The 121,896-nt window shown below is 37.2% G+C and overlaps 5 protein-coding genes and 3 long non-coding RNA genes across 19 annotated transcripts; 6 read left to right on the top strand and 2 right to left on the bottom strand.

Annotated features, from left to right (window-relative positions):
* The first annotated feature begins 1,258 nt into the window (after window positions 1-1,258).
* On the top strand, window positions 1,259-4,391 carry LOC124184945. 2 transcript variants are annotated; one of them, XM_046575205.1, is made up of 6 exons: window positions 1,259-1,634; window positions 1,782-1,945; window positions 2,060-2,201; window positions 2,494-2,615; window positions 2,845-2,926; window positions 4,360-4,391. In XM_046575205.1, exons 1-6 carry the CDS (start codon window positions 1,448-1,450, stop codon window positions 4,374-4,376), a joined length of 714 nt encoding a protein of 237 aa, XP_046431161.1. In that variant the 5' UTR covers window positions 1,259-1,447; the 3' UTR covers window positions 4,377-4,391. The 2 variants fall into 2 exon arrangements, with proteins under 2 accessions (XP_046431161.1, XP_046431160.1); XM_046575204.1 differs by lacking the exon at window positions 4,360-4,391 and having other exon boundaries at window positions 1,261-1,634; window positions 2,845-3,719.
* A 145-nt stretch (window positions 4,392-4,536) lies between these two features.
* LOC124184905 lies at window positions 4,537-60,012 on the top strand. Of its 2 annotated transcripts, none has more exons than XR_006871275.1 (8): window positions 4,537-5,552; window positions 13,012-14,258; window positions 18,527-18,869; window positions 19,033-19,279; window positions 55,184-55,264; window positions 56,811-57,182; window positions 57,329-57,584; window positions 57,739-57,880. XR_006871275.1 is itself a non-coding variant. In XM_046575102.1 (8 exons), exons 1-8 carry the CDS (start codon window positions 5,545-5,547, stop codon window positions 59,011-59,013), a joined length of 2,841 nt encoding a protein of 946 aa, XP_046431058.1. In that variant the 5' UTR covers window positions 5,261-5,544; the 3' UTR covers window positions 59,014-60,012. The 2 variants fall into 2 exon arrangements, 1 of the variants encoding a protein (XP_046431058.1); XM_046575102.1 differs by lacking the exon at window positions 57,329-57,584 and adding an exon at window positions 58,684-60,012 and having other exon boundaries at window positions 5,261-5,552; window positions 57,739-57,951.
* Window positions 60,013-61,192: 1,180 nt separating this feature from the next.
* On the top strand, window positions 61,193-63,554 carry LOC124185005. Of its 2 annotated transcripts, none has more exons than XR_006871319.1 (3): window positions 61,193-61,217; window positions 63,243-63,372; window positions 63,479-63,554. It is a non-coding gene; the product is annotated as an uncharacterized LOC124185005 (long non-coding RNA). The 2 variants fall into 2 exon arrangements; XR_006871318.1 differs by lacking the exon at window positions 61,193-61,217 and adding an exon at window positions 62,994-63,030.
* A 15,864-nt stretch (window positions 63,555-79,418) lies between these two features.
* On the bottom strand, window positions 79,419-80,128 carry LOC124185006. The gene is made up of 4 exons (XR_006871320.1): window positions 80,092-80,128; window positions 79,750-79,879; window positions 79,568-79,643; window positions 79,419-79,484 (listed from the first exon to the last, which is right to left on the bottom strand). It is a non-coding gene; the product is annotated as an uncharacterized LOC124185006 (long non-coding RNA).
* A 339-nt stretch (window positions 80,129-80,467) lies between these two features.
* On the bottom strand, window positions 80,468-103,025 carry LOC124185001. Of its 3 annotated transcripts, none has more exons than XR_006871313.1 (3): window positions 102,890-103,025; window positions 81,171-81,300; window positions 80,468-80,523 (listed from the first exon to the last, which is right to left on the bottom strand). It is a non-coding gene; the product is annotated as an uncharacterized LOC124185001 (long non-coding RNA). The 3 variants fall into 3 exon arrangements; XR_006871312.1 differs by lacking the exon at window positions 102,890-103,025 and adding an exon at window positions 85,395-85,459; XR_006871314.1 differs by lacking the exon at window positions 102,890-103,025 and adding an exon at window positions 83,762-83,946.
* Window positions 86,794-89,999, top strand: LOC124184942 (odorant receptor Or2-like). 5 transcript variants are annotated; one of them, XR_006871278.1, is made up of 7 exons: window positions 86,794-87,178; window positions 87,735-88,141; window positions 88,291-88,390; window positions 88,497-88,598; window positions 88,705-88,863; window positions 88,951-89,085; window positions 89,741-89,999. XR_006871278.1 is itself a non-coding variant. In XM_046575200.1 (7 exons), exons 1-7 carry the CDS (start codon window positions 86,885-86,887, stop codon window positions 89,005-89,007), a joined length of 1,017 nt encoding a protein of 338 aa, XP_046431156.1. In that variant the 5' UTR covers window positions 86,794-86,884; the 3' UTR covers window positions 89,008-89,335. The 5 variants fall into 5 exon arrangements, 2 of the variants coding, with proteins under 2 accessions (XP_046431156.1, XP_046431155.1); XR_006871277.1 differs by having other exon boundaries at window positions 89,654-89,765; XM_046575200.1 differs by lacking the exon at window positions 89,741-89,999 and having other exon boundaries at window positions 86,794-87,008; window positions 87,111-87,178; window positions 88,951-89,335.
* Window positions 96,250-102,429, top strand: LOC124184941 (putative odorant receptor 92a). 3 transcript variants are annotated; one of them, XM_046575197.1, is made up of 6 exons: window positions 96,250-96,377; window positions 96,898-97,304; window positions 99,151-99,250; window positions 100,436-100,537; window positions 100,640-100,798; window positions 102,051-102,428. In XM_046575197.1, the coding sequence occupies exons 1-6, from the start codon at window positions 96,366-96,368 to the stop codon at window positions 102,114-102,116; spliced, it is 846 nt and encodes a 281-aa protein (XP_046431153.1). In that variant the 5' UTR covers window positions 96,250-96,365; the 3' UTR covers window positions 102,117-102,428. The 3 variants fall into 3 exon arrangements, with proteins under 3 accessions (XP_046431153.1, XP_046431152.1, XP_046431151.1); XM_046575196.1 differs by having other exon boundaries at window positions 96,263-96,659; window positions 100,436-100,528; window positions 102,051-102,429; XM_046575195.1 differs by having other exon boundaries at window positions 96,263-96,659; window positions 102,051-102,429.
* A 14,641-nt stretch (window positions 103,026-117,666) lies between the features above and the next one.
* LOC124185550 lies at window positions 117,667-119,838 on the top strand. The gene is made up of 5 exons (XM_046576427.1): window positions 117,667-117,969; window positions 118,655-118,753; window positions 119,196-119,315; window positions 119,444-119,602; window positions 119,701-119,838. Exons 1-5 carry the CDS (start codon window positions 117,667-117,669, stop codon window positions 119,755-119,757), a joined length of 738 nt encoding a protein of 245 aa, XP_046432383.1. The 3' UTR covers window positions 119,758-119,838.
* Window positions 119,839-121,896: the final 2,058 nt, after the last annotated feature.

The following is a 121,896-nucleotide window of genomic DNA, read 5'->3' as shown; positions in this document are numbered from 1 at the left end:
GCAACGCGATCAAATGATTAGAGCATTGCCGTAACATGCGACGTCAGGCGAAGTACGAATTCTCTGACCACTTACGGATATTTCTTGAACGGGATTTTCTCAACTCTAATTTTCCTATGACAACGGCCTATGTTACCACGCGATAGTTGTTGGTTATGAAGAACTTCTTTTACCGGCGTGGTCAGTTGCTTGGTTGGTAACACGTGATACTGCTAATAACCCCAAACCCGGCCAGACCTGGCAAACTGTTCGGCAAAATAACCCAGGGTTATCAGTATAGAAGACCGCGGTCTTCACATATTCTCAGCACCGAGTACTATAAGTAGGGAGACTAGAGTAAAGGAGTGGACACAGCGTGGTTCAGAAATGTACACGAAATCCCGGCCTAAAACGGCGGCGCTGCGATCAAAAAGATCGTACTCATATATATATATATATATATATATATATATATATTTAGATCAGACACTGTTACTACTTACTACTTATTTCCTAACCTCAATGTGGCGAAATTCGTGCAGTGTTTATGTTTACATGTGTAAAACTTTTTGTTATTAATGTGCAGTGTTAATTAATTTATTATGTTTATTAAAATGGGTGTATCAAATTTCGTTGAATAAAAATAAGCTGAAACATTAGGATAAACATCGATGTAATGCTCCCAGACAACAAACGAAAAGACATACGAACACACAAAAATTGTCTCCTTAACCTCCAATATACTATCATTTAGGTGCTACATATGAGCCGCTGCCCGTAACTGCCAGCGCCGCGGAAAATGTATTAATCGCATAGACATGTAAGAATAGGCCGCGCGAGCTCGGAGGTAGCCCGTTGGTGAATGCCATAGCGGGATAGAAAGGGAAAGCTGCATATGGGCCCATCCTTCTATCGTTGTCTAATCACGCGCATGCGCGCTCAGCATTCTTTTAGTAAGGATGAAAGAGAAAATGAATAAATAAAAGTTTTTATATTCTCACGCCTCGTATTGTAGTATACTGGCACAGGGTTGCAAATAATGCATTACTTTTTTTATTGCATTAGTGTTTTCATTGAAACATTAAATTTAATGTTTAATGGAAATTATTTCCATTATGAATTGAAAAATTAATGGTTAATGCATTACTTTTTCATTAAAAAATTTGCAACCTTGTACTGGCATACATGACTCGCGTGTCCGCGCATGCGCGATCAAACAAGGCAGAGGGGGGGGGGGCCTACACACAGCTTTCTCTTTCTACCGCGCTATCGCCTTCTCAGCCCGCTCACGCGGTCTATTCTTAGATGTCTATGGTTAATCGTAACGAACCTAGTGGCGACTGGTGAACTATCAATATGTCTTCGTTACAAGTCACCATGGATTACTCCGTGTCTGTCACTGAAAGCCACTGAAAGCTCTATCCGGTTCCAGTTGGGTTAGGTTGTAATCGTCGAGGAGCATGTGTGGATGTCTGTAACAACTGAAGATATCTTCAAAATGTCTAACTTTAAACTTCACCTTACGCTCGAAGAAGCGGAAACTGAATTTTCTTGTCTGATGGCAAAAATCGACCCCGCAGAGTATAATTCCTTCTTAACATTCATCAAGAAACATTGGATTCTACCGGATTTAGCCAGGGGTTTCAATACGATAGGTTAGCTTTCATTTCACTTATTAGTTATCCGCTTACTCGTATATATTTGTGGAATATGAAAATAAGTAATTCACTAAATACAAGTGAATAATAATTTTTCATGTAATTATTCCATCGTTGAATTTTTGCAATCAATTTTTTTCACAGGATTAGAGAAATTTAAATTAAGTACAGAAGATTTCGATTCAAAAGAATATATATTGGATGATCCTGTTGCTATATTAAATAGTATTGCCCAGGACATCAAAGAAAGAATACCATTTGACGCTACGCTTCCTTCAGAGAACATAATATCCCCAAAGTCTGGAGAGGTTTGCATTATGTTGAACTAGACTGAAACTAATATGCATAAATTGGATCTTATTCTTGTGTTATTGAATTGGTACTGATATTAAATGTTGATTATCTTGTGATTAATTTGACAGAATTCTGATTGCGATCCAAAGATAACATTGCATGTCGATGAATTTCTGTACACTGATGACGATGTGGATGAATTGGTTGAAGCTGGAAAATTGAATAGATACTTTTGCCAAAGCTGTGGTTCTAAAAACGTGAAACCATTCAGTAAGAATGAAATAATTTTTTATTAATTTCCTAATAAAATCATAAAATCATGGTATATTAAATAGATATAACTTTAAGAAAAATTATTTTTAATCGTGAACTCAGTTAAAAACGGGATATCATGTTGAATATTGTCTTCAACTTTGATCTGTATGTTCAAGACTAGTACATCTGATTACTTTAAATTACTATCATAAGAGCGTGCTAAAGCATAAATGCATAAGATTAAGAAGAATCATGTCATAACTAGTATTTCTTGTACACCAATAAAGCCAAAATCATTTTTTCACAGTTTATATATCACATTCGATGTCTAAGGATGGTCTCTATCACATATTTAACAATATGCTACCTGCACTTGAAGGTAAAACTGTATTAGACGTGGGATCTAGACTGGGTGCTGTTTTGTATGGAGTGAGTATTGAAAATGATTCCTGCCGTTGCATTGTTTAGAAATAGTTAAGACGGCAGATTGAATTACATGTAGCATCATGTTCAACAACATATATTATTTGTTCACGCTTCCATAATACCGCTTATTTATTACGGCTTGATATTTTTGGCTTTATGATACAAAGCGAATCTAAGGTTATGGAAAGAAATGATCCCGAATATAAATTATGCTGATCTTTTCTGTTTTAAGGCGTACGTGTACACAGATGCGCGTAAAATAATTGGTGTTGAAATGAATGAGGAATTTTGTAAACTACAGTCAGACATTATTCGTAAGTATGAGATGGACAAACGGGTAGAAATAATGCATAATAGAATTGAGGATACCGAAGATGTGGTAAGGACCAGTGATGTGGTCATCCTAAATAACGTCTTTGAGTTTTATCTGTCAGAAGCAGCGCAAATAAAAATTTGGAACTTCCTTAGAAGTAATATAAAAAAAGGCGCGTTGATAGTAACTCAACCACGTATCGAAACTACATTCTCCCAGCTGGACACTGGTATCCAAGTTGACTCGTGGGTTAGACCTATTCAATCAAACGCAAGCACGTCAGAGGATTTCCAGTTCTTTGCAAGCGATAAAAATGACGTCAACAGCACATTTACCGAAATTGCATGCTACGAAGTTTTGTAAAATTTTTGATCAGGTTGGGAGTAACGTTCCTGGCAAGATGGATATTTTATGTTCGTAGTATGTAATATGCCTTGAATTTTAACGAGCCTAAAAATGTCTTATAAATCAAGGAAAAAGCTTGCTTAACTTTTAAACTACTCGGGTATCCTCGTCCAGAACCATTTCTCGGTAATCCGGTTCAGATGATTTGCTATCGCTTTGACGTATGAGTCGTGTTACAAAATATTAAATTTTTTCCTGTATATATGTTTACGTGTCGCAAATATCCCGTACGCGCCTTACTTCTTGAAAGATTTAATGTGCCAATCCAAAGAGGATTGCGTATTACATGTTGCATACATATACGCCTTTGCAATGCATGTACCATGTATGGGCGTTAATTTATTTGGAAAGATATTAGCGGTTCCAAACCCGATGACTAGTAACAAAAACCCGGAGACTTGTTTGTATATCTTCTTTACAGCATTAGTTACTTGCGCTTATTCCGCTTTCCTTTATTGAATTATTCAATAGTAACCACATTTATGGCAGTTCAATTTCTGATTTAATATGTATGTATTCATAAAATCAATTGGGCGTAAAGTCCGGCGATAAGATGTTCTGATAACAACTGAAGTAAGAAAGAAAGAGAAAAAACATAACATTCCAATGAACCTCGGTTGAACGGGTTATCAGTTTATTACGTCAAACTGGCTGGAAAACTTAAAATAAATCTCCGAGTTATTTTTGATGATAATTGTTAATAATGCTGTGCGAAACGACTGTTTTATATCTTGTAAGGCACGCCTAAGTTATCTATGCACTTTAATTGTGTACCATACAATTCACTGCATTTGCAGAAAGGCTATCGGCGTACCGCGCTTGGCAGTAATAAAAACAAACGCACCTGCGGACTTTGATTAAAGTCGATAAAAAAACGAAATTACATTGCGTTTTATGCGTTGCGTTAGGTATAATAATAAAATTAATCGTAAATAGGGTGATTAACTATCAATATTAAGAGCTATGAAAGTAATTCATATGCACAAACTTTGATGAATCTTTATTTTCAATAAAATACGGTACTTTCAGCTGATGCGTGCGTATAATGTTTCATCGCAAAGTTTACCAACCCAAATATCCCATCACAGCTTCCTGGAAGTAATTTCCAGATATCGATTAAATGAACAAAGCACCTCATAATCCTCGAAGATCAAACCAGGAGTCCTTACTGTTTTTAATAATGGAAAGTACGCGTTCAAATACCTTACACACGCGACGAGTAATTCAAGAAAGAACAATGTTAAAACACATATCCAGATCGTGGGGGAAAAATATCTTTAGAAAAAGTCTAAATTCCAAGGCGAAAGAAGTTAGAAGAGTAGTCATTCTAGTCAGTGACACTTTCGAAGATCAAGATTTCGAACAATTCATCTTTCGTTATTTTATTTCCGCATGTTTGAAATTTTAATGTATCGGCCGTTCGCAATATTGACCTTTCAAGTTTTGATCCCCTCCCCCCGTGTTCTCAAAGCGTTTCTTTTTCTTGTTAAATCGAAACACTACGTAAAAGACGCGATTACAAGCCACGTTACAAAGTTTTCCGATTTGTTCGTACTTTCCAGCATTATACGGAAAGGTGCGGTTAGAGAGAAAAATTACGAAGGAAAACATGCTTAATCGATTTGGAGAACCCGGAATTCATAATTAGGGAACTCTACAAGTTGAAATTCCGTATGTGCCGCACAGGAAAATTCCGTTAACAATTTCGAACACACGTTATATCAATTCTGTTCATTTGTAATGAACTCTATTCATTGAAACAATCCTCTATGCATGCGCGCATAAGTTAAATCATCGCGTCTCTCCCATTACTGTCCTCATCACCCGTGAGTGTACTGAATAGTTAAATCTACGTGTATATATATGTACGATCCCCTTCTCCATGTCGTTTTCGTAAATGTGATTCACTGTGAAATGGCGAGGTGGTAGTTGGTTTTACAGTTCATAACTGGAGCTCGTTGAATATCCAGTTGTGCCTTAACTATAACGATGCACAAATGGATTTGAAATATGAAATAATATGAACAATTTGAGCGTTCAGTTTTTTAATCAGAAGACATGTAGCTACGCTACTAATTCCTAATCATTTGTCACAACTTTGTTGAATAATAGTACAAAAAATGTGATCCCAAACAAATAGAGACAATTGTAAGTGCTGTGAAAAAATTGTTATCTTTTACCCCTTGATAACATGCTGCTGGATTCGTGGCAAACATGGATAGGTGAGAATCACCCGTTTACCGGTTATCCGTACAATACAACGGATCTTTGTTGTTATTTCATTGTGCGCGCATTTCTTATATATCGATAGAATTGCGCATAATACAAACTTGACTATACGTAGAACGGCGTAAAAATGATTACGTACAATATCCATTGCCGTATGCATACCGTGGCGAAATATACGAGAAGAACTTCATTTGTAATTCTTTCATGCAAAAGAAGCAATTAAGTTTGGACTGGTGACTTAACATTATGACGGGGTTTGTTCCTTACACACAGAATATGAAATAATTGTTCACCTGTGTACTGTTTAGTTTCTGTTTCAAATTTTCCGGTGTATCATTTTCCCCGTTTACTCGATATAAACATATTTCATCCGTATAAAGATTTTTGACAAATGTCATTCGGATGGCTCAGTTTATTTAACACATTATCGCAATATGCAGCTACTTTACCAATTCGCAGAATATTTGACATTGGATTATTTAAAAATCTCAAGTTGTTGAATTAGTAAACGGGCTGTGGTAAAAATGCTGGTATATTATAAATCTGGGACATTAGCGGCTCTCACTCGCCTTGGAGTGGCATTGACCTGATTACATTTAAACGCAACCTCCAACATTCTCGTTCGATGAATCGTTAGTTTTAATTTGTTTTAATTTTACCGATTGTGTTCATGCATGCATGTAATAAGCGTACGTGTATTGTATTACCTGCGAGGTCTGCGCCATTACATTATGTTATATATATTTACACAATTCACTGTAAGTTATGAAATTAGTTTACCGTTTGTATCTCATCGCATTACGTAAGTATACAACGTACATTCACTCATATTACAAAGGCGATGTTAAGTCTGCACGTTTAGTGAAAAACATAAACGAAACATTTTCTGCTTGCTTGAAATTGAAACTCATAATAAAGTTTCATAAGACGAGTCTTTTCACTGGGCTTGTATTAATAAGACCCATACGTGTTCAGATATTATTTAAATCTATGTAAAAATGTAATATTTTTGAAAAAGCTGCTTGCAGCTCATTTTGTATCGTGAAAATTTCGAACAAAAATCCATAGTTATCGAAGGAACGCAGGGAGCAAAAGTTATTATGAAAATTGGGATCCGGCCAGTGACCGCATAATTATGCCAATAATTTGCAGTTGACCATTAATCTTAATTCACAAAATTGATGTAATGATTTTCAATTGCGAATTATTTGCATAATTAGATCACTTGACGGATCGAAATTTCCACAGTAACTTTTGTTCTCTATAATCATCAGATAATTATGAATTTTTTTGAAATTTGTGCGACAAAAATTTTACTACAGGGAGCTTTTTAAAAACTACATTTTTTAACGTTATTTTAAATAATGTCCAAACACATATGAGAAATAATTTATTTAAACCGGGTGAAAACCGTTTGTCTTATTAAGATTAATTATGAGTTTGAATTTCAGGGTAATCAAAAACATATGGAGTTTCACTTTCATCTTTATGCTACGAAGTCAGTGAAATTCAATTGCTCCTAACATCCGCAATCATCTTTATTTGATGAAAAACAGAAAATACGACCAAATCATTCTGGGTTTCTCTGTCTTAGACATGTATGAACAATTTTTTTTTTGTAATACAAAAACCCAATTATATTTCTATCTTTTTGTTTGAATTACTAAATTTTTTCAGTTAAATAAAGCCCTCTGTTAGCATCAATTTATTGTTGCGTGTCAAAAATGGATGGCAAATTATATCGCAATTATAGTTACAAAAAAATATAGTACGATTAACCGTAATAAAAAAGAATAGTAATATTTTAAATTTTTCAGTAACAGTTACGAAACTGACCTGCATTTGATACCTCGAACCACATTTTTCAGCTGTGGTAAATAATGAAAATAGTTGAAAACTAATCATTAACCACAAGTAGAAATCTCTTCCAGCTACTGATATAGTATACTAGGTACTCTGAAAATATCAATCAATAGACAGTCAAATATGGTCAAATGCCCTTCGAGAAATTCTATGAATATGTATCAAGTTCAAACGACTGTCTCGTTTGTTGAGAAAAATGAAGGAATTTTTTTTTCTAGAAAGAAAATCAGTAGAATATATTTTTATAGCCGTTATGCATGAGAAATATCTAATTATAAATGTATAGGTCAGTTCAGACCAGTAGGAGTAAATCTTTCCGAGCCAATCTTCCGAACCAAGCCGATAACTTCTAATAATAAGTGGAATTTCTCATACATTGTGTTTTTATGGGTATAAACGAGCGGAACTTTTCCAATGAAGATGCTGTTTATTATATATACGTTTATAAGCATTCCTGAATAAAAATAACAATGGAAAATTTATTGGAATGACGTAAATCAAATCTTAATTCATACACTTTTTACACTATTATTGGCAATATTTTTTACTTCCTTGTGAATATTTTATTTGTGGTATTTTTTTTTTTTTTTTTTTCATCATTTTGTTTTTGTCTTTCTCAGCTGTAATGGCGTACGTCAATGAGTTTAGTTTCAGCATATCGTAATTGGAATATCACACTAATTACACTTCCAACCGTTGTCAGTGCAATTAGCTAATCGGAACAAGAATTTCACGTAAATAGGTATTTTATCTGATCCGATTGGCTGTACCCACGTCATAGAGAAGCGTTGTACAGGTTTACAAACGTTTTTCAGTATAATATAGCATACGAGGAAAAAAGTTTTCAATCATAGCATGACTGCAACAATCGACGAGCAATCTCTCCAAATTGATTCAATTGACAAAATTTATTTCATTCGGTAAATAATATTTGTAACTGCTAAAAAAATTATAAATTGGCCCAAATAAAATTTAAACAATTGTGCAAAGATAAGGTTTGTTACTTGTAACAAATAGACTCGCTTTGCTCCAATTGTCCTGCATGTATTTTGTTGAAATCGCTTTCTTGACGGTACTGCATGATAAAAAATATAAGAAGTTCTTGATTTTTTTTCTTTTGTCGATTCGCTTTATCGAATTTGTTATTTTGTTTTTCGTTTACGTAGACGTGAATACTGTATTTTTAAATTTTATTAACTACATCACATTGGCCTGCGAAGGTCAGGGTAACCTGAAACTCATGGAAATATTGAGAAATTTGATCATTACTTGTCGCACAAAGGATCGTCATTACAGCCAATTGCATTGCAAAAATTTATCCATTTGTTATTAATTTATCGGGTTTCGCAGATCCTATACTCTGCATACAAATATTCTGGCAATGAAAGTACTATGTATTATGATTTCTATATCTACAGAGCTGTGTTTGCCTTTTGTGTCGGATGAAAGAAAGCTCTATTTATAGCCAAGAAGGAAAGAAATAAAGATCCCCCCCACTGTAAAAGTAGCTTCTGTCCTATTATCATTTTGGGAAACAGTATAACGAGTTCCGCGCATACCATTAATTGTGAGATTAGAGTTCCCGTATCTAATTATTCCGCATCCATCAATAGCGTTATACTGTAGATAGCTATGAAAGTGTCTTTTTCTTAGGAGTAAAAAAAATCGCAAAAAATTCTTATCTAGTTATTAGGATAAGAGAGAAAATAGATCAAAATTTTCAAGAGAGAAAAATGAGAGAACGAGTAGAGAGAAACGAGAGAAAACGTTTCTATCAAAGATACCGTTAAAAACATACGACTTATTGTCAATGTGGTAATATGGTATAAACTATCTTTGCTTTATGGGTAATTTTTAGTTTTCATCATCTAAGGTCCGAAAACGTAGATTCATTAAAATTAGTAAGTCATTTTAGACGGAAACGAATACTTTTCTTGTATCACTATAGGTGATGAAACGTAAAAATATTACATGTATTAAAATATATTTTAGTTAAATGAGAATTCTCTCGTGAAATGTTCTTTTTTACTCTCGAACAATGCTACGATGTTGATTTTTAATTGTCTTATATTCGGGACATGCCAATGAATATTCTGCACGATATCCACAGTAAAATGCAAAGTACGTCATTGAACTGGAACAATTAATTTCATTTTTTTACACGGAAATCGATATTTTGGAAAGGAAAAAAAGATAAGTTTTAATTAATAGTTAACCAAAAAAGAAAACATTTTCGGGAATCAATTTTTTTGTTTGGTTCTTTACCCACGTATAGAACTACAGATATCAAGGAAAGTGCAGCTCCGAAATCGCCGAATAAAAAATATCTAAAAAAGACACAGTTATTCATCCGAAGAAAAATCCGTATAAAAAAAAAAAAGACTTACCAACTCCACTGAAATCCCTCATATATAACAGCTGAATAGCACAAGGTGAAGGCTAATTGGTGAAATAGTACCAATTGTAATGAAAAAAATCCATAACTATAATTTAACTTACCAATTGTAAGGTGTATTAGAAGTCCTGTCGAAAAAATGCATAATGAATTTATAAACTTATCCATATACCAGTCTGCGTAACTGAGGTATGAATTATTTCTCAAATCCGTATTTTTGTGCATAACGTAAATACGTGTGTAAATAAGTATAAATTCCGAAAAAATACCAGTAATTTGACACATTTCCGTGCATAATCCATTACACTTATATTATAATTATGGTAGTTGGAAATGTCCATGAGCATTCAGGTTAATTGGATAAATGGTTTTGTTTAATACACGAGAAAAGGGTACCGCGATCATTCAATCGAAGCATTTCTGCTTCTTTCGGCACTCTGACGCACGTGTGACGTCAATCGACGGCACAACAGGTTTATTGAGCGATAAATCTATAGTACGTACTCACATGTGATATCATTCGGAATTTATTGGCCATTCGATTCGTGACAGCTTCCAAACGAAACATGATTATTTGGTCATTTTTTATTTTTCAAGTTTATTGATGCAATTAATCGGTTCAAGTAATCTTCAGTTATACTTGGTCATGTATCAACGTGGCATATTACATACCTAATCTAAGTATGTATGCATACAAATTTCTTTCTTTTTTATTTTATTTTGAATTCCGTGGACGACGTGTCTGTACCCTCGTTATCAGTGAAAAAGTTAATCTAGCTCTGTAGTTTGTGCCGACGTAGTTACCGTGCTACATTCATACTCGTAGCTGATAGCGCTCCCCCCCACTTGGTTTTGCTTGATTTTTTAAGAAGACCTAGTGGGTATTTCATAACTGATGAACGCAATTTTCGAAAATTTAATGCTCGACAGTTAAAGCACCTAAAAACATCATGCAATACATAAATGTATATCATTTGTGAAAATTTTGAATTGGCTATGCTGAAAAAATGGATGAATAAATTAATTGGCATTCCAATTTTCAACAGTACATGTGTTTCCCCCACAATGACTCCGATTAAAGTGAGAGTGCTCTCTCTCCTCTCTCTTTCTCTCTCTCTATTGTTACGGCGTCAGCTCGGCGATCAGACCGCGCTGTCTATCTCGATGCTTTAGTTTAGGTCATAGGAATTTTAGGGTGCGTTTCGAAACTATCTGGCAGCGTTAAAAACTTCGGAGGACAGACGTAGAGCTACCACCGATCTTGGCAGCGAAAAAAAGATAAAAAGTTGATAGCACTGGGAGCTAATTTCGGAACGTACCCCTATTCAACAACCTATTGCAAAACATAACCACCTGCATCTAGCTGGGTGATGAAGTAACCAAAGGTTAGTAGAACTTTTGAGTTTTCACCCACGTTTGTTGGTAACACAATTTTTTTGCAACGCACTCTCGATACAGAAAAACAAACGAATTTCCATTGATAGTTATTATTATAATCAATGCTACCACTCTTACTAGCCAATTTGCTTTTCAACATTTATTTTTGCTGCTATGGTTATAGAATGTCATAAGTTTTCAAATAAGAAGCTAGAAGTCTTGCGGTACCGTCCCATGTAGGGCCGATCTCCGGAATCCGGGATGACTGAATGGAATGCAAACGAAATTTAGTGGAACCCTGCTGTCCCATGTATATACCAAAATTGCACGGAACGACAGAACGGAGCAGATTTATATTTGTATTATTCGGTTTTATCTGTCTATTTAGATTAGTCTAGTTAGCTTTTCAGTAAAATTAAATTTTGTAACTAGAATTAATTAATTCATAAAATAAAAGTTGAGCCTCCGGCACTCCGTTCTAGAATTTGAATACATGAGAGCCAGGGAGATGCAAGTAGACGGAACACGAAACTTATTGTATACACCTACGTATACAAGAAGTACAATCGTAAAAATAATTACGGAATGGCATTCGTTAGTATTTATGATTAATAATTACACTGTATATATCTTCTTCTTTCGTATTTATGTATACTACTTCTGCGGACGCGGTAAATAGAATGTCATAATATGCGCATACCGGTCGAATCCACCACTCCGTAAAAATACGGTAGAATGAAATTAGCGGAATGCGTATTCTAGTGACTTTTTCGTCTATTCGCTTCTGCTAGTTTCAGAACGCACCCATAACAGGTCGGCTTCAGTCCACAATTTTGAGCAAAACCTACAAAAAGTTCTGATTTAGCCTGATCTAGCTTCTGATTGCTCTAGCGTAAGGAAACGCTTCTATTATTTCCCAGAACAATTTGATTTTCTATACTACGATATTCATATAAGAACTTATCCGTGATCATTTTTGAAAATACCCTGGAAAAACTGGAACAAGTATGATTGGTTATGTTGTTCGAATGAAATAAAGTCACATACAGGCCGTGTTCGTAAATTGACTGACAGTACTGAAAATTCTCTACGACAGAGTCAAAGCTATTCATGAACTTGGAAGCGCAAAAGAGATGAAAGATTGCTGACAGTACTGTCAGTCAATTTTCGAACACGGCCACAGTAAGGCACCGCTTAGCTCGAGCTAAAAATCTTATACTTCGGTAAATTTTCTGTACCGCAAAACCTAACGTTTATATCTTGTTCCAGCACAAAACAAATTTTTAACTCAATTAATTTCAAACAGGCTACCGCGGCCTATGCGACCTTAGAACTGCTACACATTTGCACATGGCCACAGTGATTCTGGCCTGATAATTGTTTAGACGAGTCGGTTATGTTGGCAATGGAGAAGACTCAGTCCGTAGTGTTACCGCCGGCCGGCCGCGAAACAAGCTCAATCTTCCTAAACATAACATAAAGTAACAACATACATGCAACATGCAACGTAATATACGAAGATAAAACCTGTTTCATGGCTGGCCGGTGATGGCTGCGGCCTGATTCTCCGTTGCCATCCAGGAAAGACTCTTCTCCCTGTTTACCAACGTAACTGACCTATCCAAGAAGTCAAGTGTCTCAGTCCTCAGAATCACTGGGGCCATGTGTACTACATGCTTATGTTGCTTATGTCCATTAGTGCGTTAGTTAGTAAATTCAGAGCGCGTAACCCGACAGAGACTGTCGGATTTTTTATGTAGGGCGGGAGTTTTGAAACACCTACCTCAGATGAGTAATTTAATGTTTTATCGTTACAGGCAAAGCATCTTTTGGAAGAACCTGATCGATGTTGATGACGAGAAGATTTTCGAGACGGTAAAAAGAGTTGGAGCTATGCTAGGAAACAGTAGTAAAGTATGTCAGAATGAGAATTTCGACTGGTGCAGTTTGTCCGATTTGAAGTCTGCGGAAGAAAATTACACCGAAAGTGATCGGGAGGCCAATGATCATCTGTCACTTTATATGAATCGTAAGTTGACGTTGATCGAACGGGACGTAATCTGCAGCAAGAAAAAATTTCACCTGGATTCCAGAGAGTTTAACGATCACGAGCAGAATTCAACGAACCGTACAATGCGGTCGACTGACGATTACAGTGGCGTAGATTGTATCAGCGGAGTAACGGAGAGAGGAGAACGTCATCACAAAGCTTATTCTTGTAATGGCCGCCGCCGTGGTTACGGTCGTCAAAGGCACGCAAAGCGAAGCCGTGGTGCGAGGTGCTTGCTCTGTGTGTCAAGGAAAAAGTATAACCAAAAGAGTTTGAAAAAGCGTAAAAAACGCAGCAAGGTGTTGAACAACAATGTGATGTGCGTATTAAATTGTTCGTATATAATAAAGGAGTGTAGTATAATCGATTATCAATCGAAATTGTCCGCTCCGACAGTTGCGAAATTCGGTATAATCAGATCAGCGTCGTCGGTTCGTCATCCGGAAGGTGAGGCTGAAGTTTCATCGTCGGAGAAATCCACGAAACAGCGACGAATTGGAAGGGTGGAAAATCCTTTCTCGACTGAGCTTTCGATATTTCGATCTATACAAAATCTAATACAACACCTTTCGAATATTCTCGAAGAAAAAAAATCCCGCGTAAAAAAACAACAACATGGACCGATGGAAAGGTTGGATATAAATTCTGGTCGCACATCTCATAAACAAACCGAATCAAACAGAAGATCTGACAAATTTTACAAAGTGAGAATGAACGTCAGTCAATCCAACACCGGCTCCGTGGTAGAGGGTGGCGAAAAGTTTGACGAATTTAAACTCATCAAACTACCAATGGCACGCGCCACAAACAAGAGTCCTCAAAGTGACGAAGGTATCGAGCCGGATCCTGACCAGAGGAGAGGCTTTGTCGCACGCTGCTGGAGTCTTGATTCTGCTGTACCAAGTGACGATGATAGCTGTCCAAATTCTGTCATTCAGAGGGAGCACAAGGTTCGCGTCACAAGATGTTGCAGCTCGGACAGTGCGGTGCTCAGCGATGACGAACAGAACAAAGGTAAAGGTCTTGGAGTAAATCACTTTATAAACAGTACTAGATACCGGTGTAAAACTAGGTTCACATTGGACCTAATTTTACTGAAGAATTGGATTCTCCTTTTTCATTCTATTACAAAATCTCTTTACTTTTTGCTTGTAAATATTGGCTTGAGAATTTGTTGTGGGATTTGTACCCTTTGTGTTTTCAATTTGATAGTTATACTCATTTTACGATACATGATACAACGCCTGTCTTTTATTTATGAAGAATACCAATCTGTTCGGTGCAATGTTTTAATCTCATGATGTCTTTAAAGAAATTGAGTTTGAATGAAGTGAAACAACTTTTAAAATTATAAAACAGCGTACCTGCAATATCAGTCACAACAAGAAATGACTGAGACTGGATCCAGATGTTGCATGAAAAACAATATCTTGAGTGTGTGTATGCACCGAAGAAAACGGAAATAACTGGGATTTTTTTTTCTGGTTTCCGTATATACACTGATCTTCAAATCAGTGAGACAAGAAAATTAAACTTTGACATTTCTACCGGATTACAGCATTCTTTAATGGTTGGAACTTATTTGAAATAATGAAAATAAATTGAGAGCAAGAGCGAATCCGATACGTCGAAATACTAAGAAATATATATTCATAGCTATCCAATTTCCGTCTGTCTAGTTATATTTCTAGACAATTTCCTACTGTTGACAATTGCTTAGCTTTGTCGTTTTTGACGAAGTTAAGTCATTTAAATAAGTTTAGTCAGCCGAAATCTAAATCCAGTTGTAGAACTTGTAAATACCGAATGGTACTTAAGCTACACTGTCCTGAAAATAGCTAAAAACTGGTTTCGACCACAGTCGATAAAAATTTTTTTTTCAACAATCCATGACGAAAAGTTGCCGTCATTATAAGATTCGTATTTAAATATTGAGAAATCTATGCGAGACACTTGGTTTGATTCTTGACGATCAAAGTAAATGATACTTTTTTGTTGGACCATGATCACTGTGCAAAGTGTAGTTGATACAATTTATTCTTGAATCATTTTATCCAACGACAGTGTGTTTGTAGAGAGCTGCGAACCTGCATTTCATGCAGTGCCAAATTTTATGTGAGTATCCGGCACTCTTCAACAACATCTCATTCAACTCCCTCACTGTCTGGCTATTGCGTGATTATAGGCCATCAAATGACAGGAATAAACTGCTGGTTTATTCACAATGGTTACTCCAGATATGTCTATACAAGAGGATCAATTGGGAACAAAATATTTACCTTTGCTAGATTTAGAGGACAAACTTTCGTGTCTGACTTCGGTTTTCTTTTTCCACAATGAGGATCACTGACAAATAGAACGAAACCAAACACGTTTCGTTCTATCATGACATCGTAAATTCGCGTAACAGTTTTTTAAAGAATTTTCACTCCACCCTATCTGAATTCAAACGTTTTCCTCTTCAGTGATCAGACTAATAATTTTGTAACTCACACAAGGAACTTGACTACGATATTATGCGTAAATAATTCTATGCTTATCGATCAAATTTTCGACAAAATTTATACATAAGGCTGAAGCTAGCAGCCAGAGTTAGTAGCCAAACGTGTTGAAACTTTTTGGAAATAGAAAAAGTGCAGTTCAGTTTTATCCTCATAATTCTATAAAAGTATCGGTGATTCGAGGTATTTAACAAAATTTTTTTTTACATCATTACCTAGTATCAATGGATATTGGAACGTTTGGCGGCTAATTCTGGTTGCTAGCTTCAGCCTTGTAATTTCAACAGTGTATAAACTAAGCAATTATGATGAGTTTTTGAAGTTTATAACTTTAATATAACTATACATATATGTATACGTGTATTAGACTGTCCGTTCAAATAAATGTTCATGCTCCAAGTTGAAAAAGCTTAAGTTTACCGTGAGAAAAGAAGATTCTCAAAGCTGCAATGTTCCATGAAAATACTTTTTACTATTTTAATTAGCTAATTTTTTATTCTAGGCTTCGTTAAAACTTTTTATAGATTTATTTTCAGACTATATTTTTTTTTGGATGCCATGTTGAATATTCAATAATGAAAAATTGAAAATGTTTGAGTAAGTAACAAGTATTTTCAATCCCACATTTATCCGTCTATTGGTTGATTTTTTTAGAATCGTTTTAAAATTCAAAAATGTCAAGGTCTGATAACAGATAAAATCTTGTTTTATAAGGGAAAACAAAAAAAAAAAATGAGCGGCATCCCTTAATACTAAGACAGAGCATTAAAACTTTGAAGATCTTCTTTATTCAATGTCAACTTGAGATTTTTCAACTCGGAGCATAACCATTTTTTTGAACGTACAGTCTAATGTATACATAATTTTACACAACTTGAACATTATTTGAAACTTGGCAAACTGTAATAAAACAGAACCTACTCGTATTTTACAAATTCAACTCCTTCAGTCATTCTAAAATTGCCAGATAGTAATGTTTTCTTCGATGTTTTCTTACATTAACACAATTAACTTCAACCTTGTTAATTATGTGTCACATTGAATCTGTTTGGCAGTATTTCTTTGATTACATCACATTTAGAAGAAACTTGAATTTTTCCATTTAAACCTTGATATAACAAGCTGTTCTACATCAGTGAATAATATAATTTGTAATACCGCAAAGTAATCTTGTTTCTTGTATATCGCCGTTTGACATTGTAAAACAGGAAGTGGTCACCTGGAGTTTAATCCATATAGTTTGCAGAGCAGTTCTCGAGTATCTCGCTGCTGTGTCGTTGAATGATTACATGCCTTGGTGTAGACTAAATCTTGTTGATTTGATAAATCTTACTTTTTACCCGCAGTATTGTATCTATTTGTCAAGTTGTTGAACTTTACGCTCTATTTGTCATGTCCGTCTTTACTGCAATTTCAGACGTACCATTTAACAAAAAATTTAACGAAACCTTGTTCGTGATTTCCTGTTTTATGACAAGGAAATATCAGTGTATAAAGCGTATAGTTGAATAAGCATGCCAAAATTACTTGAACAGCTTTTCACTTAGGACCTGAAACAATTTGTTTCGCATAAAAAATAAAAATTTTTGACCAAATGTTACTTTTGTAACTATATCAATAGTTGCGGTCGCTAGCTCAAAGACCATCATTTTCACTAAGTGCTTTTTTTCTCAGTTACTAATATAGATGTCGCTTTGGAAAAAATATTGCATGTGAATGTTATTACAAAATATGAAGTATGATTTTTTTTCTTCATATTGGCATGAAATATAATTTTTTTGCAATAAAGCTTTTATACACGAATATTTCAAGACACATATCGGATCATGTGTTTTGAAAGCAGTTACGTGTATACATAAGACAAACTAGAATATGCGACTTTGTACAATTTGTTACTATTTTGGTGTGAAATTCGAATAAAAGATAAATGAATATAGTTATTTTCATCGCGGATTTTCGTATTGGCGCACCCTTTGAAAATTGAATTTCAGCACGTAATGAGGGAGGAATCTAAAAAATGTATGAAAGCCAGGTATTTCCGAGTTGGTGCCAAACCGAGTATTGCTAGCAAAAACTCATTGAAATATTCAAAAATTTTAAAAAAATCGAATTTTATACCAAAGCAAACTAAGAAATTACATTTTGTATGTTTTGTCAACTTGCAATTTCAGTATTTTTTTTATTGGCTGTTTGAAATGGTTAGTAAGAGAAAAAAAAACGGTAAAAATCATTGTATTTTGAGCTAGTGATTGCAAATATTCATATAGTTACAGAGGTAATACTTGGCCGAAAATTTTCAGTTTTCATATAAAACAAGTTGTCTCACGTACCAAATGAAGAGCTGTTCGAATAATTTTGGCAAGCATATCTAGTTATACCCTTTAATTAACTGCAATATGAATAAAAATATTCTTCTTTATAAATTTGCTGATTTAATTTGCTACATTGCACGTTTATCCATGTCACTGTGTTGATATCTAACTTAACTAGAGACAGCCTAATCCCAGCAACAGATTCATGCTTCGAATCAAAGAAGGTTGATATAGCAATTTAGAAATATAAATGAACCATCAATATCTTGTCAACTTTTTTTCCCAACATGACTGTTTTATGGACAGTTCATTTCCGAATAAATGATACTGTGTTTGTATTTGTGATTATACATCGAACGAATTTAAGTAAACAACAATTATGAACTGTGATGATGCTGTTCAGGAAACTTACTCTGTGAGTCACTATATTGTTGACCAAGGAACTAAATATATTTATTTTCATTTACAGTTTGGGGGAGTTCGAATGTTAACGAGGCTGTGGAATGTGAGTCTAGCGAAAAAGATGACGGGCAACCGAGGTATTGGCGAACTCCGAGTGTCGTGGTCAGTGATTTTTCGGACTACTCTTACCTGGAGGAGAATTTTGAGAGGAACAACATAGACGACAAATTTGACGGGAACAGCGGTCCCAGTCAAACTAGCAGCTGCTCCTGCTTTGACTGCGACGAGGTTCGACAATCTACTGAAAATTCTCTTTCATTAGACTTCCATCTACTGCAAATATGCCGCCATAGACGCCACTCCGACTCGTGTTGTTTATGCGTTGGCTCTAAGCGTAGCATTTCACAAAGGTAAATTCATAAAACTGGATTCTCTTCCTTTCCAAATTTTAGCATCGCTTCTAAAATTGGATCGTTGCTTTTGAAAAGATTAAATACTTTGTAGTAGTGTTTCAATGCTTGTGAATCAGTTGACGTTCTTTGTTACTAATTTACTTATTTTCCTCATTCGCAGCAACGTTAGCAGGAGAAATTCATGTTTGGCTTCTCCGAGTCCGTATTATCCAAAGTTGACGAGGTCTGAGGGAAGCTCTCCAAACTGCGATAGTTCGAGAGTTCGTTTAGAAGATACGGGGAGTAAGACTCACGGCGAGCTGTTGGACATCCCGATGTGTCGAAAGATCTCTGATTGTTCGACTAATTCCAGTCTAAGTGGTGACGATTATGAAATCACCGAGCTCCAACCGATCAAACATCCAAAGGTGAGTTGAAAACGTCAAGTTTTTGTTCAGATTTTGACCAATGTTGAAGTGAACGATGAAATAAATAAATTGGCATCGACGAAATGTTTTGAAAGCATTCCCATCTTCAAAGGAAAAAAGAAGAGAGTTAAGTAAAGCCAAGCTTGCTGTTGATTATGTATGATCCAATAGACTTGTTTTTAGATATCAGAACATGGCTCTCTAGTAAACATTTGTCAGCTGAATGGCAAAAGCCATACGAATCTTTAATATTCGACTGTTTTAAGCAAATTTTCGAGATTTTTTACCTCACTTAGGGAAAGTATGCCTTAAAGTGAATAATATTTACTCGAACTGAATGGTATGCGGTGGTTAAATATGGGCAAATTAGAATAGACTAAATCTGTTCGTTTAATTCAGAAAATCTTTTCCTATACCGGTTCTCATTACACATGCTGTTTACCATGAATAACCCATCGCTAGTCCTCTGATATGTTTATATTTATGTCCCAAGTCCTGCCCACACTGTGTGAGAAATTTTTTCGCTTAGGATTATACAATGTATATTCAATAGGTTCAATAATATCACTGTACGTGCTATGTGAATAAACCATTATTTATATTTACACACGGCATAATTAAAGCCAACAACACTTACTGATAATTTGCTTCAATACTTACAAATAGGTTGGAATACGTAGTAAAGTGAAGCGAAATTTTATTTTTCTACCCAATTTGGTGGCCCAATATTTCTGAGAGATTACGAAATAACATTCTGTGGAAACTCAATTTCCATTTAAAACTTCTAATCAAATGGAAAATATTTTATTACATATATTTCAAGAAGAAATCACTGATTTAATATCAAGCATCGAAACACTATATTCTAATTCCTAATCTCCACAAATAATGTTTCAAATTTCCAGAAATGCATTTTAGTTGACTGAGTATCAGCAGTTTATAATGATTATATAAAAATTTACGTCTCACTGTTTTTGCACCAAGGCGGATTGGCTGATAGTAGATTCCAAGTTGATCATTGCTCTCAAATCAGTTTCTAGCTACACCAACTCTTGCGATGACAAGCATTTATCATACAAGCAGAGAGAATTGTGATTACAAATTTCGTTATCCACGTTATTTCAATTTCAATAAAGAGATCTGAAAAAGTCGATAAAAAATCGTACTTCCTACAAACCTTTCATTCAAACAAATGTGATAAAAATTCTTGTGTCCCGTGATCGGAAGTCTTTTTCTTAAAAATTATTGTTAGAGAGGTTAAAAATTATAATCAAATCAATGATTAAACTGATTAAACACTTAATATGACTGAGTTGTTTTGCCAAACAATTTACGATCGAGTGATGAGTTGAAATAAGTATCGGAGAGCTAGAATTTTCATCTATATTAACGAGTTACGAAATTGATAGCTAAAATCTTGACCAGGCACATAAAAAATTCAGAGCCTCAATACCTTCACAAAAATTTATTTTAGGGCTTTAGATGGATGCTACAATAGCAAGTTTCACTCTCAAGTGAGGTAAGGTTTGAGGTAACTTTGCGTAGGATATTATACGATATAATTCTTCAACTAATTCAAATTATCAATAGCTTGTGTTTTTACTTGTTCAATTCTTCTGTGGCCTAATAATGTTGGAATTTTTTCATTCAGAAAATTAAAAAAGATATCGTGAAACGCATCTAGATTCTGTCTCACATATCTTAATATAATAATTCGGGATTATTATTGCCGTTTTTTCCCCATATCGAACGACCCACTGTAAGTTATTCAGTATGACATCGTCTGAGGAAAAGAAACTGATCGACCAATTATTCAAATCGGTTTAACTTCATCTTTTCAGGATTGCATTGAAATTATGTATAAATACGCAACTATACTGACAGGAATTAGCTGAGAGAGAAAAAAAGGCTATTGCATTGCGTTACACGAAAAATAAAAAGTTCATAAAAAAGTTATTCAGAATACTCATGTATTTCATTGAAGCTAATTTTAAATTCATGTGCAGGGAAACAACACAAAAATTTCTTTGAAGTCATTTTTGGCAAATCTTTTAATTTGTTCAGACTTTGTTTCACTCGTTAGTGTTGTGAGACTTTGGTATGAATCGGAACACAGTACACTCTCTCAATAGGGCCGCAACAATACGAGAGGAGATGCGATTTTCCAGGAACCGGAGCCCCCCGACAGTTACCTTTATTGTTTACATCTGTTAGACTCCCATTTCAATTTATTTTAACCTGCAAAAATACTTGTGTGTCAATATTTTATTAACATATTGCAGTAGCATCACTGTTCAATTGAGTATTTGAATGAAATTTTTTTTTTCATTTTTAAGGGCGCATAATGCAGTGCAGGCCAAAATAATGAGGAGGTATTTTTTGTTTTTCGTTAAAAATGATAATTTTTCATGTTATAGGTGATTGAATTTCACTGATTTTATTATATATGTATAGATATATCTTAACATGGGTGACGTCACAATGTTACAGTTTTCAATCTGTTATATTAATGGTAATTGTGATTCAATCGAAGAAATAAAAAATACGTCCAAAATATTTTTTTTCCAATCTACAAGAATGTGAAATAAAAAAAATTTCATTCAAATACTCAATTTCAGTGTGATTAGTAGATTAAACACATGATAAACACATGAATTAGAGCTGTGCGATCAATCGAATAATCGTTGACTTGGATTAATCGTTTCTCCAATGAATGGATCATTCGAATAACAATTGAATCGAGGGGTCGCTTAATCGATATACTTGTTAAAAAACTTGAATCCAAGGAGAGAGCAGTGCTTTATTGCTAATGTATCGATGAAGAATGTTACTCCTTATCGTTTGCCACCGCAAGCGTTCGATGTAATACAAGTTGCCGGGAATCCAGGCGTGCTTCGTTGTAACCGTATCAGAGTAAATACCTATAATATAAATCAATTCTGCAATAAATTTTCCCTATATTTTTGCAGTCGGCAGTTTTGACGGCAAGTTGGTTCCCACGAGGTTCGATCGATTATTTTATGTAGGTAGGCGGCTAATTCGTCCAATAATACCACTGGAAAGTTAATAAATTGCGTATAAATATTATTCCCCGCTGTCCGTGGCAATAAATCGCATGAGTATTGATTATATCAACGCTTTGTAGTTAATACTAATCATCAACTTTGTCGAGCCCTTTTTTTCTACTCATAGATTTATTATTACGTCTGTTCGCGGAATGACTTATATTGGCAATTATAATCCAAAGTGCAGCCAGTCACCTGTGGCTCAATATATGAGGTTTCAATTGCGAAACAACCTCACGCGTCAGGCTTTTCTCGATTCTATTCTTTGCCGCGTATATGCGTTAGCTAGTACGCACGAACACCTAAAAGTGAAAAGTTTTTACTCATTCAACGGACATATTGTTGACTCCCTTTAAGGGACCTTTAATGCTAGTCTAACCGGTCGAAAAATAGCTGATTTTCTGCGATTTCTTTTTCGATGGTTAAAATACGCAAAACAGTTTGATGTTTTTTATGTCAAATCAATGCAGTCACGAAGAACAGAAAATAATTTTTTTAACGTTTGCTTTAATTTATTTATTTTTTTTTTGTTTTTTATAACGGTTGAAAGTGTCTTCGAAACAAAAGCATTTCTCACGGTGTACACGGTTTTGGCCGTAAATATTATCTGGAAAAAAATTTGTGAAAAGATTATTACTCATTGTCAGTATGAAAGCCACTATCGTGCTATGGAGGTTTTTTTTTTCTTTTATCAAAATCGGCACAACGGCGGCTGCTTGAAAAAAAAGTATCGAAATGATTTATTTTTTCGACGATTTTTCATTGGAAAAAATATGAAGATTTCAAAAACAAGGGTCCGTCAGCAAGATAAAGCGTGGCATGAAGAATGTTGTATGTAAATTTGAGACAGATAGCTTGAAACTTCTTTCTTTGAGAGTGTACACCGTTTTGAAAACCACGTTTGGAGAAAAGCTGTGAAAAAAAAACAAAATAAAAAAAAAAAATAAAACTGCGCGTTGAAAAATTTACTTTCTGTCCTTCATGAGTGCTTTGATTTGACAGAAAAAAATCAGACTTAGCGTATTTTAACCATTGAAAAGACAAAACGCGAAAATCAGCTATTTTTCGCTCCGTTACACTAGCATGGTCCCTTAAACGGTGTACAAATGTACAAACGTGCGGTATTGACGACTGCTCTATGGATACAGTATGAGATGTACAGTCAGCTAAAAAATATGTTGAAATGAAAATTTCATACATGAAAAGTTTGAAAAGTTAAACCGAAGCTAATCCAGTTAAATATAGTTGAAAAGCGTCCCTGTGATTCAGAAAATAATTTTGAAACATTTTCATCTGGAATGCAAACATTGTGTTATTAACAACATCAAGGATATCACATTATTTTTCGACCCGACTGTACGGTCCTACAGTCATCCTCAATTTGAATTCAAAACGCCTTCAAAGGACATACAGATAGATGTGTAGAAACATATGATACGTATAAGGTAAAACGAAACGGTCAATTTATGACGACCAGTTTTTAATTATACCCGTGCAAAACGTGACTGCAGTGTAATTAAATTTATTTACTCGTAAATTCCTCGTCGTGCCTTGCAGTTTTAACGTTCGTGCAGGACGATTACGACTAAGTCAAGGGGCGCAGAACGTCGCACGGTTAATGTAACCGAGTAATGTAAGTAAGTAACATAACATAATGGGTTGGGCCGATTTCGTTGAATGCCAACGGCCAATTGCGTCACGTATCGCGCGTGGCTTGTCGGTCACCCTGTATCTGTATCTACATTGTGTACAGACACACGTATGTTTTACCAGTTTCTCACTACGTGAGTGTGTCTCTTTTAACCACGTGTGCGATGTTATACCTGTTACGTACCTACCTACCTACCTACCTATACCTTCCTAGGTATATATGTGTCATGTACGGCTGTGAGTTGTTTCCATTTGCCCATTTGCAATAATATAACACGGGTCTCGAAGACCTGTAATTGTGAATCGAGGCAACGCGTCGCTATAGTTCCGTACAACGGTTGAAATTTTTTATTTACTGTTCGTTTTTCTTTTTTTTTTTACCTTCTTTTAACACTCCCATTCGAATTAGCGTGCGAAATCTGTGGTCACTTAATTATTTATTATTTTTATTCGTTTATTTTTCTACTTGTCTTTTCTCTCAAATTTATCCTCGCGGTTGAAAAATTATTACACCCGTCCAATTATATTTGATTAACAATCTAGTACCAGGTCCATAATAATTTGCGCGTGTTCGATGATTGTCATTATCGTTAAATAATTTCTTGTTATTTTTTCTTCTACAACGCTGACCGCACTTTTATGCGTAGCGGTGATGATTTTTTACTTTGAAATATAGGGTTATATTAATTTATATAACAGTAGATCAATTGAACAACGAAAATTATGCTGTCGGTAAGCTTTGCTGTACCCTTGACAACTCACGATAGCATCCTCTTGAGGTTTCGTTTATTTCTTGATATTCAAACACGAAAGCTCTTTAGTACGCAGTCTAGATCGATGAAAAAAAGTAGAGAAAAACTTGAGAAGTTCATTCTATCCTTAGATAGGCATGTATATAGGTATACCTATTTCAGTCAATTGTAAATATCAGAATATCTCGATTTATTGGATTTGAATTGAAAATACGTGTGTATGAGAAAGAGACTGCGATTTGATGAATGGTTGTTGAGATATGTTACTCTCAAATTTTATCGCTTAATTTTTCCACTGTTATCCGATTTCATTCTTCGACGAAACTTTTCATGGGTGCATACTGTACATGCGTAACTCTCGCTCAAAAAATATTTTTCGAGTTACTGTTTTTCAACATAACAACACATTCCAAAACGAGTGTTTTTGCAAAGCATCGATTTTGACTAACCAGCTACCAAAAGTTTCGAAGAATTACTAGTTGACAAATTACAATGACATTTTTCTTCTCAAAGGTGATTCGTTTTATAATAAAAATTGTCTACACTCGAAGAACAGACTTCAAACTTCCATCGTAAACAATAACGGGGTAATTTTGAAAATTATAAAATCAGACATTTTCAAAACAGACCATTTTTTATTTTGACATTGTTTTGAAAAAAAGAAAACCAGATTAAAAACAGATATCTTTATACCCGTTACAGATCCTTCTGAAACAAAGCTGCTTACTGTATACAGAATTTCCAAATATGACAAATAAATTTATTTTCGATAGTTTGAATTGTAATCGTTTGCTCTGGATTCGAAAGAAAGCTTACAGAGAAGTAAAAAATAAGATTGCATTTTTTTTCGAAAAAATTGGAACTATTTCTGATGGTTCACTTTTTTACAACTTTTAGTCGAATATAGCGTAGACGATTATAATTGAAATCGTCGTAAATGAATTCAGTTGTCATATATATTATTTGGTCTTCATTCAAAAGATGACAATTAATCAAGAAAAATTTATCCCATGTGGGATCAGGCGTGGTTTTTTTTTTCACCTTTTCCAAAAATCAACAAAATCAACAATGGCACATTTTGAGGTCTTTAACTTTGTTATTCAACTCGAAAATATCCTGTCAGTATTAACAATTGGAGTTCAAATTATTTGTGCTCTGCAAATTTCTAGAGGAAATTAACATTTTATATCCTGGAAATTTTTTCATTAGATCAATTCATTTTGTAAATAAAATGTCATGAGTTGTCAATTGGTAATTCATCAAATTTTTTTACGAGTGATGCGTCAAAATCAATAAGTGCCAAAAAAAAAAAAAATAAGAAATCAAATCAAATGCTTCGCGATATATTTTTAAGGTGAAAAAAGTCATTCGAAAAAAGTTATTGGAGAAATCTGACAATCAAAATTAATAACCTTTTTGACTTGACTGAATATTACCCGTATACTGCACGTTTTTGTTCAAATGCTAATAATTTTTTTTATTAACTTTCTTTCCAATTCAGCGGTGAAAATAGTAAATATGTTAGTGAAAAAAAAAAAAAAAAAAACTTGATTGCACAAAAAGTTATAATATCCGCGCTATACGTTTGAAAACTTTTGAAAGTGAAAACAACGATGATAATAGTTGCCATAAAAATTCTACCTCAATAGAAATCTTGAGCTACACTCACGTGCGATTAAATTTACACAAATGTTGGGTAATAAGCAATTTTTTACAGTTTCATGTTATACAGTTTGTTCACACGTATGGCTCAATGCGCATGCGCTACAATCGGAGAGCAGTCGTTTGCCAGGGCAACCAACCGCCATCTGAATTTATGACTGTTGATCACCCTGAAAACAATTGCTCTTGAATTTCAGCGCATGCGCGTTAAACTGTAACAGCCGACGGACCGTTCTGTCGACAGATAATCACTCTGTACAAGAAATAAGCGATGGTTGCATTAATTCGGTCCATTAGGGGAAGACGGGAAAGCCTATAACATCAACGATCGTTGCATTTGTAAAACAGGATTGTGTTAGGCTGGTAGTATTGTAAAGAACTTTCTCCGGGACTGTACGAGGAGTCGGCGGCGGCGGGAGGGGAGGGCGGTTAAGATTAGGAACGAGAGTCTCACATCCTTCTTTCCTTACACGCGCGATTGTAATACCTTTATACAGGGCGATCGATTCTTTTTTTGCCAATATAATTGAGTTTAGTATATTAAGTAATAAAAATAGTGAAAATACGGTTTTGTTTAATAAAAGTTGAGATGAGATGTGAAAAAAATATGTATAAAATAACCGAAGTAGAAACCGTCTAACAGATTTCTCGTCACGTCGTGCGATAATTATTTTCTATCAGTAACGGACGTTAAAGAGGAAAAGAAAATAAATAAAAATTCGGAATCACAATGAAAGAAAATTAAGTAAATAATGAAAATTATGTGAAAATTTTTAGTAAGAATTACTAGTCGTGGTGTAAATTGTGACGCTGATATATGCAGCTCAGAATTTAGGTATTATCTACAAATATCATCTTATCTGCAAACATCATCGTCACCATTCACGCCACGACCAGTCTTCTGCTCTGACAGTCAATGTTTTTTGTACGAGGTACTCAGCATGTATTAGACAAGTGCGGACGGCGTAAACCATAAACTATTTCTCTCTTAACGCTGATCGCTAAACGAAACGTAAACGCGTTCCAGTACACATCGAAACGGGACCCCGGCATAAATTGAAAAATATGCGGAAAAAAGTGAAAATCGAATGAGCGCCATCTTAGACGCAAAGTACAAAGCTTATTTTTTCAGAGAATCTTTCTTTAAATTCAAACAAACTTTGCAAAGGGTGACACGGTGGAAATTCGCAAGTTATTTTATCCTGAAACAGTCTAATGTATCATGTTGCGTACGAGATTTATCTCCTATATAATCAACACTTGTGAACAATAGCCGGAAGCAAAGCAAAGAAACTGATAAAAAAAAAAAAATTCGAGAGTTGTTATCGACGAATACTCCGCACTTTGTGATTTATATGTACAGGCGGAAAAAAGAAACTTGTTTTTTAATTTGCGTTGAAAGCACAAAACTTGTAATTACGAGATTAAACAAACAACAACCACTACAAAACATGGGTATACGCAGCGAGATGGTGTCTGGTAATTATTTTCTTTTTACCTAACGTTAATCGATGGTGAAAAATCAAATGGAATTTCCATGTGAATACCTCTACATATTTAGATATGTAGCTAAAGTGATTGAATTATACATCGTATAAATTTTTGGAATAGGTTTACTTTAGTTTACTGGTATTGCAGATATTAAGTATAAAAGTATATTTATTATGTGATCTCGTAATTTGTTGATCCGTTTCCCGTTGAAAAGTAACTGTCATACTTATCCTAAAATATACTTATCCTAATATATAATTCAAGTAAAATAAGAATTATCTTTGGCAATAGTAACTTGATAAAATTTAAAGAATGGTGTACAATTGATTCGTTAAAATTTCGACTCTAATCGCAAGTGAATGTTGACTTGAAACAATACTATGAAAATACACGTGTAATTGATGTAAAGTAAATTTTTATCGGTGTAACGTCGTAATGTGTTAATAGTAATGATTGCAGGTCTGTTTGGAGGTATTTAGAAGAATAATGATTGGCACTGGCGTAATAATAATGGAGATAAGTAAATGTTGAACACGATGTTTACAATGGCAGGTTATACGCACACCTGTACCAAACACGTGTCGAAAATATGCGGATCGCGCTTTGTGCTTTTACTTTTTTTTACTTTACAATCTCTACTGCTATCACAAGCAACCAATCTGGGTTTGGTATATCCAATGTTCTGCATTTAAAACATTCTCTTTTTTACCAAGAAAGGAGAAAAATAAGTAAACTACAGATTTGATCATTCTTTGCTCAGCTATAGTTATACTAGTATCTAAAAAATAATGAAAAACATATCAAGTGATCAAACGAAAAATTGAGTCGGTGGTAATAGTTACATTTATACACGTGTTGATATTGAGATTTGGTTTAAAATGTATTTTGAATATAAATAATAGTTTACAATTACACGATATACACGCAGCGCACATGTGTACTTACTTCCGTAATGAATTATGCAACGAATAAGATTTTTCAAACACACGCTATCCTCCCCCCTTACCTATTGCTCACGGGATGGCCAAAAACAATTTCAAGTCGTCAATCAGTCAACGTGTTAGACTTTAGCCGCGGGAAGTGAACCATAATGTATACTTTTATAGTACACGATATACACGTGTTAAAAATTGACGGCTTGAACATCGGTGAATATTATACTAATGAAAAGAGTCTCGTTGCTAATTGCTTACACTTTTTGACGACGAGTGAAACGGGACAATATGTATACATGTATATATGTATCCACTTATATACTCGAGAAATCTTTACCGAGACGCATCCGCCTTCGTGCCGTGTCGGAACTCCGTATATAATGCACATGATACGCTACATAAGTTTATGGGGTGACCAAAAATTTTATGTAAAAAAAAATAAAAAAAAAAAAAAAATGAAAAAAATAAAAAAATAAAAATTAGTGTAATCTTGATAAAAGAGGATACATTACGAACGGAAATATAATCATTCTGTCTGTTTCGCGGTATGAAGCTGATCACGGAGCTGAAGGAAAATGGGATTCTGAAAATAGGATGAATCCTTGCCACAAATAGCTGATCGTGAGCCTGAGTAATCAGCCCTGTAACGGCCAGCCCTTGACCGAATTTCGACATCGAGAATTCGAAACCGAGGTACCCGGGAGGAAAAAGTTTTCACGGTTTGATATGATAAAAACTACTGCGTGACGAGTGGCATTGTATACAGCGCTCTTTATAACAGGTGGTTTTATGATGAAAAGCGTTGTATCGAGCGGCCTTATCGACGGGCGTCTTTATAACGAGCAGCATTGTAACGAATGGTTTATTGTCGTTACCGATCTTGCACAAAATTGTAGGATGAGCGGTCTTTTAACGGGTGATCTTATAGAGAATGGACTTATAACAAGCGGTCTCACAATGAGTGATCTCGTAACGAATGGAATATAAAGTTTTGATATTTCTGATCACCCTGTATACGGGACGGAGTGAAAAGAGTTGGTTTAGACGTGAGAAAGGTTTAGTTTCAGTTACGCGGTCGTACCTACCGTTTTTAACGCGCAATTACTTTATACGCATTACATCAACATGCGTTTTGATGAAATAGTGCGGAAACAAAAGCTAGAAACATTCTATACGAGAGATACAATTTCGTGATAAAAACATGCATAAATATTATTCAAATTCCCGCGGTACGTTACATGCAGAGCAAATTCCTAAAGACTTCACGGTTCGTCGTCTGACTTAAATTTGATGCGCAAGCGCGGTAATCCGAGAACAGCTGATCGCCAGGGCAACCAACCGTCGCAAACCTAACCTCAAAATTGTTGAAAATTTTCCCTGTCAGTTGTGCTCGACGCAGTTAGCTGTCAAATTTTTTGAGGTTTCATACACTGTGGCAAACTGTTGTCTAAATTTGTGACGGTTTGTAGCCCTGGCAAACAATTGCTATCGGATTGTAGCGCGTGCGCAATGAATTTTAGCAGACGACGGATCATGCAGCCGTTAGGAATTAGCTCCGTACACGTTTATCTTATCTTATTAAGTCCTTTTCAAACACCCGCACATCGCCATTGCTTGTTATTACACTTTATGCTGCCATCCGAGCTGCATAAGCTCCCCCTGCTCGCGGTTCACAATTTATAACCTATTAGACGACGGTGAGTCGCGTCAATGTGAACGTTCGGATATGTGCTTGTCTCTTCTAGCTCGCGGTAGGTATGTTAGGTATAATATGAACGGCACCATGAAATCCGTGTATAGTCTCCGCTCCCCTTTTACAGCAGCCCGGCGTGTCGCGGAGCAAAGAGAAGAGAGGCTCTGCCTCGATTAGTAGTGCACGCTGGTCGCGACTCTGCTCTGCTTTCAGCGAGCGTTCGAGTGTGATTTTTGTCATCGTCATCGCAAAAACATCTAGTTTCTCTCTTGCCATTTTTTAAATATTATTTCTTTTTCTTTTTTGAAACGCAACGCGTTATAATTGCGCCTGGATTTGAGGACGTTGTTCATTCTTATAGAACCGCACACGGCATCTCTTATCGAGCCTTCCTTCACTCGAACCGCACATTGGGGTCCAGCAGTCGACGGCTCCGGTACTTTGACGTCACATCGTTTACCTCCTGTTCGTTTGAATTCGATGAAACAGGTTTATCCTTCGCGGCAGTGACGCTGGTTCCAATCAAATTATAACATCTACGCTGAAAAACGTGTTACGAATTGATAAAAAATCGGGTATCTTGTTCGACGAATTAAATTTCGCGATACGCAAGGATGTACAAGGAAAAATGATTGTTTCGCGATTCAAAGCTTTTTTTTTTTTCAACAACTCTCTCGTTTCGTTGTGTTCTGTTTTTCAAATAAATTGATTCTTTTTTTTTTTTTTTAATACACGCGTTGTATCAGTCAGCCATTCGTTTCGTTACTCGTATTTCTTTACCGTATTTGTGTCTCTTAGGAACGGTGAAGTCGAGGCGCAGCGCAAGCTCGTTTTCACTATCAAGTTGCTGATTCTACGAGTCGTGAAAAGTGCAGTGTACAAAGGAAGAATTTATTCCCAATTACACGTGAAGAAGTGCAGTTAAAAAAAAGAAGTAAAAAATATCATGTGTTGAATAATTAATATTAATTCTTCGTGTTCAACGATTATACTACAACGCAATTTAGTGATTATTTGCATTTATTATTTTCAATCTTCTAATTCCAACATCGCGTCTTTAATATCTACAGTGCTGCCCGAAAGTGACATTTCAATGCAGGGATAAGTCACCGAGTGCAATTCTGTTTTTTCATTTGCGTTATTGCGTATATGTCTGCACAATAACGAATTGGCAATAATTTACTGCTTTTAATCCAAAGAGGCGAAGATGAATAAACAAACACGAAAATAAAAAGTTACTTATAAATCCTATACGGTGAGGTGAATTAAACGAGCGAATTCTTCGTCTATTTTCGGATCCGCTGTTCCGAAAGAATCCGAAGCGCGTATGTTTTTACCCTTCTTTCAATTATACATTTTTGCCCCGGTTTGTATATACGTACGTATATAAGAGAAAGACTCGTGTAATCTGGCTGCCACTTTATTCGCGAGTAACTTCCAACTCGGACGCAAATTCAACCGTATCAGTCTCTCCTGCGGCTTCACGATTCCAGCATGAAAATGTCCTTTTCTTCTTCTTCTTTTCCAACTTATTCGATGAATTATCTCAAACGGTGGCTGCGAACGCGACTAAATGGATCGTGATACGCGAAGCTTTTATCGTACGCCCGTTTCGTACAACACACACGCCGTATCACTGAAAATAATTTGTGCAAAAGTGATGTTTTTTTACCAATAGAAATTAACACCTCGTTATTATGTTTATATTATTTTACACATTTCGTATTCGTGTTTAGTCTCTGAAATGTGTTAAATGATAAGTTCAACAGACCACATATTCGCATATTTTACCATAACAATGTATATATAAGTGTGTCGACAGTTTTGTACAGATTGCGAAATGTCGAGCTTCCATTATATATTTGTTTCAATTCGCAGTTACACAATGTAGGTATATGTATATATATATGTGTGTATGAGTATTTTAATTTCATCCGGTATCTGATTGATTGCAGCCGTTGGCTATAAAATGAATCTTGTTTGAGTGGAATTCGAGCTGCAGAAATGTACTATTTCAATAAAGTTTACGACAAATTGACACGACAATTGTACGCGCGATATTTGAGCTTACTAAAATTTCGTTTCGTTCACACTATAATACACAATTCGGCATTACTCGGCATTTATTAATCTCTCGCAAATTATACATTGTCAGAAGATAAAAATAATTGAAATTATGGTGAATTCTTTTTTCGCGAATATTTTACAGACCGTTAAGGCTAGGGTAAAAAATGTACAATATGATACAAGAATCGTACAACGTGCCCGAGGTGCAACGAGATGTAACCGATATACTATATAGATAAACTTTTAGTGTACGGGTAACCGTATAATATATTTTTACTCGCGAAGGTTGACCATGTAGCCAGACGTACAGATCCTGGGGCTCACCTATACCGGTATATAATTGACTTCTGCTTGCGTTATAGGTCCGATAATCTCGCGCCAGAATCTCCTGCGCTCCCGAGTTGTTTGTTAAAAGAGAGTAAACAACCGGTCTGCTTTTAGGGACACGGATATACAGGACTTGCTGTAATGTAGGCAGCGTATAGTGTACGCATACAAAATATACCCATGTGCATGTATAATACATCGATACTTATAATTAATCAATTAACAACCTGCTTGGTGAAAGATGTATGTTAGTTATAACGACGTTTTCAATACAGCGTTAGATGTCTGCGCTCATAAAGTGTAATTCTAAACTTCGATACGCGTGCGTGTGTGATGTTACGTTTGACCAACAAAGATTTATTAAAAATTTGACATTCCGGTTGTCGAGTATCGAAGTTGAAATTGTTAAAGTTGAGCGACGATGCAACTAACGGTAATTTGAAATACTAAGTATCAGGTAGTAAAAATATCTGCATATCAATGACACAATAATGTTCAACCAACAAAATTTCTGTCGACACTTGAATCGCGTGGAAAGGTGTTAATTTTATTTCAAAGAAACGAATGTGAATAACGTGTCAAACTGTTGGAAAAAATTTTTAAAATCCAACATTCAAACGAATTATTTGAAAACCATTGAACGCAGTCAGTAATACCACACGGAGTCATGCGAAGTGAAATATATACATACACGAAATGCCGAATGAATTCTCCGCCGAACGTTTTCACTTTTGGAATCTACGGAGTGCGCGTGTCCTTTTTTTTTTTTTCTTTTCTCTTTCTCATTTCGTTCGTTTAGTTTTATTTTCGCCTCTTTTGCTTTCTTCAACGTGCGTTTCTTCTTCGCCGTGGTCGCACGATGCGTATGTGAATAAATACGCGTACACACATACGTACATACATCATTTGACAACGATTGATAGCATCGGTTGTAGGTATCCGTGACACAGTTACGCGAAAAAAAATCACTCTTGCCTTCTTTGAAGTTGTAACGTACGTACGTATGTATGCGACATATGCGCCTGTACAATGCGCTCGTTTCGTACATACCGCGGAGTAATTCATGCAGTGAAATATACCCAGAGCGTTGAAAGTATTTGTTTAACGTAATACATCCAGCAATAGAAGGTTACAACAACTGAATTTCGTCGAATCCTTGGATAACGAACAAGCATTGAACTAGACAGCGTTTCGTCTTCCGAGTTAAATCTTGACGTCAATGTGTGCATACGAAACGGAACCGCAGACTGATATTCACGCGGTTTATACTTTAAAGCCCCGTTGTCACAATGACGTAGGCAATGTGTGACTCGCGGTGAGCGTGAGCAGAGATTGTCGAATAAAATCAAACTCCGGCAAATTTTCCACTCCCTCACGCGAATCTTCTAACCGAACCTCTTCTGTATCAATACAGGATTAGTTGTGATATACAGACGAGAACCGGAAGTGTTGGAGAGTTTTTAACGTGTGATCTCGAAGTGATATCGGACCCTAAAACGCGACAGTGATCTTCGAGGAATATAGACCGAACCATGGATAGAGGCGGTAAGGAATCACCCTCGAGTAGCTGTTTGAAATTACCGCCGCCGACGTTGAATCTGATGGAGCAACTTTTGCTCGTCAAAATGGAAAGTCAAGAACAGAAGTGCGCCCGTGGCTTATCATCGAAGAGAGCCCTTCTTCTCAGGGCCGATTCCATGGACAGTCAAGCCAGCACCAGTACTTTCAGCTCAATCGCTTCGAGTGACTCCAACTACAACTGTTATTGCAAATGTGACGATTGTCTTTTGGGGATATGCGATCGTTTTCAGCCTCAGCTGCCCGTTCCAGGTCGAAAAAAGGTAAATTATCATCGTTAACGCGATATCAAGATGCAAAGCTCTGTCACCGCAGGCGCAGCTTTAGTAACACTGCGAATGATTTCTACGTCTTGTTACTGTACAGACCTTGCAACTAGTTATTTTCATTATTCATCGTAGTAGAATAATATTGTTCTGGGTACAAAATGATAATTAATTTTGTAGCAGTAACCAGAGAGTCTAGTATGTTTTACTGTTATTTTTGATTACGCTCCCTGGTACTATATTTTCTTGTGACTATTGCTGATAATGTGTAACAATAAGTCGATGTGCAGCTCTTATTTTATTGAAAAGATGTAACCGCAAAATGCAATATTGACAGCTATAAGAAGACTAAATGTGATACTTGTACCACGTTTTCTTGTGATACCAAAAGTATTTGGGGGGGGGGGGATAATGCTTAATTCGGCCAAAATAAGGCCTATTTTCAACAATGTTTTTTGACGATTCATGGAATGTAAATTTATTTTGTTGATTGTGACATTATTGAGTAACATTCCAAGAGTATTTCATAATTTTTTGAATGAAAAATATCAAGAATTAAGCCCGTGGCAGCAGATCTCCCGAGTCGCCTCGAAAAAATGTTGTCCACCGGTGAACATCAATTCTCGGAACTGGTTGGTCTGAAATCAAAGATTTTTAATTTTATCGTTAAATAATTGCTTTCCGCAAGTATCCCTGGAAGGAAATAATTTTTTTTTTTTGCTTCAAAAATTTTTTGCGACACAACAAAAACATCGATTTTTGCTAAAAAAAAAAACCGCCAATTTGTTATTGCAAAATGAATAATTGTTAAAAAAAAAAAAAAGAACAAGTCTCAGGTTACCTGGGCAATTATGTAAGGAAGTATTGTACCAAATTTCAAAAGAATCGGTTCGATAGTTTTCGAGAAAGAAAGTTCACGCGCTTCAAAGATGACGTTTTGAGACAAACTACAATACCTCCGTACATAATTTACCCAGGTAAGCTGAGTCTTGTTTGTTTTTATTTTTTTTAAACAATTATTCATTTTGCAATAGCAAATTGGCTGTTTTTTTTTAGCGAAAATCGGTGTTTTTTGTTCCAAGTGTCAAAAAAATTTTTGAAGCGAAAAAAAAAAAATTATTTTCCTCCAGGGATACTTTCGCAAAGCAATTGTTTAACGATAGAATTAAAAAAATTTGATTTAGCACAATGAAAGGGGGAAGAATGAGGTTAACACAAACAAAAAGCATTTTAGTGTGCTGGAAATTTGATCAATCGGGGTAATATTGAATTCGTAATTGCTTTATCGCAACGCATTCGAAAAAGCACTATACACGAATTGATTTATTGTTCCTTGTGCTGTACTTCTTCTTGTTAAAAATTAAAAGTAGGAAAGATTTCATGAAAATCGTGTCAGAGCTTCAAAAACACTGTGAAACATCCTGCATTACATAATTACTTTGATGACTATGCGGTCCGTTGATGATTAAGAAGGAGCGGGACAAATGAGAGAAAAGAAAGTACATGAATGGTAATTGGTGCTCTCGGACGTATCCAGCTTTTGCAGAAGAGTTACCGAATTCATTACCACAGCGGGTAATTACCGTTTATAATTTGTAAGTACAGCGCTACGTCGCGTCGTGAGTAAATGCTCTCGTGAATTACGCTCAGCATCGCCGGCGCGAAAGAATCTTTCACTCACGAGACATACGCCGCATCTCTATCCCATATCGCGACGTGGATTCTTGTCCGGATGCCGTGCATGGTTGCGTTCTATGATTGCCAATTGAGACAAAAAATTTCTAGGCCTATGCGCCACACATTTTTATACCTATCCTGAATTTTGAACATTCCTGTTATACTTTTGATCAACCTTATGAAAACCATAATCATATGTATTTTAACGTTTCTTAAATTTCGCGATTGATAGTTTTGGCGAAGAAAAAAAAATTTTGCTTTCACAGCTCAACATTTATTTTTCATGCTCTTCTTCTTACTGGACTTTATCGTACGTTGCATTTCTGCAATTCAACTCGTCGTGTAAATTGGTTATATCTCACAGTCGGAAAATAATCTGGCCATAATAAACAAAATTTGATTCTGGCAACGAAATTTCAGGTTGATATATGTCCGATCTAACGTTATTTTTATACAACCAAAAAGTTTAGTTAATTTTACAGTGCGCAGATAGTATAATGTTTTAGCAATGTCTAAGGAAAGGTTTGGCATCACGATCCCGTAGAGTTTGTGCGAATCACATTGCGATAACGGATCTTCACAGTGAAATCATTTTGTAACGATTCAAAAATGATTGTTTAATTGTTATAACTGCAAAAATTATCATTTAATTGTAATTTATATTACATCAAAGAATGACAAAGAAATACGCCATGGTGAATTGACGGGTTGATTCAATGGTGACAATGGTAATAGACTACTAACGATTTAGTGGGCTGTATGAAACGATTCGGTTGAATCTACCAAAGGGTATTTAATATTTCGATAATACCATGAAATAAGTATTTTTTTTTGCATTAAATTGATTAAATTAAATCGAGATTTCGTATTTATAAGTATATATATATTTTTTTCCAATTTTGAAACAATCATTTCATTAATCTTGGTACTCAAAATAAAATGTTGCGTTTTCACGAGAAATTTTTCATTTTACAAATTGACTTAAAAAGAAAAGTAAAAATGTTCTCCGAGTGCAGTTTAAATACTTTCAATCTGAAGAAACCGGCGGAAAGAATTTCTCTTTCATAAATTCAAACGATTTCGAAAAGTTTTATGTGGCATGTTTATAGTGACAAAAAATTAATACGGTTTTTTAAAAATATGATTTGTCAAGTTTTCGGAAAATGATCTTATCTGTTATGTAAGACCTGCCAGCCACACTCTTCCCCATCTTTTCCGACCATTCGTTATTCTATTGCTTGTACTTGCTAATTCTCAGACATTCCCTTTAGTAACCTTAAACTCTATTTCCTGTCCTCCTATTTCCATCCAGCCTCACGCCACTTGCTATCGCTCTTATTCGTCGTCAGCTAATTTTACTCCCCGCTATCCTGAATCCTCGGCATCTTTTTTGTACACACACTAGACTAGTTGTATCTAATCGCACTTCTAGTCCAACATTCAAACGATTCACTTCTCGTTTGCAACCGATTCAGACCAAGCCCTAATTCTAACTATCAATTTCACCTATTTCTAATCCGATTTGTCTAATTACACATTTACACTCCCCGCTATTTAAGTCTAATAAATCATTTACACGTTCAATTATAAATCTTTTCCATTTCATTATTGCTTCTTCCACAATTTCCCGAGTTGAGGCTACCGACGAGAACGCACTAAGAATTACCAACAATAATCGGTTTGAGTAAATGATTTTTGAGTAAATCGATTATTTTTCACCTGGGTTAATTAATCCAACGGCTCGATTATTTTTTCTAACAATCGGTTGCGGTTTTTTTTTTACCCCCATGAACGACGCTATACGATACCAACTTATGCCATGTGATTAAAGTATCAATTATTATCATTGTCTTACTCATTAAGTACCTATTTGATATAATTAGTAAAAATTAATTGAACAGTTTTACCTAAAGTTGAAAAATAATTCGAGTGAAACTATAAACTGTCAAAAAAATATTCCGCCATTAAGACTGCGTACTGAAATTTACGAAATTTTGGTTCCAAATAGACCATTTAAAAAAAATTCGAAATAAACGATTAATTTTTCTCGATTAACCGATGCATCGATTATTATTTTTAGCTTAGTCGCCATCGCTAGTCGATGAATCCAAAGGTACCCAAAAAACATTAGGGGGAGGGGGATATATATAGAGTTGTATTAACAATCACTCTTCAATATCAACACTCTGTCCCGTAACATGTCAACAAAATCAAAGATGTTCCGTTTGTTCGAAAATTCAATTTCTGGTTGCCCTGATCTAAAAAAAAGGTGACTAAAAAATTTAATCTCACGATTATATCCATTTAAGAACGTACCTAATCATGATTTCTTTTGCAAATAATTTTGCGAAGATGGAACAATAAATGTCTTTCACGTATTATTTAAATCGGAAATAGGGATCTCGTAGACTCTGGTTGAAATTCAGTGTACTTCGGGATGATTTTTTCTACGGCTAAAACGAATGATCAGCGACCTCGTTCCATCCGACGCAAATATCACCCTTATTTTGAAACTGTGTACAGTGTACACTAACCGAATAAAATATGTATGATTTCGAAATTGAGATCGCGCGTAATTAATGAACACGTTTCGTTATTACCATCATGCAGCCGCCTCGCTGCATCATTGACGCGCGATTATAGTCCGATTAAGGTAATATGTAATTTAATAAATTGGCAGGATACGATATACAGAAGGTAGGTAGGTATATATATGCCTACCTTCGTACCCCCGCTCGTCAAGTCGTTGGCATTTAAGTACCTTCTGTTTATAGCCGGAGGCGAGCGTGAACTATAAATTATGAAGCGCCGTGTAAAAATCACCGTTTATCATTCAGCTGAATGAATGTTGCTCTGCGGTAATATCAACTACTGCTAATACGTCGCTAATAAATTTATCATATGCCTGATTAAGCGATTCTTGTCCACCTGTGCTAACAAATGACCAAACAGCCGCGTTACATCCAATCGTTTCACTCGCTGCACGTGCCGTGTTTTACTTGTACATCGAAGCCATCGTTGTCACGTGGAAATAAGAGGTTTTATTATGAGACTTGGAACAGACGAAATTTGTCTGTTATTACTCCGTTAGAACATTGTTTAAGTTTTCTCATACCGGCTGCAATTGTGTAATTCTTTTTCTATCTATGTCATTGGATTAGCTTTACGTTATAGGTTACTATTTTTATCGAATTTGTGATCAATATTACCGGAAATAATTCGAATTCTTTGATCGCAGCGATTTTACGGTTTAGAAGAATAAGTACAATAAAAAACACAATTTATGCAAACAGTTGTACAGTGGATAATTGGCTATGACTCGAATTGTCATGGTTTCTGTTTGATCGGAATATCGCAATTTTTGCAGCATAAAGATGCAGAATGAACAAACTTCCGTTTTTTACTTTTAGTCGTTGTTAATTTTTTCATTTCTCGTCAGAAATGAGAAATGAAATGGAAAACACGAAATTCAAACCATGCTAAATTCGAATTATTCTTTACGGTTCAACCGTAACCCGTTAATACCGGCTTTTTATTTCTAAATTCGATATGGGTCGTTCCTTTTGACCGTTTGAAGTAACGCTGGATCGTATGTATATTGCCTCTGCTCGACTTTAAACGAAAGCGCGATATCTTTGAAGAAAGTTAAGTTATATAAATATCGACGCGAGTAAATCCAGTCTGTGCAGCGTTATGCGTATGCGTAGGTGTGTGTACAGGTACACGATCGTACGTGACGTTTACTTTACGCGTTAATTACAACACCTATACATGTATAATCGTTTCAATTTTCTTGACGCGGGAGAGTGGAAACAAACGATAATAATGATAAAATATTACGTACATTTATACGATGTACGTATCACGCGTAGAGGAAGATAGCAGGTAGAATGATACTTCGTTAATTATCAATGCCGTCTGCTGTAGAGTTCATGCTGTCGCGTGCGTACCTGTATAAGTAATGTGTAAATTGACGTAGGTACCGTACGGTTGGTTTAATCCCGCCCGGTATATGATACGCGTATTTTGAACGACTTTAACAAATGTACGCGCGTACGTATTTCTACGCAATGCATGGTGTGTGCAGGTATTTACACGCAAGCTGGATAATAACAACAAAGTGTAACAACTTGGTACGTTGCACCAACAGGAATCGCATGCGCGTTGTTAAGCGCATATGTGTTAATAATGATGTAGAAATGGCTTGATACTTCGGCTGTTTCAAGCTAAGGAAGCTGGTTGGCCAAAAATCGATAAGTTTTATTAATCGGTGTAACCCTGAATTGAGGATTTATCAAATTATTGCGAGGATCAAGTTTTTAACGTTCGTAACGAAACATTGGGGAAAAAATCACTATTTTATTATCGTTACAGTGATTTTTGAGGAACTCAGATTTCGAAATATGAGTTTGTTTTGTTTTGTTACGGGTTACTGAATTTCAGACAGTTCAACAATCGCGAAATGACGGTTTTTCCTCAGCACGAATCGGTTACTAACTTCAATACGATAAGTTGTTATATTCGTAAGCTTGTAGAGAGAAGTCGTCAAGAATACAAAAGTCGAATATACTGGAGTTATAAACAAAAGTTCAGATTCGATGCTCGGATTTAAGTCGATTCAAAGTCGTTGACAATCTAGTATAAAACAATTCTTATAAAAATGTTGTTCTACAAAATATGCACTATAGTTTTCGTAAAAATTAATTGTTTTTTCAAAGTTATTGGCACTATAATAATTTCATCAAAGATTTCCTTACTAACATGTGTTTTCTCATCTAGCTCAGAAGTATGCTTGTAATTTTTTATTGCAAATTTCACTTACATTATAATTAACAGACGATATTGCCAACCCAAATAATTTTTCCTGACGTCATCAGCAGCTTGTACAAACGGACAATCGCCTGACAATGAGTCCTCATCCGGTTGTTCGTCGTTCTGGGAAAAGTTTCTTTACATCACGTATAAACATAACCTCGAATGAGCCATTTAATTGATATCATTTGTTTATTTCATTTCCTTACCTCAACATTTCTACACCAACTGCATGCGAGGCGTAAAAATCATAACAAAAAATTGCGCGAGTTACGTACATGTATAGTAGATTCGTACGGAAATGGAGAAAACCTGCCGATGCGTAGGATTATGCAGAAATATTATATACATATATATATATTTATGTATACTCGCTGGCGCGCAAACATTATTGCGCACATATATATTTTTCTACTTGTCTGCTTTAGTTTGCAAATCAATTTAGTACACAACGGAAGTGATCAATACGCAAAATAATATCGTTGTCACATGTAACAATAAGTGATAGTACGGTGAAAAAATGTAACTTATTCGAATCGGTGTCGTGACTCGCCTCTCGCATTTGTAAATAATAACTAACATATCTCTATTATTTTCTCTTTTCTCTGCACATATAAATCTCTAAGTCTCTCTGTCTGTCTGTTTGTATATTCGCTTACAACTCAACTACCGAACCGATTTTGATTCTTTTTTTTCTGTGGATAAGTTCAATGTCTGGTCAGGTTTTAGGCCATATTTCGTTACAACCGGATCAATAGTTTTGGATCACACACTTGTGCGAACGCTAATTAGATTCTTACAGATACAGGATAGTTACGTTCAAGAGTGTTTCAAGATCTCTACGAGCTCTACAAAAGTCGCGACGAGCTGCTAGTAATGCAAATAGGTACGTATACCGGGGGAATCTCTTGAAAGTTGAAAATCAACCGCGCATGCGCCAAATAATTCAATCTCATTGGTCGGCGAAATCTTCCCGCAACGATATTCTTGTCTGCGATGCAGGCGGGCCAACGTACGCAAAATGTGTACGTTTGAATTTTCAAAGAGCACAAGCATTAAATTCCGACCGTTCTTTGAAGAATCAGCTTTCCGACCCAACAACAAATGCTTTCCAAACCTTTCCGAGTCACCACCTCAAGTATTTGAGATTCTAACCTCGAAAATTCGTATAAACTACATCACCGCCAGAATCAGTTTGACGGCTGAAACTCGGGATGGCCAGCCTGCACGAACAGCCGATAAAACTCGCGCATGCGCGGTTGATTTTCAACTTTCAAGAGATTGTCCCGGTATACATGTTTGTGCATATCACGTTGATTAGCGGCTATCCCAATGACGGATTTCCGACGCAAGCTTCTCTATTTGGCGCCGTGTACCAATTTCAGTGCGTAAATGTTTACAACGAACTGAATTATTCAACGGTAACGAGAGTGTGTACTCGGAAATCGAGGAAGTAATTCAGTCCTGTACTTTGCCAACAGCGGGTTTCTGCAGTGGTTAACCGTTGCTGCACGGTGTTCCATCTTCCCTGCAGATTCTCGACTGCTTGTCCGTTCCAGGGTTATGCCCACTATGGTGATTGTGTTGTCCGTCGTTGTGCTGGCGGTGGTGGACTGCTTCGTAACGGGATTTTCTAGAAATTCAACTTCGAGCCCGTGGTTCAGGGATCTGTGTTATACGTATACGGTCCGCAACTGATTGGCCGCACCATGTTGAAGTTGGTAACGTTAACGTAACGAAGCATCGTGGAATACAATTTTAGAACGACTTGCAAGAAGTTGGGCTTTTCGAAATATAAACGTGTTCTCTTTGTCATGATATACTAGGTGAATTTCAAACAAACATAAATTTGCGAAGTAACCATTTTCCTAAACATGCTTTGTTAAAGTAACGCTTACAACTTCAACATCATGTTTTCACATGACTCACGGTTTATAATTTCGACTTTCTTTCGTTCGTAAATATAATTTGCACGATAAATACTGTTTTTGGTTTCAACTTCACAACGCATTTATAATTCTATTTCTGGTAACGTACATGACACCAGTGTTGTATTGTGGAATATTTTTAATTTTTTTTCCGTACGTTCAGCTAACCACTTTCTGCTTTAGAGTAATTATGAACTCGACATTCCATCGATCTCGGTGAATATCCACGACGATTTTTCTGCGCTTCGATAATAAACAGCCAAACGCATAATTTGTATGTCAAGTTTCAATTTGCTTTGGGCAAATCCGGTTATTTCTTTCTTTTCGTTTCCAAATCTGCGTTACTGACTTCTTGTATTTGACCGTATGAGAACTAGCTAATTGCATCACTACTGCATACATGTTCTTTTTACTGTCTTTCGTCATGATATTTGACTGGCGTTGAAATCATTAATCAGCGTTGTAACAGGCGGTCAGCATGCATACTTGACAAATATTTTTACCCGTTTGTCATCGATGTATAATATTAATATATTAATATACCCTCAAATATTTCATACACCTGCACCTACATAAATACAATTGTCTTTTGGCCTCGACTAAACTTTTGCCGCGATCACTCATGCGTATAAAATACTAGCATATTAAATAATTCGCTTTTATTTCTAATCGTACCTTTATTTTTCATTGTACGTTCGCTGTCTTTATCATTCATGTTTAATAATATCACGAACCTGCTGCGAGTAATCTATCGAAAGTTTTCGACCGCGTTGAAATTGCTGTATTGTTGCATTATACCTGTGCCGAAAATAGTGAAGTTATTAATAATTATCGTGTCTAGTAACTGTTTAATGGACAAAAAAGAAAGGAGAAGAAATACATTCGGAAAAACTTGAATGAAATTCCAATTTTGTAATCTTCAAATGACTGTTTTTTTGTTTTTTTTTTAATTCAAAATTTAAAAATACACGTGACGTTGATCAATCCAATTAAAAAAAGGTTGACGTTGTAAGAATCGCGTTGCAGTGAAAACTCCGAAGTCGTTTTCCAGTCAATCGCGTCGCACGAAAGTTTTCAAATTGTTAGATCAATAATTGACTGACGTTTGACGGTAAAGGGCAAATTAAATAAATGAACTAATGCATTTTATACGTATCGTACAGATAATATTCTCAAAGGATCATTCGGGAAGAAATTTGATTGTATCAATATCGTCATCAATAGGTGTTACTGAAAATATTATCACTCGTTTAAGGTATATCGATATCACAATAGCCTGGTACAACGAAAATTGCCAGCAAGAGGAAAAACTCGGCAATAATTGCGAGTAGAAAAACCTTTTCTCATCCTTTTCTGTCTTATAATACCGTCAATGACAATAGATGTAGCACACCTGTATAATACTTACTAAATTTTTGATTCATTCACCGTCAATACGTACACATATTAAACAAACCCTATTCAGTTTTCAATGGATCGAACTGACGTAGGATCGCGAATGACTCATTCGCTTGACTTCCATGAGATCCAAGTATCTAGAATTCGCCGTAATTGCACCGTTGTATTATGTGTAATGCCACTACGTCACGTAGTTAATTAGTACCGTAGCTCCGAATAAGACTACGGGGAAGATGAGGCGAAGGAGGGGGGGGGGGGGGGGGGGGGCGGCGATGATAATTTTAATCTATCTCCGTTCCATGCCAAGCAGCGATCGATTGATCGATCGATCGATCAGCTCTCGTTGCAACGATCGACGGCGTTGGAATTCCTTTCACTCTTGTTATTATCCCCCTTTTCCCAACTCGCATGTTATTCTCTTTTCTTCTCCTATACTAGCATTGTTTGTTTATAGTAGTGTAGAGATACAATTTGAACCGTACACACGCGGATTCCAGTCTTTTGGTAATAAACGTCGTGATATACTGTATAGCTATTTATATTCACGCTGTACTCGCGGCTCCCGATTTAGGAGCTGTGTAATAATTTATGATGAAACTGCTAAAGCATCGCGCCCAGTTATAGTTATAGTTGTGTATCGCGCGTTTCGACTTAGTTAGTTATTTTTGTTATTGCATTCTAAGCGCGCATCAACAACTTTCGTAAATTCAACTTTCAGACATCTACGACCTAGTTTTAATAAAAATTGCTAAAAATTGCATCTGAAAGATTTTATAAAACAAAAGGATATTTTTATCAGTCATAATTTTAAGTTTCTAATGAAGGAAGTTTGTTTATCTTGTTCTAAACAAGCAGGTACAAATGTCCGATTCGAAGTACAAATATCATACTACAGATATGAAAATATTTTCTATCTTCAGGTGAACGGTTGCTAAGTTGTTTCATAATAAATTGAGAGAATTTGTTGAAATATACTTTCTTGTCCCAGCGTACAAAACGGCTCCATTTTTTTTATTTAGTGCAAGATCTGTTACGGTATATTATATTGCTTCGGAAAAGTACTGAAATTACTTTATAATATTATTAACAATTACTTGAATACTTTATTTATGAAATTATGTATGAAATCGAAGATGATCCATTATTTCTAGAGAATTTACAAAAAAAAAAATAACCTACCTGCTGATTTAGATCACTGTAGATTGACTAGAACTTCAACGAATATATCGAGTCATTTTTAGTTCCGTAATTAAGTATTCCGAGTATTATTATAGTAAAGCAATAACATCATTTTTCAGTTTCAATTAAAAAACTATTGATACGCAAATACTTTGAAAGTTTATTGATGAAAAAAAAAAAAAAAAATTAAACATTAGTATCTTGCTTTAGTGAAATTGAAAAGTAAACTAGAAATTTGGATTGAAGTTGATCGTATAATTATTTTAATAATCCAGCGAAATATCTGTAAAAGTTGCTTTCGTCATCACGATCGTCAGCTATAATATAACTACACCCATAATTACAGATAAGAGACGACAAATTCTGACAACTAATATATGTATACGTGCAGCTCGTAAGGTCGGCGAGTGGTGGAGAAGGAAAGGGGGTGGAGGGGGGCAATCGATGGACGGAAGAGGAGTTCTGGCAGTTTGTCGTTAACTGGGAAATAAATCGGTCGTTCTGAATATCGAGTGCATCGCATATCAAGTTCTCTATGCGATGGATACGAGGTACAACGAAACTAGTATCGCGCTGCTTTGTCTAATCCTGCTTACGTATAATTGACGAAACTATTTCTTTTCAAACTACCGGAAAAAAGTTCATCTCATCACGTTCCAAAACCGAGCACTTATGTGTCAAGAACGTGAAGAGGAAAAGAATTTTTCTATATTAAATCTCTCACGTGCCTCATTTTTCCGCGGTATTCGTTACGTACATACATGTGGTTCGAAATTAATAAACACCTGTCGGAATTCACGCGTGTATCGACGTAGTATATTTGAATGAAAAGAATTCGATTGACGCGTATATGACGTACGCCGTAAATATCGTGTAGTATATTTCACTTAACATCGTATTATATGTATATTGTTTAAATTGCCGGGACCTTGCTGCAGTTTTAAATCCGCTTATATACATTACGTCTGGTTTTGCGCACGCATATGTATACACGCATACCTTTATTGAAAGCGCGATATTACGGTGTAACGGACAAATAATTTTAAATTTATATATATATGTGTACATATGTATATATACTTCGAATTGACGCTTAGAATTTACACAGTTGTATATTAAACATTTATAACGTATCGTATTGTTATACACGCAGCGATAGAAGGACGGGCGTTAAAATTGTTAAACTTTACTGCGCGCTCAGCGTTCCGTAATGTATATGCGTACGTGTGTGCATGCACGTAGGTATTGAAATTGTGATATTCGCACACACACGCTGCGTTATACTCCCACGTTTTCGCTTCTCTATATATACGTATGCAACGTGTCGCGTGTGTAGAGGCGGTGCAATTGGGTTAAGTAGAAGACAAACATCGTGAACCGGGACATCTTGATGTCTGCAGTACCCGGCCAATACCGCACGCAGTACGGAATGACGGCGTCAATTCCTTCCTTACATTTATTTATTCATTAAATTCTTTAGTTTTTTCCGGCCCCGTCGCCTTTATATTTTCCAATTTTTCATTTTCTCTCGTATCAAACTTTTTCGACGTTACAGTTTCGAGAAACGCGCGCGAATGTCAGGGTGCAGTGGATAAATTGTGTACAAATTATAGCGAACGGATTGTTATGCGGTTGAAACTGAGAGATATTCGAGATCGAGGGAAACGGATCTATGTATACATGTGATAATAATTGCTGCGATACGTACTATGATTACATATATACTTACGTTCTGTGTAGCTGATTGCGGGATCTGTCCTTATTGAAAAAATTTTGTTTACTCTTTGTATAATACGAGGTTTTCATAGAAACCAGTTTTGATACGTGCCGTTCACAGTGTGTCATATATCATACGCATATACGATATTTGAAGTATCTATTCATTTTAGACGTATTATTTATTTCCAATACGCCACAGCCAACATTGTTTAGTTCGTCTACTGTAATTGATTGCTTGTTTCTGATGGTCATGTAATAATTGGCGTTTGGATAATTTATCACGCTATGAAAGGTTTTTGTGTTTAAATAAATTTGTAAAAAAAATCCACTCTCTGTAATCGAGCAAGTTATTTTTTTTTTTTGCGAGTGAAATAAGGACGCAGTGATTCCTAGGCGGTAATCCTGGGAAGCTGCCACGCGCGTTTTGCTATTTAAAAGTGACTTATACCAACAGCACGGCAATCTGTCGACACGATGTGTTTCGTTTAAAACTGAGAAAAAATCTGCGCAATTGAATTTTCTTTTTTCACGATAGATAATGTAATGAACGATGCATAAATATCGACCAAAGAACACTTTCTTCCCGAGTATAACATTTTTCTCTCTCCTATAATTAAAGAATAATTGTATTTATTTCTCAAAATTAATTTCCATTCCAATTATCATTTCTCAATGTCCGGTCGCGCACGAATATTTTCAATCATCATTTAACGAAGCGTTCGATTATACGTAAATAATATATTACACGTTTTAATTAGGCCTTCGGGCTACAATTATCAGCTTTTTCTCTACACGGAGAGAAAAATCTGAGAAAAATTACCCTGCTGTTACTATAATCGTGATGTAAAAGACACCTAATGCAGTTTTTATTGATGCATGTTACAACAATTATGGGTTTTTATGAAAAAAATTACTACCTTGCTTAGAAACTATGTATTTCGGCAGCACAAAATTTGAAATGTGACGACACATTTTTCTGACGCAGCACGGTAAAAACTGCATTAGGTGTATTTTACATCACGATTATAGTAACAGCAGGGTAATTTTTCTCAGATTTTTCTCACCGTGTAGGCGAGGGGGTCGTCATATTCTCGATTTATCGCGTTTACTTTACTTTAGTTTTCTTGATTTTTTGCTCCTCATTCCTTCGAAACCTAACATCCAGTTTCGCCTTCGTACGTTGTACATACGTGTACAGAAGCGCGTGTAACACACGTATACCTATTGATAGAAAATCCTTAAGCGTCGGCAGTAGTCGGTGATATAAATTGTAGAGTTGGTGCAGCCTTCGGAGAAACAAGGTTATTGAGCAATCTTCGTTGATGCGATATTCAGACGACGTGTAGAAAGATCTGGGAACGGTTCGACTCTATCGGTTTTTATTACCGCTGACCGAGACTCGGTCCAATGATGTTCGAGCGCGGTGTACGATATCTCTGAAATTGAACGATTATTTTTTCACACTAGTAAGACATTGTGCAAACGGAACGACACCGGCGTTGCCGCAATTGTGCCGGGATTCAATCGAGACAAGTGTTCCCAGTCAAACGCAGTGTAAACGTGACGTGGTCGATATTTTCAGGTATTATCAGACACGTTCCGGGTGACTATAGCTCGAGGCTTCGATCAAAGTCGAGTCCAGTTGTCGATTAGCGTTCGGAAAATATGCAGGAGGACTTGAAGAGATTAGTACCGAGGATCGTCTATACCGCGGCACTGAGCGACATCTGCGGCCATGCAGGCTGCGCCGTTCAGCAGGTTCAGGATCCGTTCGAAGGGAGTTACGATGGTTCGGAGAAGCCGGTGCAGTTTTCGAAACAGAAAAGGCTTAGCAGGTCGCGATCGAAGCGGAATCCCCGAAAGTTGTCGGCGGCATCCGCCGATCGGCAGTCCTCCTCTTCCTCGAGGAGCCCGACGCCTCCGTGCCGCAATGTCGCGAATCGCTGCAAAAGAATTCTGTCCAAGAGCCAAGGTGACGTCGATACGGAGTCACCCTCATCCGGGTACAAGGAGTACTTACAGTTGCTCACCGTTCCTCATCCGAATTCTGCGTTACTTGAGTGGGGAGAAGCTAGCGGCGATGACCTCAGTTCGGAATGGGAGTCCGACTACTCGGAGAGCAAATACCAACTAGACATTCACTCGAAATCTGCCATTTCCGAGGTAAATTATACATTCCGGCCGGAACTTAGTCATGGTGGGACAATTCGATTGATTGACTCACCGAGACACGCATTTATTATTCGTTGTCACTAAAAATTTATAAACTGAATATCAAAATTTATTATCGACATTGAAGAGTAACGCGCGGAGAAAAATTTATAGTTGGGGTTACAGACCGTGTAATGATTTTCAATTTTCACCAGAATCGAAGAATACAATACGGGACACAAATATGAAAATTAATTTCGTAACTTCAACCAGATTGTCTAGTATGTGTTTAATATTCTTTCTGATTGTCGTCACGAACACTATATTTTTTGCTACTGTTGCGATAACTTGATGTTGCTGTAACAAAGAATTGATGTTCAAAGCATGCAAGGAGTGTTTCACTGAGAAATACAACATGACACCATGATTACGTACATTTTATAAAGTGATTACGAGATAATGCTTGACGAATAATTTTACTTTGATCAGGTGATTTCTCACGTTTTCTAAGATTTTATATGATTTCTGTAATCCTAAATTATATCTCATGACTACCAACGATAACTAATTCAGAATTTAATTTTAATATTACTGATTTCAGTCCGATTTCAGAAATGACAAAATCATTTCGAATTTATTGACACCATGTTTCCGTGAGTGAAACATCCCTCGAGTCCATGCTATAAGTCAGTCTTAATCCACCGAGTCTGGTATTTTGACTTTTATCGAAGCACGCTTCACTGACGTGGAAATGCCGTTGTCAGCTTACTTCCATCGTGCCATGTAAACGTAAATCTTCACGCGAAAGCAACATTCAAAAAATTTTCTACGTTAATGCGAGAATAACGCCAGGAAATGTATTCCTTCTGTACTAAGTAAAAATACAATTACCTATAGGTATTCATTTCTTGGCAGTATTGTTACGCAAAACAAATTTTTTTTTTTGGAAATTGGCATTTAACATTGCATGTAGAATTGCACTAACCGCAGCATCTTCACGTCAGTTATGCATGAAATCGGATAATATGTGCATGAACATGGTATTTAACCCGATGGGTGTAGAGTGACGTAGCATCCTCTTGAAAGTTTCATTCGACTGTGAGAACTAAGAAAATGAACAGATTTAAATGTTACAATAACCAGAAAATGTAGTATTTACAACTATGATTATACCCATTTTACTAGAATTTTTTATCGACTATAACAAGTGAAATTTTTTTCAACGCGTATACGAAGATAAAGTTTCCGTCAAGATTTTCAAATCAGTAATTTGCTACAAATACGGGTGAAATAGTACATTGTGTGACAAGGGTTGAAAGTTGGCGATTGCGACGAATGTGAAGTTTGAACCTGAGCGAAGCGAGGGCGGCAATTGCACAAGTTGCGATTACCAACCTTTGGCCTTAGCCAGCAGCTAGAGACCAGGAGACCGAACTTCTACACAATCCTGTAGTTTAAGGTGGGCTAATATGTAGCAGCCGCCTGGCGGCGCTGCTATGCGAGGAGTGCCAGCGCAATCCGACACTTCGCTTCTCTATATTCATACTGTGTCGCTGGTCTGGCTTTACGGCCGTGGTCACGGAGACTAGAGTACAGAAGTCCGATCTTCGTAAATTTGATCCAGCATAAAAAATCGGTAAAACAAAGCTTGCGCTGGCTGACGATGAACGGCGCTGATATCGCAAAGATACGACGAGTGGTGGGGAGACTAGACCCAATGATATTCCCTTTCGGTCAGGGGCAATTTCATTTCGGTCACCATCGATGTTTGTATTCATATATATAGTCAATTCTTACCAACTTCACTTCGGAACTTTACGACGACAGCGATGTTTTCGATAATATCTAAAACTACTAAACGACAAATTTTCGAGGACAATTTTTTTATATGCTCCCCAATAGAGATCGGACTCCTGTATTTCTAGTCTCCATGGCTGTGGTCTAGCTTCCCTGAATTATTTGCCTGCGCAGTATCGGATTGCGCTGGTACTGCTTGGGCCCGAGTCACACACGATAGTTTTCATAGCCAAGCGAATGAAAAGTTGTGGGGCTTTGCGTGGTAGTTTTACGGGACGTGATTTATCAATTTCATTTAGCTAGGAAGAAAAGTGATCACCCAAGGGACGAAAGTGAAGCAATTTTGGACTGCACATGCGTGTAAACCTATCTTTACAAAACTGAGATAAAAGGCTGCTTTCGTCCCGCTAAACTGCTACGCAAAGCCCCACTTTTCATGCGAGTGTGATGAAAAATGAAATAAAAAAATTAGTGAATTTAAAATTTTTCGTGAGAATTATGTAAATTTTTTTTAAATACACGCACACAGATATCCGTGGTATCAATCTATTATCATACAACGTAGCTCCGTGAACGAAGTGTGTTTTCGCCAATGGATTATTTACTACACGTTTAAAGAATAGCGTATTGTGTTACGAGTGTGGAAAGTGGGTGATCCCCAATTAGTGAGAAGCTTGCAGCATGGGTCAAGGCCAGCGCTGTAATCATACGCTTTCTTTCCAACGCCTGTGAAGAAAAGTCTGAGCTGCGAAGGAGGTAAGTGCACAGTGTGTAAAACTGGTCCATTTTTTTCCAAGACTCGTGAAGGAAAACTTGGATTTGCAATGCAACGAACGTGTTGCTGACAGCGCGTAAAATTTGGGTTAGGTGACTTACACTCAACAACACAGTGTGGAAAATTGAATTAATCGAAAGTGCGCATGGGTCAAAGAAAGCCCTAGTGTGTAAATTGTAGCGTTTGAATTCTGCGCATGCGCCAGCGATATTTTACTGCACCGTTCGAAAACAGGGCATTCAATGCACGCTCCACAAGCTTTCAAAATTGATCTTTCCAAGCAGATTTCGTTGCATGTACACACTCGAAGAATTCAACTTTATGCGCTGTGTAATTGAGCGTAAGTCCCCTAATCCCAATTTTACGTGCTGAAGCAGCACGTTTGTCGCTTCGCAAATCAAATTTTTCCTTTAAAATTCTTGGAAAAACTGGCGTGTTACACGTGCGCATGGATGATAATTGATTCGAGTAATTACAGCGCTCACACTAGTACTCGTGCGAATCATAGCCTTATAGAGACTGTATAAACTGCGCGGTCTTAATACAGGCCCGGTGAAGCCGGGACGGAAGGACAGAGCTAAGTGGCCCTGCCGGAGTTCGCTCTCTGTCGCACTATCAAAAGAGCGCGGAGTAGTCGCGTGGCGGGGAGGCATAAGTCTGTACGTTTTTCTCGCCAAGTCACCGATTAGAGTGAGAGAAAATGCCTGCAGCTTATGTCCTCTCTGTCTTGTCACGGCTTCAAATCGGTGCACGGAGCGCGCAGTCTATCTCTATAAGTCTACGGTGTGATTGCCGCTCTCGCTTATGCGGCTCACGCTGCAAACTTCACAGTCATCGGAAATTGCCCACTTTCCGCACTCGTAACGCAACACATTATTTTGTCATTGCGACAGAGTGTTTTAGATGCGATTTTGAGATAAGCCATTTGTGTATGTGTTATATATATTTTTCATCTTCCGATGTAAAATAAAACCTGACTCAGAAAAACTACTCTTGAAAAAGTTTCCATCTCCTGACAGTTTTCTGCTAAAAATAAAATAATATTTCTGCAATCTTACTTCAATCGGCACCGTAACTTACAATGTTACCCTGCATAAACCAAGTTGAAATGTTTATGAGCTTTGTGTTTCCCAAAATATACACGGCACACATTGCTGGAAATAATATGTGCAAATGTTGAAGTTTTCAGAGGTGATTTTACTTTTAGACAATAGCCGAATTGTAATTTATTCCTTGTTTATTTAAATATGGGGATTTATTCCAATTTAAGACAAAATGTATCATTATCGGTAATTGAATTTTCAATTTATATCAATTTATGTATGTATGAAACTAATAAATTAAGTAATATAAAACGATTGCGTTGGATCAACATAAACTTTATTCATATTGTAATGAATTTTTAAAATTTATGTATTATCGTTCGATCAAAGCAGTATTGCACTATCGTAATGAAATGCTGAGAATTGATTCAAAGAAAATTGCGTCGTTAAATCGAGAACAAGCGGGTTTGGGATGACCATGAGTCTGCATTTGAACTTCCCGTTTTCAGACTCATTTCGAACTGAAAAAACAGTAATAATAAAATAAAATAATTTGCAAATCTGACTTTAGATTTGTGACCAGCGACCAAAAAAACCTAATGGAACGAATTTTTATTCGAATCCGTTCATTCATTCTCAAAATATCATTTTTATTTTATGCTTTATAATTTGATTATTTAAATATTTCGAAAAGTATCGATTAAAGTAAAATTTAAACAGTTGTAAGTCTGAAAAGGTCGCGTCGATCCAGACCAAAATCATCAAAATTCGATAACACGTCTCGAAATATTGTGGGGAAAAAGTTTTGATTACGTCTTTACATACATACATATGATCATACGTTCATATATGATTCTCTAGCTTTAAAACGTACAGATCCAGTGAAAATTCAATACAATACTTACATTTTTTTCTGAAAGCAAAGAAACTGAAAGTTGGAAAACCATAATTTCAAAATCAGTACGAACACCCATTAATTGGAGTAAAATTATCAGAATATGAGAGTTTATACTGCGTGCTTACGAGCAATAATTGTCAGCTGCGGGCTCTTTCATTGGTTTGATGTTTAAATCTTTTGCATTGTCAACTCGACCATCTCTTAACCCTCATACTTTTTGTGGCTGCAGTAGAACCTTAAAACATCTAAATTAATATTTTTTTTAACCTTTTGTTTCTGACAAATCCTCTACGAGCAATGACTGTAAAAAGTTGTGAAAAAGTTCCCTAATGGTAAACGATCTCTTTCGAGGTATCTTTTTACGCGTTTTGGTCGAATAAAAAATATTGTATCTAGACACCTAGAAGCAGATCGTTCGATAGTACGAGTCTTGTGCCAAAATGATCGACTATGCGACATTTTTTGTATTTTTTCAGATTTCACAATTATGGTGTTTTTTCACGTCTTCCGAGAGACATTGCTCGTAGGGAATTGTTTTCGAATTCCTACTATAGCCACAAAAAAGGGAGCTCAGGACCCGATCGAGTTGACATGGAACACCCCCTATATGTTTCTATCCAGATCCGCCTTACAAGCTTCCCACTCACTTTCAGTCCAAGTACGTGATCAAGCAATTTAATCGCTGTTAAATAGATAGTCGTTTTAGTGTCCAGATCCACCGGAAAAATGTACAGAGAATTATTTCATCATAGCGTCTCGGATTAATTTCCAAGTTTTATGGTGGCAAGTCGTATTTTTGACCCCTCTGCCTCTGTGTGAAGATTAAAGAAAAAATAATAATGGAAAAAGATGCGTTACTCTCGATCCAATTGTAAACTTTGAATAGAGAAGCGTTAGTAAAATGTCTATCCAAAGTATAAAATCTAAAAAGTGATGAATATACTGACATCTTTCGTTTAGAAGTTACTGTTGACAAAGACACGATAATTTAAATTGTGAACCCCTTAATTACAATGCAACTTTTTGTTTTTTTTGTTATAGACATCAGGCTGGAGAAAACTGAGAAACATTGTACAATGGACGCCGTTTTTTCAAACCTACAAGAAACAGCGGTACCCATGGGTAAGTGAAGCTGTATAAAATAATCAATATCGTTTCTCAATATCTATTATCGAACTACGTTCACCTTGGTTGTGAATTGAGTTTAATCTTAGATTTTGGAAAAGTTTACTAATTATATACGAGTAGTGTTCGGGTTGGGTTAAGGAAAGAGGTTATATGTATTTGTGATAACAAGGAAAGGTTCGTATCTAAATTCGTTTATTGTCACGATATATCGAGTACCGAAGTTTTCTGTAAACATACGCTCTCACTCCAGCGCGATCGTTTATACAGTCAGAAAACCCCCCCTCCCATCGCCAATCGCGGAGCGGGGAGGGGTGCGCACGCAACTGATAATGCTCGACATCCCGAGAATCTTCATTTCAGTATAAATTAAATCTATACTTATTTATTTGTCATTTGTTACTTGTATTATTCAGCGCTACGGTAAATAACCCACAATGTGATATTTTTGGATCAAGTTTCCGCAGAATCGAATAAATATCTTCATTTTACGCGTCATCACGATTCCAAATTTTACTTCGAATCTCAGAGAGAAGAAACTCTCCTCTGATTGTAGTAATTTTAATTCTCCGTTTCTCTCCCTCCCTCTGTCTCGTCCCCATGCTCGTGACGTCAAAATCGGCCCCAGGTCAACACATAGTTTACCTGTGCACGAGTGAATGATCCAACAAATCTCGGCAGCAACTTCCGCGACGAATCTAACGCACACCCGGGGTTATTCCAAAGGACGCCCTGGGCCGTATGGCTTATCGGTTTAGGGGACCCATGTCTCCCCGTACCTTTCGAGATTTCTAGGCGACGAGAGAGAGAGAGAGAGCGAGAGGTTCATATTCTTCGCAGTTAAATATTATTTTATTATTCCTGCGCAACCTTTTACAAATTTACATTCTCAATGAAAAACCAGGTCGTCCGAAGCTTATCGCATTTTTGAATGATCGTCCTCTCTCAATAAAACAATTTTAAAATTCTCACCAAAGGACATTTCATTCGGAAAGGCAAATTCTGGACAAGACCTTCTGCGCGCAACAAATTTCCTGCGATTCCGCGATCGGAATTTATTGACTGTTTGTTTTGTGAAAATCAGGTCGTGACGATCAATCAGTTCACGCTGCTATATATCGAAATATTTCCACAAAAGGAAAACGGCAATAGCGAAAACTCAAGTATAAATGCCTTACGCAACATTTTCATAATTTAATTTTAATTTTTATTTTAATATGACAACAAATGAAATCCGACATTCGAGACAAAGCATTGACAATAACTGAAGGGAAACGCTAATAATCAAGTAATAGTAATTAGAACATATTAATTTGGATGGAAACAGTTACAGTAATTAAATAATAACAACTAAACAGCAACAAGTAGTAACGTCTATTGTTATATTCTAGTTTTTTGCTTTTGTCATTTTCGGAAAATTTTCGAAAATAAAGACTATCGTAACTTCTGAAGACAAGACTGGAAATTTTTAAAAAGCGAAAAAAAATTATCCGTGGTTAAAGATCACCGATTATAAACAACTCGTTTCTTCTATTGGATTCAGGTGCAGCTTGCGGGACATCAGGGAAATTTCCGTGCAGGACCAACTCCTGGGACGATTTTAAAGAAACTCTGCCCGCAGGAGGAGGCCTGCTTCCGTTTATTAATGCGGGATGTTTTGAGGCCTTATGTACCTGAATTCAAGGGGGTCTTGGATGTTCGAGAGTGTGAAAACGGCGCGGAACTAGATGACGACATTGCATCTGAGACTAAGGACCGAGAGGGAGGCGGAGAATCCCGTAAATCTGTCGTATCCTCCTATCTGCAGCTCCAGGATTTACTCGGAGACTTTGAACAGCCCTGCGTCATGGACTGTAAAGTTGGGGTGCGGACTTACCTCGAATCTGAACTTGCCAAGGCCAAGGAAAGACCGAAGGTATTAGTTTCTTCCAAGTCTGCAAACCAGTAATGGAATAGTGCATTGTGTGACAAGGGATGAAAGCTGGCGAATGCGTAGAGTGTGAAGTTTGAGCGAAGCGAGTCACGAGGCCGCGTCAAATCACACAAATTTTCTGCTTACAGTTGCGAAGCTAATCTTCATTTTGTACCCAGAACACTGTATATACTCAGGGTTCGTACGCACGAGGAAAATCTGGAAAACTGGGAAAACTCGGGGAATTTTTTACAGCACGGAAAAGTCTGAGGAAAAGTCCTAATATTATAGAAAAATTCTGTTTTTAGGCTGAAATACCTGAAAAAGCCCGGGAATTTCAGATTCCAAAAAGCGTACCAGCCCTGATACTTCACTTACGGTACAAAGTGAAAGTATCCAAGGATGGTAAATCATAATTAAAATTTGCACGCTACACAGCCGTTAATTTATTTACGATTGCTGATAAAAAAACATGTGAATATTGATAATTTTTTGAAAGTTTTTAGCATTCCTGAAAAATTGAATGATATCTTAATCGGTAACTCTTTGCTGCTTACAGCTGCGGAAAGATATGTATGAGAAAATGGTTCAAGTCGATCCTAGCGCGCCAACAGCCGAAGAACGTCGTGTTCAGGGTGTCACGAAACCTAGGTACATGGTTTGGCGAGAGACAATCTCGAGTACAGCTACGTTAGGCTTCAGAGTTGAGGGCATCAAGAGAGCCCAGGGAGGTTCGTCTAAGGATTTTAAGACTACGCGGACTCTGGAACAAGTATGTATATGTATATGGGGCATTCTATGACATCACGATCGAGATTCTATGTCGATGTCTCAGATTGGGTTTATAATTATTTGTATGAAAAGTATACGACGGACAACGCAATCGCAATTTTTTTCATAATTTTTCTATACAGCATATCAAAGCATGATTTAAAAACTTGAAAATAAAACCCACTTTGTAAAATCTGAAATAAATCAGAAAAATCTTATAAAAATATAACAATAGTTTTGACACCTATTAGAAGATACTGATTTCATAACTTCAAAAGATAAATACGAAAAATGAATTAAAAAAAGTTATTATTATTATTATTGGATCATTGTAATAAGGGCCGAAAAATATTTCTTTAGAGAGATATTATAATGAGCTTTTATGTTGATTGAAAGGTACTGTGACTATCGTGAACTGCTCATAGTCCTCTGTGTTTCCGATTTTTTTTCCAAGTATAAGCATGGAATACATTTTCAACTAAAGAGAAATAATATTATAAATTGTAAAGTAACGTATAGGTTTCTCAGAATGTTGTATTCATGTGCTGACGTAAAGGGATTAACGTTTACAGAATTTATAAATATTATGAACTTAGTTTTGATGTCAATCCCAGTTGAACGAAGTTTTCCGTTTTATGATAGTGGTTAGATAGTACAGCGTAAAAATGTATAGGGAAAAAATGTAATAGTAGATGATACTAGGAATATCGTTAATGGATCCTCTGAATTCCAGGTTACAGAGGCACTCAAACGCTTCACAGAAGGATATCCGCATGCTGTCCCAAAGTACCTTCAGCGGCTTAAAGCTATTCGAGCCACCCTCAAGGCGTCCACGTTCTTTGCAACACACGAAGTTGTAGGATCGAGTCTACTTTTCGTTCACGACGCAACCGATGCTGGAATCTGGATGATCGACTTTGCAAAAACTTTGCCGCTTCCTTCGCACTTGCAAAACATACGGCACGATGCGGAATGGCAAGTTGGCAACCACGAGGATGGTTATCTGATTGGTGTGAATAATTTGATTAATATATTTCAAGACATACGAGACTCGCAAGTATAATTGTAGTATAATCGGCGCATTTTCATTCGTGATGAACAATTGACCCGTTTCGAACACGTGGTCGTGAGACGATTGAGAGGATGTGTGTATATATATTTGTATTTTTTATTGCCCTAGTGATTATTATAATGTACGGAGTTGAAAAGGTAAATTAACTAACAGAATTCTTGTTCTTCCATGGCGTTGGCCTAAAATTTTTATTCGGTGTTCGATGATTGCAGTGACAAAAGAATTTGTTACAATTATCAAATAGTCTCAATTTTAGGTGCACTAGCGGAAACTACGGTGATTAAAATAATCCGCAAGAATTTAACAAAAGAGTAATTGAGCGGAACGTAATTCGTAGGTTTTTTCCTTTTTTGCCAAAAGTTCGTAGGATTGTAGTATATACGCAGCATATACATATATACGTAAGTATGACTACAATGTATAGATTTCGAAATTATGTAGGAATTTGACATATTAGCCCCGTGTGTTCAATCCATAAAAGCACGATACCATTGTTTTTCTTTAAAAATAATAGGTAATCGGTACGTTACTGACAAATAGTCAAAATTTCGACTACGCGGTTCCCTTTCTGTATTCCCGCAAATATGATAGTAATTTTGAATACAACGAGAATGAACAAAAAAAGATCAAACGAAAATAGTGATAACACTGACGTTGAGAAATAAACACAATTATCAATAAAACAAAATGCTTGACATACTGCCGAAACAAAAAACTGATGTACCTTTATTTCTTCAGTGTCCAAATCTGTGCGAGAAATAGACCAAAGACGTGGCAGTTCTCTGCTGCCTAGATATTCTAAGTTAGTCTTCTAATAGAGCGTTATATCGTAATTTCATATGTAATTAATTTAATGATTAGATCATATGAAAGATTAGTTTGTATTTTAATAATTTTACGTACAATCAAATTTATCTCGATTAAGCAATGCCTTTTTTATATGTAATTTCCGCCACGCATTTGTAAATACATCGCTGCATACCACTATGATGATGCTCTATAGAGTTTGTTTTATTTCAATCCATGTTATCGTTGTAATATTATACATTTTTCAACCAGGTTATTTATTATTCTTCAATGTTTTCTGTTACTCCAGAATTAACGATATTGCTTACATTTTTCATCATTTGTAAAATCAAACAGATCATTATTCAACAAAGTATATTTATTTTTGTTTTAAATATCGAAACCGTATCCCTTGTAGTTATCCAGGTAATATACAGGATCGTTAAACGCAAAGCCCGAGTGAGAGCCGCATATGCGGGTGACAGGTAAAACGGCTGAGTCGTCGCACGTGTTTTAAGCAACAAATTCACAACCCCGTATAAGCAGCTATTTGTAACATATTAACGTGAGTGTGAATTAGTGACCAGTCTACTTTAAATACGAATAATATGCTGTTGTGGTAATTCTTTCCAAATCTATTTGACCATTCTACAAAGTGTTCGTGAACAGCGGTCCATTCCAAAATATGTACCAAGTTACGATTACAAAGAAAACACGTCTTGAAATAATAAATCTGCCCTTGTTTTAAATATTTAACTAATCGTACGTAATGTGCTGTTATATTATTCATTTTATTCTGCCACTGTATTCAATTGTATTAATTAAATATTGGAAACCGAATTCGAATTCGAAACCAAAGTTTGGATGTTCGGATGTTCAGAAAGTGACGTCACCCAAAATTTTTTTCTCTCGACGTCATCGAACTATAGTTATCGAAAATCAGCTAGCCGAATTCCTCAGTCTAGAAACAGCCGCGCAGCAGAGCGGACGGTTGAGAGTCGCGCTCCGCAAATTTCGAGTACCGGGTTCTCAACCTCCCGGATCCCGCGCTTCGGGTCCGCTACGCGGTGAAACTCGACTTCCAGGATAAGCGCTCCGTGGTTCCTGGTTCACGTTTACAATAAATTATTTCAATTCGTTTTTCGTGCAAGCCCAAATTCAGTAGCTGTCAGTGCGCTAATAAAATTTCTATAACTTTATAATCTTCTCATAATATTTTTGGTAAAATATGTCGATAAAAAAATTGTATTGAACTTTACACATTATTTTCAATTTGTTCTCATGCTGAAAATATTTATTAGTATTCGAGGTATAACTCGAGGTGGTTGGCGGTGGTCGTTGGAGGTGGTTAGGGGTGGCTGCGGGTAATCAAGGTGATTCAGGAGGAGGGGGACGAGGATTTGTGCTCGGTGAGTTCAACATTTTTATAATGTTTGATGGCTATTGTAATTATATGTCATCTCATATTTTTCGAACTTGTCATGTTTACAATAAGTTATTTCAATTTATTATTCGCGCAGGCACAAATTCTGTAGCTATAAATGCGCTGTTAAAATTCATTATATTATTAATTATTCATACTGATCCTTACACAACATTTTTGATGTGTTCATATACTGAAAATATTTATTACTATTCAAGGTATAGCCTGAGGTGGTTGGCGGTGGTCGGAGGTAGACAAGGAGGAGGACGAGGAAGACGAGGAGGACGAGGATTGATGCTCGGTGAGTAAAACAGTTTTATAATATTTGATGGCAATTGTGATTATATTTTATCTAAAATATTTCAAACTTGTCATGTTTACTAGGGTGGGCCAAAAAAATCAACTATTTTTTTTTCACTTTGCACTTCGAAAACTTGGTTGGTAGAGACCTCAAAAACATTCTCTCCAAGTATGAGCTCTTAATTTTAATAGGAAGGTCCTCCGCCTCGCGGTTTTCTATTTTTTTCTTATGGTGAGGAAGAAAAATACATATCTCGGTATCTACTATTTATGAAAAAAAATTGTGTCTTAGTTTCGTAGAAAATTGAATTCTCTACAAAAAAGGTCTCTTACAATTTTTTTGTATACCTCACTGTTCAGTAGATATTCACTGTCAAACTTCAATGCACACTATTTTAACAGTTTTTTGTTGATAATTCAAACAATTTCAATTTAATTCGTGAGTTTCGAGAAAATTTGAACAAATTTCAGTTTCTGTCGTTGAAGTAACTACTATAGAAGTTCTCTGTTTCAAAAACTTTTCGTAATTTATAATTTTTTTAAGTATTATTACAAATTTTTTTTTTAATATTTTGAAATCCCAATCATGCTCTCAATTATTTTGATGGCGTTTGTTCGGAGAACATTTTAGAACTTTTTTTCACAAATTATACATGAAATGTTTTGCTCGAGAGGATTTTTGTTTTAAATCCTATCGCTTCGTCTGTTTGTCTTGTGCAACTAACGCCACTGTTAAAAATAGTGTGCATTGAAGTTTGACGGTGAATATATTATGAACAGCGAGGTATACAAAAAAATTGTGAGACCTTTTTTGTAGAGAATTCAATTTCCTACAAAAATATGAGTTGCGCGTATTATAATGACTTTTTGTTGAAGAGTTATAAAATTCATAAAAGAAAAAGACATCTACCTTGAAATGATCAAACTTTAACCTTCAATAACTTCTGAACGGTGAGGTATACAAAAAAATGGTATGAGACCTTTTTTGTAGTGAATTCAATTTCCTACGAAAATATGACACAGGTTTTTTTTTAAAAATAGTAGATACCGAGATATTTATTTTTCTTCCTCACCATAAGAAAAAAATAGAAAACCGCGAGACGGTGGACCTTCCTATTAAAATTGAGAGCTCATACTTTGGGAGATTGTTTTTAAGGTCTCTACCAACCAAATTTTCGGAGTACCCTTCGAAAAAAAAATTATCGATTTTTTTGGCCCACCCCATTGTTTACAATGAATTATTTCCATTCATTTTTCGCGCAAGCACAAATTCAATAGCTATCAATGCGCTAATAAAATTTATTATATTAATAATTACTTAATTAATTATACTAATCATTACACAATATTTTTGAAGTCTTCTTATACTGAAACTATGTACTACTGTTCAAGGTATAACCCGAGGTGGTTATCGGTGGTTGATGGAGGTGGTTGGCGGTGGTTGGAGGTGGTCGGAGGTGCACGAGGAGGAGGACGAGGAAGACGAGGATTTGTGCTCGGTGAGTTTAACATTCTTATAATATTTTATGACAATTGCAATTATTTGTATTTGAAATTTTTCAAACTTGTCTTGTTTACAACAAATTATCGCAATTCATTTTTCGCGCAAGCACAAATTCAGTAGCTATAAACGCGCTAATACAATTTATTACATATTAATTAATTAATTAATTACAATAATCCTTACATAATATTTTTGATGTGTTCTTAGCTCAGCGAAACTCTAATAGCTGAGTTGGCATTGAGAGACGAGTAGATATCACCACGTGACAAAAAAGAGAAACCAAATACAAAATAGTAACAGCCCTTTGCCGCAGCATAGATCCATACAAGATTCCAAGGTAGGCATCTTAGATTTACGAGCAAAGTCTGATTAGTACTTTGTCAATCTTGTTAGACCTATGAGATACGTTTCTAAACTGACAAAAATATATTGGAAATTTACAGTATTTGACAACAGTGATACCTTATCACGTGGATAGTGGCCCACCTGATGATCAAGCTTTACAAGTCCTCATTAAGAGTAAGTTTTACAAGTTCTTGGTAACAGTACCAACAATTACTTAATAACTTCATTCGAAATTAATAATATGTTTTTGTTTTCAGTATTAAAGGCTATTGATGAGGATAGTCCAACGGTTCCCACATTATTAACGGACTACATATTGAAAGGTGGGTTGATTTCTTTCACCTTGTCTTGAATCCGTGCGAGTTAAACACTTGTATATTTCACGGTCCCGTTATTATCATGAGGTTGAAGTTCGTAATGTTATTCAGGCGATGAATTTTTAGAAAAACTTGGAATACAACTTCAGGATTGTCTGAAAATAAGTAAACCGTAATAAACCAAATTGTAATCATATCAAGTTATCAGTAACAAGCAATTGCGGGTAAAATATTAGCTTACTTTTGTAAGTATTTATGAATATAGCCTCTATGAATATTCATTGTTGGTATATAAGGTCTGGCAACGTACCTACCTTCTGTAAGAGATGTTGAAGATTTTCAACATAATTATGTTTCAGTTCTGTGCCCCACCTTGTGCTCCACTAGTATATATCTTCCGACGTGACATCGCTGTGCTACGTATAAAGAAGAAAAGATTTATTAAGATGCAGATTGCTCCTCTCTTCTTGCCATTGTGCTTTCAGCCATTGTTGTGCTGTGTGTTTAAAATTTAGGACAGTATATGTATGATATAGAATAACAGGTACAGCTACGAATATAGCACTACAATAAATCTTATAGAAATGAGCTCTCACTGAGATTTCTCTGTATTTATAACTCGACGCGAGAAGGCAAAAATCAATGTAATGCCATCTGTAAGGTAATTGGACTCGTATTTGCACTACGAGAACTCGTTGGGCATTTTGCGGTGAAATTTTAAAAATTGTTGTACAAGAAATTAAACAACTATAAAAATGGATAAAAAATATTATCTCTAATAGTGAATGTAGCTAATAAAGCTTTAACCGTATATTGATTATGTTAATGATCTATTGTGACAAGATCGGAATTAGATAAGCTCTCTCAATACTTTTTTCTAGTCTATTAATTTATATCATGTATATGTAAATGTATACTTCTTCAGTTTATATAATCACTGCACTAGGATTACCCTTGCCACGTTTTATGGTGCGCTTGTGTAATTTGTGTATTATTAACCTTACGTTTTACTCTATTTGCGACAAGTTGTGAGTGTTTCTAATTTCTTGGCGATTATTTATGTACATGTATGTGTATATATGTATATGTATACTTATGCATGTGTATATACATATATACACATGTTTAAAACTAGATTTTTGCAATAAACACAGAGGTTTTAGTATATTCTCATACGGATTTCTGTGTATGGGTATACTTGAACTAAAATATCCTCATCTCTAATACGGAGTTGTTCGTAATTCGCATTTGTTCTTGTAACCCAATGTCCTACATACGATGGCAAAAATCGAGATCCAACTTAACTGAGTCTCAAAGCCCTGTTGACATAAAAGCAGCTATTTGATAGAAATTATAGTTTATAGTTTACACAGCCCATTGCATGATATTTCATTTTAAATACATATGTTTCAATGTATTTAGGAATAATTTATCAAATATACAGAGGTCATGTGCAAATAATAAATGAATTCGACCGCAGTTTGATGTATTCATTAGAGCTTTAACAATGAATTTAAACTTTGTTACTTCTTTTACTTTATTATGGATAATCAAAAACATTTCCGACTATTCGTGATGTGGAAGCATAGGGATTAAACCAAATGTAGCAAAAGATTAGAAACAGTGTATGTAGAGTACGGGTATTTTTCTAACAATGCAAACACGTGCCGCCAGCTTAGTTTTGACATATCTAGAATACCACGCCTTGCGAATTAGCTTTCCACACAGAGATGAATAATGAATTTTAAGGACTGCATTACCGTTGTTGAATACTCTATGTCTCATGGAAAAAGAAAATTTGTAACGATAAATTCGATGCACCGGATCATCGTCGACTTTAACTTTTGAAATGTCCTACCATTTCCGAACACCTCCAACCATCCTATTTACCTATGTTACTAGATTAGCTATGAAATGAAAAGAGAAGAATTATTCATTTCGAAATGGGATTCTATTCGACACGCGCTCGATGTATCCCATAACATTAATATTCAGAATTATTCCAACAACTTTTCATTTGCTCTCTCGATCTTGAATTTTCGTAGGCATATAATCGAAACGCTGTTCTAGCTAGTCGAGAGTGAAGCATCTACGTTGGGTAGAGAAGCAGAATTGTTTTTCGAAAAGCATTCGGATGGAAAAAAATTCAGAGTAACTGTAATACATCACGGATGCGCTAATTTTGAACGAGATAAAATGGATGCTTCGTATATGAAACAGTATTTGAAGCAGCGTAGTGATTTAAAGACCTAAAAAGGTGATAGGGAGAGAACGAACGAAGCTTCTTAACACTTCGAGTGTATTTTAACACACATTTGAAAGGTACGAGCATAATTTTTCATCATCCAACTGTCGCAGAACGGCAGCGTTATTAGCTGACCCGTTAACTGAAGGATATATCTTCAGTCAACGGCTGACCATCGAAGGGCCTGGCCGCTTGAGTATGGAATCGGCAGGAGAGATAAAGTGGGTATTTCTTGTATGAAATGTGAATACTAAAATCATTATACATCATATCATATCATCATACATCATACATCATCATACCAAGTATTACGGTTCGAAACCAAAGTTTGAATTTTCGGATGTTCGGAAAGTGACGTCACCAATCTAAAATCGGCTAGCCGAGTTCCTCAGTCGGGTAACAACCGCGCAGTAGGGCGGACGGTTGAGAGTCGCGCTCCGCAAATTTCGAGTACCGGGTTCTCAACCTCCCGGATCCCGCGCTTCGGGTCCGCTACGTATTTCGTGTACCAGGTTCTCAACCTCCCGGATCTCGCGCTTCGGGTCCGCTACGCGGTGAAACTCGACTTCCAGGATAAGCGCTCCGTGGTTCCTGGTTCATGTTTACAATAAATTATTTCAATTCGTTTTTCTCGCAAGCCGAAATTCAGTAGCTGTCGGTGCGCTAATGAAACTTCTCGACTTCCGGGATAAGAGCTCCGTGGTTCCTGGTTCATGTTTACAATAAATTATTTCAATTCGTTTTTCGCGCAAGCCCAAATTCAGTAGCTGTCGATGCGCTAATGAAACTTCTCGACTTCCAGGATAAGCGCTCCGTGGTTCCTGGTTCATGTTTACGATAAATTATTTCAATTCGTTTTTCGCGCAAGCCCAAATTCAGTAACTGTCGGTGCGCTAATAAAATTTCTCGACTTCCAGGATGAGCGCTCCGTGGTTCCTGGTTCATGTTTACAATAAATTATTCCAATTCGTTTTCCGCGCAAGCCGAAATTCAGTAGCTGTCGGTGCTCTAATGAAACTACTCGACTTCCAGGATAAGCGCTCCGTGGTTCCTGGTTCATGTTTACAATCAATTATTTCAATTCGTTTTTCTCGCAAGCCGAAATTCAGTAGCTGTCGGTGCGCTAATAAAACTTCTCGACTTCCGGGATAAGAGCTCCGTGGTTCCTGGTTCATGTTTACAATAAATTATTTCAATTCGTTTTTCGCGCAAGCCCAAATTCAGTAACTGTCGGTGCGCTAATAAAATTTCTCGACTTCCAGGATGAGCGCTCCGTGGTTCCTGGTTCATGTTTACGATAAATTATTTCAATTCGTTTTTCGCGCAAGCCCAAATTCAGTAACTGTCGGTGCGCTAATAAATTTTCTCGACTTCCAGGATGAGCGCTCCGTGGTTCCTGGTTCATGTTTACAATAAATTATTCCAATTCGTTTTCCGCGCAAGCCGAAATTCAGTAGCTGTCGGTGCTCTAATGAAACTTCTCGACTTCCAGGATAAGCGCTCCGTGGTTCCTGGTTCATGTTTACGATAAATTATTTCAATTCGTTTTTCGCGCAAGCCCAAATTCAGTAACTGTCGGTGCGCTAATAAAATTTCTCGACTTCTAGGATGAGCGCTCCGTGGTTCCTGGTTCATGTTTACAATAAATTATTCCAATTCGTTTTCCGCGCAAGCCGAAATTCAGTAGCTGTCGGTGCTCTAATGAAACTTCTCGACTTCCAGGATAAGCGCTCCGTGGTTCCTGGTTCATGTTTACAATCAATTATTTCAATTCGTTTTTCTCGCAAGCCGAAATTCAGTAGCTGTCGGTGCGCTAATAAAACTTCTCGACTTCCGGGATAAGAGCTCCGTGGTTCCTGGTTCATGTTTACAATAAATTATTTCAATTCGTTTTTCGCGCAAGCCCAAATTCAGTGACTGTCGGTGCGCTAATAAAATTTCTCGACTTCCAGGATAAGAGCTCCGTGGTTCCTGGTTCATGTTTACAATAAATTATTTCAATTCGTTTTTCGCGCAAGCCAAAATTCAGTAGCTGTCGGTGCGCTAATAAAACTTCTCGACTTCCGGGATAAGAGCTCCGTGGTTCCTGGTTCATGTTTACAATAAATTATTTCAATTCGTTTTCCGCGCAAGCCGAAATTCAGTAGCTGTCGGTGCGCTAATAAAACTTCTCGACTTCCGGGATAAGCGCTCCGTGGTTCCTGGTTCATGTTTACAATAAATTATTTCAATTCGTTTTTCGCGCAAGTCGAAATTCAGTAGCTGTCGGTGCGCTAATAAAACTTCTCGACTTCCGGGATAAGAGCTCCGTGGTTCCTGGTTCATGTTTACAATAAATTATTTCAATTCGTTTTTCGCGCAAGCCCAAATTCAGTAGCTGTCGATGCGCTAATGAAACTTCTCGACTTCCAGGATAAGCGCTCCGTGGTTCCTGGTTCATGTTTACAATAAATTATTTCAATTCGTTTTTCGCGCAAGCCCAAATTCAGTAGCTGTCGATGCGCTAATGAAACTTCTCGACTTCCAGGATAAGCGCTCCGTGGTTCCTGGTTCATGTTTACAATAAATTATTTCAATTCGTTTTCCGCGCAAGCCGAAATTCAGTAGCTGTCGGTGCGCTAATAAAACTTCTCGACTTCCGGGATCAGCGCTCCGTGGTTCCTGGTTCATGTTTACAATAAATTATTTCAATTCGTTTTCCGCGCAAGCCGAAATTCAGTGACTGTCGGTGCGCTAATAAAACTTCTCGACTTCCGGGATCAGCGCTCCGTGGTTCCTGGTTCATGTTTACAATAAATTATTTCAATTCGTTTTCCTCGCAAGCCGAAATTCAGTAGCTGTCGGTGCGCTAATAAAACTTCTCGACTTCCGGGATAAGAGCTCCGTGGTTCCTGGTTCATGTTTACAATAAATTATTTCAATTCGTTTTTCGCGCAAGCCCAAATTCAGTGACTGTCGATGCGCTAATGAAACTTCTCGACTTCCAGGATAAGCGCTCCGTGGTTCCTGGTTCATGTTTACAATAAATTATTTCAATTCGTTTTCCGCGCAAGCCGAAATTCAGTAGCTGTCGGTGCGCTAATAAAACTTCTCGACTTCCGGGATCAGCGCTCCGTGGTTCCTGGTTCATGTTTACAATAAATTATTTCAATTCGTTTTCCGCGCAAGCCGAAATTCAGTGACTGTCGGTGCGCTAATAAAACTTCTCGACTTCCGGGATCAGCGCTCCGTGGTTCCTGGTTCATGTTTACAATAAATTATTTCAATTCGTTTTCCTCGCAAGCCGAAATTCAGTAGCTGTCGGTGCGCTAATAAAACTTCTCGACTTCCGGGATAAGAGCTCCGTGGTTCCTGGTTCATGTTTACAATAAATTATTTCAATTCGTTTTTCGCGCAAGCCCAAATTCAGTGACTGTCGGTGCGCTAATAAAATTTCTCGACTTCCAGGATAAGAGCTCCGTGGTTCCTGGTTCATGTTTACAATAAATTATTTCAATTCGTTTTTCGCGCAAGCCCAAATTCAGTAGCTGTCGGTGCGCTAATAAAACTTCTCGACTTCCGGGATAAGAGCTCCGTGGTTCCTGGTTCATGTTTACAATAAATTATTTCAATTCGTTTTTCGCGCAAGCCCAAATTCAGTGACTGTCGGTGCGCTAATAAAACTTCTCGACTTCCGGGATAAGCGCTCCGTGGTTCCTGGTTCATGTTTACAATAAATTATTTCAATTCGTTTTTCGCGCAAGCCCAAATTCAGTAGCTGTCGATGCGCTAATAAAACTTCTCGACTTCCAGGATAAGCGCTCCGTGGTTCCTGGTTCATGTTTACAATAAATTATTTCAATTCGTTTTTCGCGCAAGCCCAAATTCAGTAGCTGTCGGTGCGCTAATAAAATTTCTCGACTTCCGGGATAAGCGCTCCGTGGTTCCTGGTTCATGTTTACAATAAATTATTTCAATTCGTTTTTCGCGCAAGCCGAAAGTCAGTAGCTGTCGGTGCGCTAATAAAATTTCTCGACTTCCAGGAAAAGCGCTCCGTGGTTCCTGGTTCATGTTTACAATAAATTATTTCAATTCGTTTTTCGCGCAAGCCCAAATTCAGTAGCTGTCGGTGCGCTAATAAAACTTCTCGACTTCCGGGATAAGAGCTCCGTGGTTCCTGGTTCATGTTTACAATAAATTATTTCAATTCGTTTTCCGCGCAAGCCGAAATTCAGTAGCTGTCGGTGCGCTAATAAAACTTCTCGACTTCCGGGATCAGCGCTCCGTGGTTCCTGGTTCATGTTGACAATAAATTATTTCAATTCGTTTTCCGCGCAAGCCGAAATTCAGTAGCTGTCGGTGCGCTAATGAAAATTCTCGACTTCCGGGATAAGCGCTCCGTGGTTCCTGGTTCATGTTTACAATAAATTATTTCAATTCGTTTTTCGCGCAAGCCCAAATTCAGTAGCTGTCGATGCGCTAATAAAACTTCTCGACTTCCAGGATAAGCGCTCCGTGGTTCCTGGTTCATGTTTACAATAAATCATTTCAATTCGTTTTTCGCGCAAGCCCAAATTCGGTAGCTGTCAGTGCGCTAATAAAATTTCCATAACTTTATAATCTTCTCATAATCTTTCTGGTAGATTATATCGGTAAAAAAATTGTATCAAACCTTACACATTATTTTTGATTTGTTCTCATACTGAAAATATTTACGACTATTCTAGGTATAACCTGAGGTGGTTGAAGGTGGTCGGCGGTGGACGAGGAGGAGGACGAGGAGGACGAGGATTTGTGCTGGGTGAGTAAAACACTTTTATAATATTTGATGGCAAACGTGATTATATTTCATCTGAAATATTACAAACTTGTCACGTTCACAATAAATTATTTCAATTCATTTTTAGTGCAAGCACATATTCAGTAGCTATGAATAATCTTGTACAATTTATCATATTATTAATTAATTAATTAATATTCTTATAATATTTGATGGCAATTGTAATTATATTTCATCTGAAATATTACAAACTTGTCACGTTTACAATGAATTATTTCAATTCATTTTTCGTGCAAGCACATATTCACTAGCTATGAATAATCTTATACAATTTATTACATTATTAAATAATTGATTAATTACATTAATCCTTACACAATATTTTTGATGTGTTCATATACTAAAAATATTCATTACTATTCCAGGTATTACCCGAGGTGGTCGGAGGTGGACGAGGAGGAGGACGAGCTGGACGAGGAGGAGGTCCAGGTGGACGAGAAGGAGGCGGGGTGGGTCGTGGGAGAGGACCTCTCCTCTCCTCAGAGGAGAAGAGGGGGAGGGGTGGGTCGTGGGAGAGGACCTCTCCTCTCCTCAGAGGAGAGGAGGGCGAAGGGAAGGGAAGGGGAGGGGGAAGGGGAAGGGGGAGGGGGTGGTGGCGGGGGGGCGGGCGGGAGGGAGGGTGGCAGGGAGGGAGGGCGGGAGGGAGGGAGGGAGGGAGGGCGGGAGGGAGGGCGGGCGGGTGTGTAGGGGGGCGGTACTGCTCTTTTAATTCTGACGGGCTCGCATCGACATCCGTCCTCCACTCTCTCCCTCCCGCCCTCCCTCCCCCCCCTCCCGCCCTCCCGCCCTCCCCCCCCCTCCCCGCCGACCCCTCCCCCCGCCCCTTTCCCTTCCCCCTCCCCGCCCACCTTTCCCCCTTCCCTGCCCCTCCCCCTCCTCTCCTCTGAGGAGAGGAGAGGTCCTCTCCCACGACCCATCCCTCCCCCTCCTCTCCTCTAGGGAGAGGAGAGGTCCTCTCCCACGACCCACCCCGCCTCCTTCTTGTCCACCTGGTCCTCCTCCTCGTCCAGCTCGTCCTCCTCCGCATCCACCTCCGACCACCTCGGGTAATACCTGGAATAGTAATGAATATTTTTAGTATATGAACACATCAAAAATATTGTATAAGGATTAATGTCATCAATCAATTATTTAATAATGTAATAAATTGTATAAGATTATTCATAGCTACTGAATATATGCTTGCACCAAAAATGAATTGAAATAATTTATTGTGAACGTGACAAGTTTGTTATATTTCGGATGAAATATAATTACAATTGCCATCAAATATTATAAAAGTGTTTTACTCACATAGCACAAATCCTCGTCCTCCTCGTCCTCCTCCTCGTCCACAGCCGACCACCTTCAACCACCTCAGGTTGTACCTTGAATAGTCGTAAATATTTTCAGTATAAAAACAAATCAAAAATAATGTGTAAGGTTTGATACAATTTTTTTACCGATATAATCTACCAGAAAGATTATGAGAAGATTATAAAGTTATAGAAATTTCATTAGCGTACTGACAGCTACCGAATTTGGGCTTGCGCGAAAAACGAATTGAAATAATTTATTGTAAACATGAACCAGGAACCACGGAGCGCTTATCCCGGAAGTCGAGAAGTTTTATTAGCGCACCGACAGCTACTGAATTTCGACTTGCGCGAAAAACGAATTGAAATAATTTATTGTAAACATGAACCAGGAACCACGGAGCGCTTATCCCGGAAGTCGAGAAGTTTTATTAGCGCACCGACAGTTACTGAATTTGGGCTTGCGCGAAAAACGAATCGAAATAATTTATTGTAAACATGAACCAGGAACCACGGAGCGCTTATCCTGGAAGTCGAGAAATTTTATTAGCGCACCGACAGCTGCTGAATTTCGGCTTGCGCGAAGAACGAATTGAAATAATTTATTGTAAACATGAACCAGGAACCACGGAGCGCTTATCCCGGAAGTCGAGAAGTTTTATTAGCGCACCGACAGCTACTGAATTTCGGCTTGCGCGAAAAACGAATTGAAATAATTTATTGTAAACATGAACCAGGAACCACGGAGCGCTTATCCTGGAAGTCGAGAAATTTTATTAGCGCACCGACAGTTACTGAATTTGGGCTTGCGCGAAAAACGAATTGAAATAATTTATTGTAAACATGAACCAGGAACCACGGAGCGCTTATCCTGGAAGTCGAGAAGTTTCATTAGCGCACCGACAGCTACTGAATTTCGGCTTGCGAGAAAAACGAATTGAAATAATTTATTGTAAACATGAACCAGGAACCACGGAGCTCTTATCCTGGAAGTCGAGAAATTTTATTAGCGCACCGACAGCTACTGAATTTCGACTTGCGCGAAAAACGAATTGAAATAATTTATTGTAAACATGAACCAGGAACCACGGAGCGCTTATCCTGGAAGTCGAGAAGTTTTATTAGCGCACCGACAGCTACTGAATTTCGGCTTGCGAGAAAAACGAATTGAAATAATTTATTGTAAACATGAACCAGGAACCACGGAGCTCTTATCCTGGAAGTCGAGAAATTTTATTAGCGCACCGACAGTCACTGAATTTGGGCTTGCGCGAAAAACGAATTGAAATAATTTATTGTAAACATGAACCAGGAACCACGGAGCGCTTTTCCCGGAAGTCGAGAAGTTTTATTAGCGCACCGACAGCTACTGAATTTCGACTTGCGCGAAAAACGAATTGAAATAATTTATTGTAAACATGAACCAGGAACCACGGAGCGCTTTTCCCGGAAGTCGAGAAGTTTTATTAGCGCACCGACAGCTACTGAATTTCGACTTGCGCGAAAAACGAATTGAAATAATTTATTGTAAACATGAACCAGGAACCACGGAGCGCTTATCCCGGAAGTCGAGAAGTTTTATTAGCGCACCGACAGCTACTGAATTTCGGCTTGCGCGGAAAACGAATTAAAATAATTTATTGTAAACATGAACCAGGAACCACGGAGCTCTTATCCCGGAAGTCGAGAAGTTTTATTAGCGCACCGACAGCTACTGAATTTCGGCTTGCGCGAAAAACGAATTGAAATAATTTATTGTAAACATGAACCAGGAACCACGGAGCTCTTATCCTGGAAGTCGAGAAATTTTATTAGCGCACCGACAGTCACTGAATTTGGGCTTGCGCGAAAAACGAATTGGAATAATTTATTGTAAACATGAACCAGGAACCACGGAGCTCTTATCCCGGAAGTCGAGAAGTTCTATTAGCGCACCGACAGCTACTGAATTTCGGCTTGCGCGGAAAACGAATTGAAATAATTTATTGTAAACATGAACCAGTAACCACGGAGCTCTTATCCTGGAAGTCGAGAAGTTTTATTAGAGCACCGACAGCTACTGAATTTCGGCTTGCGCGGAAAACGAATTGAAATAATTTATTGTAAACATGAACCAGGAACCACGGAGCGCTCATCCTGGAAGTCGAGAAATTTTATTAGCGCACCGACAGTTACTGAATTTGGGCTTGCGCGAAAAACGAATTGAAATAATTTATTGTAAACATGAACCAGGAACCACGGAGCGCTTATCCTGGAAGTCGAGAAGTTTCATTAGCGCATCGACAGCTACTGAATTTGGGCTTGCGCGAAAAACGAATTGAAATAATTTATTGTAAACATGAACCAGGAACCACGGAGCTCTTATCCCGGAAGTCGAGAAGTTTCATTAGCGCACCGACAGCTACTGAATTTCGACTTGCGCGAAAAACGAATTGAAATAATTTATTGTAAACATGAACCAGGAACCACGGAGCGCTTATCCCGGAAGTCGAGAAGTTTTATTAGCGCACCGACAGCTACTGAATTTGGGCTTGCGCGAAAAACGAATTGAAATAATTTATTGTAAACATGAACCAGGAACCACGGAGCGCTTATCCTGGAAGTCGAGAAGTTTCATTAGCGCATCGACAGCTACTGAATTTGGGCTTGCGCGAAAAACGAATTGAAATAATTTATTGTAAACATGAACCAGGAACCACGGAGCGCTTATCCCGGAAGTCGAGAAGTTTTATTAGCGCACCGACAGCTACTGAATTTCGGCTTGCGCGGAAAACGAATTGAAATAATTTATTGTAAACATGAACCAGGAACCACGGAGCGCTGATCCCGGAAGTCGAGAAGTTTTATTAGCGCACCGACAGCTACTGAATTTCGGCTTGCGCGGAAAACGAATTGAAATAATTTATTGTAAACATGAACCAGGAACCACGGAGCGCTTTTCCTGGAAGTCGAGAAATTTTATTAGCGCACCGACAGTCACTGAATTTGGGCTTGCGCGAAAAACGAATTGAAATAATTTATTGTAAACATGAATCAGGAACCACGGAGCGCTGATCCCGGAAATCGAGAAGTTTTATTAGCGCACCGACAGCTACTGAATTTGGGCTTGCGCGAAAAACGAATTGAAATAATTTATCGTAAACATGAACCAGGAACCACGGAGCGCTTATCCTGGAAGTCGAGAAGTTTCATTAGCGCATCGACAGCTACTGAATTTGGGCTTGCGCGAAAAACGAATTGAAATAATTTATTGTAAACATGAACCAGGAACCACGGAGCTCTTATCCCGGAAGTCGAGAAGTTTCATTAGCGCACCGACAGCTACTGAATTTCGGCTTGCGAGAAAAACGAATTGAAATAATTTATTGTAAACATGAACCAGGAACCACGGAGCGCTTTTCCCGGAAGTCGAGAAGTTTTATTAGCGCACCGACAGCTACTGAATTTCGACTTGCGCGAAAAACGAATTGAAATAATTTATTGTAAACATGAACCAGGAACCACGGAGCGCTTATCCCGGAAGTCGAGAAGTTTTATTAGCGCACCGACAGCTACTGAATTTGGGCTTGCGCGAAAAACGAATTGAAATAATTTATTGTAAACATGAACCAGGAACCACGGAGCGCTTATCCTGGAAGTCGAGAAGTTTCATTAGCGCATCGACAGCTACTGAATTTGGGCTTGCGCGAAAAACGAATTGAAATAATTTATTGTAAACATGAACCAGGAACCACGGAGCGCTTATCCCGGAAGTCGAGAAGTTTTATTAGCGCACCGACAGCTACTGAATTTCGGCTTGCGCGGAAAACGAATTGAAATAATTTATTGTAAACATGAACCAGGAACCACGGAGCGCTGATCCCGGAAGTCGAGAAGTTTTATTAGCGCACCGACAGCTACTGAATTTCGGCTTGCGCGGAAAACGAATTGAAATAATTTATTGTAAACATGAACCAGGAACCACGGAGCGCTTTTCCTGGAAGTCGAGAAATTTTATTAGCGCACCGACAGTCACTGAATTTGGGCTTGCGCGAAAAACGAATTGAAATAATTTATTGTAAACATGAACCAGGAACCACGGAGCGCTGATCCCGGAAATCGAGAAGTTTTATTAGCGCACCGACAGCTACTGAATTTCGGCTTGCGCAGAAAACGAATTAAAATAATTTATTGTAAACATGAACCAGGAACCACGGAGCTCTTATCCCGGAAGTCGAGAAGTTTTATTAGCGCACCGACAGCTACTGAATTTGGGCTTGCGCGAAAAACGAATTGAAATAATTTATCGTAAACATGAACCAGGAACCACGGAGCGCTTATCCTGGAAGTCGAGAAGTTTCATTAGCGCATCGACAGCTACTGAATTTGGGCTTGCGCGAAAAACGAATTGAAATAATTTATTGTAAACATGAACCAGGAACCACGGAGCTCTTATCCCGGAAGTCGAGAAGTTTCATTAGCGCACCGACAGCTACTGAATTTCGGCTTGCGAGAAAAACGAATTGAAATAATTTATTGTAAACATGAACCAGGAACCACGGAGCGCTTATCCTGGAAGTCGAGTTTCACCGCGTAGCGGACCCGAAGCGCGAGATCCGGGAGGTTGAGAACCTGGTACACGAAATACGTAGCGGACCCGAAGCGCGGGATCCGGGAGGTTGAGAACCCGGTACTCGAAATTTGCGGAGCGCGACTCTCAACCGTCCGCCCTACTGCGCGGTTGTTACCCGACTGAGGAACTCGGCTAGCCGATTTTAGATTGGTGACGTCACTTTCCGAACATCCGAAAATTCAAACTTTGGTTTCGAACCGTAATACTTGGTATGATGATGTATGATGTATGATGATATGATATGATGTATAATGATTTTAGTATTCACATTTCATACAAGAAATACCCACTTTATCTCTCCTGCCGATTCCATACTCAAGCGGCCAGGCCCTTCGATGGTCAGCCGTTGACTGAAGATATATCCTTCAGTTAACGGGTCAGCTAATAACGCTGCCGTTCTGCGACAGTTGGATGATGAAAAATTATGCTCGTACCTTTCAAATGTGTGTTAAAATACACTCGAAGTGTTAAGAAGCTTCGTTCGTTCTCTCCCTATCACCTTTTTAGGTCTTTAAATCACTACGCTGCTTCAAATACTGTTTCATATACGAAGCATCCATTTTATCTCGTTCAAAATTAGCGCATCCGTGATGTATTACAGTTACTCTGAATTTTTTTCCATCCGAATGCTTTTCGAAAAACAATTCTGCTTCTCTACCCAACGTAGATGCTTCACTCTCGACTAGCTAGAACAGCGTTTCGATTATATGCCTACGAAAATTCAAGATCGAGAGAGCAAATGAAAAGTTGTTGGAATAATTCTGAATATTAATGTTATGGGATACATCGAGCGCGTGTCGAATAGAATCCCATTTCGAAATGAATAATTCTTCTCTTTTCATTTCATAGCTAATCTAGTAACATAGGTAAATAGGATGGTTGGAGGTGTTCGGAAATGGTAGGACATTTCAAAAGTTAAAGTCGACGATGATCCGGTGCATCGAATTTATCGTTACAAATTTTCTTTTTCCATGAGACATAGAGTATTCAACAACGGTAATGCAGTCCTTAAAATTCATTATTCATCTCTGTGTGGAAAGCTAATTCGCAAGGCGTGGTATTCTAGATATGTCAAAACTAAGCTGGCGGCACGTGTTTGCATTGTTAGAAAAATACCCGTACTCTACATACACTGTTTCTAATCTTTTGCTACATTTGGTTTAATCCCTATGCTTCCACATCACGAATAGTCGGAAATGTTTTTGATTATCCATAATAAAGTAAAAGAAGTAACAAAGTTTAAATTCATTGTTAAAGCTCTAATGAATACATCAAACTGCGGTCGAATTCATTTATTATTTGCACATGACCTCTGTATATTTGATAAATTATTCCTAAATACATTGAAACATATGTATTTAAAATGAAATATCATGCAATGGGCTGTGTAAACTATAAACTATAATTTCTATCAAATAGCTGCTTTTATGTCAACAGGGCTTTGAGACTCAGTTAAGTTGGATCTCGATTTTTGCCATCGTATGTAGGACATTGGGTTACAAGAACAAATGCGAATTACGAACAACTCCGTATTAGAGATGAGGATATTTTAGTTCAAGTATACCCATACACAGAAATCCGTATGAGAATATACTAAAACCTCTGTGTTTATTGCAAAAATCTAGTTTTAAACATGTGTATATATGTATATACACATGCATAAGTATACATATACATATATACACATACATGTACATAAATAATCGCCAAGAAATTAGAAACACTCACAACTTGTCGCAAATAGAGTAAAACGTAAGGTTAATAATACACAAATTACACAAGCGCACCATAAAACGTGGCAAGGGTAATCCTAGTGCAGTGATTATATAAACTGAAGAAGTATACATTTACATATACATGATATAAATTAATAGACTAGAAAAAAGTATTGAGAGAGCTTATCTAATTCCGATCTTGTCACAATAGATCATTAACATAATCAATATACGGTTAAAGCTTTATTAGCTACATTCACTATTAGAGATAATATTTTTTATCCATTTTTATAGTTGTTTAATTTCTTGTACAACAATTTTTAAAATTTCACCGCAAAATGCCCAACGAGTTCTCGTAGTGCAAATACGAGTCCAATTACCTTACAGATGGCATTACATTGATTTTTGCCTTCTCGCGTCGAGTTATAAATACAGAGAAATCTCAGTGAGAGCTCATTTCTATAAGATTTATTGTAGTGCTATATTCGTAGCTGTACCTGTTATTCTATATCATACATATACTGTCCTAAATTTTAAACACACAGCACAACAATGGCTGAAAGCACAATGGCAAGAAGAGAGGAGCAATCTGCATCTTAATAAATCTTTTCTTCTTTATACGTAGCACAGCGATGTCACGTCGGAAGATATATACTAGTGGAGCACAAGGTGGGGCACAGAACTGAAACATAATTATGTTGAAAATCTTCAACATCTCTTACAGAAGGTAGGTACGTTGCCAGACCTTATATACCAACAATGAATATTCATAGAGGCTATATTCATAAATACTTACAAAAGTAAGCTAATATTTTACCCGCAATTGCTTGTTACTGATAACTTGATATGATTACAATTTGGTTTATTACGGTTTACTTATTTTCAGACAATCCTGAAGTTGTATTCCAAGTTTTTCTAAAAATTCATCGCCTGAATAACATTACGAACTTCAACCTCATGATAATAACGGGACCGTGAAATATACAAGTGTTTAACTCGCACGGATTCAAGACAAGGTGAAAGAAATCAACCCACCTTTCAATATGTAGTCCGTTAATAATGTGGGAACCGTTGGACTATCCTCATCAATAGCCTTTAATACTGAAAACAAAAACATATTATTAATTTCGAATGAAGTTATTAAGTAATTGTTGGTACTGTTACCAAGAACTTGTAAAACTTACTCTTAATGAGGACTTGTAAAGCTTGATCATCAGGTGGGCCACTATCCACGTGATAAGGTATCACTGTTGTCAAATACTGTAAATTTCCAATATATTTTTGTCAGTTTAGAAACGTATCTCATAGGTCTAACAAGATTGACAAAGTACTAATCAGACTTTGCTCGTAAATCTAAGATGCCTACCTTGGAATCTTGTATGGATCTATGCTGCGGCAAAGGGCTGTTACTATTTTGTATTTGGTTTCTCTTTTTTGTCACGTGGTGATATCTACTCGTCTCTCAATGCCAACTCAGCTATTAGAGTTTCGCTGAGCTAAGAACACATCAAAAATATTATGTAAGGATTATTGTAATTAATTAATTAATTAATATGTAATAAATTGTATTAGCGCGTTTATAGCTACTGAATTTGTGCTTGCGCGAAAAATGAATTGCGATAATTTGTTGTAAACAAGACAAGTTTGAAAAATTTCAAATACAAATAATTGCAATTGTCATAAAATATTATAAGAATGTTAAACTCACCGAGCACAAATCCTCGTCTTCCTCGTCCTCCTCCTCGTGCACCTCCGACCACCTCCAACCACCGCCAACCACCTCCATCAACCACCGATAACCACCTCGGGTTATACCTTGAACAGTAGTACATAGTTTCAGTATAAGAAGACTTCAAAAATATTGTGTAATGATTAGTATAATTAATTAAGTAATTATTAATATAATAAATTTTATTAGCGCATTGATAGCTACTGAATTTGTGCTTGCGCGAAAAATGAATGGAAATAATTTATTGCAAACGGGATAAGCTCAAAAAATTCCAGATAAAATGTAATAAAATTGACACTAAACATTATAAAAATGTTAAACTCACCGAGCACAAATTCTCATTCTCCTCGTCCTCCTCCTCGTCGACCTACGACCACCTCCAACAACCACCGATAACCACCACGGGTATACCTGCAATAGTAAAAAATATTTTTAGTATAAGAACCCATCAAAAATATTGGGTAAGGATTAATATAATTTTTTTATCGACACATTTTACCAAGAAGATTATCAGAAAATTATAAAAAATCATCGAAACTTTATTAGCGCATTGATAGCTCCGGAATTCGGGCTCGCGCGAAAAATGCAATAAAATAATTTATTGTGTACGTGACAAGTTCAAAAAATTACGGATAAAATATAATTCAATTGCTATTAAACATTATAAAAACTTCAAACTCACGGAGCACAAATAGCTTTTTGTAATTAGTTCATATGTAAATAGTTGATTATAATTATTTATTTCATACCATTATCGTATACAAATGGTTAAAAACTGAAAGCAATCAATAATTATACAGCCAAATATCTAAGTAACACCGTAAAAAGGTCAATAATATAATTAGATAATGGAGAAAAAGCATCTCTCACGTCGGTTTAGAGTGGAAACCGGGTTCTCCAAATGCTGCTGTATGAAAGATTGAGAAAAATAGACATATTTTTTTTTTCAAATCGATCAAATACGATAATCTTCAATCGAAACGCTGATTGTCGGCATTTTTTTTCAAGTGGAGATGACTAGCGAAGATTTTTCAAATTTTGAGTGTATTTTAACTCACATTTGGACAGTGGAAGAAAAATTTACTCATCATCAATTGTCACAAAAGGGCGATGTTATTAGCTGGTCATTGAAGCTCCTCGCTGCTGGAATCTCGAATTGGCAAGAAAGATGAAGTGCGTGATTTTTGTCTGAAATGTAAAAACTAAAATTACTTTGAATTGACATATATTTTCATCATGGATGAAGTGAAAAACTCAGAAAAAAACGTTATATCACATTCATTTTCGTTCAGAATTTTCTTGGTAAAAATCGTTACTTTTTATGTTTGAGGTCGACAATTAATATGATACCACGATTTTTTGGGTTATTTTGGTACATCGATGGTGCGCGAATCAAAAATAACTAGTTTCAAATCACTTGCTCGCTGAAGCTCGCTCGGGGTCGGATGCCTAGTGTAACTGGTTTTTGTGCTCGTGCGCTCGCCTACTCGTTGTCGGTGTTTTACCAGAAGGCATAGTCGTAGGGGAGACTGGGGCACGATGACTACCCAAAAACTTCCGGTATTTGCTTTACAGTACACAGAATGAACACTGGTTTTGTGCATGTGACGCAACCCAAATCTGCCAGTAAGATTTTTTCTATATAATGCTACAAATCACATTTACACATGCATGTAAGTATCACGTATTGTGATTTTATGACAATAAGTTTCGTCAAAAAATACCACAGAACAATCAGCTAAGTGCTAACAGATTTGAAACACCACGCACCGCGCACAGCAATTTTAGCTCCAATTGAACGACGTTATTGTCATGTATTCCTATGTATACAATGCCAACTACTCGCCAATTGCAATTTCTCAATCCTGGTCGTTAATTTTTTTTTCCGATTCATCATTATTATCTGAAGCATGCATATTAGTTTGATGGTACAAAATATGACGTTCTCAATAATCAAACATACTCATCAGGTTGAGGACCTGGACAGCCAGAACTACCGAGCGCTTGTCCTGGAAAAGTCGAGTTTCACCGGGTAGTTGACCTTGAGCGCAGAAACTATGGAGCGTTTGTTCTGGGAGTAGAGTTTTACCAGGTCACGGACCTGGAGCGCAGGAACCACGCAGCGCTTGTTCTGGAAGTCGAGTTGCACTAGGACTAGGAGAGAACCCGGTACTTGAAATCTGCGGAGCGCGACTCTCATCCGTCCGCTCTACTGCGCGGTTGTTTCCAGACTGAGGAATTCGGCTAGCTCATTTTCGATTACTATAGATCGATGACGTCATGAGAAAAAAATTTTGGGTGACGTCACTTTCCGAACATCCGAACATCCAACTTTGGTTTCAAACTTCAATACTATGTATGATGTATGATGTATGATGATATGATATGATGCATTATGATTTCAGTTCTTACAATTCAGACAAGAAATACGCACTTTATCTTTCCTGCCGATTTCAGACTCAAGCGGCTAGGCCCTTCGACTGTCAGCCGTTGATTAAAGATATATTTTTCAGTTAACGGGTCAGCTAATAACGCAGCCGTTCTGCGACAGTTGGGTGATAAAAATTTTCGCTCGTACCTTTCACATGTGTGTTAAAATACACTCGAAGATTTTAGAACCTTCGTTCTGTCTCTCCCTATCCAAAAAAAAAAAAAAATCGCCACAATCACCTTTTTAGGTCTTTAAATCAGGACACTGCGTTAAATACTGTCTCATGTACGGAGCATCCATTTCATCTCGATCAAAATTTGCGCATCCGTAATGTATTACAGTTAGTCTGAAATTTTTTCCATACGAACACTTTTCGAAAAACAATTCTGCTTCTCTACCCAACGTAGATACTTCACTTGCGACTAACTAAAACAGCGTTTCGATTCTATGCCTACGAAAATTCAAGATCGAGAGAGCAAATGAAAAGTTGTTGGAATAATTATGAATATTAATGTTGTAGAATACATCGAGCACGTGTCGAATAGAATCCCATTTCGAAATGAATAATTCTTCAATTTTCATATTATAGACGTATCATTGTAGGTAATCTAGTTTGTCTCTTGGAAAATTATAAAATTTACAGTATGCATTACGTATTAATCGTGAATGGATCATATATATTAATATCGTACATGGACCGTACATAAATATATACTGTTTGGTCTCTGCATCATAATTACATCTGATCTATTATTATTTATGATCTATGTATACATTCTTCTCTCGGGTACCTATATTTCAATTAAATCACTGTTTTGCTACGAGTTTTGGAAGAAACTTATTCTCATTATTAATTTCTTGTATCACCGACAAGTCGGTAAGTACACACACGCTAAGTACTGGCTTGGGTTCATCATTGCGAAGCCTGTGTTACGTAGGAGTCAACATAGGAGGTGTTTGGAGGTGGTTGGCAGTGGTCGAAGAGAACGAGGACGACGAGGACGATGAGGGGGTGGAGAAGGAGCAGGAGGAGGGGGACGAGGTGAACGTGGAGGACGAAGGTGATCGGAAGTGGTCGGAGGTGGTTGACGGTGGTTGGAGGTGCTCGGAGGTAGTTGGGGTGGTTGGCGTCGGACGCGGTTACATGTCTTCACACGGGGATGATCGAGCTGATCGACATTTCTGAGTCGCAGTCGACAAGTAGTCTTACGTACTCACATTGTACCGACTCAATCTGAAGCTTTTATACTGACACTCCTTTGGCTGCTACGAATGTCGGTGTGAGCTCGTTAGGTAGAATCGATAGAGCAAAACAGTCTTACTCTCCTAGGCCCATCTGGGCCCACTGGCTCGCCGAAAACTGGTCACAAAAATTTACCCAGGGGTGTTGGCCTTTATGTTCTTCAATTAACGACAGAGTGAAACGAACGAAACAATAAGAATTGTAAAATATGTATTTGAATCGAATGCACAGAAAAGTGATGATTGTCTATATGATACGATGAACAGAGAGTCACTATTGCGCATGCGTGGGAGAGTCCAAAGCCAAAATGAAATGTAATTGATTTATAAAAGAAAGTACGTGCGAAAGCGGTGTACAAGCTGATTGAAAGTTTGTACCGGTGCAAGAGAGATAACATCACCCTTCCATGTTCTCTGTCTCTTTCTCTCTCTCATTCGAGTCTTTTCATACTTCAGTGGGTGAGGCAGGGTTACCCGCTTAGTCCATGCCTATTCAATTTAATAATTGCGGATATGGAGGAGGAGTTGGCAAAGGGAAGAAAAGTAGTAGGGGTATGGCTGGGGGGAATCAGAGTCCGGACACTGGCTTACGAGGATCATATACTGATGTTGGCAGAGCAGGGAAGAAGAGATGGAAGTTACGATTAGGAAGCTAAAAGTGTGTATGGTTAGGAAGAGGCTGGTGGTAAATGTGTGGAAGTCAAAGGTGATGAGGTGTGGATGTTTTTTACCGCTATATCAATTTAGGAAACTCCATACAAAGATCTATAAATCGGTATTCCTATTCCCGAAGAAATGTATTACGCCCCCCCCCCCCCCCCCCCCCCCAAGCTCGATACAGTTTTGAGTGATGCGTGACAAAGTCTAGTCACTTGATATGGCATAAGGCCCCTGTTAGTGAAAGATCTCAAGCCGGATACTACAAGTACCCAAATTTCCTTTTGTAGTAGCTATAGGTCTCACAGTCACCCCTTTTGATTGACTCAAAACAATAATAGTGGGTTCGTGGTCGATTCAACGATTAATAATATGGCCACCAGATATGAAACTGTACTTCAGGGTTTATTGGACAGGCTTTTCATTAAATCAATCAGTAATTATTCAACGCTTGTGTCAACTTGGGTAACTTTCCAACGGTTATCCGTTCAACACGGGTCTCGTCGCGAGCAGAACCGGAGTAGGCCCCAGGATGACTGACTTGGTACTATCTCGCTCGAAGTCATCGGTCAGTACCTGTACTATTTTAACCGGGGACAGCAAGCCGCGCCGGTTTTCCGACACGGAAACCACCCCGGGGCTGCTTAGCAACCCTGGCAAGGCCAGCCCACGCGGCTACACCAATTTTGTGTGAATTGTTATTTATTTTCAAGTGTTCTTGATCCGCGGACTGTAATAACCACGCTGGTTCTTCAATATGTCAACCACCCCTGGTCAAAACCTCAACCATGAGGTCCCGGAAAGGCCAGCGCGAGAATCACGAACCAGCTTCACCCAGTTCTGCTCTCGCATCTAATTATTCGACCACAAGTACATCAAAAACGCGATCCAACGTCATTTAATGATCAAATCGATCATTATGAGCCTCGATTCGCCGAGTTGATAGCCCCACCTTCACACGGTTCACTGACTCACTCTCGCACACGTAACGAGCTACTGTCAACAAGACGCACGTGTTATCTCTTCCGAGTTTCGACTGATACTGATCTGGTTTTGGATTCTTCTCCGTATTCTCCTCTCGCTTGCTCTCGCGGGGATTTTCAGAACTTTGGACTGTACTGTCTTGTTGACTACTCGCTATATTCATTCACACACACATCGTAGTATTGTAATACATTCTGTGTCTTTACTCATCTCTTGTTAATCTATAGCGTTCCGTGATACCGAATTTACATTTACACAATTCCATGACAATTAATTCATACATACTTTTTTAACTGTAACGAAAAACGTCTCTAACTTATTTTCACTTTTTGTATAGGCTTTACAATGACGCATCTCAAAAGTTTTGGTGGATGGAAATTTTCGACGGTAGCCGAAGGTTACACCAAAGATTTCATCCACTCCAAAAGAAGAACGAGAAAGCAAATAACGGACGTTATTGTTGGACCATCGACTGAGGATATCATGTGAGAAAAACCACAACCGAAACGGTCCAAGCTTGACATTTCAGCTGTGCAGTCAACTACCAATATTCAACATATTTCAGATATGCACAACAAGGACGATATATCGTTAATTATGATACATTATAGTAATATTAACATACATTTCCACAATTGAATTTTGAAACTTCACGGAAATTTTTATTTTTTCGATGAAAAATTATTATAACATACGAAAAAAGAAACAATAACAGCTTTTTTGTATAAAAAAAACATTGTAATTTTGCACTTTCTAAAAACATACGAGGACGAGCGATAAGTTCGATTTTAATAAAAATATTCAAAATGTGTTACAAGGAGATCTTGCAGAGCGCTTGTGAGGGTAATAAATATCAGTAAGTTACTTCAAAACAGTTATACATAACAAATAGTTTGAAGTGATTCAAAGTATCAAGTCTAGCGCTAGTCACAAAATTTCGAAATTTCGACACGCGCACAATCACACATACCGAAGAGTTATGACTGGTGTTTATTATCAAATAACGAGTCAAACCGGCATATCGAGGATATACATGGTCAAAACTCAATCTCGTCTTTGTAATAAGATCCATCGATGGTCGACCTCGCAATTAGAGCTAGCTACACATTCAATTTAATCGAGTCATTCTATATGCTTGCGTGGACTCAAATTGGCAACACTTAAACTAATTAAACCCAGTATTATCTATCATAAAGACTCCAGTGTGACTGTAACGTGTGTAATTGCTATGAAGCAAGGTGCAGGTACCTCCCTTTCTCTTACAGGGCCAGACCAATCGCAGGAAAGGAGCTATTCATAGATCGAATTATTAGCTTAATCGCTTTGGAACCAGAAAGCTGGTGCTGTCATTCCTTGTCGAACCTGAATAGAGTTCCGCGAGTTCTGCCGTAGCAGCAATCCATAGCTGAACTATAAGGCAAATTTTAAAACGACGGATCGGGTTATAGAGCGATTGCAATGAAATACAAAGTTACGATTGAGACTGCCATCGCTGTTACCCAATATTCAATCCTTCCAATTTGTTGCTGGCCACCCCCGATTGGAGCGAATAAATGGGCTGTCCGACGGCATAATATTGGTGGTTGGTTAGCAATGGCTCTCCTGGTAATCAACCTGCTTTCTGTCATTTACAATATCTACTTGAACAGAAATGATATCGACAGATGCATAAAACTTTTGGCAGAAATGGGAGCCCTTACGGCGACATGCATGAAAATACTAATCTGCAAAAAAGAACAACTTCGTCTTCAGGTGAGGTGCAAAGAGTAATGCTTTTTTATCCGTTGTTCTGTATTATTAAAAATTCATAAGTATTCAAATGACGCGAGAGAAAGATTTTGCCGTGAAATGCTCCAGTTCTGAAATTTGTTTAACGAAAATACAAGCATGCGTACAAAAGCGTGGAAATCGGTTTTGGTCAAACACCCAACCCTACCTATAAGGTCAGCATTATAAATTGCAATGGATAAGAAAAGATCCGGTAACGTCAGTATCGACGGATTAGTAATATTATTATATCGAGGGCTGAGAAACAAAACGACTTAAGCCACTGTTTTGTTGATTAGTACCTTTATCGCAGTAAAATCATCGAATGCTAAAAAATTGTGGGTTACGTCCTTTTGGTTGTCAGCTCTTAATATCATATAGCTTATCAAAAGTCTGTATTCAGTTAAATTTTTTTTCTATACGGGCTGCCTTACTCAAGCACATTTGGATAGCTATCTATTTATCCCCAGTTATACGTAATCTTTCGCCTTCACCGTCCTAAGTGGCATCCAGACCCTTAACTGCATAACTTCTTGAACAGGTTTTGGTAGCTGAAATGGAGAATTTCATAAAGCAAGCTACTGGCGAGGAGAAAGAATTAATTCAGGCCTACGTCGATAGATGTTTCGTTTTACACACGACTGTTTTTGTCGGCTGTATCCTCGGCCCAATATTTTTCATCGCTGGCCCTATTTTCCAGCCACAACCATTTCCGGGTGATGTTGCTTACCCATTCGAGGTGAACTCAACTTGGCTGTGGCTCTGCCTGTATGTTATGCTGAGTATTTCCGTCTTCCAAGTTGGAAGCATGGCCATGGTAGACTTTTTGTATGCCATGTTATTGTGGTACGCAGGCCTAAGGTTTGAGATGCTAAATCTGGAGTTCCAAAAAGTAACTAACACGAACGAATTACGCGGCTGTGTAAGGAAGTATCAAAAATTAATAAGGTAAAATTGAGTAAAATAAATGTTTGTAGTTGATTTTTTGGTTCAGTATATTTTTACGTGGTCGGAGCTCACTACTATTACGATTCTGTATAATCATGTATTGAGAAAAGTTATAAGGCGAGACCCTTTGTAGGTTGATTTTATTTCAGATACACGGAGAATTTGACGGCCAGTACTCGTATTATAGCCGTAGAAGTTACGAGCCTCGCCATTTGTGCCGTCACAACCGGAGGTTTCGTAATTATTCGGGTAAGGCTGAGCTGCGAAATATTCTTTGCTCCGTAATACTTGGAAAATTGGGTGACTGATAACATCGGTTTTTATTTTATATTTGAAACGAGAAATGAAATTACAGCACCCGGGTAAATACGACTTGGTAAAGTTCATTTTCTTCGAGGTAGTATCGGTAATGGAGCTTTTTTTATATTCATGGCCTGCGGACCATTTGAAGAAAATGGTGAGTACGAGAAAAAGAATAAAAATAAACATGTCATAAAAATCAGAGTCGTCGTATATTCCGTACCGGAAGCTAACCCTTCATGCTTGATTGTTTCAACGCCTAGAGCGAAGAAGTAGGCGCCTCTGTTTTCAACAGCGATTGGATCGGCAAACCACCAACAATGCTTAGAAACATGCTGTCGATTATGCAACGATCGCAACAACCGGTTGTTATTTATGTTGACGGTCTACTTCCAATATTATCGCTTGCGTTTTATGGATCTGTAAGTGCTCGTGTCTTTTGGTGCGATTTTGAATACTCGATACCGCGTCCTCGTGTTTTCATCACCTTCTGATATTATCGTTTTCAGACTATGTCGGCAAGTTTTTCATACCTCACAACGCTACGTGCAATAGCTGATGGCTAATGGCGGTAAACTAAGAATGATTAAATACCGTCGTGAGGGCGTTTACGCCATGTAAACATTTAGCGGAAAATACCATAGGTAATGTCACAGAATCTGAGAAATCGGAATATATTATTGCATAAAATGGTAGAATTTGCCAAGTTTAAATCGATATGCGTCACTTCCTGGATCAAAGGAAATCGTGAAGTATCATTCTCAGCGTGTTTTTGAATTGTAGAGTATTTCATTTCCTTTATAAACATATCAAATTATTATTATTATTATTATTATTCGCTTGCCTCACATGTAGCCTGTGTGAAATTTTTAGTGTTGGAATGTAAACACACTCTGTTACCAATATCCAACTAATAAAACAATTATATTGTTCGAATAATGAAAAAATATAAATTTACACATTACTATTTGCCGTGTCATCGATGGGCCATGTATTATTTACAAGTTTATTAATAGAAAGCAGTCAATCGTACGTGTAGATAGAAAAATTCCTGTCTTGAGTATACACATTGACGTTGTTATTAATATTACTATTGCCATTTATCAAAAGGAAACGGTAAAACTTAGCAGGCTGAAAGACTGCTCGTGGCCAAAATAATTGTACGCTATTGGTCGGTGAAATCGTAACGTGGTCATATTTTTCGTCTGCAAGGCAGGGGAGCCAACGAACAAGTCGTAATATGTCAAATTCCCCGTGTCAAGTGGCGAATTGAAATAGCTTTGCTATCATAACTCGTAGCACTCCCAAATCGCTACATTAACTACTCGATACCTGCTCAACTTAAAGAAATTTGCATCACCTGAACAATTCCCCTGAGTTAAGTTTGAATGCTGAAGCTTGAGATGGCCAGCCTGCGTGATAAAACGATAAAGCTCCCATATACACAGTCAATGGCTCAATCATCTAAGCTTCACCGTTCCTCTCGGTATGTGAAAATAAATAGTGATAATAATTGAGCAATCACAGAAAATAAAATAAAATCCGAAATTCTTACGAAAATTGTAAAATGCAATTTACATTATTGGAATTAGTTGAATATAATTGGAAGATCGCCTTGAACATTATATTTTGCGGAATGTCCAAGAAATATTTCAAGCATTTTAACAAATTTTCTGACCTTCCCCGACTTATCCCTACGAAACAAAATCCCCTAATATTTCCCGTTTTCCTCGGTTTACCAAATTTTCATCACTTGTGATTTCCGATTGAAACCTAAACCCGACGCGTTCGCGATGCTATTCGTCAAACCTGCGCCTCCGATGTTGAATTTGGAAATTGCTTTCACTAGGAATTTTGCTTTGCTTTGTTACGATTCGGTTGCTTGATGTATTCGTATCTACTAGGTATTTTCAATAAATCTTGCTGAGACTTTTATTAGTGTTCCGCGTGCGGTACGAGCCAGAAGCTTTCAAAGGTTGGCAACATTTCTTCCAGAAAAAGTTTCTCTTACGGGTAAAAAGAAGGATCAGTCTCGTCCACACGGAAACATCCTGATACATCTAATGCTTTTCGCAGACTTGGGGGTTACCAAAGCTGCCTTTTCAGAGACAAAGGTTTTCAAGCCGTTGCTCTCTTTTTAGAAGACGCGAAGTTGCCCCAGTGCCTTCGTCTATTTCACTGACTCCAGATTTTACTCCTCACCGTCTGTTAGCCTACTAGATATCGATTAATATGATAAGTAATCGCAATCACGCAAACAGATGCGTTGATTTTAACAACAGTTTTAATGAAGCAAAGTCGCAATACAAATTAGACATGAAACAAAACGTTTCCAAAAGATCTTATAAAAGAAAAGCTAAATAAAACAATATAAAGATATTGCGTAGAATTCATTGGTTCTACTATTAGGTTTCTTTTATAAGTAAAATTTTTGTGACTCTAATTTATTCTATCATTTAAATTGACTAACCAAAAAAATTCCCCATCATCCTATTTCCCTTTACTCTGTCTTTGAAATTTACAAATGTGCTGTGCTTCTGAATTTATTCTCGCAGTGAATCTATGTTCGACAACGAATTTTAGATGAGTTCCGCTTCGTTCTAACGCGTGCGTGACCGTGAATCGGCATAGTTCGGTTTGAAGCTCGAGGCCGGTCCTAACACGATTGAATTGAAAGGTAGGTAAAAATTAATCAAATACATACCGCTTCAATCATTGTGATGCAGGCTTCATAATATACGTATTATCTGCGAGGTTTCATGAAACATCAATCCCAACTTAAAGCGAGTCCTCAAATTTGTTCCAGAATTCAATTCCCTGCGAATAATGGTATCAACGCGAGTACAATTATTAACGTCGAACGTATGCATTATTACCCACGATCCGATGTGTGGCTACATAGGTTTGTATGAATTTAGTCTATGCTACATATTTCATTGATAGTTCCAGCCCGCTAATGCTGCGTTGCTGCTGTCGGATATTGTTGTATTTTCAGTATAACAAATTTTTCTAATGTCCGTCGCATATTAATTAAAATTAGTCATTGAAAAATCCCCACAAACTATGTTTATTGAAAATCAGGTAAAATCAGTGAGATTTTGTTATTCTACAGGGCTAATTCTTGTGAAATTTCGTACGTGTTGGACAGACGCGAACTACGAAGGGTTCTTTTTAAACTATATAATTATAACCAGCATGCTATGAAATACTTCTTCCATATTCGTATTGTACAATACATTACCGATTTAATAATTCTTCAGTGCATGAAGTTTGCGAATTGTAGATCCATAATTAGTGAACAGTAGTACGGACAAGCAACGCTGTGTTGTTCCTGATGGCATATCAATGCGTTTGGCGAAGAGCCATATTTTTCCGAAAGATTCGAGGCAGTAAATGGATACAAGTTGTACGAAATCCGAAGCTAAGCCTTATCAATTACGACGAAATCCGAAAAGGTTGTTATTGCGTTTGTCATTGCCACTTTGAAGTCAACGCTTCGGTTAAAACGTACAGCCTCGTTTGCCTCGTTTAAAACGCAACGCGATCGATACACTAATTCGTCTTCCTGACCGTTCGCCCACAATTGAAGCTGAAACCTCAAAGAAATCTACTAATATGCCACACGTAATCCACTCAAGGCAAGTCACGTTGGAAAAGATATCACCGAGTGCAGTGTCTTTGTCGATCAACTATCGCAAATGAGTAACTATTCGAGAGATTCTAGAATATACCGTACCTTTACCTGGTATACCTTCTGTACCCAAGAATGTATAGGCATCCAACGAAAGAATCGATATTACACCGATGGAGATAGAAATGTCTTCGCCGTCTGCAATACCAATTCACACTGCCTGTACAAGTAAAATACATTGAGAAAGACCTACCGGACAAATGTGCCCCGGGAAACATACGCGCAAAAAGTACACTACAGAAGAAACAATTGCAAAAGTCCTGCCGTTTATTGCTAGGAGACGACATTCGAACGTCAAAGTTAAGTCCAAAAGGAAAACGACTGTATTCGATCGGTAAGAAGTTACAGACAGCGCAATATAGAAACAAGGAAAAGTTTATAAGGTACGATATTCAAGTATGCTTATACTGTTTTCAACTGGCACTGTTTTACTCTGTTCCGTTCTATTCTGCTCCACCGAAACAGTAATTTTATCCACTGTGCAGTAGAACAGAGGAGAACAGAACGGAATATTGCAAGCTGAAATTGCTGTACGCATCCGAAAGCGCATCTGCATATTCATTCCCGAGCGTGCTCAGGAAACATAGTAAGAGTTGATCGTAATGCTTGGCATTCTCTAATCTGAAAATCTCAATAGTGCGTATTCCCGAATATTTAAAAGTCACTATCTGAAATGAGCAGAATCTTATTTTTATACTATATTCATACACATGTAAAATAACACACATATTTAGAAAATTTTCATGTACTCAATTAAGTACCACATATTAGTATAGATTATTTATCGACTTGATCAATTTTCGTTTTATATATACCATTGTATCCTAAGGGGATGCCTCGATCTGACCGCCAAAATTGCAAGCCCTATTGAGGGATTTTTTTAAATAACAATTTATATTATACGATATATATATTATACCTGTCCTTAAGAAGGGCAAAATCGAATTTTCATGGTCTTACCCCCCAAATTGGTTCGAAATAATTCAAAAAAAAAAGTCCGAATTTTTAAAAAAATTTCCTTCCATATATACCCACGCCTAGGAAGCCTTACTTTTTCGCATAAGAAAAGCATTGGTTTTTCGGGATTTTTAATCATTTTTTTACCGCTGTCGTAATTATCAGCTAAAAAATCGCAAATTCTCAGAGAATGTTGACAGTTATGTTACCTTTTTGTCCAATTTTTTGGAATTCGATAAAAGCATTTTTGGGCTAGATCGATCGACTCTTTTCCGCGTTTTTAGAGAATAAAGATGTATGTAAGATGAGAATATATATACACACACATATATATATATATATATATATATATACTTCTCGCAAAAATTAAGGGAACAACAAAATTTTCGCAATTTTTTTGGTGATTTTCAACAGGCTGTATTTCAGTGAAAAATGGTCGTGCAAGAAATAAAAAAACAAAGCTTTTGAAGCTTGAAGACTCTAGTTTTTGAATTTTTTGGTTAAAAATTTTTCGAAGCACTATTAGCCATGCAATCTTTGGATAAAGCACGAAGAAAAAATTTTCAAAATTTTTTACATTTTTTCTTTCGCTCTACGGGCATGGAAAAATTTTTCCGAGCTAAACCAATGCATAGGTCACATAGCCTGTTTACTCAGCTTCAAGATGCTTTTTTTTGAACCTCGATACGACCATTTGTCTTCGAGATATCGAATTTTGAATGCCAAAGGATCCTTTTTCACTCAACTGCCGATATCTCTGGAACTACTGGTCGCACAGCGAGCCGAAGGGCAGTTTCTTTTTCTGCAGAAAATTTCCTACAAAAATCTGTCAAGGTTGATGTCAAAAAAATTTTTTTCAACCTGTAGCGTTTCCGTGAAAAAAGAGCAAAAAAATGCCATTTTGCCTTTTTTTGGATAATCGACTGTATCTTCGTCAATATTGGGGGAGGAGCTTAGGTTAGAAGAAAATTTTACAGCCTAATGTACCCCAAAGGTCCCCCTAAATCGGTAGATCGATCGGTTCAGCGGTTTTCCTGGACCGATTGATTGAAATTTTGACAAAATTCCAAGATACTGTATTTTGAAATGGTAAAGAGTTTCAATGTTGGCACTTAAAAAATATATTTCTTTTGAAGATTGAATTCACAAATTTTTAGATAGAAATCAAAAACAGGATTTGTGATGCGGTAGGTGATTAAATCATTTCTTTAATTCAGATATGAGGAATTTTTTTAATAACTATGTAAATAATCAATACCTGAAGATTTCACAGATTCCATTCCTTCGTCCGTTGCCTCATCAGACCCTGAAGGGCCTAACTCCTCTGAAATATGATCTTCCGTTTGAAAATCGGCCTCATCAATTTTTGGGTGTAAATGAAAAATTTGGTGCATTTCGTCTTCTTCGGCGCTTCAGCGATGCTCCAATTTCGGAGACTGTGCAAGTTTCCATTTTGATATCCTAAATAAAAAAAATCCTGCAGTTTTTTTGTAGTACTTACCTTTCAATTCGGTAGTACTTATATGAAAAAATAAAAAAAATAAAAAAATGTAATTCCAAGCCAACACTTTTACATAATTTTCTGACGTACTAATCACACGGGGAGATTTTGGATCCCGGGAAAATACGTCTGTATAAATGGAATCGATTGCTACAGGCTCACTAAAACAACACCAAACCTTACAACCGTTAGATCTGTCTAGTAATATTCCTTAGTGATTACAGATAGTGACACAGATTATATTTTAAGTAGTAAGTTCCAAGCTACGTACCCGTAAACTACCTTGGGGTCATACGGACCCCGTGATCACAGCGGGTTAAGATGGTATGGTATAAAACAAGTTGCATCGATATAGGGATAAGATTTTGCAAGTAGTGTAGGAATGGATGTTCTGCTAGGAACTGTCAAAATAAAATCGCAATCGTTCGATCTACTTGAAGCTAGAAAAATTGACAGGGTCGGCATTATGCGAGTTACATCAATCGTATTTCTTTTTCATTGTAGTACCATAGAATAATCTGCTTCAGGGCATTTGTAATTAAGGGACCATCTCGGTGTAAAATTTTTTGAAAATATTTTTTTTGCGCCATTCGTAGTATAAAAATTTTCATACGTTCATTCATTAAACTCAAATTTTATTACATTTAATTCCACATCCTAAACGAAAAGTTTTCAAGCTACCTGGTTCAAACTTTGCCACATCATTCTTCACACTATTCCTTCGCGTCATATTGAAACTATTTTTTCATTTAGAATTATCATACTTTTACGAAAGAAAAACTGTCATAAAAAGAGGCTCAATTTGACACTCAATTTTTAAATGGTCACCATTTCGTTAATTTCAAACGAAAAAAAGATCCTCCTTATTCCTCTACAGTTTTTCATACTGATTATCAATCTTTTTTGGACTTTTTTTAGACATAATTTAGAGGAGTAAAATCGTTCCCCTTCAGACGCTATTTTTTTAGGCATCATGTTGCACAGCCGAAAACATGATATGAAAAGAAAAAGTAAAACATTAAAAAAAAATTCATGTACAATGTAAGTCGTTTGAATAAACGAAAAACATCGGACCGATTATCGAATTTCATTCATTACGAAAAAAAAAATGAAAATCAGCAACTTACATATCCGTTGCGCTTAAATGGTCTCTAGACGCATCTTTCCAGGACGTAATTAAAACATTTATGCGTCTTTTCAAAACGTTAAAGAAACGTCGTTTTCATATCGCGCGATTCACAACAGCGAAATATTCTAACGCGCTATGGATGTCGTTTTAGCATACAAATGTAACCCGAAATAATCTCCATTCATTTGAACGTGACGTTACTCAGATCTCACTTTCACGTCTCCGTTTGTCCAATTATACGGAACTCGGCGTCTATTTGCAGCAAGCTGTGGTAGTTAAGTTTAAATAATTTGATGCGATATCTCAAACATTCAAGCTAGTTGTTGTACTGTAGTGTTGCCAGAGTTAATTATTTCTGAAACTTTACTGTTCGCTGATCGTCCTTACCCGCGTGAACTTTTCACTGGTACGTTCATGTAGCGATTAAATTTCAACGTCCGATGAAATGCGAAGTGTGAAGACAAGGACATACAACGGAAATCGATTTATCATCGCAATCGTTGAATACAATATGCTTGTCATCAGTTCGAGTGAGAACTCGGATATGGTGCAAGTTTTGTTCAGTTGGACGGAGACTTGGCAAAGATCATCTTTTCTCCAAGTGGTCGGTGCCTAACTGCGCAAGAGGAGACTACGTGATTCAACTATGTTTGGAAAAGTAAAGCTTGAAACAGCAGTAAGATTCACTGTGATGTGCACCCGACTAAGTGCTTGTTTGGCACCTTCGACCAGTGCCTCAAGTTTGGAAATAATTCGACACAAAGTCTACTGGTGGATTGCCCTCTGCATTTCATTATCATTCAGTTTACCAATAATGTACGATCTTTATTTGAATCGCGATGACGTGAATAACATCATGTTGAACATGGCCGAATTGTGTCCGATTTGTACGACGACCGTAAAATTGTTCCTATGCAAATACAACGAACGAAAACTACAGGTTCGTGAAAATTGTATACATATAAGCTGCGGGGATTTCACTTGTATAGTAAACTCCTCTGTTCGTCAAAGTCTAAAAAGTCGTCCATGCCAATCTAATTGCACTTCTACAATTATACCTGTATACAAGTCCGAACTGATTGTCATGATTTCAACATGATTTCGGGCTAGTTATTTTTGATCTTTGTCAATATAATTCGTACATTCAGATACGTATATAATTTTCCCATTTCATACAGGCGTGTGTTGCGGAATTGGAACACTTTGTGGCAACAGCGAGTCGGCGGGAACGGCAACTCCTGCAGCATTACGTAGACAGGTGTATTTCGGTTCATTACTTCATGTTGTTCTGCATCGTATCTACAATCTTTGGCTTCAGCAGTGTGCCTATATTTCTTCCCCAGCCATACCCAACGCACGCGACATATCCTTTCAAAGTCGAAACAGATTTGCTGAAAAACATGATACGCGCTTTTCAAATATTAGCTATTGTCCAGACTGCGCTTTTCGTATCAATAGATGCTCAATTTTCAACTCTCATCTGGTTCACCGGTGCTCGTTTCGAACTTTTATCGGAGGAACTGCGGAAGGTTTCCGATGTAGCACAAATTCACGCATGTGTCAGGAAACATCAAAATGTGTTACGGTGAGTCATGTAGGTTACTTTTTGTTTTTGCATTTCGATCAGGTTTGGTGCTGTGTCAAAAAAAGGAAATCAATCCATGAGCCAAAACGTATTTCTGACGGTCATTTATTGAGAGTTCAGAGGCAGTTTTAACGATATCACCAAGAAAAATATATGCCCGTGTATATTTGATGGTATTTGAAAACATAATTTTTTCTTTTAATCAGTCTCGCATATGAGTCATTCCACGTTAAACCAGTTTTAATTTAACTAAATTTTTAAAAATGTTTCTACTAAGAAAAAAGGATACGCCTTTGGTGAAAAAAATTTCTTATCTAAGCTTTTGATTTTAGAATATAATTACAAATTTCAAATTTCAAATTTGGCATACATGTTTTTGTTCTAGTGGTTGTACCGTCAACAGTAATGAAAATAACTAAACAAACAAATAAGTGTAGGAAAATGGCGTGAAATACTCTTCAAACTGATGTAATGAAATGTTTTTCTTGCAATTGTTTGGCTGTGAGTTTGGTTAGTCGAATTTTTTGACCTTACTTTTCGCCAACGTCTGCCAATTTTAAAATTTTAAAACAAATTTAGCTGTATTCGTTTACTGATTGTAAAATAACCCACCAATTTTTTAAATGGCTTTCTCTCTCTCTTTTCAAACGTTATGAAAACGTTGGTGTTCGCCGTGCTCGCTCACACGCTGTAGCACAAGCACCAACTGTAAACCGCAACGACGAATCACGTTAGAGTGAGTCGAATAGCATGCGTTTCTCCCTTCTTGTTACACATTCTCGTTGCATTCGTAAAATTAGTCCTACCAAATGCCACGTACCTAAGAAAGTTCAGAGGCTACACGTCAATTTGTAACATATTCTACTGTATTGGCATTTTGCGGGAAAAATGAGATTTTCGAGAAAAGGGATACTTCTTTTCCAAATTTCAGATTTGCGGAAAAAATGGCCACTTTTATTCCCCCAAATGAGGGAAAACAGTTACGAGCGAAAAATATGCCATTTTCGTCGGACTTTTCAGGTTAAAAAGATTGACTTTATGGTTGAGTCGGGAATAAACAAAGTTTGAGCAAAATATTCAGGACGATATTGAATATTCCGGATTCTACGATGACAAATCGACGCACTGCCGACATTTGAAAAAAATAAAATTTTTGGGAATATTTCTTCGATTTCGAAAGAAAAATTTGTATTTTCGACATGTAAAAATACCAAATGAAGTATGAAGTATAACTTTCAATACTTGTTGAACGATAATTTGAAAAAGAATCCTACACAATGATGCGTGTCATCGAAAGGCAAGAAGATTGAATTTTTTCAAAGAAATTCCATCGTAGGTCCGTTCTGAAGATCGGTAAGTTAATGAATAATTAGTAAATGAATACAATCGTATTTATTTAGAATTTTGAGATAGGCAGTTGATGGCAAAAATAAAGGTCAAATTCATACAATGAAATTCATAGCCAAATGGTTGAAATAAAAAATTGTGTCACGTTAGTTTGAAGCGTATGCCACTCCTTTTTGAATACGTCTTTGTTCTATTACCTTAATTACTTTTGGAGATTTAGTCACTAGAACAAGAGCGCGTGTACTAAATTTTAAATTTCACTCTAAAATCGAAAATATTAATTCCAAATTTTTTTCGTCAATCATGTATCTCGGTTTTTGGTATTAGAATGCATAAAAAAAATTTAAATCAAAAGAAAATAACGAGGCGAACGAGACTAACGAGTCCTACATGACATCGCACTTGAGTTTGAATATAGCTATACGAATAGATTAATGGACGAAAATATAAAAATATCAGTCAAATACTGTGACAAATAAGCGATTTCGATGTTTTTCAGATTCGCAGAAGATGTAAATTTACTCACACGTTTTGTTGTCAGCGGTGTTGGAATCAGTACGGCCATCGGGACAATTTGTGGTGGCATACAGTTGCTTCAGGTAAATTTTCCCGGCAGCTCTGAACTCTGCTAGCATCGCATCATACGGGATTGGTATACACGCGGTATAATTTCGCACGGATCATAGTATAAAATTCGAATAGAAAAAATAACCCAAGTAATGACACACATCGGACTCATATTTTACTTATTGCCAGCAGAAAATGAAGTCAACTACAGTCCGAACTCTCAATAGTCAGTGTCTCAATAAAAAGTTTTGCTTCACCAGTTTTTTTTTTTTTTTTTTTTTGCACCAATTGTTTCTCCTACTACTCAAAGGATTAACCGTGAGTTCGGACTTCGTATATCTACTTCTCAATAGTTCCATTAGCCGCAACTTTTTTTCATTCGTATTCCGAAGCATAAGACCGATCGGCACTATTAGGAGGTAAGTACAAAAATGTTGCCGGCGAGTGCGGAGGTTATTCGTATGCGGAAATTGATTCTGAGACAGCTAAATTTTCTCCATTGCCAACGTAACTGGCTAGGGATAAAAATTAGCTGTTTCAGAATCAATGTCCCCGTGTGTACATAGTGGGGAACACAAATTGGTAGAAAAATCCTCTCCTTTCATTCCTATCCTGATCTATTGAAAGGTCAAACTGTAATCAGAGACCGATAAAAATCGCATATTTGAATCCAACAGTTATCGAGAATTTTACGAATGTCCACACGGTTGCTAATTATCAGTCAACAGTGTATGTTGACTGTGTGATAACTTGACTGTTGTTAACTTATGCACTGTTGATTGTAAATTAACTTGTAGTCATCAAAAAATATTCAAGAACAAATGTGAAATTTTCATAATTGCGTCGATGATTAACAGAATTAGTTTTTCCATTATCTTTTTGTTTTGACTTTGTCTCGATCTTGACGTTTCCGACAGCATTCGAGGACATGAGCTTGACGAAGCTTCTATTTTAGGCTTATTATAATTTAGATACCAGCTTGTTGATTTTTTTTTGATCATGAGTTAAATTGTTCATCTGTTGAAATTATGATGGCTTCAATTTGTTAGGTTACAGATGTCATCTCGACAAATGTTCTACTCGGAAGAGGGATGAGAAAACTTATGAGAATATTAATAGACGGCAACGATGAGTGGGAAGAGTTCGATATTTCCTAAAAATATATTATTTTATAATCTCTCCACTTGTTGAGAATAACTTACAATTTCTACTGGTAGGATGCAACGGCGATGGTCAAGGCACGATTCGTTAGTTTCGTAATGGTTGGTGCTCTGGAACTCTTCACGTACGCTTGGCCAGCTGAACATTTGGTAAAAATTGTCAGTGCAGATGAGTTTTGAACGTTAAAATGTTGAGGCATTAAATTCCAATGATACATCTGTAAACGGTAATCTTGAGTGAAAATGTTTCACATACGGCAGAGTGAAGGCGTCGGCTACTCCGCATACAGTGCAAGATGGACAGGCCAAAAGCCCGAAATGACGAATCTCCTCTTCATCATCATGCAGAGAGCCAGGAAACCAGCATCGATTTCTGTCAGTGGATTTATTCCAATGCTATCTCTAGACTTTTATAAATCGGTAAGGAGTTTATAAATACTTTTGCACAACTGTCAGTGCAGAACAAGATATTTCAAGAGCGCTGAATCAAGAGAGACCTAAAAGTTCAGGAGTCTTTCTTACAATCAGTGCTAGAAATTCAATGTCAGAATTATGGTTCATCAAGGAAGTGGAAACAAATTACATTAATCAATACACTTTGTATCTTGGACAAGTGATCAAAATGTATAATACTTACAGTTCGATACGCTGAAGCGCCATTAGTAGCTTGCTTTTCAGACTATACGATTTACAATGGTCCACTCTTATACTAATGCCCGTTGCGAGAGTTGGTTAGAACGTATCGTGCGAAGTAAGAGAATTTGTGATTGAATTAAGAACAATATACTTTAATTGAGGTAAAAATGATAATACTCAAGATAATTCCAGAAAAAGACGTTGAAACGTTCACCCTGGGCACCACGTACCTCGGAGACGGTTGCCGTGGCGATATTCGTGTTCAGCGACCCCAAAAACCCCTAAGTAGCAAATTTTTTATTTAGTGTCTCTTGGAAGTGCACTTGCAAAATGCATATTATTAATGCCATAATGCGTTTTCAAAAAATTAATTAATCAATTTAGTTCACAAAGTTTGTAGGCGCTCTTACGAATCGAATGCAAAAAACCGCATTAAAATCCGTCTTACTGCTCAAATAATCGACAGTCCATTGCTTTATTTCCTCGACTAATCAAGTGATTTTCGGGTATCGTTGCAATTTTACTACAATTAAAGATCGATAATATTTTAAAATCTGACTGAAAAATGGTACCTCTTTTTTTGTTTGTCAACAAATGAACAAAAAACAAATTTCATTCTAACTTGACGCTTTCATAGATATAACTATTCCAATGGGATAAATTTCATTGAAAATCTTGGTTCCGACACTTGATCGCGCTTCAGAGTGGAGGCCTTTGCGCTATCGGGAGGGGAAGAGGCGTACATACAATAGCTCTTAGGCTTATAACGAGCGAGTACGTAGGTCAGATTTAGTCAAGGTCAGGTTAGCTAATCCCAACCTAATTAGGCCCAAACCAGGTATGCTTTAGCAGAGGGTGCCTAACTTGCATGTGTAGATTAAGACGATTTTAAAGATACTGTAACACGGCAGGCAATAAGTGGATCATATATTAATTTTGGCGGGGGTTGTGAGGTTTTAGCAATTTACATGAATATATGCACTTTTCATAGTATAGACGTTTACTACTTATATCGATTTTATTATTCTGCTTTCAGTTCTTGTCAACATCGTTTTCCTATTTCACCACGCTACGAGCGACGACTATGGCGAACACATCTTAATACATAAGCGGAGTCATCAGATCCAATAGTTTGCGGTGACATAAATGTGCCGTAGTTTGTAATTTGAAAAATATAATATGTATCCTGTACTACACTTTCACAGAATGAAATCGAATAAGAAATCAGCTCACAAGACAACTTAGAGAGTGTCAGAGGCTTGGGACTATAGTACTAATATGGTTAAGAAGTTGCCAGTATTGGTAGACGGAACATATGTAACGGAGTGGCCCACAAGTCGTAAGATCAGTGTATATTATTATATGGATAATCAACCATAAATAAACATATTAGTGAATATATATTTGTCTCTGTTTGATACACGCAACAGAGAAAGTACTGTATCATCTACCACCTTTACATATAAATTAAAATTTTTGTGAATCGAGGATTTCTTTATTCCGCGGAATCAACACTATCGTTGAGCTACTCTGGAAGCTGCCCTCAAAGCCCTTATAGGTGTATTTGTATTTCTGTCATCAGTTTCTGTCTAAGTTGGACTGAAGCAGAACCGTATCAATCACATGATTCCGATCTAAGAAATGCCTTTTTTTCTCAACGCGTTATATTAGGTAAAAATGGTATATCATTACGAAAGTCACAAAGTAATACAATGTACTTATGATATGGCTTGTTCCACGGTATTCTCTGCACGGCTATCGAACGAGCTGTTCGTGACAAGACAGCTCAAGGGATGTGCAAAGGAGTAGTAAAAAAGGAACGACTAAATTGCAATACAGTACGATATATGCTGTGAATATTTGAGCGTTGATTACCTTGTTTTTAAATGGATCACCGAAACTCCACAGTTTTGTCACAGGTTTTAATTGTTCGATTTGTAACTAGCACGCTTTACACACACTCACTTGATTTCTGATGGCACTTGACTTTTCGAGTACTCGAACTTTCGCACTTCGCTTATAAGTGTTATGATCTGACTGACGAACGTTGCCGGTCAGAGGTGGCTCCCCTTGTCAGTCCCCCTCTTTCCGGGGTAAGCGGACTTCAATATACTCAAAATTGCGACTTCGCGTCACAACATGGAAACAGTCAATACGCTTGGATAGTGACTCAATGTCAGTCAAGGTAGTTGAGGTCTCTCTATCATGTTGATAACTCTACGGTAAGCTTTGTATGAAGCATTTGGTTAGTTTTTCAATACATTTGTCAATATCTTTGAATTCGATTACTTCGGGTCGTTCCAACTATCACTATGTCTGATTGAAATAACTCCCTCTACGCAACACTTTAATTTAAATACACATTTATTATCAAATAAAAAGGTCTTTCGATCAATTCTCAGCGTTTAGTTGTAACAAGGTCTTATTCGATCGAAAAATTGTTTAATTGTAGTTTCAGTAACACAACTTGAGTTCGGCGTTTCTGAATCTAAGTTGTAACTTAGAAATTCAATAATTGCCCAACCGATGATATCTGAGATGGGTAGTGGTTATGGGAGTTTAGCAAAAAACGATGTAATGATATGTAACGTGATGGCAGGTTGATTTTGAGTACGATATTCAACAGTTTTCGCGAGTCATTTTCTGATAAGTTTTCGGGAAATGCCGTGACTTCTCCGCAAAACCACGCTCCTAGCAAATAATTCGAAAGAACTTTTGAGCCATACACTTAACAAATTGCAAGTATAAAATCAATGGTAAAGTATTATTTGTCGCAAAATTTGAAGTTATTCTGCATCTAGGCAGTTTTAAAATATTAAAGAAGTTTGCTAGCTGTTCTTCGAAAATAATGCATTTCTTAAGAGTCAATTGCGTAATCTCGTAATGGTACAAATTAAAACTTAATGAATAAATCGGAAATATTTTATATTACATACACCTGAACGTGTTTAATATTCCACATGTTTCGAAATAAAATTATCAAATAGATGTCAAAGATAATACCGGGATGACATCGACGCGACAATTTTACAGCGTCACCCCTTAAAATACATAAGTGAAATAGATTCCGGCTGCTTTTGTACATTAAACCAGTTACATGGTTGAGGTAAAAAAATCTAGGTAGTCTGATCGTATTATAGCATATCCTCAAGATTATTTATCGCAATTCGCATCATCGTGATCGTTGTCCGGTATTCAGTTCAGTAGAAAAGCCCATACGTTGAATCAAAAACAGCAGTAAGGCGGCAAAACGAATCCCTAACTATGTACTTGATGGTCGAAGGGAGATGGTATCTTCGGTCAATAAATTACCGACTGTAACAATGTAGGTAAGTTATCGTTCGTTGATAAAGTATACATTCTCACGGGCGATTCACATGAATAATTCAAGCTCCTACATAAAAACGTGCGCTATTAAAATATAAAGTGAGGAATTCAGTCGACGAATTTAAAACTAATGGATTAAATCAGTAACCTATCTTTATCTACAACTCATTTCCAGTCCTTTGCGGTAAAGTACCGACCGCCATCCGTAGGTGAACTCGTCACTCAAGTCAGTGCTAGTCACCGGTTTCACCCGCTATATGATCGACAATTTATTTGCTAAATATTTCATTTCAGTTGCTTGTCCACGGTCGGAAATGGTCATTAAATACGAAGTAAATCGAGTGTTTCGAAAAAATGTTGACCTTCAATTCACGTATGAAAATATAAAGTGTTACACGCTGCAGTTCTCACCAGTCGCCACTTAAACGCAGCGCAATTATCTTACCGCGAAGTACATCAGTAATTATGCATTTTCATTACTGTAATGGAACCAAGTGTTCGAGCCAGCCGACCCTCGGCACGACGATAACTCAGCGACAGTAAACCGCTGAGTCGTGAGGATAATCTATTTGTCGCTCGGACAAGAGAGTTCACTGTCAGTAAATGCTCTATTGCTATAAAAATTTCGACACGTTGTCTCAGAGGTAATTTAAGACGAGACGTATGTCTATGATTCTGTCACATTGCTCTAACAACTTCGAAAATTTGCGAACCAATGATAAAACGTTTACCTGAATGCCTCCATGTAAGCTTGATCTTTCATTATTTTACTTTGTAGAAAAACATCCTCGCCACAGACGATATTTTAAAATAAATGGATGACTATGTTGAAGGCGGGAGGCCTATTTGGCCGATCAGAGTCACCTAGCGAACCCTCGTCAACTAAAATTCCCTCGCGGTCCCCACCCTTTTGAATCAATGTGAACGAAATTCAAATTAAAACGGATCGACGAATATTTTTGAAGACTCAAAATTGAACCAAATTTATCACTAACTTCAAAATGACTTACTTTTGATTCATTTTAATGGTGAATATGGAAAAATTTAATCACCGATTCATTTCAATCAGAAGCATCGTATTTCCATGACATGTGTCAGGCAAATACCCTTACTCAATTGAACGGTTTTCTGCTTGAAGTAATATATTTTTTACTACACGTCGGTGGAACGATGTATTACTGCCCTATTCGGATGGAAAATATCGAACTTTCTGTTACAGAAAGTACAGACCACTTTTTTTTTATGGGTCGGTGTAATGAAAGCAATTTGATACATTGCGGTCTGTATTTAGGATTGTATATGACACGTCTGTACTCCGGATTTTTGAGACCTTTGAACTGCAGAATAAAAGAGTATTTGAACAAAATTGAAAATTGTCTTCAATTGTGACCATGGCTCTCTGAAGTATAACCCCGATGAGTCAGTGAAGTTATGGGTCCTTGGTGACCTGATTCTGAGGGGAGGTGTCATCGGCTGTCGCATCCCGATAGTTTCCGAAATACCTAACCTAAACCGAATAGACAAACTGTATACATTTTCAAACATTATGCCGTGAGTTTCTGTACATGTGGTACAGTCTGTTCGCTTAACGAACTGAAAAAGGCAACCCGAAACACTATGCGTTATATTTAGGTTGAGCACCGCACTGACAAAGTAAATCTCCGATGGGAGGACGGGTTAAACGAATTTTGTTAACATTTGGATAATTTTGAGCTTTGCACGCAGAATGTCAACGACGGTGGGTCGTATGGCTTGTCAGGTAGCGGCAAGTAACTTGGATGTCGTGGTGTTTGGAGGACTCGCGTTCACTTATGTGAGAATAAATTGTCATGGTTGAAAATTTATATGGTAACGAAAGTTGCGTGTCTGTTAATTGTATAACCCGATCAAATGTTTCTTTGTATTTCATGGCAATACAGAAGCGGAAGTCCCTTGAATTATTCGACTTGGCCTCGTTGACTATCCTCATGTTTTTCGCCTTGGTTCAGCTGTTCTTGTACGCTTGGCCCGCAGATTACTTAACCGAATAACAGTTTTTCTCGTTCAATTATTTTTAGTAAGGCTTGGCGAAATTTGAGTTTTGTAATGCTCGTAAGATTTGATATGATCGCTATCGTACGTCAGCGATCCTCATTGAGATGATTTATAAACATGAACCAAAGCTGGCTCCCGTCAGTGTCAGCAAACGAAGGTGGTATACAGGGCCTGGGCCAGTGCTAGTCTTTTTACTAGTCTGGTACCGCAGGTATAGAACAGAGCTGAATCAGCGTCGGCAGAATATGCCTGAATACATTCAGGTAGGAAAATCGCCTGCGATGCACCAATCGTCATTATTTATAATGCAAAAGGCCACTCAGCCGTTGGCAGTCAAAGTGGACGGCCTACTGCCGGTTTTAAATCTGGAAATGTTTGGAACTGTACGTTTTTGATGAACCTAGAATGTGCTCACTCCTTCACAAACATGCTCAATCTCTTAATAATGATTTTTCTAGCCAATGTCAACCAGTTTCTCGTACATCGCAACGCTCCTAACTATTTTCGGCGACTGAACAAGGAAGCGGAGAATTCGCAGAGTCACAACGAGTTTGTTTCACCAAGAAATTTATTCCACTATTATACCTGTATGTGGGCCAGTTCGTTATGTCCTCCTCAACAATCGGGTATTAAACATTTGATTAGTCTGCCATTTCCACATCGTGTTCTAGGTGATTAGAGGATAAAAGCGTAAGGTATGATGCAAATAGCGGACTTATCCAATTTTCCATACTGGTTTGTACGGTAAGAATTCATGAACTGGCCTGTATATTGTAAACATCTTTATCATTGACACATAATAAGTAATCGTGTCAATTATAAGATATCGGATCCAACTTAGGTGTATGCGATGGTAGTAGTTGAAAATTTTTAGCTGTAAAGTAAACGAATTATCAAAACACCAATAAACAGTATTGAATTAAGCCCAAGTCTTTCATATTTAACACATTGTGGTATACCGAGAGCTTTTCTTGAAGTAACCTGCTAGCAGCGCGCGCAATTCAACTTGCTTTATTTTGATTGGCTGACATTCGTGCATGCAGCATGGAGTAAACTTGCACCGATAAGAACAAATTCCCTACAATCGAACGGTTTACAAGGGGCAATTCGATAGAGGTTATGTATATAACTATCGTCAGACGGGTATGACGAGGACATGTTCACTGCAACCTGCGTGGGTCGAATATCATGCCATCAATGTTTGCTCAAATTTGATCACATGGTGCAGAATGTTCAACTGATAAATTGCAGCAATATTATAAATCGGCGAAAGGTTATATTTTAACTTTGGAATTGGAGCTAATCGTAAATGAAGACTCGTGTGAATCGACTTGGAGTTCAGTTATTTTGAGGCTTGTCGTAACATAATCTCTGTCAGCGTCATATTAAGTTGATGCTGTTTCTAAGTAGCCAAATTTGAATGAACACATCTCGCGTCACACACGTGGCGTGAAACACATATCGTAGTAACCATAACCTTTTACCTATTAACGAGAAACTAGCGATAACCACTGACAATGAGCTGAAGATAATTGATGCATCGATTAATCGAGTCCAAAAAATTAATCGAAATATTTCAAAATTTCAGGTACAAATATTCATTTATCTTTCACTTATTATATGAAATAGGTACTTAGTAAGTAAGACTATAACAATTGATACCGTAATTACATAAATCGATGTTGCGTTGCGTCGTTCATAGGAGTAAAAAAGACCGTATGTGAAGAACAGAAATCGAACCGATCGATTAATCGAGTTCGAGGAATAATCGATTACACTGAATTTATCAGGAAATTATAATCGAATAATTTTGGTCATTCATAGCAGAGACACCTCACGACGCAACCGCGATCCACCACGCATCGTTCGTACTGCTCACGTTTTTACGAAATTGGCTACGCATATGAACCATGTAGAGGGCAAGCAGGTGATTTCAAGAAAATCTCGTGGTATAAGACATTGACAAAGAGTATGAACGATCAGTTTAGTTGATGTATACGAATTATGTTATAATTTTGAACTCGTGTCCAATAGTTTTTACACTTGCTTGATAATATGTTGGGCGTATTTCAAACGCATATCCAAGTTGGTATAGTAAACGTAATATGCATACGTTGAAAAAACATTGCGAGACTCACGAGGCACTCAGAAAAATATTCGATTCTACTGTGAATATGGCATATGCGGGTAGCGCGAAACTGTAACAATGGACATTAGATCTCGACTTGTAAACCTAAAATTGGCATAGTGACTGTGAAAATGCCGAGTTGATGTATCTTGTTAGAATTAAATCGTAAGAATTTTATATCTTACGTTGAAAGAATTACAGTGCATGTAAGTCTTCATATTGAAATCTGTAATGGATTCGAATAACAAAAATTGGTACAGAGCTTTGCAAAGAGCGAAATCAAGTATTGTACGTTTCACAATCAGTCTGAACGCGACGCGATCTTTCTAAACCAATAAACGAAAAATGGAAGTACCCGCACCCACACCGCACACGCGCACAAACACACACCTACACACCGGTGTTAAACTACTGCATAATACTGCGCATATAGGTATATGTATATTTACCCGAGCGCAGTATAGTTTAGTAGTAAACACAAGCGCGTGTTTGCTCGCACGCACTGGTAGAGGAATAAACAAACAGCTTTAAAATGATTTCACAGTTATTATTTTATCCATATTGCACTTATTAGACGTAAAATTATGAAAATAAAAAATCACATTCAATTTTTCTTAATACAGTACTTTCAATCGCTCAGTTTATTCACGCACGAGACAACAGCATTTTTTACGTTTTCTCTTCTAAGGATTTCCCGAATGAAACTCTAAGTATCGTATATTTTATACGACCTAGTGTGTTCGCGATAGAGAAAATTGCTGGAAAAATCTTTCATACACCTTTTTGTAAATAAAAACGCAAAATATAACAAACCGAAATACGAGCCCTCCTTAAAATTTCAAATGTTGAAAATTATTCATCCCTTTTGATAATTAGCGGTATTCGAAACAAATTGAATATAAACGGAGAAACTTGCAACAGGATTTATAATTTCGTATTTTACCCATTTTTAGAGAGGACTGAGACAGCCTCGAACAGAGCCGTGCTTTTGTGTTTGGATTTATAATTTTTCGGGAACCTGAACTCCAAAATACATAATCCTACAACGTAACTTTTTTGGTAAAACTCTGAATTATTCAATACACCTGATTCTCAGTATGAAACTGTAAGTCGTTGCAACGACGCTTACCTGGAACTCAGGTTCGAAGTCACCGACCAAATCGTCGAACACTTCCTTCAGACATATAAATAATTAAGACGACAATGTGCTTTTCGATATTTAAAAACCAATACTGCCTTCACCGTTCGATACTCGTACAATAATCGACAGAATTTGTTTTGGATTTTAGAAAGCCGGTATTTGATGTGACATTCCTAACCTCAAAAACTACACGTGTTACAGTAGGGGTATATGCTCTTAAATTACTTTCGCAATCCGTTAATACTTACACTTCTTTCATCAAAGTAATTGCGACGAAATCTAGTTTGGCCAGCCACCACAAATATTTTCAAAAAATAATTGGCACTGTCCGTATCCGTTCGGAAGATTGGATTCACACAACTATCACCAACATCACCAACTACACACAACCACAACAATACAGAACGCGCGACCTCGATGTAAGGGCGATCTGGTCCTTCGGCCGAATTCGGAACAGCTCGGAAATATTCGGCCGTTTTTCGTAAATTTCTCGTGTGCTACAGTTAGTCGAGGAAATAAAGCAATGGACTGTCGATTTTTTGAGCAGTAAGACGGATTTTAATGCGGTTTTTTGCATTCGATTCGTAAGAGCGTCTACAAACTTTGTGAACTAAATTGATTAATTAATTTTTTGAAAATGCATTATGGCATTAATAATATGCATTTTGCAAGTGCACTTCCAAGAGACACTAAATAAAAAATTTGCTACTCGGGGGTTTTTGGGGTCGCTGAACACGAATATCGCCACGGCAACCGTCTCCGAGGTACGTGGTGCCCAGGGTGAACGTTTCAACGTCTTTTTCTGGAATTATCTTGAGTATTATCATTTTTACCTCAATTAAAGTATATTGTTCTTAATTCAATCACAAATTCGATCACAATTTTCGCCAAAACTCTAGGAGAAGACGTTGATACTGTCCACCCTGGGCACCAGGTACCTCGGAGACGGTTGCCGTGGCGATATTCGTGTTCAGCGACCCCAAAAACCCCCGAGTAGCAAATTTTTTATTTAGTGTCTCTTGGAAGTGCACTTGCAAAATGCATATTATTAATGCCACAATGCATTTTCAAAAAATTAATTAATCAATTTAGTTCACAAAGTTTGTAGGCGCTCTTACGAAGCGAATGCAAAAAACCGCATTAAAATCCGTCTTACTGCTCAAAAAATCGACAGTCCATTGCTTTATTTCCTCGACTAAAAGTGTAACTCGTTTCGTTACGTTGCACTACATTCGATTCTGTTATAGTATTTCGTTGAAAGACTCGCGCATAGCTTGGAATAAAATATTGAGTCTTAGGTAACTTTCGTTTTCTAATAATTCTTAATGTTCATTACAAACAGTTGGAAGTATGGCACTGACGAATACGTTAAACGGATAACAATATACGTAAGGAATGGTTCAGAACGGTAATACTTACGACGATGCCGGACAAGTTAATGATAGTTTCGGTACTAACAAATCGATCATCACTCGCAGACAAAGGGAAGAATTTCGATCGCCTTAGCCCAATTTCATCGACGTGACAAATACGTTTTCATTCATTACCACGCCTATATTGTGCATACTTTCAATGGTAGATTATCTACCGCCGGCACCAAGTGGATTCTTGACCTAATCCAGAGCGGGTCAGAGTTATGTGGTCGTAGTTACAACGAGTTCGAATTATAATATATGATCTGCAGTATAGGTTCGAGTTGGTATACCAGCGTTCACTTTCTCCTCAATTGCTATTTAGCGGAAATCTTTCAAGATGACTTTGGTGTCTGCTGATTGTGAGATTATCTGTCAAAAACTTCCAATGTCGATTTAAACAGGATGACAAGGATACAAATGCATTAAATTCAAACTACGAATCATTGAGTTTATTGTGCATTGTAACTTTTGCCAACTTGTGTAAGTCCTCCTTGTTTTCGTTGCTCAATCTGTCCCATCGCTAAAGAGTTGACCATGTCTGAAAATTATGTTCAATGGTGCACATCAACGCTCATTTCGCAAGCTTATAATCGATTCTCAGAGGCCTCAGTGGGTTTAAGCATGGATGTACTGCCTTGGAGCGGATTTGGTCAATATATTTACTGTACAGTACCATTGTCACGAAGGCTGTGTTCTTTCAATTCATACTTGAACAAAAGTTTTGTTGCAAAGTACCAAATAAAAATCGCAATACTGAAAATAATGTATTTTGCGAACTGGACTAACCGATTTTTGAGAAAGAATTATCATACGTAGCAAGGGCCGTAAACTGAAACGAAACATTGAGAACTGATTTCATTGACAGGAAAGGTGAAAAGAATATATATGTTCACTTTTCCGTTTCTTTCTGCGTACTCCGTCAATACAATTGTCATTTTTCAGTGACAGACTCAGATAATGAGACGCAATATGAATTCTTTTGAAACCAATCTGAGAGATTCATGATTGGAAAAACACGAGCATATTATGACATGTTTTTTAAAAGTTGAGTGAAGTTGTCCGTACGAAATAGCGAAAATGTAATATTTTCAGATATTCCTGTTCCGGTTATGATAGACCAAATGCTACAAGACGAAAACAGAAGACATAAATACGATAATGTCTTACTATCTTGCTGAAATTCCTAAAATCTATTTTATTTGAATGAGAAAAAAAACGATTGACAACAATGATTACAGGCAACACTGGTAATTGAGGTACAGACCTGCACTATGGCACGGGTTTTGACGTATTTATTTGGACGATTTGAAAGGCAGCAAAGTAAAAGATTCTTCACCTACATTGGATGACACTCCGATATGCTATTTACGTTTAATATTATGTATACTTGTCACACTCTCTGTTACATGATATAAAGATATCTACCAAATCCGCTCTAAGGCAGTACACCTATGCTTATGGTGCTACAGCCTTCATCAAGAATAAATGTCGGGACTGGAGAGGAAGATTTACGAAAATGAATAAAATGATATCTTGGAATGCTCGTGAAATATCGCAGTACCGCCATTATAACTGACATGAATCTAAGACTATCTTTCCCTAACTTCGCCCACAACTACACACGTGTGCATTGTGCGGAAGGATATTGAACATCAACACCTGTAAGTTTCACAAATTATAATGTACGACACGAAGTAAGTAATGTGTAGTACGTTGAGTTAAGCCCTGACACATGATATGATAATGGAAAGCCTCACGCGTTACAATTCTCACGTGAATGCAGCGCGATTATCTTACTGCTGAGTATATTGAGATATTCATTAGTATAATAGTGCCATCGGGACACAGACTAGTAATTAATTGAACTTATTCTATTTTTCATACAGTATCTGTGTTTATGAAGAATCGTAGAAATTGAGAATACGCCTAATGCCTACACACTTGAGACAGATTTGGTGACGGTAATCTTATGAAATTAGTACAACGTAAGCCGATGAAAATATAAATTATTCAACTACAACTACGTGCGTCAGAATCCTCTACTATCAATGAAAAGCAGTGAGGATTCGAGACGGCGTGACAAACGCAAGGCAAACAGAAATGGGAAGCTTCCCTTTTATTTTGAAATAGTTGTTCTCCAATTCTTACCGCACAACGAGGAGAAATGGTGAAAATCAATAGCAGGCTGAGCAAACGCTCGCGTATGCGCGAGATAATTGAACTCTATTGGTAACGGAGATCGTACCGTGGCAATATACTCGTTTGTAAGGTAGGGGAGTCAACTTGTTCGAAATAGATCACGAGCTGTAAAACTTTTGCTCTTTAAGTACCCAATTGGGGTTCTGTTCTCATGACGATTTGTCACAGTCGCCATTCACTGATCACTGCCCAAAGCATTGTCGATTGCTACATTAATTATTGGAAATCTGCGTACCGTGAAAAAAATTTCATTGCCCACGTAATCTCTATTAGCTGCGCGAGATTTCTACACTTTAAAATGTGCGCTAAATGAACTTGAGTGCTAATGAACTAATTAGTTAAAAATCAAAGTTGGCTTTCATTCGGCGTGGGACGCGATTTGTTATTAGAGATGGCTGCGCAAGAACACACATTGTCTCCGTGCAAAAAAATTTTTCACCGTGCAAAATGTCTTCCAACGCATTCGTGACATTCCACATTCCAATTGACGCACTCACCAACTCACGAAAATTTAATTCACATCCTTCATCATCCGCTCTCGCAAATGATATTGCTTTATAGGTTCGAAGGTGATGACGCCACGTGTTTTCACAATGGCAGCAGTCGTTTCAGCGGACGCAGTTTGGTGTTATTCGTAGCTGGCGCACAAGGATGTCGCTGATCAGGCGAGGAATTTATTTACGCATGTCAAATAATGAATTTCCCAGCATAAGATCGTCTATCCGAAAATTCTCTCCACCCAACACTGTTGGCGAAACAAGAAAGAACAAAGTCAGAATAACAAACAGTATGTACAAAACAGATGACAAATTGGAGATGTAAATTATAATGTAAAAAGAAGCCTCCGTAATTTCTGGCTATCATAATTTGCGATTGCAAATTCAGCAATTATGTTGGAAAGCGATTGGATAAAAATATCGTATTCAACTGACGTAAACTGCTGTTTTTACGTGTGTTGGAAAGCCGGCGCTGGGTTGAAGTTAGTAACGTTACCGTAACGATGCATGTTTAGGAAACATCGTTACTTGGCACATTTAGGATTGTACGAAATTTAGTAAACCATAATAAACAAAACATTTTGATATTTTGAAAAGTTAACTTTTTGAAAGTCATTCGAGAATTGCAGAATAATGGACTTTTTTCTGATGTTTCGTTACGTTAATGCTACTACCTTCTTGCTTTACTTCGTTTGGAATTGTTTTTTTTATCTTACACTCGATTATGATATTAGTCTTGATTGAGGTATTATAATAATAACGCGGAACTATAGCACACATATTTTAGTTTCTTTACAATTCACAGATTCGTTATCACATTGATATATTGTTCCAGAAATCATTTCAAATAACTGAAACTTCGTCGGACCAATTAAATTTGTACTCACAATCAGAAAGACGTTCCGAGAAGTCAATCGATTAGATAAACAGTGAAAGAGAAATAGAAAATGTACAAACAGACGCTCAGAGGACCAACAAATCATTGAAATATATTTCTCCCACATATTTTCAGTATCAAATTTATCCAGTTTTCTTTCTCAATTAAAATAAAAATGCGGTAAAAAAATTTCTTTGCACAATATACCCTATGTTCAGGTTATTTGAACCTCAGCACTGGAAATCATAAACTGCATGATCTATGCATTACTTAAACCGCCAAAGGCAATTCAGAAATGTCTATCATCCATTTTAGAGTTATTGAATATTGTCTTAGAATCGTATCTAATAACCCTGTAAGATGGAGACTCATTTCATAATATCTACAGCACCGAATAGTAAAATTTAGGATGTATTTTGCTTTCCGAATTAACTAATTTCGACGTTAGATATACATATACGAGATAGCAAGTAATGCATGAGGTAGTTCAAATGATCGTGAACAAGATTCGATCCCTACCGAATTGGTCGTCGATTTGTTTCCTACTTCTACTCCACCAAATATACATTTTCTAATCTTTTCAGATATTTTCCAGTTGCCCTTTAAGTGTGGATCTTTTAGATCTCATCTTCCATAACTCGAGAATTGCGCATTTGGGAGAAAAGTTGTGAAGGGGGAAAATTATGTTGTTTTCTGAAATGGTTGATAACGAGTTTTTCAAAATTTTTGCGCGTATTTCGTTGAAATTGTTATGGGATGAATGATGGTTACCATGATGTTATTACGGCATATTTTGTGTTCGCAACATGTCGCCTACGCGCACGTACGAAGGATAAAACGAATTGAGAAGAATTTGTGTGGAGCAGTTGAATGCTTGAGTACAGGTATATAATTGATTTGTTTTAAAACATATGGAGAGTACAACGAGAAGATGTAGAGGAGGAAAAAGGGCAGAGACGTGAATTTAGATGTTGGCCGAACGAAAGATGACTTGAGAGTGTGAATATATGGCGGGAAGTATGCAAGGGATTGGCTAGTTGCAGTGTACGAATAGAGGGAGCATTCTGATGATGCGGGTAATACATAGGTAGTTGAATCTTTAAAATATTGATAATATAGCAGTTCAAAATATTTTCATGAAAATAGATCAGTAATATTGGCCATAGTCTAATCTCGCACATAATTTATTGTGTAATGTACCAATGATCCACAACGATACAGATTTAAATATATTGAATAAGGTGGCATCAAGTGGTTTTTTTTTTTTTTTTCACATTTTGTGTGACGAATAACATGAAGAAGAATTTGTGAAAGGCTTCAGGTAATAATTCGATACACAGTAATACAAACAAAAATACGTAGATCAAGAACGAATGGTTTTCTCATATTCGCACTCTGAGGGTGTACGATTTGACGTTTCGTTCGACATTTTATGATCTTCATTTCAAGATATGATGCGTCATGGATTATATTCCACAGTTACGATGCTTAAAACATAGGGACGTTCATTCAAGGAGTATTAGAGGGAAAGAGTTTATAGTGGGTTTAAAGAACGTCTTTCGTGCGCGATCAGTCTTATCTGTTTGCCGTTTACTCGAACAGGAAAATTCTCAGTCCAAGAATGGTAAATGATGCTTGATTCGCGTTTCATAGAAGAGGGAAAAGAGCGGCGGGAGAGGGCGCAGATTTGGGAGATAAGACGAGTGAAAAAGTGCAATTTTCATCAAAAACACCATTTCTTGATAAAAAATCTTGAAATGCTGACGTGAGGGAAAAAACGGTCAACGGCATAGTATTCGTCGCATCAATATACGTTGAAAATTGATTTAGCATTATTTCAAAAATTCTGCGGGCGTGTGTTATTTATCTCATGCTGGATATTTAGAAGAAATCGTAAGACCAGCGAAAATTCCAGGTCATCTCTCATGTGCGAATAATAACACTGTATGATTGAAGTGCTCGATTCATCACATCACGAACACGTACGTACTTTTGGTAATGACACTTGAAAAGTTCACGAAGATGCTAACTCTGCCGGTAGAATTGCTTGGCTCGGTTCACCACGCATTTGGGAAGTAGTGTAATATCTGCGTCGATGGTGCCACTGTCAGTTTGCTTGTTTAGCTGTGCAAAGTAGTCCTGGTCGGGAAGCCCGCTGTTAACATGCAATAATGCCTAGATTTGCGAATAAACGTTTTCACTTATATCGAGAAGTTCTGGTTTCGTTCAGTAAGCTTTCATTTGTCAGACTTGCAATATTTTTCGTCGACCAAATGACGGAAATGTAATCCGTTAAATGAGAAGTTTAGTTAGAATCTACATGAACGGTTACAAACCAGAGAATTCGGATAGATTTGAGTTCCATGCCATGCGCAATACTAGTTGTATTTTCTTTCATTCTTTTTTTTTTGCCGATTTTTTGATCCTGTAGTTTGAAAAACCGCTCATATAGCCGAGGGTCGACGTACAAATGGTTAAAGTTTATGTGAACCATTCTAACTGTGCCTGTGTACGTAAGGGTGACGTCAGTTCAAGAGAGAAGGAATGTATGCCTCCGTGTACGTGTGAAACAAGTTAATGCCGAGTTAAAAAAAGGTTTCTGAACCGATATAAGTACGCAGTAATAATAGGTGAGTGGTTGAGATATAGTTTTCCGCAGACGTCAGACCGGTAAGTTTTGAAAGGCGTGACAAACTTGGCAGAGACTACCGTATTCGTCGTAAGAGTCCATTTGAATTAAGATGCGGGAACCTCCCTTTCGCACCCTGGAATCGGCCAATCGGAAGCAAGTAATTCCCAGGCTATTCTTGGGCCGAATGAATAGCTTTCAACTATGAAAGATACTGTACATCGATTGCACCTAGCACGAAAGCCAAGACCGTAATTCCTTCTCGAACCTCGAAGCGTTCAGAGAAATTGGTGGTGCGCTCTCCAGGTTTCTGACTCGTTTTGCGAGCTCATCTGAGAATAATTGCCCGCAGCTGATCAGTGACTGGTCAGTATCGCGAATTATCTAGAAACAAGTCGCGTAAAAATGGTCTCTATGAAGCAACGCGTCACACTCCGGACTGCCATCAATGTTACCAGATATCCAATAGCTCCTATTGCTTCCTGGCCGTTGCCGCGAAGAGTCTCCCGCTTGAATGTCGCGTTGCATAACTTTCGCTGGTGGTTTTCAATCCTCCACACCATAAGCAATTCTTACGGCTGGTTTTACAACGTTTATAGCCACAGTGGCGACCCCGACGTCATGATTAGAGCTTTGTCAGAGATTGGTGCCCTGTACTCTACGATTTTCAAAATGTTGATCTGCAAAATAGAAGCTCCAGGTCTGCAGGTATGTGGATACAGTGTATAGTTTCTAGATAAAATGATTAACGAATGCAGTGTTAATGATGCCATCGGCGGGTTCCCTAAGTTTAAAGGCAGTTGATCCTTGTCGTCGGGGCTGATATTCAGAACCGTAAACTGTATGATTCTGTTCAAGGATTAACTTGGTGTTAACTTTGTGAAATAAGAATCGGTTTTACACGATATTCGCAAGAATAAAATTTGTATCTGTGAAAAAAAATCTTCAATTCATGCTTTGAATTAACTTCAACGCAACTCTCTCATGATCCAAGGGTAAAATTTTGTTAGAACCAACCTTTAGTCCGCAAAAACTCATAACTATCCAGCAAACACTTTCGGCAAACAATTCCCGAGGTTGGGAATCTAATATTTGCCGTATTTTGATGAAATTTATAATGCCAAATTGGCTATCCTTCGGACGCATTGATACTTCAATAACCAATCGAGTTTTTTTAAAATCACTTTCATATTTGAACATAGTTTCTGATTTCGGTAGCTTTTGTGATTCACTTATAATAGAACGCGTGAATTCAGTTACCGTCTAGTTATCATGGAAATAACTCGTTTGAATACGACCTTTGTTATTCAGGAAACGAATCGAAATGGTTATGAGTAATTCGTTTTAAAATTGAAAAATGTCGGGTGTATTAAATCTGGGAACCATTAATTAGTACCTGATCGCCGAGATGCAGGAATTTCTGGATAAAGCAAACGACAAGGAACTGGAATTAATTCAGCAGTACGTGGACAAATGTCTGCGTTCTCATATAGTCCGGTCAATTTAGACATGAAAATACTGATCGAAACACAATAATTCCGACAGAGCTGAATTTTGGTAGAGACCTTGGGTTTACCATTATAAAGAAAAAGAAAAAAGTCCCCATCGATACCGTGTGTGGTAAAAAAGTTATTAAAGGTCAAAGGTCAAAATTTTCGGATTTTTCGATTTTTCTCGTTAACGGTTAATTTTATCAAAAAAATAGTTCAGACCAACATTGTAGATCATAAAATCGTCCACAAAAATGGTCTGTGTACTCTTTTTCCTAAGAATTATCATTCCGAGATATCGCGATTCTAAAAGTCGAACGAGTTACATTCTATATAATATGCACGCATATTGTATATATCACGGATATACATAGTATATGTATAGTATATATAGTATGATATAGTATACATAGTATACTATACTAGATATAGTATATACAGCAGGGTAATTTTTCTCAGATTTTTCTCTCCGTGCACATACTGGCGAAGTATGTTTTCTTCGAGTTGGTTTCCGCTTTGGAACTCTTCTTATTCACCTGGCCAGCAGACAATCTAATCGACAAGGTAACCGATATAACAATAAAATTATTCAGAAAATCGTGAACAACCGATTATCTTTGAAATTATCATAGATAAACTATTTTTGAGTCTCATTTTATTCTGTGCACCTCACCCGTTGTTTTCATTTACAGACCGAGAAAATCGGATACGCAGCCTACGGCTGTACCTGGGACGGAAAACCGTCCGGTATGCTTCATGACTTGTTAATTGTCATGCTCCGAGCTAAATCCCCGGCGGTCATACCGATTGATGGCTTGCTTACCATCTTGTCACTTGAACTCTACGGATCCGTAAGTTCTTTCGAATTGATCCTCGCCTCCGATTCTGTAATCTTTGAGTTAGAATATTTGAAGTACACATAATGTTCATTTCAAATTCATTTTCACAGACGATGTCGGCTAGTTTCTCCTATCCCACAACCCTGCGAGTTATCGCTGTTACTTAGGCAAGGCCCGACGGGAAAACGTTCACCGCTAGAACGTTGATCGATAGTTCACTCAGATGAAAATCCCGTATATCATTCGATATTACGCTATCCTGTGAGTGACGATAGATAATAGCAAACCAGTAGAAAGTCTTGATCATGGATGTTTACTAAATGAAATTGTGCAGCTAGTAAATAAAGGAAAATCATCCTCAAACCAACGCGACGTGAAACAACTTTGCCCTCTCGTTATGATTTTAGTCCTTTTCCCAGTTATTAATTCAAACCAAATCAATTGATTGAAAAAAACCTCCAATATATATGAACTGTCTTTTAAGACAGTCGTGTAGCTTTTAATCTTAGTAACACGTTCGTTCTACATTTTATACGTAAACGAAAAGATAATCGAACTTGTTATATTTGAAATGATTCTAAAGTATTTTGCAGCAAAAGTTGGTAAGACGTTTTAAATCATTGAAAATAACATTTACCCGATACTCTTCAAGCGAGATATTCACTGTACAATGTCGCGTAAATATTTCATTACATTCTTTCAAATTTTGTAATGTTTCAAAATATTCATAGTTTCTCGCCTAATACGTTATCGCGGAAGTCTTTTAAGGTAGTACCGTGATAGCAGCAGTCCTCAACTTCTAGAGAAATATCCCCCGTATAAAACATTATAACTAAAGTAAAAAGTAGTTGAGATACAGTACACCTTTGCGCCTCCTCTCACATGCGCAGAAGTATAAAAATTTTCCCATTGCGTCTTTTGTCTGACTTGGCAACGTTGCATTCTAACTCAGTATCTCTTGCCCCTCAAGCATGTGTTGTAGAGAAATGTATTGTTATGAAATCAATTTGAGGTTAGTTATAATTGGAGACTGAAAATAATACACAATGACTTCGCGATTAAAACCTGTACCGTAACCTATATCCGCAAAGTTCCGACATTTATTTCAATTCGTTGGGCCTTTGTGGCATTTTAAACTTCCCGCGTAGGGCAACGTTGCCAAGTCACTATTTCTCACGGGTCAGGTTATGAGAGAAAGTTTGAAAATCATTAAAAGCAACAAACTTTAGGAATTATTTACAAAAAAATGAATACGGCTTGTTTATGTTTTTTTTTTTTTTTAAAATTACTTGTTATATCCTCAATTAATAATTCTCAGTTTTTAAAAAAAATTCTAAGAAAAGTGTGGCTGTTATTAAATAAAATGCTCACTCTAACTACGGTCGGGATAGGGAATACATGTAAATTGTACGACTTTTGATCGCTAATATTGCAAAATTTAGTACCGCAAGGACTATTAAAAAAAATTCCTACGTATAAAGGACACTTCAAATTATGTGTATTCAAAAATTGAAAGATATTGTAAGAAAAGTGATTTATCACGGTACTACCTTAACGGTTTTGATACGTTCAATGACCTGTGGTTAACGATAAGGTATATACGAACATATCGCTCGTATTAATTGGTCTCTCTATAGAGTATAAAATTACATACGGCTGATTGTTTTACCTTCCTGATAAAATCAATTCTGATTAGTTAAACGCTCTGCTCGATATGCTTTGTGGGAGTCAAGCAGTTTATACGAAGGGTCAATTTTACCTGGAATATGTAATAATCTGAATGAATGAAATCAGATACCGTTTAAGACTGTACATTTATTGCTTCCAACGCCACCATCTCGGCTACCTGAGAAATTTGTTAGTCATGCTGATTGTTAGTAATGATACGCTGAGCTGAAGTATTAAGAACCTAATGCAGGACATTTAGAAACTGAATTGTCTTCAATTTTGCCCTTTTCGTCTAATTGGCGAAAGTGAGGTAAGTTGCATTTGTAGAGTGATAAAATGATTACTTTATCATGCATCGCATTGGAAGAACGTCGTTTGAAAAATTTCAGATTGTGGACATTTTTCTACCACGGATCATCGCAATTTCTTCCAACTCATTGATATTTCAAATACTAGGACTTTGGTACTTTGAATAGCAATGCCTCATGGTGGGAGAACGGAAATCGTATACAGCGGTAATGCTCACGATCATTTCGATGATTGAAAGAAACTGTGACGTGTGTATAATTTGTTACCAGCTTCGAAACGAATGGAACTTGAAGGATTCATGATCGTATATCACCGAGAAGTAAAATTCA

Source organism: Neodiprion fabricii, chromosome 6, assembly GCF_021155785.1.
Source record: "Neodiprion fabricii isolate iyNeoFabr1 chromosome 6, iyNeoFabr1.1, whole genome shotgun sequence".
NCBI classification, from domain to species: Eukaryota; Metazoa; Arthropoda; class Insecta; order Hymenoptera; family Diprionidae; genus Neodiprion; species Neodiprion fabricii.
This window is presented reverse-complemented; position numbering and strand designations above follow the sequence as displayed.

What these genes read in the sequence shown, in the direction of transcription:
- LOC124184941 (XM_046575195.1), top strand. Translation starts at nt 96,366, where the DNA reads ATGTTTGGAAAAGTAAAGCTTGAAACAGCAGTAAGATTCACTGTGATG. An exon ending in ACAACGAACGAAAACTACAG is followed by an intron (nt 96,660 to 96,897) that starts GTTCGTGAAAAT and finishes CATTTCATACAG; the next exon opens with GCGTGTGTTGCGGAATTGGA. An exon ending in GTGGCATACAGTTGCTTCAG is followed by an intron (nt 99,251 to 100,435) that starts GTAAATTTTCCC and finishes TTCTACTGGTAG; the next exon opens with GATGCAACGGCGATGGTCAA.
- LOC124184942 (XM_046575199.1), top strand. Translation starts at nt 86,885, where the DNA reads ATGAAATACAAAGTTACGATTGAGACTGCCATCGCTGTTACCCAATAT. An exon ending in GAGGTTTCGTAATTATTCGG is followed by an intron (nt 88,391 to 88,496) that starts GTAAGGCTGAGC and finishes ATGAAATTACAG; the next exon opens with CACCCGGGTAAATACGACTT. An exon ending in CGCTTGCGTTTTATGGATCT is followed by an intron (nt 88,864 to 88,950) that starts GTAAGTGCTCGT and finishes TATCGTTTTCAG; the next exon opens with ACTATGTCGGCAAGTTTTTC.
- LOC124184905 (XM_046575102.1), top strand. An exon ending in AAGCGTAGCATTTCACAAAG is followed by an intron (nt 18,870 to 19,032) that starts GTAAATTCATAA and finishes CCTCATTCGCAG; the next exon opens with CAACGTTAGCAGGAGAAATT. An exon ending in CTACGCGGACTCTGGAACAA is followed by an intron (nt 57,952 to 58,683) that starts GTATGTATATGT and finishes TCTGAATTCCAG; the next exon opens with GTTACAGAGGCACTCAAACG.
- LOC124185550 (XM_046576427.1), top strand. Translation starts at nt 117,667, where the DNA reads ATGGTCTCTATGAAGCAACGCGTCACACTCCGGACTGCCATCAATGTT. An exon ending in TAGAAGCTCCAGGTCTGCAG is followed by an intron (nt 117,970 to 118,654) that starts GTATGTGGATAC and finishes ACCATTAATTAG; the next exon opens with TACCTGATCGCCGAGATGCA. An exon ending in CACTTGAACTCTACGGATCC is followed by an intron (nt 119,603 to 119,700) that starts GTAAGTTCTTTC and finishes TCATTTTCACAG; the next exon opens with ACGATGTCGGCTAGTTTCTC.
- LOC124184945 (XM_046575204.1), top strand. Translation starts at nt 1,448, where the DNA reads ATGTCTGTAACAACTGAAGATATCTTCAAAATGTCTAACTTTAAACTT. An exon ending in CAGGGGTTTCAATACGATAG is followed by an intron (nt 1,635 to 1,781) that starts GTTAGCTTTCAT and finishes TTTTTTTCACAG; the next exon opens with GATTAGAGAAATTTAAATTA. An exon ending in TAAAAACGTGAAACCATTCA is followed by an intron (nt 2,202 to 2,493) that starts GTAAGAATGAAA and finishes ATTTTTTCACAG; the next exon opens with TTTATATATCACATTCGATG.